Source organism: Poecile atricapillus, chromosome 23 (genome assembly GCF_030490865.1).
Source record: "Poecile atricapillus isolate bPoeAtr1 chromosome 23, bPoeAtr1.hap1, whole genome shotgun sequence".
In the NCBI taxonomy this organism is placed as follows: Eukaryota; Metazoa; Chordata; class Aves; order Passeriformes; family Paridae; genus Poecile; species Poecile atricapillus.
Genome location: NC_081271.1, coordinates 3,158,787 through 3,294,035, shown reverse-complemented (window position 1 = coordinate 3,294,035; position 135,249 = coordinate 3,158,787). Strand labels below are relative to the sequence as shown.

At 56.1% G+C, this 135,249-nt stretch overlaps 7 protein-coding genes across 9 annotated transcripts; 5 read left to right on the top strand and 2 right to left on the bottom strand.

Annotated features, from left to right (window-relative positions):
- Window positions 1-115: 115 nt before the first annotated feature.
- On the bottom strand, window positions 116-3,417 carry LOC131587615 (green-sensitive opsin). The gene is made up of 5 exons (XM_058855672.1): window positions 3,057-3,417; window positions 1,269-1,437; window positions 819-984; window positions 473-712; window positions 116-312 (listed from the first exon to the last, which is right to left on the bottom strand). Exons 1-5 carry the CDS (start codon window positions 3,415-3,417, stop codon window positions 181-183), a joined length of 1,068 nt encoding a protein of 355 aa, XP_058711655.1. The 3' UTR covers window positions 116-180.
- A 10,644-nt stretch (window positions 3,418-14,061) lies between these two features.
- On the top strand, window positions 14,062-19,520 carry LOC131587614 (promotilin-like). Of its 2 annotated transcripts, XM_058855670.1 has the most exons (5): window positions 14,062-14,099; window positions 15,896-16,021; window positions 17,276-17,398; window positions 18,533-18,635; window positions 19,383-19,520. In XM_058855670.1, exons 2-5 carry the CDS (start codon window positions 15,905-15,907, stop codon window positions 19,388-19,390), a joined length of 351 nt encoding a protein of 116 aa, XP_058711653.1. In that variant the 5' UTR covers window positions 14,062-14,099; window positions 15,896-15,904; the 3' UTR covers window positions 19,391-19,520. The 2 variants fall into 2 exon arrangements, with proteins under 2 accessions (XP_058711653.1, XP_058711654.1); XM_058855671.1 differs by lacking the exon at window positions 14,062-14,099 and having other exon boundaries at window positions 15,869-16,021; window positions 18,536-18,635.
- Window positions 19,521-24,272: 4,752 nt separating this feature from the next.
- On the top strand, window positions 24,273-37,076 carry LEMD2 (LEM domain nuclear envelope protein 2). Its single transcript, XM_058855647.1, has 9 exons — window positions 24,273-25,735; window positions 26,948-26,988; window positions 28,077-28,152; window positions 29,342-29,418; window positions 30,064-30,143; window positions 32,583-32,728; window positions 33,681-33,782; window positions 33,865-33,967; window positions 35,074-37,076. The coding sequence occupies exons 1-9, from the start codon at window positions 24,274-24,276 to the stop codon at window positions 35,222-35,224; spliced, it is 2,238 nt and encodes a 745-aa protein (XP_058711630.1). The 5' UTR covers window position 24,273; the 3' UTR covers window positions 35,225-37,076.
- Window positions 37,077-40,279: 3,203 nt separating this feature from the next.
- IP6K3 (inositol hexakisphosphate kinase 3) lies at window positions 40,280-53,720 on the top strand. Its single transcript, XM_058855649.1, has 6 exons — window positions 40,280-40,790; window positions 44,251-44,607; window positions 48,640-48,820; window positions 49,835-50,007; window positions 50,627-50,802; window positions 52,310-53,720. The coding sequence occupies exons 2-6, from the start codon at window positions 44,409-44,411 to the stop codon at window positions 52,760-52,762; spliced, it is 1,182 nt and encodes a 393-aa protein (XP_058711632.1). The 5' UTR covers window positions 40,280-40,790; window positions 44,251-44,408; the 3' UTR covers window positions 52,763-53,720.
- A 1,254-nt stretch (window positions 53,721-54,974) lies between these two features.
- LOC131587613 (ubiquinol-cytochrome-c reductase complex assembly factor 2) lies at window positions 54,975-58,491 on the top strand. The gene is made up of 4 exons (XM_058855669.1): window positions 54,975-55,143; window positions 57,179-57,253; window positions 57,545-57,614; window positions 58,313-58,491. The coding sequence occupies exons 1-4, from the start codon at window positions 55,006-55,008 to the stop codon at window positions 58,405-58,407; spliced, it is 378 nt and encodes a 125-aa protein (XP_058711652.1). The 5' UTR covers window positions 54,975-55,005; the 3' UTR covers window positions 58,408-58,491.
- Window positions 58,492-58,627: 136 nt separating this feature from the next.
- On the bottom strand, window positions 58,628-95,961 carry ITPR3 (inositol 1,4,5-trisphosphate receptor type 3). Its single transcript, XM_058855646.1, has 58 exons — window positions 95,515-95,961; window positions 89,954-90,024; window positions 87,046-87,167; window positions 84,372-84,458; window positions 84,054-84,212; window positions 83,837-83,935; window positions 83,669-83,752; window positions 82,500-82,646; window positions 82,319-82,414; window positions 81,239-81,289; window positions 80,636-80,778; window positions 80,417-80,516; window positions 79,956-80,116; window positions 79,154-79,295; window positions 78,783-78,944; window positions 78,527-78,699; window positions 78,321-78,440; window positions 77,755-77,937; window positions 77,418-77,669; window positions 77,028-77,172; window positions 76,734-76,881; window positions 76,242-76,438; window positions 75,984-76,113; window positions 75,682-75,739; window positions 75,340-75,505; window positions 75,032-75,196; window positions 74,799-74,867; window positions 74,295-74,420; window positions 74,046-74,168; window positions 73,683-73,883; window positions 73,065-73,316; window positions 72,853-72,978; window positions 72,452-72,577; window positions 72,231-72,351; window positions 71,380-71,564; window positions 71,125-71,273; window positions 70,847-70,955; window positions 70,619-70,709; window positions 70,240-70,409; window positions 69,625-69,799; window positions 69,361-69,545; window positions 68,884-69,084; window positions 68,433-68,543; window positions 68,015-68,110; window positions 67,718-67,819; window positions 67,427-67,513; window positions 66,744-66,854; window positions 66,127-66,319; window positions 65,115-65,240; window positions 64,514-64,686; window positions 64,257-64,421; window positions 63,577-63,769; window positions 63,130-63,225; window positions 62,670-62,794; window positions 62,294-62,459; window positions 61,267-61,427; window positions 60,651-60,812; window positions 58,628-60,364 (listed from the first exon to the last, which is right to left on the bottom strand). The coding sequence occupies exons 1-58, from the start codon at window positions 95,601-95,603 to the stop codon at window positions 60,296-60,298; spliced, it is 7,995 nt and encodes a 2,664-aa protein (XP_058711629.1). The 5' UTR covers window positions 95,604-95,961; the 3' UTR covers window positions 58,628-60,295.
- An 18,209-nt stretch (window positions 95,962-114,170) lies between these two features.
- On the top strand, window positions 114,171-130,954 carry BAK1 (BCL2 antagonist/killer 1). 2 transcript variants are annotated; one of them, XM_058855663.1, is made up of 7 exons: window positions 114,171-114,320; window positions 116,963-117,028; window positions 117,953-118,058; window positions 123,114-123,249; window positions 123,329-123,472; window positions 126,245-126,425; window positions 127,704-130,954. In XM_058855663.1, exons 3-7 carry the CDS (start codon window positions 117,983-117,985, stop codon window positions 127,806-127,808), a joined length of 642 nt encoding a protein of 213 aa, XP_058711646.1. In that variant the 5' UTR covers window positions 114,171-114,320; window positions 116,963-117,028; window positions 117,953-117,982; the 3' UTR covers window positions 127,809-130,954. The 2 variants fall into 2 exon arrangements, with proteins under 2 accessions (XP_058711646.1, XP_058711645.1); XM_058855662.1 differs by lacking the exon at window positions 116,963-117,028 and having other exon boundaries at window positions 114,194-114,320; window positions 127,704-130,953.
- Window positions 130,955-135,249: the final 4,295 nt, after the last annotated feature.

Genomic DNA, 135,249 nt, shown 5'->3' with positions numbered 1-135,249 from the left:
CTCAGAGTGCCAAGTGTGGATCTCCGTGTGGGGTGGGGTCTGTGCAGGGCACGCTACGGCAGGACGGGCACAGCTAAATTCTCCTGCAGGGATGGGGGCAGGGGCGTGAGGGAGAGGCTGTGGGGTGTCTGTCTGGGTCCCCGAGCTCGGCAGGTCACCCCAGTTCAAACTGTCCATGCTCTATGCGGGTGATACTTGGCTGGAGGAGACAGAGGAGACCTCGGTCTTGCTCTGGGATACGGCAGAGGAGGTGTCTTCATCCCCAAAGGGGTTCTTGCCGCAGCAGATCGTGGTGATCATGCAGTTACGGAACTGGGGAGAGGAGAGAAATGAGAATGGTGGCACTGGGGGCCAGCAGGGATGTGCTACAGGACCAGGAGTCTCTGCACGGACTGAGATCCAACCCCTTCTGGGAAGGAGCAACGTGCCCATAGAGCCCCCAGATGTGCTGCCCAGCCCTGGGGTGTCTCACCTGTTTGTTCATGAGCACGTAGATGATGGGGTTGTAGAGGGAGGAGCTCTTGGAGAAGAAGGCAGGCACTGCCATCAGCGTGGCTGTGAAGTCGGCGCCCTTGTTGGTGAAGATCCAGAACGCCACCACGGCGTAGGGCGTCCAGGCCAGCATGAAGCCCAGCACCATGAGGATCACCATCCGCGTTACCTCCTTCTCCGCCTTCTGGGTCGTGGCCGATTCCTGCTGCTGGGCAGCTGCCTGTGCACAGAGAGGGTGCTCAGGAGCAGTTTCCCACCCTCAACCCACGTCCCCCATCCTGCCCGAGCCGCCTGCCCTGTCCCTGCCAGTCCCCTGTGGCCGTTACCTCCCGGACTTTGCAAACGAGGCGCCCGTAGGAGAAGAAGATGATGACGACGGGGATGATGAAGTGGATGACGAACATGTAGAGCACGTAGGACTCGTTGTGAAAGTCAGGGTTGTGGGTGTAGTAGTCAGGCCCGCAGGAGCACTGCATCCCCTCCGGGATGTACCTGCAGGGAGAAAGGTCGGGATCTGCTCCAGGACCCTCCTTGGGGGCAACAGGGATGGAATTCCCTGAGGATGGGGGATACTGGCACGGTGGCACACGTGGTTTGGGCGCACTTCCAGCATGCAGTGTCAGCTTGCTGTGACACTCCCTCCCTCCCTCCCTCCCTCCCTCCCGTGGGAATGGGACATTCATTTCCCTCCTCCGAGGCCAAGCCCTTCCCTGCCACCTGCTCTCCCTGCGTGGATGGAGGGATGGGGAGCTGCTGCTGGGAATCCTCGGGCTCACCTGGACCAGCCAAAGAGTGGCGGGGCAGCGCAGGAGATGGCCATGACCCAGGTGAACGCGATGCCCATCATGGCATGGCTGGCAGAGAAGCGGAAGTTGCCCATGGGCTTGCAGATGACGATGTAGCGCTCGATGGCCAGGACAACCAACGACCACAGCGCAACCTGGCCTGCAGGGAGGACAGGGAGAGCCCACAGAGTGGTCAGAGCTCCTCTGGGCTCTTCCTTGGTGCTTCCAGAGAGCAGAGGGAGCTGGGGATCAGCATGGGATAAAAAGCATCCTGTTAAAAAACTGGGAATCCTCCACCCGTAATGTGCAGAAGGTTTGGGAGCCGAGGGGATGCTGGGGGCGGAGGAGGAATCACCGTGGGGGTTGTCAATAAATTAAGAATCAAGGGGGTGAATCCCACCTGTGCGTGGGGAAGCACAATTCCCGGCAGTGCTGCCAGATGCCTCCAAACCTGTTGATTCCTTTAAATGTGCATTTCACGAGCCTTCCGCTGGATCGGGGGAGGTGCGGGGAGGGGGGGCTGTGTGGGTGGGCAAACGTGCACATGTATTTATGAGGGATAATTAAACTTCGGGGGATTTGGGAGCGTTTAGTCGGTGCTGTAAGCCTGCTAATGCCCCCAGCTGTGATAAGCTGCTGATAACGACACCCTGAGCTGGGATTCACTGGGGACCTGCAGCTCCACAGCCGCTGCCTTCCAGCCAGCTTCCTTCCCTGGGAACAGGAAGGTTCAAACATTGGAAAGGCAAAATAACGCTGCCCAAGGCTCCCTGAGCAGGGATGGGGCAGACTTTGGGATCTTCTTACCCCAAAACCAAGCCTTTCCTTGCTCCTCGGCTTGGATCAGGACATTCAGCCGTGCCTTTGGCAGAATAACTGTATTTTTAAAATGTGTATTTTCAGAGCAGCATCACTGTGGGAAGTGGCCTCATTTAGCGGAAGGAAAGCAAAGTCCCTGTGGGGGCTCTGGGTCTCTCCAACAAGGACTGTTGGCTGTCAGATCCATCATGAGGTGTGGTGTGGGCAGGGCTGGCTGCGTGGGCTCTGGCTGCTGAGTGAATTCTCCCTGTTTTTCCGCAGGGCAAAGTGTTGGCGGCACTTGTGACCCTGAGAAATGCCTCAAGGAAAATCCCAAGGGCACCCAAATCTGGTGCAGCTGGGAGAGAGCTGAGCCATCCATGTGGAGCCTGGGAACCACCCTAGATCCTCTTGCCATTCCTTTTGCCCCTGGATAAGCTTTGAGCCCTCTCATCTCTCCACCCTGTAGCTCTTCCATGGGGTTCCCTTCCTGGGGGATTTCTCTTCTCCTTCTAAACCTTCCATTTCCCCAAAAAGGGAAGCCTTTGGGCAAAGGAATAATCATGGAATCGTGAAAGACGGGAAAAGACCTCTAAGGTGATCAAGCCCAAGCCTGTGCTTGGTCCAAACTGCTTGGCGTTGATTCGGGAGCATCCTGTGCTCATCCCTGGCAGGTCTCTGGTAACCACCTTGGCGTGGCACCCCCAGTGACCAGCAGGGCCAGGTGACCAGAGGCTGGGTCCTGCAAACGAGGATCCCTTCCCAGGTTTCCTTTCCCTGCCACGATGCCATGGAGGCTCCTTGCTATTGAGGTCAAACACACAGAAATCCGTTTTCCTCCCCAGTTTTAAGTGTAGGATGAGCCTCACGTCCTCATGAGGGGGAACGATGTTACACACCCCAAGAGTGCCATGAAAGGATGGAACCAGGCTCTCAAAGCCCTGAAGAAGGAAGCCCCAAGCCCCCATTCCTAGCCCTTACCTCCCAGCGTGGCAAAGAATCCCTCCACAGCACAGCCGATGGGGCCGAACACGAAGTAGCCATTCCAGGCGGTGTAGAAGGTGACGGTGAAGCCAAAGCAGGCCATGCACAGGTCAGCCACTGCCAGGTTGACCAGGATGTAATTGAGGGGCTGCCGGAGCTTCTTGTGCTTGAAGGTGACCAGGAGGGTGAGGAAGTTGATGGGGAAGCCGGTGGAGATGAGGAAGAAGATGTAGCAGCACACGAGGCGGTATTTCCAGGGCTCGGCCAGGTAGTACTGCGGGTACTCGAAGGGGCTCCGCACCACCCCCGTCTTGTTGGACATAGGCACATAAAAATTGATCCCCTCCGTCCCGTTCATCCTGCCTTGGCTATGGGAGCTGCTGTGCTGGAGGGGTTTTCTGCAATGAATCGCGTTCCGACCCCGATTAATAAAAAAAGGGAAGCCCCACCCCCTCCCAAGGTGGAAAATGCGCAGGGAGAGGATTCCCCCCCAGCCTAAAAAATGAATGAATTACGAGCAGAAGTTGAGGGGATGGAGGTGGTGCCCTGGCCTGTGCCGTCCCGGGGGCTGGCGGTGCCGCGCCCTGGGGTGGTTTTATACCCTCCAGCCTCCTCCAGGGAGGGGGGAGGCTGACGAGGGGCTCGGCTAACTTTGTATGACAAGGGCAACAGGATTGAGAGGGGCTGATGGTTTAAGCACCCTCTAAGCAGCCAGTTGGCCCCAAAACCTGCATTAAAGCGTATTAATTGCCATTAAGTGTTTAATGTTGTTTAAGGTGTTGGGGGCAGGAAGGGATGGGGTGGGGGGGCACTTAGGAAGAGGGGCAAAGGTGGGAGGAGCAGTAGAGAATTTGGGAGTGGCCGACGTAGAAATGGGGTCCCACAGTGTGTCACAGGTTTAGGGTGTCCCTGGGCGGCTGAAGGACCCCATGAGACCACTTGGGGGCTGGGGAGTGGCCAACTTTGCCCCACTGACCTTGGGGAGGTCACTGGGGGAAGACTGGACCAAGCTTTGTAGGTCTGAGCTGTTGGCTAGGCTCTGTTTTGGGTGCCTGGTTCAGTGTGGGGGCTTCTGGGGTCCCCATCCCCCAGAGCAAATCCAGGCTCTGCTGACACAGCCAAGGGCTTGGAGCTGGGCAAAGGTAGGAGGGGAAGCCACTTCCCATCCCCAAAGTAATGCAGTTGATAATTTTTTGGTAAATGTAGCATTTTGGGCAGGGCTCTTGGTTGGGTGACCGTATTCACACCCCTGGTTGTGCCACGAGACAAAGGACAGCAAAGATGTCCTGAACTCCCTGCAGAGAGACCAGCCCAGCCTGGGAGAGCCAGAGGGATGGAAGGGAGCTTTTCCCAGGCTCTCAGCACAGTGTGGGATCCCCATCCCAGCACACACAAGCCTGGGAAACCCTTCCCAGCAGGGCCAGTGCCAGTGCTCCAATATCATCCAAGTTCTTTCCCATTCCTTCCTTCCTTCTGGGTCATGGGTGCTCCTTCTCCAGGGGACCTGCCTAAGGCGCCTTAGGGAAGCTCTTCCATTAATCCTGGGGATGTGGGGCGTTAAGGAAGCTGATCGGATAACGAGGTAAGCTGGGCCTCCTCCTCGCTGCCCTCCCCAAGGCATGGCCCATGGAAAAAGTCGCCGTTGTCTCGTGGGATGGATGAGGTCTCCTGCAAGCCTGGAGCGTCTCCGAGTTGGAGGCTGTGAGCGGAAGGCTAAGGGGGTGTTGGGATGGACTGTGCCCTAATTTCTGATCCGCCTGTGCAGATCCAGCGGGAGCAGAAGTAGGACGTGGTGCAGGAAAGTGGGTCAGGCCAGTCTCAGGTGCCCTGGGATGAGGGCTCCATCCCCATGGGATGGATGTGCCTCTTGGAATCATCGCACTGTGACGGAGACACTGAACTCCTGGTTCTGGTCCTCCTTGAGGGGATGAGTGGAAAGTGGAGGAGTCCCATGGCCTTGCCTCTCACAGAGCTTTCCCTGGAGGAATTTCCTTCCTCTCCTGGCCATGGTCAGGCTCCAGATGTACAAAAACTGGGCACAATGTAGAATGAGCTGAATATCAAAGGATACCCCAGAAATTCTAACCCACAAAACCAGCTGTGCATCCATCTCAATTCCAGTGTCCAGCTCCCATGGGAGAAAGCAACTCTCCAGCTCCAATATTTCACTGTGGTGGCCCACCTTCAAAAGAGAAAGCAACTCTTCAATATTTCACTTCAAAAACACTTGGGCCTCACTGCTAGTGCCAGCAGCATCCCAAAGTTCTGGTGCTTCTCCAAGGTTTTGCAGTTGGACATGGGTATCGCATGGGAAGGTTAATTGTCACCTCCCATCCCTTCCTGGCACCCTTTTGGGGTGGGCTGCCCTCCCCTAAAGTCAAGAATGGTGCAAAAGTGGCTGTGGGGGGCAGAGGGACACCGAGCCTGGGTGTTGGGGGAACACTCAGCTGCACTTTTCAGGAGAGGCACCTTTCCTGGCTCAGCAGGTCCTCACAATTCACCCTGGCAGCTGAGTGTGGAGGAGATTTGGCTTCATGGGTGGTCCCCAGACACCTTTCCCAGGACAACTGCGCTGACAGGGTCTCAACTGACCATCAACAAGGCCTGGACCAGGCCCTTCCCCTTTTTTGGGAGCTGCCTGTGGAGCCAGCTGTGCTCTGTCAGAGGGCTGTCCCCTCCCAGCTGTCCTCATGGATGTGTCCCCTTGGGTCACTGCCCCCAGGCTGGTGGATTTAGAGCTCTGGGCAGGTCAGCGCAGCCGGAGCAATGGCCAAGGCCTCGAGTAAACCCAGAGCAGGGAAATGACACCGGTGAGGGTGGCTGGTCCCTCCAGGACATGTCCTGAATGCAACCTCAGTTCCTGCTGCAGCCCTGTCTCAGAGATGGCTTTAATTTGGTGCCTCTTAGCGGGGAAAGTTTATGAGCTGCTCTCTCTCCTGGAGAGCTCCCGGCTGTTTTCTGTGCTGACTCTATGACAACAGCAAATTCCAGGCCCTGCCTAATGCGGGAGGAGAGCTTTGCTGCTCTGTTTGTCCTCAAGAAAAGACTTTTCTTGCCCCTTGCAGGTTCTCCTGCTTTGCCAAACGCTTTGAGCTGGGATTGTCTCTCACTCGTTGTTTGTTCACGCGCGGCGTGACAGGGCCCTGAGCTGCTCTGGGCTTTCATGTCCTGTGTAAAGCAAGGAATGATAATTATAATCAAATAACCGGCTTGCACAGAGCTGACACGCCTGGTTCACAGGGATCAGTGACAGGCAGAGCTCACATGGGGGAGGTGAGGTCCCGGAGCCCTTTGTGGTGCCCATCCCCAGCTCTGCTGGGCACAGGAGCCACAGGAGCCACTTGCCGAGGGGTACCCGGGGAACACCTGGCAGAGCAAGGTGGAGGGAAATGCAAAAGCAAAACAAATCAGACATGAAGGGAACATCTGTGCTGAGCTCCTGGTGCTGAGCTGACGCACAGCCCGTGAACCCTGGCTGTGAACACGATGCTGCCTGCACGGCTGAGCTCACTCCTGTGCTCCTGGCTGGTTTTGTAACCAGTGCTGCCCTGAATCTCCCTCCCGTGGGGGCTCATTCCTCCCCAGTGGGCAGGAAAAGAGGCAGGAATGTGCCTCTGGGTGCCCTGGGAAGACCCCGTTTCCCCTATCACATAGCAGCCACCCAGGGCCGCGGCGCTGAGCCGCTTAGGCCGGGCTTGTGAGCTCCCTCACCAGGAAAGGGGTTAAGGCAAGATAAAGCCAGAGCGTTATAGAGACCATATGGAGGGGAAGAAAACCCTTTATCCTGTAATTGGATTCGCTCTGCACTGGAGGTGAGGCTGAGTGAAGCTGACAGGCCGTGATGGGCGAGGCGCTGCCAGCCGCCCGTCCAAAGCAGGATGTGTGTGCACAAACTTGTAGATCAATCCATTAGAGTGGATCAAATAGATTTAAACATGTGGCAGGGAGAAGGAGGACATTGATGTATTTACAATTGGGTTCGCTGGGCTGGCCCTCCCCCAGCACAGATTACCTGGCCATGGCTGGTGGCTCTTTGGCTTTGTGGCCCTGCCCTGGGCACCTACCCAGGGCAGGGGCTGAGGGTGCACACGGAGGTGCCCTTGCTTCTGTCTCAAAAAATAAGGGTGCACAGCAGGCTGTCTTCTGTCTTTCATGCACAACATTTGAGCAGGAGGGACTCCAGCTCCTGTTTTCCGTGCAGGTTCTCCATGCCCATCCTGCTCCAGGTTCTCCCCTGGTGCCATAAAGCAGCTGAGATGTGGGGAGAGCTTCCCCATGCCAACCTCTTCTCCCAGTATTTGCACGCTCTGTCAGCTCCTAGCCTTTTCCTCCTGCTGCTGATCCAGGTAATATCTCTCCAAGAGCTGTAGGATTTCCTTGGAGAGACAGGCACTCTTTGGGCCCTGTCATTTCTCTGCCAAGGAGCTGAGCAATCCCGGCTCAGCTGCGAGCCTGCTCCGCTCCGTGTGGTGCTGTCAACACTTCTCCCTCGGTGACAACCCGGGGCTGTGGCAGAGTGGGCAGGTGTGCAAGACAGTCCCCCCGGCCCCGCAGCGAGGAGCAGCCAGCACAGCCGGCAAATCCCGGCAGCTCGGGCAGCGCTGCCGTGGCTGTGCCTGGAGCGAGTCGTGCTCTGCCAGGGGTGACGGCAAAAACGCCGCTCTGATCTTCCTGCCCCGCAAACCGGAGCCAGTCTGGATTTTGGTCTGGTTTCTGGGCTTTCTGAGGCGTTGAGCAGGAGTTGCCAGGGGGAGATGGGGGCCAGGGATTTGTGTGCAGCTCTTCTCCTTTGCCTGAACAGAGTCTGCAGAGAGTCAGAGAGGCAAAGGAAAGGCTTTTCCCAAATTCCCAAGGGATGCACGTGCACGGCACCCTCCCTCACCATGCAGTGTCCACTTCAGCCCTCCTGAAAAGCCAGGAAAGGGGGTTCAGGCACACAGAAATAATCCAGCTCTTTTATTTTTAATTTGTAAATCTCATTTGAAGTGGAATCCTGTGACTCCCGAGGGCCTTGTTGTGGCTGCTCATGGGCTTCCACAGCGACGCTGTGAACGTGCTGCTTCGTTTTGTCATAACTGGGTCAATTTAATTTTTTTCTCTTTCTAATACAAGCCCTTAGTTTTCTCAGTGGAAGGCTGGAGCCTGCTGTGACATGGGCAGCTGGGTTATAATCTTATGGGAATCAGCACGGAGGAAATTTAGGGGTTGCCTGCTTGTTTTCTTTTTCCAGCAGGGCTGTTTCCTGCTGCCTGGCTGGGCTGGCTCTTTGCTCCAACATCCTCAGGAACAGCCAAACTGGTATCCCAGCTCCCAGAAGAACAACATCCTGGCAGTGTTTCTCCCTCAGCCAGGTGCAGAGCCCCATTCCTGCCTCCTGTCCAATTCCAAGGCCCCAACTCCTCTTGGTGGTGGCCGTGTGTCCTGCACTGCGATTCATTTGTGTCCTCTTCTTGCTGCCCCAGCTTTAAAGCCTTTTAGGGATTTGCTGCGGACCAAATGTGTCCATCCTCTCCCTGTGCCCTTCATCCTGTAATTGGATTCATTTCCTCCATCCAGCCCAGGCCAGGCTGCTCCCCATCCCTTTATGTAACAGCACTGGCTCCGGCTGCGCCGCTCCGGGCTTGACCTGCAGCCAGCCACTGCACCTTGAATCCCATATTGGCCCAAACACCTTTTTCTTGAGCAGCCCCTGCTCCCTTTTCCCTCTCTCATGGGATGTGGGCTCTCTCCAGCCTCTGTGTGGCTCCTGCTGCAATTCCATCCCAGCACGATCCCTCCGAGCACGTGCAGCTCCTGCTCCAGAGAGCTGTAAACAGAACAGAGGAGCACGGGCAGGATTGTCTGGAAAAATGATGCATTTTCCCACCCACTTCATTAATATTTATTCTCCTTAATTCCCAATCTTTACTGTTTAGCCCTCTAAAGCCTTTGTGGTTGAGAGGCTTTCGCTGAGGTTGCTATTCCGCGCCTAAGCAAAATATCCATGGATTAAACGGGCATTTTATCAAAAGTGAGCCCTGTGCTGGGATCAGGCCTGGCTGCACAGGCCCCAAGGCTCTGCAGATCTTTCTGCTGCTGTCACAATTTTCCAGTCCGTTTTCCCCATATCCCAGCTGGGATGGATGTGCTGCTGTTCCTTCTCCCCAGGCTCTCCCGGGATCCCTCACCCAGGAGCTCACTGACCTGCCACATGCGAGTCTCTTTTTCACTCCAAAGCCATCCAGCTCTGCCTCTTTGTTCCTCCCAGGATGAATTGATGCCTTGAGAGCCTGAGCCCTTCTCTGTAGCAGATATATGGCCACTGATTGCTGAGGGGTTCTGGGATGAACTGGATTGAGACTCCAGTGAGAGCACCAAGAAATCCTGGGAATCTGGCATCATCCAGTCTTGGGAAATCTACTGGCAGCTGGCACTGCTGAGCACAATGATGCCTGGACCCCTTTTGTCCCCCCTCTTCTTTGTTTCCCTCCTTTTCTTCTCCCCCTGCTTGATTTCCCTGCTTTTATTTCCCTCTCTTCTTTATTTTCCTCCTTTTCTTCCCCCGCAATTGTTTTCTCTGCCTTTCTTTCCCTCCTCTTTTATTTCTTTTTCTCATTTTCTTCCTTCTGCTTGTTTTCCCTGCCCTTCTCTCCGTCTCTTTTTTCCCCTCTTCTTCTTCCACCCTGATAGTTTTCCCTGATCTTCTTTGCCTCCTCTTCTTTCTTCATTTTCCTCCTTTTCTTTCCCCCAATTGTTTTCCCTGCCCCTCTTTCCCCTTCAAAGGGCCCAGCAGTGGCCGCTGTCCATGGTGAGCACCGGTGCAGATCCTGGTGGTTGGAGCCTGCTCCCACCTCCCCTTTCCCACCTGCAGCAAGCCCAGCCTTACCCGAGCCCTTCACTTTGCACCCCATAGGGGAGCAGGAATATCATTCATCCTCCTTCTGCTGATGGGATGGTCTGAGCAGCCCCAAAAAAAACCATTTGGGGCTTTTTCTGGTGCCTTGGTGTTGTTGTCTTGCAGTGCTCAGCCTGATCCACTGGTGTTTGATATGGGAACAGGGCAGGGGAGGGAGGGAATGAGGCAATGAAAGGTCAGAGGGTGCCTGGAGTGTGGACAAGCTGAATTCCTCCCCCTCAAAGTGAATAAATGTCCCTGAGAGCAGGGCTGGGATCTCTTTGGCTGAAATCTGAGTGATTTCCCTGCCTCTGAGCTCAGCCCAGGGCTTGGCTTGGCTTGGCTCTCCCATGGCCTGCCCGAGCTCACAGCACCCCAAAATGACAGTGGGGTGCCCAGGGACACCACCCAGCCCCATGGGGCAAACCAGTCACAGCCCCTCTCTGGGTGTGAGGCTGCATTTTTTACCATTCCTAAAAATATTCCCTATCCCTCAAGTGAAAACCGGGTGGCTCGGATTTGAAAACCAAAATGGGAACAGCTGAGCTGCATCCCATCGTGTTTTCTCACCTCCTCTCCTTTCTCTCTTCACTTCTTCCAGATCAGGGAGAGGGTGGCAAAGGAATGACCAAAAATGTAGAGACACGAGGCAAGGAAACATTTTTCTCCTGTTTATTTCTTTCCTTATTTGAGAGAAGAGAAATTTTATAAGCACAGACATTTATTTTATTAGAAAAAGGGTTGTTAAGAAATGTTTTGTTTTTTACTTTTGATCCCAGTGAAAGAGGATTGTTATGGGATAGGAATTTTGGTCAGTGCCTGTCCCCTCCAGCCCTTGTAGAGAAGCCAAATCCACCCAGGCTCTGTCCAGAAAACCATTTTTCCTCTCTTTTATTCTTTCATGGAGAAACTGAGGCAGCAGGCAGAATTTCCCCAGTCTTGGGGTGCCCTCAGGGCTGTTTCCAGAGAGGCTTTGGTGTGAATTTTGGGCTGTAAATCCCAATCCCAGAGCTGCTGCAATGGAGTGGTTTCTCAGGGAGCTTTGGGAGCTGCAGGTGCAGAGGGGCCACAAGAGGAGCTAAAAGTGAGATCATTGCCCCTGACAGGCTCCTGAGCCTCTGCTGCTCCCCCAAACCTTCCCTTCCTTCCCCACACCTGCCCTGTGCCCACAGCCCCTGGAGCCTCTGGAGTGGGAAAGGGAGAAACTCCATGAGAAAACTCCCCATTAATCTGAGACCACCCTTTGCTGCCAGAACCAGGAGCTGAACTGGGCTGAGGAGTCAGCAGGAGGTGAATCCTTCCTATTGCTCCTTGCCCAGCCAGGAATTGCCAGGAATTATCTGGAGTTACACCAGAGCTGGGAGGAATCCGAGTGGGATGGGAACAGGAAGGGGGAAATTCGGACCCTTAAAATATTCACGCTGCAAATGAACACGTGCTTTAAGCCTGGGATTCTGCAAATGTGTATCTGGCATTAATATTTGGAAAACTGCATTAAAATCTGCCACTGGTGCTTTATTCCTCAGGACCTTGTGAAATCTGTGCCACATCCGTGCAGGGGCAGCAGCTGGAGAATCTGCCTGGGCTGGGAGAAGATTTCAGCTCCTGTTTCCCGAGCTGGGAGCCCAAAATGAGCTCCTTCCTATGCTGGCCTCGCTGTGTGACTGCAGCCTTTCGATCCCATGCTGGGTTTTGGACCCATCTGACCCCAAGCAAAAATAATTCCACAGGAGTGGGGTGAGAATGGACTCCTGTGGGCTCCAGGAAGGGAACTGGGGGTAGGGGACAGGATTTTTCCAAACCTAATGGTGGGTTTGGTAGGGCTGTGGGAGCAACAGGTCCTGCACAAATTCCTGTTCCCCCTTCCCAGCTCCATCCAGGCAATTGTTGGATATAGGGGAAGAGGATGTGGCCCTTGGTGGCTCTTGGAGCTCTGATGCTCAGCTCCAAATGGGAAGCTCTGCTGGGAGCCCCCAGTGCCTGCCCAGGTGGGATTTTAGTCCTCCAAACTGCCCCACGTGCTTACCCCAGGCTCAAATTCCACATCAGGCTCTGATCTCCTGCCCTCCTGCATCCCTTTGCCAGACAGCCCGAGGCTGGAGCAGCTTGGAGTGGGGAGCACAGACATGGAGAGAAATGCTCTGGCATGGGCAGCTTGTTCTGCCCCTTGTTCCTTGACACCGCAACTGCTCCCAGGCCCAATGGACTGCGCTTCCACTGCCAGTTTCCTGGGAAAACGACTCCCAGTTATGCCAAACGTTTAACTTTCGGAACAAGCAGAACTGTACCCAAGCCCATCCTGCACATCATGTTCTGGTTGAGCCTCTAACCTCTGCTGCCATTTGGCACGGAAGCCCAAAGGGGAGTTTTGGGGGCTGCAGGTTGCAAACTGTGCCAGGGATGCAGCAGGATGGAATTTTGGAATTACAGTGCTGGCAGGGAGACCTCCAGCTGGGTTTTTTTATTTTCATTTATCCTTGTTTTGCAGCCAGGATGTGCCAAAAGCTGCGTTTATGGACTGGGCCAAGCCAGAGCCAGGAGGTGCCTGTTGCTCCCACCTGCCCTGGTGCTTCCAGCCCTGGAGTCAGATCCTTTTTCAGCTCCATGATTCCTTCCTGTCAGAGCACTCCTGCATAATTAAGAGGCAAAGCTGGCAGGCTGCATGCAGCTAATACAGATATGATTAATTTTCATCCCTCTGTTTGATTTGGAAGGTTGTCCTTCCCGAGGCAGAAGGCTCCATCCCAGATGGATGGAAAGCTGCCAGCCGGACGCATCTTGGAGGGACAGTGGGACAAGACACGGGAAAGTTTAGTGCTTTGGAAAATGACCTTTCTTGGTAACTAATTTGTCACTTCCCAGCACCATCTGCTGACTCGTCAGCTGCATCCATCATAACCATGCGAGGGAAAGGACTGGAAAAGTCAATTAAAATGGGAATCGAATGGGGTTTGAGCAAACTGTTTAGGGAAGGGAGGGGAAAGCCCCACAGTGTGTGGATGACATCCTTTCCATCACCCCCAGCCACATTCCCAGGGAAGTTTCCAGGGAGCAAAGCCGTGCTGGAGTCTCTGGAAGCTTTCCACTGCCCAGGGGGTGATAAGCTGGAGCGAATGCCCAGGGGTCCAGGAAGCACCTGAGTGCTGGACACAAGGTTTTCCAGGAGGGCTCTGTCCCAAATCGAGCGTTATTGACGGCCGTGACAGCAGCAGGTCCCTGGTGACACCTGGTATGCTGTGTCCTATTGACTGGCTGTGATGGGGCCAGGTGACAAATATGCATTCCCAGGAGACAAATGGCATTCCCAGGAGACAAATGGCATTCCCGGGCTGGGCAATCACTGTTCCCGATATCCCTCCCCAGCCAGGCAGGAATGCTGCTGCTCTCCGCTCTCCCAAACCATGGATCCCGTTGGATGCTGGAAGTTTTCATGGCTTCCCAACTCGTTTTTTCCCTCCTGCCCCTTGCCTGGCTGCTCCCAGACTCGCTCAGGAGCAGCATCAGGATGTGCCTGGCCTGGTCCCAAACCCTCTGGCATCAGCTCCTGGCTGATGGTCCCGGGAGAGTATGGATTGCACATTTCCCTCCCTCTCTCAGCACCTCGTTTGTCTGGAGAAGGATGACAGTGCAGGGGTTGTGTTCCCGAGGGGGATCAGTGTGCCAGGCTCAGTGAGGATGGGAGAAGGGGCCACTTGAAGACTCAAAGTGGCAATTTTGATATTATTGTGATTTGCAATTACAGTAGAAATATAATTGACACAGGTGTCATTGTAGTGCTGGGGCATTCACATCCTAAAAACCTTGTCCTGCAGGCTCAGGATGTAAAAACACAAGCCAGGAGAGAGGAATTTCTCTTAGAGATGGGAAAACTGAGGCAGCAGCAGATATGCCTCAGCTGCAGGACCACCAGGAACAGCTGAACAACCTGGGGTGGAGCAGAGGGGATCTGCCTGGAAACAAGAAACTCAGAAAACTCCACTGCAGATAACAACATTCCCTGCCTGGAAAAGCCGTTTCCATGCAAGCCAGGCAGCTGGACAAGGTCACAGGTGAGTGACTGCAGTGCTTGGATGGGTTTATAAAGGGAGGGGAACCTGCAGGAGCATCCAGGTGTGACAGGAGGGAGAAGAGCTCCAACCTCCAGTGTCTTGTGGCTGCTCTCCCAGGTAGGTCTTGGCACCCCTTGGCCACAGCAGAGCCAGCTCAGAGGAGGAGGAGGGAACAAAATCGATGCAGAAGAAAGGGGGAAGGTGATTTTCCCTCATCCCAACTTGGGAGGACTGATCCCAGCAGCTCCTGCCTCCAGTGGTCACCTGGCAGATACCGGGCACTGCCGCAGAGCTGTGGGGAGCCCCGGTCCCTCTGTGCCCGGGAGCTGCTCTGAGCAGGCACAAAACCACTCTCAGACAGGTCCTAGTGCCAGGAATGCTTGGATTTTTTGGGAGACAGCTCAGTAGGTGAATGTCCTGCCCTGTCACAGTGACAGCTGCCCACCCCTCCTGCCCCCACACTGGCACTTGACTGGGTTTTGGGGGCGAGCAGAGCTGGCACCGCTGTCCCAGTCCCGTGTGCCCACAGTGCTGATGCTGAACTTGGGATCCTCCTGCTTTTTTCTTCTCCCTTTGGAGCTGGGAAGCAAATCCACCAAGTGCTCTGTGCCTGGAGAGGTGCTGAGCTGGAGATCTCAGGGCTGGAATACAGGTCCTGCCTGCCAAGCTGGGGAGGGCCATTCCACAAGCATATTTCTGAGTGGAGAAGTCTGTGTGGGTGTTTCTGGGAGAAGAGGGAGTGAATCAATTCCCAATGGGATTAGCTAAGAAGAGCTGAAGGAGGTGACTGGGTTTATTTTCTTTGTATTCAGCAGTATTTTATTTATTTATATATTTACTGCAGTGATAGAACAAATGAAAAAGCACCAAAGATTGATGCTGCTGAGGTTGCATTGCAAGGGGAGAGCCTGAGAATTCCTGCCTGGATCCCTGCAGGAAACAGGGCTGGGACACCCTGGGAAGTCCCAGGGCAGGAGGTGGCTCTGGTGGCCGAGTCTGAGTGGACAGGGGGAGGTGGCACTGGTGCAGTGCCCAGGGAAGGGAGAGGAGAGGATGTGACTGACAGGTGCAGTGGAAAGGGAATATTTATTAACTTCCACTGGCCCCTGGTTCAATACCAGCTGATATTTATGGGAAATCTAATTCAGGAGTCAAATCTGACCTAACAATGTCTTCTCAATAATGTCCAAACCAAGAGGTTGCTGAAACTAATTAAGGATCAGGCTCCAATCAGGTGGAGAAGTTAAGCTGTAGGACCAGACTTCATTAAGTCTGTCCAGAGAGAATATTTTAATATTTAAAGAGAACATTCAATGTTTACATAAGTCCTTTCCTGATGTGAAGTCATAGTTAGATCACTTCAGAGGTGGTTTTTAAAGCCCTTTTCCAGGCTCAGACAGAGCCGGGCTGGAAAACGCCTTTCTCATCTCTCTTGGACTCAATAAGGCTTCTTAAAAGATCCAGTCCATCCAGGAAGGTTTCCAGTGGTGAGGAAAATCAAAACAAAAAATTAACAAAACAGCTGTGTGAAGGTTTTTCTCTTTGCAGCATCTCTGTCTCCTGTGCTGGTGCTGGGATTGATGGATTTGCTCTGGATGTGTGCAGGTCCTAAACCAACTCAGCTGCAGGGCTGAGGCTCGAGAACTCAGGGAGGCTGGAGCAATCCTGAAGGGCTGGGCTTGAAATCTCTGGAGATGTTGCTCAAGAACAAATCTGTTTACACAAACAGCTTTGAGAAGAGAATTGTCAGTCAAGGCACTTCTATTCTCAGCTCAGGAGCAACTGGAAGAGTAAATATCCCTCTAGTGGGCTGGGGCTGAGCTGGATCGCAGCTGGTGCAGAGCCAAAGGCATTTCTTGTCAAACACCTCTCTCCACTCTTGCCCCTGCTGTCTCCTTTCCCGTGTTGTCCAGGCTCTCAGGATGGTTTCGAGGAAGGTGGTGGCCAGTTTGCTGCTGGTGTCCCTGCTGTCTGTGCTGGCTGAGCAAACCCAAGGCTTCATGCCCTTTTTCACCCAGAGCGACTTCCAGAAAATGCAGGTAACCCCTCTGGAATGAGTAAACCAGGAAAAGTTTCTCCCATCCTCATCCCCCAAACTGCCAGTGCACACCATCAACAGGAGACACTGATTTCCTTCTCCCACAATCCACAGCTCTGGGGGGAAGCCAAGGGGATTTTGAAGAGAGGGTATTTTAGAGAGCCTGGACCCCTCTACCAAAGGTCTGCCACACCTGTGGGGCTGTCACCTGCTGTCCCTGCGGGTCCTTTCCCTTTCCTCGGTGCTGGAATTCTTCCAGAGCAGCTGCAGCCTCCCATCAGCTCCGTGATGGCTCTTTTGTTGTAACAAATAATTAACCATCCCCCGGCTGCTTGTCACCTCTGGGACGCCGAGAGAACGTTTTTTTCCTTTTGAAGTGAAACAAATAGCGTTGAAAGGTGTCAGGCAGGCTCAGAGAAGGCAGCTTCTGAAACACAGCCCCAGTGAGCTTCCCCCGCACTGCCGAGCCCCTGCATACCGGGAGAAATCCCGTTCCCAACACCTAGCCCTGGAAAACAATTGCTTTTTGTGGGGACCGCAGGCATCCTTCAATGTCCTTGAGGAGGATGGGGGACCCACACGGGCTGTGGTTGTACCCCACAGCCCTTGTAGCTCTGTGTCTGCGAGGGACCGGGGGTTTTCTGTGTGAACAAAGGAAAAAAAAAAAAGGTTTTCTGTCCCCCAAAGGCTGTCCCTGCTCCTCCTGTGCTCACCCGCTGGACACTGAACACGGCCTGTGCCACGTTTGATGAGTCCTGCTGCATCTGTCACACTCCAAAGCACCTCTGACTTTTTCCAGAGGGTCCTGAAGGCAACTTTAGCCCCATAAATGGGAATGGGCTGACATTACAGACCTGCAGAAAGGCTGGGAAAACGTGACCTCTGCACATGCAGGGCTCGGTCCAATTTCCTTGCAGTGCAGTGCTCCAGAACAGACCCAGGCCAGGTTCTGTGGGACAGCTGGGTAAGGTCCCAGTGCTGTCAGCCCCCATGGGAAGGTCCCAGTGCTGCTGACACACGTGTGAGTCCTGTTTACTGCAGACCTTCACACACCACCCCGAAACCCGACCTTGTCCCCAGCACTGCTGAATGCCAGTCCCCAAAGGCCACTCAGGCCACAGCTGATGGGCCCTTCCCAGGAGAATTCCCCCATCCTGGTTCTGTGCCCAGCACTGTGGATTGTTGGGACAGCACAGAGTGGGTTTGCTGCTGACCCCAGCATCACCAGCTGACCCCTCTGCTCTCTGCCCTGAAGCTGCAGGAAAAGGAGAGGAACAAGGCAGGGCAGAAGAAGTCCCTGAGCTCACTGCAGCAGCTGGAGGAGGAAGGTTTCTCTGAGCAATCTGGCGTGGATGTCAATGCAGCCAAGACCCTCCAGGTATGTGGAGCCATTTGACTCTGAGAAGCCCATGGGACATGCAAGGGACAAGGAGTCCAAGAGATGTCCTCTGCCAGCCTGTCTGCTTACATCAGAGAGAAATTTTAGCTCCATCCCACAAATTATCCTGGTTGTTCAGCAGCCATATCACCCCTGAGACCCGACTGCTTCTCCCTGAGGAAGATGGGAACAGCTCGAGGTCTTTTTGCCAAGCAGTGAAGCCCAGCCAGGTGCAAGGCAGGAGCTCCCAGTTCTGCTTCAGCTCCTGCTCTGACCTCACAGCTCTCTGCACTAGCGAGGCCTTATTTAAAAACTTGGCCCCAAAGTCTGTATACAGAGCAGAAAATGGGCAATTTTAGGGATTGAAGTGCCAGGCTAAGCCCTTAAAGGCACTTACCTAGCTAGCCAAGTCTGAAAACTGTACTTCTCCTCTTGAGCGCAGGGAACTTTTTCCTTGTGTGGGCAGTCACTCCAGCAGGGAGCTCGGCTGTTCTCTGCCAGCAAAATGGGGGTGCAGGTCCCCCCAAATAGGGACAGACCCAGTGGGTCAGGCAGCAGGACCAACCAGGCTGGAATGTGGCCACAGCACAGCTTAATGTGCAACTCCTCCCACACTTGTGATGCACCAACACTCGGTAACAGGATTTAAACAGCAAAAAGGCCCAGTTCAAAGCATGAAATACCCAGCACATCCCCACAGCTGACCAGCACCAGAACAGAGCTCTTTGCTTCAGGCACAGCTGGCTCCAAGTCCAGCAGGCTGGAACAGGACCACAGCTCATCCTCAGCTGTTGCTGGGCCAGGAGCTCTGCAGGCTCAGGCTGGAAGGGTCGATGTGCCACACAGTGGAGGATTAGAAGGTTCAGAAATTATTTTCTTTGCAGTCCCTGCTGCCAGGAGGTGCCTTTATCTGGATTTCTGAGCCAGCCCACGGGTTATGCAACAGCACTCTGAACAACTCAAGAGCGTGCTGTCTTCAAAATATTGCTTTTCCCCGTATGAGGATCATCCTCTTCCTTCCAAATCCTCCCTAAACCCTCCATCAACTTGACCAAAGTGGGGTCAAAACACCCCAACCTCCCTCCCTCTGCTCCCCTCAGCTTTTTTTTCTGACTTCTCTGGCTTCCTCCACAGCAGGCCTCTCCTGTCAGAGCTTGGCTCACCCCAAGGCAACTGGAAAAATACCAAGATGTCCTGGAGAAACTGCTGGCAGAGCTGTTACAGGACACCCCAGACGGTACTGTCAGAGGGTTGATTTCTGCCTTGGGAATTCTGCCTTTCCTTCTTCTCACCAGCTCATCAGCACAGAGATATTTATATTCCCCAGAAGGGCTTTTGTGTCATGTTTGCTCACTTTGTGGAGCCCTCAGTTGCCAACCGCTCCCGTGTGCACCCTTCTGGGAAGGTTATTCCCTCGTAAGGTGCTGCCTGTGCCCCAGAGCTGATATTGACTGACAGCAGCAGCACAACCCTTCTCAGCAGCTCTGTTTGCCACTTCCCTGCTCCTCCTCTTCCCAAAAAGTCCTCAGTCTCCAGGGAACAATTTCCAGCAGAGCTCATAACAGCAGCTGTACCTGCGAGGCAGCTCAGCACGTGCAGCCAGCTTGGAACACCTCGCTGCCTGCACGGGGGCTTAACACTGACACTTAATTACACTCCAATTTGCTGCAAATCCTCCTTACCTTTGGGAAATGGTGTGTGGGAATTGCAGCAGCAAATATCCAGGGGCAGGCTGTTGTGCAGCTCTTCCCGCCTGAAGGTTGAGGGATGGTGGGATGGGGCTGTGCCTTTGCGTTTTCTGGGATGTTTAAGCCCAGGAAAGGGGGACCCAGTCTCCCTGTGGGATTGTTCTGCCTGTGCTGATCCCAGTTTGCCTCTGAGCTTTCAGTTAGGGAGCTGAGGAGGAGGAAACAGCACATAAAGCTCTGGAAAGACTGAATGCCAGATTTAAGGACACTTGTGCTTTTTTTTCTTTTCTATTTAGCTGACTGATATCTGCAGGATCAGAAGAGAAAGCATTGGAGCTGCTCAAGCTGAAAGACTCCACTTATGTAAACTAAATCTGTGAGAGAGATTAACAAAATCTGAGGTGAGATAATAAATGTGCAGCGTAATTAAAAGGAGGACTTGTGTCTTCTGTCCTGCCAGCCTCTCAAACAGATGGGGAGTGCCCAGTGTGGGAAAGAAGAGAGAGGGAAGGCTCCAGGTTCTGGAGAACATCCCTGTTTTCCTGAGCACTGCTCTGGGGAGCCCTGTGAGGAGCTGAGGGAGCTGAGAAGGGGGCTCAGCCTGGACAAAAGGAGGCTCAGGGGGGTTTTCTAGCTCTGCACAACTCCCTGACAGGAGGGGACAGTCAGGGGGGATTTGGGACCTTATCCCAGGGAACAGAGCCAGGAGGAGAGGGAACTGTGCCAGGAGAGGCTCAGGGTGGGCATCAGCAGGAATTTCTCCGTGGAAAGGGTGTGCTGGCCTTGGAAGTGCCCAGGGAGGTTTGGAGTGTCCATCCCTGGAGGTGTCCAAGGAAAGCCTGGATGTGGCTCAGTGCTCTGGGCTGGGGACAAGGTGGGCATCCTGGAGTTGATGATCCTCAAGGGATTTTCCAACCTCAAGGATTCTGGGATTCTGTGGAAGTGTGTGGCAAAGCCTGAGGAATCAGTCTTTGAGGAGTATGAAGTCATAGCCCTTCCTTATGGCAATGAGGGAAACAGAGGCAAACCTTTAAACCTTTACCAGATCTCCTGGCTGAACTGGTGACATGAGGGGGTCTCTGGGTATCCCTGACCCAGCTACCTGCTCCAGGAGGGTGCTCTGGCACATTCCCACACCGCTGGAGAGTGCAGGTGCCCTGATGGGCAGCCTCTCCCTGTGCCCAAACCCCTCCTATCAGCCTGGTGCTATAAATCCACCAGCACAGTGAGGAGCAGCTGTGCCAGGCACAGTGTGAGGGAACGGCACTCTGCCCTTTCTCCTTCCTCTCTAACACACCCCGAGGTGAAATCCTAATTCCACTTGAACATCCTGCTCTCCATTTCCATACCTTTGGCTTATCTGAGAGCTACTCCTCTCTGCTGGCAGCAGGAAATCCAACATATGTAAAGTACGGACGGATGAGATCAATGGTATGTACGTGAATATATCCAATTCCAATCCAATTTTATCCTCCCAACCTAACAGGAGTTCTGTTCTCACTGAGCTCATTCCAAGAGCTCTGTTTGTGCTGGAACAACACCCCTTGGAGCACTCTGCCGTAAGCAGCCCTTGGGAGAGGAGAAAGCTCCCAGTGGATAATGGAACAGGCAGCGTGCAGTGGATTACAGCTCTAATGTTTGATCCAAAGGCACACTCCTTGTCCAGGGACTGATCAGCTCCAGGAAGCTCCCAGGATTGCTGAGGCAGTGTGAGCTGTGGAAGCTCTGTAATGACTCTGAGTGGGAGGGAGATGGGAAATAACACATTCCATTAGGCTGGGAGTGAGAGCAGTCTGGGCTGCAGGAGCTCCATCTGCAGAGGGGTGATATCCATGGAAGAGCTGGCATGGGAATCACAGGAGGAGCTGTGCCACATTTACACCAGTGTGCAGCAAGGTCAGAGTCTCGTTCGCTTCAGAGGGCACCTCTTGCCTTGTTACTTCAGAGACACCCAAACCTTTACTCCAGCTTTGATCTTGCCACATGAAAACAAGAATTCCCCCTCAAGGGGCAAACTGCTCCCAAACCCCCTCCATCAGCTCCACTGCAGATCAGAGCTGTCCCTCCAGTGCACCCTTTTCCCAGTTCCTTCAATCCCATTGTTTTCCAGACTAACACCTTCCCTGTGTGATCTAGGAAGGAAAGTTTTCCAGTGATGGAAAGAAAGAAAGTGAACATGAGCCTCTTGGATTTGCTTCCTGGACCATTTCCCACCAGGGTGATGCTGTGGAAAATTCCAGAGGGAGATCCACTAGTAGCTGCTCTTATTCTTGGACCCAGGCAAGCTGCATCAGCAAGGGCCAGCTTTGACCCCCACCATAGATTCTGCCAGCAGGTCTTCCCAGTTGTCTCAGTTATAAATGAGCTCGGGATGTAATGGCTGGTTGTGACAGAGACCGCAGGAACCCCTGCCCCATCCTGCAGCACCAAATGTGTCCAAACAGGCACCAAAGTACACCTTCAACTTCTGGGAGTAAATTCCTTCCACCCTGAGAAGCCTGGGCAGGAGAAGCAGAAATATTTCCACTGTAAAGAGATGGAGGGACCTCAACCAGCCCCTTCCAGGCTGTCAAGGCTCTGGGTAAGGAAGCGGTCTCCAGGTTTCAGGACAGATCTGTTTCCCCCTGCCCTAGAGGGTGCTCTGGTAGACAGCAGCACCTAGGTCACACCAGCAGGCAGGCAGGAAGAATCTGCTGCTCCAGAAACTGAACAAGAATTCCATGGTGAGATGAGCAGCCCAATAGGTGGGGAAAGAGGCAGGGAAAGAGGAGAGAAAGGAATGGAGTCACCTCTGACTTCCTAAGGTCAGGACAGGCAGGAGGGCTCTTGGGTCACACCTGTGCCGTGGCTGTGAGTGACAGGGTGACAAATGGGCACAGTCAGCTCCCAAGAAAGCCCTGACACTTCCCCGGTGCCATGTGCACGGCTGTCACCCAAAAGCCATGGATAAGGAGGTGGGTGGGGATGTGGGATTTCAGCAGCCCATCAGTCAGAGGTGCAAGGGTTCAGCTGCGGCGTTTGGGGTGCAGCCATTCCCTGCTCTGGCATGGATCCATTCCCAGGGCTCTGCTCACACCAGCCCTGTCCCCAGACTGCCAGAACCAGAGCAGCCGGCGTGGCGCGTCTGCTCCTCTGGCATCGGAGCCACTGCCAGCAGCTCTGAGGCAGCTTCTGGGCTCGCAGGGAAAGTGGAGGCTGTCCCTCCATGCTGTCCCAGCTTCCCACAGCCAGCTCCGGCTGTTACCAGCCAAGAAACACTTTTTGCCGAGCCCATCTGTAGCCTCGGCACCGCTTGGTGCTCCCAGAGCCATGAGGATGATGAAGGGGTTGCAAAAATAGAAAATCCACTGTCAAATTCAGCATTGGCACTGTGGGCAAGGGATGGGAACAAAGATTGCCCATGGGGATACAGGGTCTGACACGTCTATGCCTGATGCTTTCCCTGTGGGGTTCAAATGCCTTCCAGGGAAGGCAGGGATTCTCCTATGGGCGGGAAGGGAAAGGGGTTGAGGATTTCTCTCCAGAAAGAATAGGCCCCTGATGCTGCTGAGCTTTGGTGCTGCCAGCCTCCTTCTGAGGAGGAATCACAGCTTTTCCCCCATCCTCCACTTGTCCAACACCAATCCCATGTCCTCCCCTCCAAAGATTGTGCAATGAGGCTGCTGGGCCTGGGGTAATTTCCCTGATGAACATAATCACAAGTTGGAAGGATGGGTTTGGGCTTTTGTTGCTGTTTTCTCCAGAACAAGGTGAGTTCATGCAATTCCTGAGTTTGCACCAACTCAGCCAGCATGCATCTGCATGTCCAGGCAGAGCTTCTGCAAAGTGGGAGCTGTGAGCTCACAGGATCTGTGTGATAGAAGCAAATTGGAATTTTTTATTTACATTAGACCCCTCCCCACATCATGAGCTGGAAGTGGAGCACAGAGGAGGCTCAGCTTAGCACGTTCACACTTCCCAGCACAGCTGAGTTTACTCTTTTAATGGGTTCCTTGGCCTCTGCTGAGGATGTATTTGCTGTTGCCAACCTGACGAACAAATCTCAGCATCTTGTTGCTGCTTTCTTGGATAAATTGGGAAAAGTGAGGTGAGCTTTGGGGACCTGCTAAGGAAGAGGGCTCCCAAAGGAAGGATTAGTGACAGGACAAGAGGATATAACCTCAAGCTGTGTCAGGGGAGGGTCAGGTTGGACATCAGGAGGAGTTTCTCCATGCAAAGGGTTGTTAACATTGCAAGGGGCTACTCAGGGAGGTTTGGAGTCGCCATCCCTGAGGTGGCCAAAGAAGACTGGATGTGGCACTCAGGTGGGGATCAGTCACAGGTTGGACTCCATGGTGTTGGAGGGATTTTCCAGCCTCATTGACTCTGGGATTCTGTGATTTATGTTGGGAAGGCACAGCTCAGCTCTTTCAGCCTTGTGCTCCTCCAGACTCTCCCTCTCCCCACAGGTGCCATTCCCAAGGGAATGTCCCCCTCCCCAGTGTCACACATCCATCACCAAACCCATGGCATGCAGCCAGCCTTCAGCACCTTCAGCATCGCTGTTCCATTACCTTTAATTAAATTCCAACATTACACCACCGTATTTCAGCCGCTTTCATCGCTTTCTTTAGCGGCGGTGGCAGGAAAAAGCAATTACTGTTCATCACAGCTGTGCCAAAATAAATTTACAAGTCAACGCTTGGGTTTGCTGTTTTAGGTGCGGGGTGTGGAGGGACCCCCCTTCCTCGGAAATATTTCATGGATCTGTATCCTGGTCCTGCTTGAGGTTCTGTCAGAGCTCAGCAGCTGGGCAGCAATTATAGAAACGAGTGTGGCGATGGAAGGGGGCTGGGAAAGGGGCGTTTTTTGGGAGAATGACCCTAAAAGAATCAGAACATCGGGGTGAGGCGGGAGCCACTCCAGGAGCACCCCCACACAGCGATGGGGGACAACCCATCATCGACACCGCTCGTCCCGCAGATGAGGCAGCTTTCGCCTTTTGCCTTCCTCATTTTTCCCCCTTTTCCCCGGTCCTGAGGGAGCAGCGAGGAGTGTGAGTTGCTGCTCCCTCAGGACACGGCGGGACTGGGAGCCCGCGCGTCCCTTGACCTTCTCAACATGGCGCCCGCCCCCTCGCCCTTTCCCCACACGCCCCGTGCCCTTCCCAACATGGCGGCGCCAGGGGAGCCAGGGGCCCCTCCCAAGATGGCGGCATCGCTTCCCGCCCGCGGGGCGCTTCCGGCGGGGCCTGGCGCGGTCATGGCGGAGCTGACGGACGCGGAGCTCCGCAAGGAGCTGCTGGCGCTCGGCTACCGCCCGGGGCCCATCACCGCCACCACCCGCAAGGTCTACATCAAGAAGCTGGGCTGCCTGCGGGCCGAGGTGGCGGCGGCCCGGCGCAGCGGCCGCACTGCGCCGCCCAGCCCGGGCCGCTCCTCCACAGGGCCGCCGCAGGCCTCGCCCTCGCGGCAGCGCTCCGGCTTCACCAGCGGGGCCGCCCGTGAGAGTGAGGAGGAGGACGAGGAGGAGGAAGAGGAGGAGGAGGAAGTGGGGCGGCTGCCCGCGTCCCGCTGGGGGACGTTGGGGGAGAGCGGCGGGCAGGCCTGGGGGGACCCCCGGGGGTCCCCGCCGGGCCGGGGCGGAGGCGTCAGGGCTGAGGGCAGCCGGTCCCGGGACAGCCTCGGGAGGCTGAGCCCTTCAGAGCAGTGGGGGACGACTGTGGAGAGAGGTGGCGGTGGGCTGGGGGCATCCCTGGCTGGGCACGGGGGGTTGAGTTCCCCCTCGCAGTGGGACACGTCCATAGAGAGGAGCGGGGGCCTTGGGCTGGACAGGGCCGGGGAGCTGAGCTCTGCGTCCCATTGGGAGACATCCAGAGATGGCGCAGAGCACGGCCGGGGGCTCAGCCAGGGGCTGGGGGCGACCCTTGATGGGTTTCGGGGCTCCTCACTGCAGTGGGGCGCCTCAGAGAGGAGTGGGGGGCTCAGCAGTGGCCTAAGACCGACCCTGGACAGGTTTCGGGGGTCAAACTCCGCATCCCAGTGGAACCCCTCAGCAGAGAGGAGCGGGGGGCTCGGCAGCCGGGCTGGCTCGGGGTTGGATGGTGTTGGGGGGCTGAGCTCCACGCCCTACTGGGCCTCCTCAGCAGGCTCCAAACCCCTTCCCAGCGAGGAGGAGTCCAGGAGCCATTGGGGGACATCAGGAGGGGGAATTGGGGCTCAGAGCTCCCGGGATGCCTGGGACACGGCGGGGGAGAGGAGGGGGCTCTCCTCCAACATGTGGTGGAGACGGGAGAGCGAAGTGACCCCCAGCAGCCAGTGGGGCTCCTCAGCGGCCCCCGGGAGGTTCAGCAGCCTGTTCAGGAGAGGGAAGGAGGACCTGGCTTCCAGCGTTGGGAAGGAGGCAGAGCGGGATGCAGGCAGCCGGGCTGGGGGGCTGATCCGGCGCTTCCCGTGGCGGGCAGTTGGCGATGGGGGGCACGGAGTGACCCCACGCACGGCCCTGCTGCGCTCAGCGCCGAGGCAGCAGCCGGAGGGAAAGGGGAAGGGCCTGGAGTATTACCTGTCCCAGTTCCTCTGCCTCGCCACCTTGGTGCTGCTCCTGATTTTTCTGGGCATTCTCGTGGTGAAGATGGTTGGATCAGGCTGGCTGGACGGGAGCGAGGAGAGCTGTATGTGCACTGGTTTAATTCTCATTTAAACTTTATTCCTCACCTGTCTTCTGCTTTCCCTTTATTGCTTCAATTCCCATCACATTTATCATCCTCACTGCCATAACCTGACATGTCTGTTTCTGTCCCTCTTCCCATCTTCCCTTTCCAATGGGAAACCTTGTTAGTCATGGGAAGCAAATCAAAAGTTTGCTTTTTCCAAACGAGTTTGGCCTTCAGTCCTTCAGAATCATGGGGTTTATGTGGAGTGCCATTCCTGCTGGGCCAAGGATGGATTTTATGGATGTCTGCTGGGCCAAGGATGGATTTTATGGTGTGACATGATGTCTTTGTAGTACCTGGAGTGTGTTTTTGATGTTCCTCTGCCAGCACAGCCCTTCCCAGCCTTTATTCTGTCCAAGGGCAAAGTGCAGCAGATCAATTCAGCACTTCAGGCGTGGCAGTGTGTCTCTCTCTTCCATGAGGAATGAAAAGGGGTTTCCCCAGCAGCTGTTTTTTAAAGCTGAGTTCCCCAGCTGGAACAGTTGGAAATGGGGGATATTTCAGGCTTTGAGCTGAACAATGAAGGGTTTGGAGGCTGTTTTGGGAAGGTGCTGGTTCTGAGCCTGGGCACACCGTGCCATTGGTGTGGGCTGGGAAAGCTGCTGCATTCCCAAAGCCAGGATAAAACTGCTCACTGTCGCTGGATTGTCCTGTTTCAGCTGTCACAGGAGTTCTGGAGGCAGGAACATTGCCCAGGTTCGAATTGTGCCAGCCCTGGGGCAGTGCAGGGTGCTGGGACATGCCGCAGGTGCCAGGAGCTGCTCAGGCCCTGCAGAGCCCAGAGCTGCAGTCAGCCCTCCAGGAGGGTTCATTTCCCTCCCTGGCTGTGCTGGGATATTTCAGGTGACCCTGGTGGGCAGTAAGAGGCAGCACTGGAGTGTGAAGATCAGCATGAAGCTTCTCCTCAAACAGGAGCTGTTGAAACATCCAGCCCCAGTTTTCACTCCCCAGCTGAACACATTCATCAGCTCCATCCTTGCAGTGTTTTTCCTCAGGGCTGCTCCCAAAGCAGCTCCTGAAGGGGCTGTATGCACCTCCAGGTGCTGCCAGGAGGAGATGAACAATAGCAGAACCTGGCTTTAAGTTGAGCCTTCTTTTAAAAAGATAATTATTTTCTTGATCAAAGCTCTTAATTTGCAGCCACCTAACTCACCCTCTTCTCTCTCCTAGTTAATCTCTTGCCTGTGGATTGTGACAAAAGCACGGATGAGGTAAGCATTTATTTATTTATCCTCACTCTTGTGAGCTCTCACAGAACAGTGATTATTCCAGGTATTCTATCCCACCCATAACAGTATCCCTGCAGAATGATTAGTTCTATCGTTTTACAGAAAAATTGAGACTTGATGAGTTGGAATTAATGGGCCAGATTAAGTTAGGAGTGTGTATGAGACTCTGAAAGATAAAAATTTAAATTCCCAATTATGTGAATCAATTTCTTTTTAACAGTTGTACCAGCAGTGGTATTGGTTTGCAATAAAGCTGTTTTCAGCTTTAGCAGTACAAGATTTAATCCAGCTAATTCCCTGTGGAGTGCCTGCACAGCCCTGCTCCCTCTGTCAGGATGGATTTTTAGAAAAGCTGGGGCTGCCCCATCCCTGGAAGTGCCTGAGGCTGGGTTGGATAGTGGATAAAATGGCAGCCTGGGATAGTGGAAAGTGCCCGTGGGATGGGTTGATCCCTTCCAACCCAAATCATTCCAGGATTCCATGTGCTGGTTTGGGTGGGATATTGGGAATAAATCCTTCTGGGTGAGGAGGGGCTGGGATGGAATTCCCAGAGAAGCTGTGGCTGCCCCATCCCTGGAAATGCCCAAGGCCGGGTTGGACAGAGTTTGGAGAAATCTGGGATAGTGGAAGGTGTCAGGGGTGGAACTGGGTGAGCTTTAAAGGTCCCTTCCAATCCAAACATTCCATGATTAGGAGGAAGAAGGTTTTGTGTTGGATTCTGAGTTCTGGTGTGCTGGAAAGTTCTGGAGGTGATGCTTCCATCTGTGGTGGGTCCGAGGCTGGTGCTGCAGGCTGGGCTGAGGGTTGGTGGCACTTCATAGAATCCCAGAATCCCAGACTGGTTTGGGCTGGAAGGGACCTTAAAACTCACCTGATTCCTCTGGGCAGGGGCTTCCAGGAGATGCTCGGGGTCACTTGTGCCTGGAATGTTCCTCATTCAGGAGATCTGTTTGGAGCTGGTGGTGCAGGACTGAGCCAGACTCAGTGCTATAGTTCTGTCTGGTGTTTGGAGCTGCACTCCTGCTGTCCCCATGCCACTGTTGATGTGTGTCCCTGTCTGTGCCCTGCAGTTCTGTCAGGCCAAGCACAAGGATGTGACCATGGCCGTGCTGCACGAGCTCTACAGTTACCTGTCCGTGCAGGCAGGTGAGTGTCAGCGCTTCCCCACCCCTGCTGAGCCTGCAGGAGCTGCCTCTCCCAGCTCCAGCTCGCTTCTGTCCCACTCTGGAGGGGTTCATGGAACCAGCCAGTTCCCTTTGAGGAGTTCTGAGGCAGTCAGGGAAAGGTGGATTTATTTTTATTCTGAGTGTTGCTTGGCTAATGCACTCCTGTCACCCTGCCTGGGTGAGTGGGCCTTGTTTGTACTTGAAGTGTTGGGATTTTCAGGTAGGATTGGCTGGCTTTGTTATTCTTTTCTACCAACAGCTTGAAATTGTCTTTAAGATAGAACCAGGAGTGAAAACTGTTATGTTCTTACACATGAAGTGACCTAAGAAATTGTCATTTCTGCTGAAATGTGGTGGCAGATGTGTGAGTGCCTCTCCTTTTCCTCACCAGAGTGGGACAGGCTCTCTGACATGAGGAGCTGACCCAGCACAGTCCCTACTGCAGGGGTAAATCCAGCCCATCACCGGTATTTTGGGATGGAGTAGGCTGCTAGAAATCCACTGCATGAGCAGGGACCTGTTCAGCAAGATTCACAGCAGTGGTAATCAGTAAAAGGGTTTCAGTTCCATTTTCTGCATTTCAGACCTCAAGGCTGAAGCCTTTGGATACTGAAGCCGCACAGAATTTCTAAATCTTTTAAAATCTGACTTCGGATTTCTACCAGATTTACTTAGCACATTTGTTTAGTCAACTTGGTGAGGCAAGATTTAGAGGATTTAGTGCCTTGCCAGCATTTCTCTGCCAGGGTTAGAGGCAGAGCTGTGATTTCAGCTCCTTGGAGGCATTTTAAACACTGATCATTAGCTCCACACCTGATACCTGATGGCAGTTGTGGTTCTGTGCTCTGCAAGGGGCAGGAGCAACACTTTCCCCCTCATTGTGTGTTCAGCAGCTCTGAAGTGTCAGCTTTGATTGCCCTTATCCAGCGGCAGCTCTGAAGTGAGAGGTTTGATTGCCCTTATCCAACCTCCGTGCAGTGGCTGAGATTTTATTAATAGTCATAATCTGATCTGCCTGCAATATAAATCTCACCCTGGAATCATTTTGCTCAGGGCTGGGGTGGATTGGAAAGGCGAGCATTTCTTGGTGTACATTCAGAGCCTGGTTCTAAGCTGTTCAAGGGCTTTTTTAAAAACATGATTTTTCTATTTGACTTTTCTTTTACCAGGTAATTTTGAATGTGGAAACCCTGAGAACTTAAAAAGCAAATGCATTTGGGTTAGTGAGGTGAAGGATCACGTGCTGGTGAGTGGGCTCTGAGCAGCTTTGTTATAACCCAGTGCTTAGTCTCTTATAAAGCAATAAATAATAGACACTAAAACAATTCACCATCTATTTTGCTTCCTCATCCTGCTTTGATTCTCTCCCATATCTCTCACTTCCCCTTTGGCCAGTCCTGTTCTCAGCAGTTCTTTTGAAAATCATTTTCTCCTCCATCTGTGATTCACCCCCCTGTAAATCTTAATGGTTTGTTGTTTCACTGGAGCCATCAGTCTTGTGAAACCAGAAATTTCCCTGGATTGAGGGCTGGGCAGAAGAAGGATTTTTCTCTACTGCAGAGTGTCAGGAGACAGACTGCTCTGATCCAGCATTCCATTTCTTTCCTGGTAACCTGTCAGTAAGATTATGTTGTATTTAGTGGTTAGCCCTAACAGTCTGGGATGGTGTTATTTCACAGAGTGCTTCATGCATCATCTCCCCAGTCAGAAGACTTTAGGCCAGGCAGACCTTCAGGCTTAGTTCTCCTCCCTCCAGTTTGCAGAATCCCGATAAGAATTCACCAGGGGACAGCCCCTGTGGAATGAATTCTCCCACTGCTGTAATGAAATCATGTTGGTCAGTATTTTAAATGAATGGAGGACTAATCTTCTTACGGCTTCCTTTGCACAGAATGTAACTGGCAGTTCCTCACAGAAGTTTGAAGCTGCCCTGCACTGGATACTGAACAGCAACAAGGATTTGGGAATTTGGTGAGCAGAAACCCTCTGTGTCAAAATTAGGGATCTGCTGATACCGAGCAGCAAGAGGGATTTGGGAACTTGGTGAGCAGAAACCCTCTGTGTCAAAGTTAGGGATCTGCTGATACTGAGCAGCAGCAGGGATTTGGGAATTGGGTGGGTAGAAGCCCACTGTGTCAAAGTTGGGGATCTGGGTGTTGGCTGGGGTGGAATTTGACAGGGTCAGTGGTGCCCTTCAGCTCCCAGAGCTCGTTAGGCTTTAGCAGATAGGCTGGGATTGGCTGTGGCAGAGCTTGCTGGGCAAACTTCCAAAGGAAAAGTACAGCCCTGCAGCAGGATGGGAACTGAGCTCCCTCCAGGAGACAGTTCCCAACCCAGGCTGTGGGACACTGTCTCCAGGGATGTGTTGCAGGTGAGATGGATGTTGGGGGCCAGGGCTGCTTGTGGCTATCAGTGGTAGTGTTGTGCCTCCTGTGGAGTGATACTGGTGTCCTGCCCACTGTCCTGTGCCTACAGCTCTTCCTTAACTTGCCCACATGGTCACTTTTCCCAGAATAAGCTCTCTCCAGAACATCTGTGCATTTGTGGAGCTGCATCCTTGGACCAGAGGGTTCTTTGGCCAGCAAAGCTCTCTGTGCAGTGAGTGGTGTCACCCACACTTTGGGATCCTCTGGAGCAAGTCCTGAGGAGCAGGAGAGGGAAAGGGATGTTGAATGATACCTTCAGTGTCAGTTGTGTCTCTGGCAGAGCACCTGCCAGAATCTCAGAATTACTGAGGCTGGAAAATCCTTCTGGGATCACCAACCTGTGACTGATCCCCACCTGGACAACCCCACCAGAGCACTGAGTGTCACATCCAAGTGAACATTCCAGAGATGGGAATTCCACCCCATGTCTGGGCAGCCCCTGCCAGTGCCTAACCACCCTTTCCATGGTGAAATTCCTCCTGAAAGGATGGCCTGACTGACTGTGGGTGCTGGGGGGTTACTGAGGGGGCATTTCTCAGCCAACAGGTTCCATCCATCAGAAATAGCAGCAATACTCAGTTTTCAGGGAAAAAAACACAATATCCTATCCATAACCTACAGAAAGAATGTTATCCAGAGTCAGCAGCCATCATCACCTTCCTCTGGGAAGCGTGGGCTGCCTCCAGTCTGCTCTAACTCTAAAGCCTTAACAGTTGTTTGCATTTTCACGTTGCTAAATGTGTCTCTGATTAAGTGAATTGCAACAGTCATGGTGCTGGGGTTGGTGGGCAAGGCTTGTTGGAATTCCCACTGCTCCATTTGCTCTTAAATATTCCTGCAGCTGGTGCTGTGATCCACGGATCAGACAGCATCTGCTGCTTTGATTCCTGGGGTGTGCAAATTCCCAGGATGGGGCATGGCTTCCTTAGGGGCAGGGCTGGATTTGTAGGTGGGCTGGGATGCACAGTTTTCAAAATTTGTATTTTTATACTCCAGCACATTTCCAGTCAGAAGCCATGGGATACAATATCCTCCCACTTTTTATTTTGTTAATTAGCAGCTCTGCTGGCTGGTCCCCAAACAGCTCCGCTTCCCCGGAGCCAGTGTGGCAGCATCCCCAAAACCCTGCCCCTGGCATTTCTAGCTACATGAGATTATTTTTCAGTTGTTAGTCTGAGAGGCAGGACTGGAAATGAGCTTTGCACTGGGTGATTCTACTGCATGTTTTAAATATTTCCATGGAATTTGGGTTGTAAATAAGATGGGGGGTGGGACACAACCATGTGTGTGCAGCTCCTGCAGAACCCAGAACCAGGCCGAGCTCTCTGCAGTTTGTGAGCTGAGCACCTGTAAATTGAGCAAACCTCTTTGTCTAATGGTCTATTCATAATTAGGAGCATAAAAAACACAATCTCCTTTGGTCCAGCTCCCCTGGATCTGCAGGCTGTCCCTTGGACCCCTCGGTGCCTGTGAGCTCTCTCTGGGAATGGCTCAGTGTGGAGTGAGCCTGGGCTTGGGAGCAGCAGTGCTGCAGGGGAGGCTGAGGCTCTGCAGGGCTCTGTGCTGGTGCTCTGTCACTCTTGGAGCTGCTCCTGCTCCCAGCCTGGGTCCCCCAGCTCCCACTGCCAGAGCTGAGCAGCGACTCTGACTCAGGGAACGTTTCCATCTCCATGCTGGGAGGTTGGAATCCAATTCCAACTTTAATCTTGTGCACGCTGAGAGGGGCTGCTCCGAGCTGTCAGAGAGGCAGTGCAGGGACACTCGGTGTGCCAGTGGGAGCTGCAGCCACGCTGCCTTCCTGAAGCCACATCCATTCCTGGCGGATCAGCCAGTCCCCAAATGTTCTGGCAGGAGGCTCTGCCTGGGTGTGGGGGCATTTCCTGCGAGCTGCTGCATCCGCAGTCTGGTTGTTCTCCCGCCCTTGATTAAAGACTGCAGTTACAGCCTGCTCTGTTCAGTGAGATATTCTGCCTCTTCCCATCAGGTTGAAAGGCAGGGACCTGTCAGAGCCGGTTTCCAGCGTGGAGGAAGTGTTCTGCCTGGAATCTGCCCACCCCCAGATGGGGCTGGGCTGCCGCTTCCGCCGGGCTGTGGTCACGGCCATCAGGAACCTCTTCCTCTTCTTCTGGAGTAAGTGGCACTTGGGGCTCAGCTGCAAGGATGAAGCCTTGTGATCACACATTCCTCAGCCATAGGAAATGCCTAGCAGAGGTGAAATAAATCTGCTGATGAGTTAATGTCTAATTAACCTTTGTTCTGGCAGCACAGGAGACCCACAGCCTTCCTCTTGTGCTGCAAGTGCTTAAAAGTTGCTTTAAATCAGGCAGCTGATGAGCTCTCTGGGTATTCCTCAAGTGCCCATTATTACGGGCTGCACAGAAGTGTGTTAACTTACCTTAAGGAGTCAGTTTTTCTTTTTTTCTTGCTCTAAGCTCTGAGGTCCTCCAGCCTCTTTAATAATGACTTGTAGCATTTCAGGGTTGGAGGTTTTATTGGAATAGTCTGTCACGCCTCAGCTGAGACAGGGGTTTTACCCAGCGAGGTGATAACGAGAGCCGTGTGACTACAGGAGTTTCTAATCCAGCCTGACAGGGAGGGGGTGACAAGGGACAGTTCTGTTTATTGCAGACACTGGGGGCATTGTCAGTCCTAAACCTTTCATACACATTTCCTGCATTTTGGGCTGCCACTGGAGCCCCAGGCTTTACTTCCCTATCCAGCAGCTCTCCACGGAGCAGTGAAACCTGACAGTTTTCCAGAGTGATTCTTGTTGGGGAGGCCTCTCTGGCAAAGCCTCCTCTGGGATTTGCAGAACTGGGATCCTGTGGTTGTGCTGAGGTTTCTTTTGTGAGGGCAGCTCTGTGCTGAGGCTTTCCCACCACCTTATCCCACATCCACAGGTGCTCCTGTGATGCAGGAGGGGCTGCTCTGAGGGCTTTTGGGGTGCAGCTGCTCTGGGGAACAAAAGCAATCACTGGGAGTCAGCTCCAAGCAGGCCTTGGTCACAGTGTCTGAACTAAAACTGCATCCAGCAAGGACACAGCTGTCAGTTCCTGCATTCCCTTTGTTTTTATTCTCCTAGGTCTGATAACCCTTTGGGGGATCCTGCTCTACCTCCGGTATCGCTGGCGGAAGATGGAGGAGGAGGAACAAGCCATGTATGAAATGGTGAAGAAGATCATAGGTAGGAGCTGTGGGAGCACAGGGAGCCCTGCTCTGCTCCCTGCAGGGTTGAGCCCTCACTGCTGTGTCCTCCTGTCCTCCAGCTGTTGTCCAGGACCACTACAAGGAATGGGAGCGGAATTTGGAGCGTTACCCCTACGTTGGCATCTTCCACGTCCGGGACAGCCTGATCCCTCCTCAGAGCAGGTGAGCTGGCTCTGGGTACTGAGGAGGGCTAGAAGCAGGAGGATGGGATTCAGGACAGCTCCAAAATGCATCCCTGGAGCTGCTCTGCAGGACGAGGCTGGAGCCTTTGGGCTGAGAAAGGCTTGGACGCAGCTCAGGCTGTGCCTGCACCTGGTGCAGATCAGTGTGCCAGCCGTGGGGCTGGTACTTGGTGCAGTGTCACGGGTAGGTTGTGCTTGTTCTGTCCAGCAGTACCTGGGTCTGGTTTGCTTGGACCTGCAGCATCAGGTGTCCTCTGCTTCATCTGCTCGGTGTCTGGTGCTGTCCCCTTTCCCAGCCATCCTACTTGGCTCTCCAGACCAGAGCAATTCCCAAGAGGGGCTCTTCTGCAGTGATTGTGGGCCTGGAAAGTGGCCAGTTTGAGTTGTGTGGCTGGGATAGGAGCTGGAGTGAGATGATTTGGTTTGGGGTTTGCTTGTTTGAGGTTGTGTTTGGAGCTTTCTTGGGTTGGGTTTGGGGCTTTCTCAGGTTGGGTTTGTGCTTTCTCAGGTTTGGGGCATTCTCAGACAGGAATTATGGTCGAGGTCATTGCTCTGTGGGTGTTGGGGCTGAAGGGCTGCAAGGATGGATCCTGCTGCTTTGCAGGGTTATTTCTTGTGTTTTGGTTAGATGGAGCTGCTTTGTCTTCCTGTGAAACCTCCTCCCTCTGTGTCAGACACAGGATTCCTTTTCCTACAAGGGATGATTGCAGCTGTTTGAGCCATCCCTGGGTGTGAGATGCTCAGAACTGCTGGATCCAAAGCTGGGGTGAACATGAGGGTGAACATCTCACCCCCCTGGCTGAGATCTCTGTGTGCAGGATGGGGGAGGGCGATTTGCTCATTGAGTCCCTTTGCAGCACAAATTGAGGCAGAAATTCAGGGCACTGACAGAACCTCTCATCTTCCCCCCAGGCAGGATTTGTGTGGCCGTGCCCTGGTGTGAAATCTCTAACCCAGGGTTTGTTTGATACCCCTTTCTGCCTGCACAGGGAACAGGAGGCAGCCAGATCCACAGGCACAGTTGCTGTAGGCAGGGAAGCACAACCAGCTTGGGATTCTCATTTATTTTCTTGCTGTTCCTCATAGAAAAAAGATGAAGCGGGTGTGGGAGAGAGCCGTGGATTTCCTGGCCTCCAACGAGTCCCGGATCCAGACAGAATCCCACAGGGTGGCAGGGGAGGACATGCTGGTGTGGAGATGGACTAAGCCCTCGTACCTGTCGGACTCGGAGCACTGAGGCAGCAGGAGGAGCAGCCGTGGATCTGGGTGGGGACATGGACCCTGTGCAGGGCTCAGGCCCCTCGCTGCTGGGGGAGGAGCAGGGCCTGGCCCCAGGGTTGGGGGTTGCACGGCTCTATTTGCTCTCACTGCTGAAACTCTCCAAACACACACGTTCAGGGCAATACTGGCTTGGAAAGAAGATGGGCTTGAGCTGGTGGGAAGCTGGAATTGCACCAAAGTGAGCCTTCCACAGAGACCTGGCTCCCGTGGCAAGCAAAGAATACACAAAGAATACAAAGAATAACTGCACACCCCTCTCGAGGGCTGGGGGGCTCTGCCAGAGCCTGGGGGTGCAAAATCTGACCTCAGTTCTGCAAAGGCCAACTGGTGGCAGAGTCCATCAAGGAATGTGCTGAAAGATACCATTTCCCATGGAAACATTTGGGTGGCAGTGCAGGAGTGTCTTTGTTTGCATTTGTTTTTATCAGTGCAAAGACAGTGAGGAAGCACTTGCTGCTTCCCAGCAAGGAGAATGTTTTGTGTAGGCTTCATCCATCCAAAATTGGGGGAGAAGGAGGAATTGGGTGAAGGTGGGCCTTGAGAGAGGGGGAGCCTGACGTGCCTTGGTGGTTTGGGCTGGGCTGGGGGTGGTGGAGGAGAGTTTGTGACCCTGTTACACTTTTAAGTCTGCAGTCTGTGTGCTTTTATTATTTTTTTGGGGCGTGGGGGGCGGGATTTGGGTGGGAAATAAAGGATATAGGAAGCTTTTAAAGGCGCTTTCCTGTGGCTGCAGCCCAGGACTGCCCAGTGGCTGTTGCAGAGCAGCATTGGGAGGGCTCTGAGGGCTCAGTGTTCATGTTTGAGCTGGGCAGCTGCAGTGTCTGTGTTCGTGTCGGAGCAGGGATGTGCCAGCTCGGGGACTGTCGCTGTTCCTGCAGCCCCCTGCGGGTCCCAGGAGCAGCCTGGCTCTGTCCCAGCCCTGCTGCATCGTATCTCGTGTCTGTAATCACTTCAGCTTCTGTTTCTGTCCAGTGAAGGAACGTTTGTTTCCCAGGAAATGACACCAGTGTGTGGCAGTTCAGGCTCGGCAGAGGAGCTGCTGCTCTGCTCTTCCCAGGGCTCTGCAGCAGCTCCTGAGGCTGCAGGACTCAAATCCTTTGCTGGCCTCGGGCTGAAGTTGCAGAGCGAAGCCAGCAGTGATTTGAGCCCTGTAGCCCCTGGATGTTGCTCTCCTTGAGGACATCCTGGGGCTGGATGCTCGGATTGCTCCTGCCCCAGGCTCTGGGCTGGCTGAGGGCACAGCCCTGGGCAGGTGATGCCACTCCAGGTGTGTTCCTTGTGCCTGGCAGAGTCTGCAGCTCTCCCCACGTGGGGCGTTCCGCTGGCACCCCTCGTGCTGCTGGGGCCCACGGAGACTCCGTATGGCTGGAGCAGAGCTCTCCAGGAGCAAAACCAGGAGATCTTTCCCATTAAATGGGGAATATCCTGCATGAAAGTGGCTCTGGCCCCAAACTTTTGGGTGTGGGTGTTCGGGCAGGAGACTCAACAGCTCTTTGAGGCAAGGACCAGCCCCTTGCACTGTAATAAATAGGGAATAAAGGCAACCTTGATTCTTCCAAAATATATCAAGATCATCACTGCTGCCAGAGAAATTCTCTCAAAACACTGGTGCCTCTGTTCTTAAAACTTTTTAAACTCTTGGTGGGGTTTGGGTGAGCTTTTTTAACCGTCCAGAAGTGCAGAGTCAGGCATTGCTGTCATCCTTTTGTATTAAACCTGGTTTTGTAGAACAGACTTCAATGGCTTGGTGCTGTTTCTATGTTCCATTTAGCTCTGTAAGAAATCAATATCAAAAATAAATTTATTACAAATAATTTAGTACTTTTATTTGTGCTGAGATATCACAGACTGTCCCAAGTGCTCTTGCTTGGATCAGGTCGAGTTCCAGCTTCTCCCAAGTTGTGGGGTGTGGCAGGAGCAGTTCCCCACTTGTGTGACTTCTGTGGAAAGGGTTGACTCACGATGAATTCATCTCATCCCGTGGCTCTGGGTGACAAAGGGGATTCCCAGTGGCACAGGAAGGGAGTGGCTCCGTGGCCAGCAGGAGCTGCCTCCTCTCTGGCTGCAGCTGTTGCTGAGATTTGGGAACAAAGGGGAGGGAATCAGTGCAAGGCTGATTCTCCTCAGGCCCCACATTCCTTGTGGGATGCTTTTACCCAGGTGAGGTTGCTAAGTTACAGTTGGAATCCATTCCAGGTTAGGAAATGGTGCTGTTTGGAGCCGTTCCATGTGCCAGGGGGTGTTGCTGTCTGATGGTGGCTGTGACTGTCACCCCCACCGTGTCCCCTGTTCCTTCTCTCTGGGGCAGAGCAGCCCCACTCCATTCCATGCCAGACTGGACTGGGAATTCTGGCAGTGCCAGCAGTTTTCCTAGGAAAAGCAGGTTCTGCCCCCCCGCCGTGCTCCCTTCCCAGCCCCCACTGCCAACCAGAGCTGCTGAGGGCCCTTTCCCACTTTCTTGCAAAGTAAATTTCTATAATTAACCACATTTCTATAAATAACTTCTCCAATGGAGCCGTTGCATCCCCTCCCTGTCAGGGAGGCAAACGTGGCCCAACGAGGGCTCTGAAACGAAACCAACTCTTTATATTTTCCTTTCCTGCTTCCATTTAAAGCCCTTCCCACGGGATGTTTTTCCTGCTGCTGACACGACAGCTGATGCTGCACCTTATTGACAGGCATGGAGTCAGGGCACAGGGCCAGTTCTCCTGGAAAGATCCAGCCAGGGAATGAGTCCTGCCCGGAGCTGCCTCCCTCCAGCACAGCCCCATCCATCCATCCCCATCAATCCAGAATTTATTTGGGTTCCACCCAGCTTTAAGGAACGGGAGGTGTTGCAGGAGGGGTTTGTGGAGCCCTGTCCCCACCTCCCAGGCTCCCACACGAGGCCAGGCCTGTCCAGCAGCACCTGCTTTTGTAGGAACACTTCTGTGGGATGTGATGCAAAGCCCACGGGGGTCTGAACAGCCTCTCCAAAGCAAGGAGAGCCCAGTGGGTCATGGAAAGCGTGGGCTCTGAGCTCATCTCGCCCTGGGGGGGTGTGGATTCTGTGACCCCCACACTCCCCATCCCAGCTCCTGGCACAGCAGCAGCTCCTTGGAATGTGCTCCTGAGGGGCAGGAGGACACCAGAGCCCGCAGTGATGTTCCCTGAGAGGGAGGAGAATTCCTGCATGGGGAATATCGGGATGAGTCCCGGTGTGCTGAGGTCACTCGAGGCAGCCCTGGCTCCCCCAAGGCTCCCAGCACCGCCAGTGTCCCCGGCCCGAGCCGGACTGGGACAGCTTTGGAGCGGGGGTGGCCAAGGTGGGAACGTCGCTAGGCCCCTAATTAGTTCCTAACTAGCACAGCTTCAATCCGAGGCAATGTTCTCTCCCCTCGGAGTGCTCTGCTCGTTAGCAGAGGCTCCGTGGTTACCTGTGCTGCTGCCCACCCTGCGGTGCTCCCGGGAATCCTCCCTGTGCCCGACCGCCGGCCGCGGCTCCAAGCGGCATTCCCGGCCATGAACACGGGAGACAGCCCGTGGGACAGGCCCTGCCAGGGGAAACGGGGGCACTGCCAGCCGGGCCCTGCCAGGGGAAACGGGGGCACTGCCAGCTGGGCACTGCCAGGAGAAACGGGGGCACTGCCAGCCGGGCACTGCCGGGGGAAACGGGGGCACTGCCAGCCGGGCACTGCCAGGGGAAACGGGGGCACTGCCAGCTGGGCACAGCCAGGGGAAACGGGGGCACTGCCAGCCGGGCACTGCCAGGGGAAACGGGGGCACTGCCAGCCGGGCACTGCCAGGGGAAACGGGGGCACTGCCAGCCGGGCACTGCCGGGGGAAACGGGGGCACTGCCAGCCGGGCACTGCCAGGGGCAACGGGGGCACTGCCAGCCGGGCACTGCCGGGGGAAACGGGGGCACTGCCAGGGGAAACGGGGGCACTGCCAGCTGGGCACTGCCAGGATGGAAGGTGGGCACTGCCAGCCGGGCACTGCCAGGTGGGCTCCCCAGTGCCCACCTGGATGCTCAGTCCTGCCTCTCACTGAGCCCCAGTGACCCCCAGCATGGGCCTGGCCCCTTGCTACCAGCTCTGGGATGGTTGGATTTAAAGCCTGGCACGTTTGGGGTTGGCAGCCTGGCCTGGCTGCTCTCTGGGGGCTTTTGGAGCCGGGGGCTGCAGCGGGTGAGGGACAGAACAAGCGCAGGGATACCGGGACCTGCTGGGCACAGGGAGAGGAGCTGCTCTGGAGCCCTGCCCTGCCCCGCCTGCCCTGCAGAAGAAGGAGGAGGAGGAAACTCAGCTGGACTCGGGGGACAGGAGAGGAGGGAAGCAAAAATCCCACGTCTGGCTGTGCAGAGTGCTCAGGTAAGCTTTTTCTCCTTCAGAAACCAACCTTATAAAAAAAACCAAACTGACAAACCAAAAAAAAACCCAAATAAAAAAAATGCTTTCCTGAGCTCAGATTCCAGCATGAAGCCAGGCCTTGGGAATCTGGGTCTTCCTTTCATCCTTGTCTTTAATCTCAGCCTCTGCCCCCACCATCAGTTTGATCCCTCGGCTCACCCTGAGCCTGGTTTCTCCCCTCCAGTTAGTGGGAATTTCCACATCCATCAATCCTTATCCCAACTGTGAGGTTTTCTTCCCTGGCATTTCCCCCATGGCATCTCTGGTGGGCCCCAGGCCTGGGCACGCTCTGCTGAAGTCCTCAAATTCCTGCGGGGGACTGGGGGTGAGAATGGGCATCGTCCCCTCCTTGTTCTTGTTCCTTGTGATTCCCTAAAAAACATACGGATCCCATTTTTTGGGGGTTCAGGGGGCTGGCAGGAACCCTTGGCACATGCTGGACAGGATAGTAAGGCCTGGGGGGCACACACTGTCCTTGAGTGGCTGCAGGGGACAGTGTGGCCCTGGCAGAAGCTCCCTGGGACTTTTCCATTCCCCACAAAGCTCCTGAGCTCTGACGTGGCTCTTTTCCCGCTGGCAAGGCCGGAGCTCTGGATCCACTCATCCCCTGCCCAGCTTTGGGCAAACCTTGGCCTTCCCCCGCTTTGCTCACAGCTTCTCTTCACCACAAAGGGGGATTTGGTGTCCCCCAGCTGCTGTCACCACCCTGTGCCTCTCCTCCTGCATCTCCCCGAGCTGGTTTGGGAGCTCTGGGAATCTCCATCCCTCTCCCCGTGGCAGCCCACTCTGCAGGGAGGTGACAAACCCGGTGGGGGCCGAGCTGAGGGGGAGTTCAAAGCTGGACAAATCCGCAGTTGTTTTCCGGGAGAGCCGATTTCCCAAGACAGCCGGAACACACCCGGCACCTCTCGCTCTGTTCCCGGCCCTCACATGCGGCCGTGTCCCTGTCCCATCCAGCGTGGTTCTCCTTGGCACAGCCCCACTGGAATGTCAGCTGGACATTCCGGGCTCCTGCCAGCGCCGACGCGCTCTGGCCGTGCCCAAATGTTCCCTCATTCCTCGCCGTGGAGCCTCAGCGAGAGGCAGCGCCCTGAGGCTCGGCTGCAGCCCCCGGCGGACACCGGCGCACACAGGTGAGGGCTGGGCTGGGTGCCAGGTGGGGTGGATGGTGTGACATGGATGCAGCTTTGGAGGTGGGTGGGATGCTGGCAGGAAGGCTCTGGCTGGTGGGAAGGGATGGGAGTGGTGCTGGGGGCTGGTGGGAATCTCTGGAGCAACCCTGGAGCTGGTGGAATGGCTGGGAAGTGGAGGGGCGGGAGGTGCTGTGAAAGGCAGAAAGTGGGCAGGGGGTGAGGGAACCTGTGCCCTTTTCTGCAGAGTGGTGTGGCACCGTGTCCATGGTGGCACCGTGTCCATGGTGGCAGCGGGTCCATGGTGGCAGCGGGTCCATGGTGGCACCATGTCCGTGGTGGCAGCGGGTCCATGGTGGCACCGTGTCCGTGGTGGCAGCGGGTCCATGGTGGCAGCGGGTCCATGGTGGCACCGTGTCCGTGGTGGCAGCGGGTCCATGGTGGCACTGAGTCCATGGTGGCAGGGGGTCCGTGGTGGCACCATGTCCATGGTGGCAGCAGGTCTGTGGTGACAGCAGGTCCATGGTGACACTGTGTCCATGGTGGCACCAGGCCCCAGCTCTGGGGTTCCATGCAGGGCTGGTTGGGGCTCCAGGCGAGCTCCAGCACCAGGAGCACACACAGATCTCAGCCACGTTCTTTATTGCTTTTTAATGAAGCAAAGGATCTGCAGTGCTTGGAACCCTACTTTGGAGCTCTGGGATGCTCCAGGAGCAGGGAGGTGGCCAGGAGGGGCCACACTGAGAGCATGGGCCTGTGCACAGAGCTCTTGTTTTTAGAGGGATTTTGAATTTAATATTCCCAGGTGTTTCTGCCACAAGGACCTAGCCCAGCCTGACTGTGCGTTTCCCTCAGGGCCACACAAGTCCTCTTTGGGATGGGATGGGGTCGGTGCCATTCAAAGATTGGAGAATTGAATCTGCCTGGCTCCTTTTGGCTCAGTTTGGAGTTGGGGATAAACAACCGGTTTAGCTGAGACTCCTTTGACATTTGGCCCAGGGTGGGAGGTGACAGTGCCAGGGGAGCGGCGCTGTCCCCAGCGCTGCAGCAGAACTCTCCCAGCTCCAGCCCTGCCAGGAGCAGGGACACCTTCCACGGTTTCTCCAAAGCCCCATCACCTTCCTGGAGAATGGAATGTTTCTCTTCTATGCAGAGGAATATTCTCCTTATCCTCCTTCCCCAATATTTCCTGGCTCCACCTGCAGCACCTGAGCTGCTTTTCCTTTAGCTGGGGGAAAAACACTGATGGATTCTGGTTTTGCTTGGAGGGTCCGGATTTATCTGTAATTCTGTGTATTTTTAGTGACGTAAATATCTCCTGGCATTTGCGATACCTTGAGCCAGTGGAAGTGATTTATTTCCAGTGTCTTGTTTCAGGGGAGCTCAGTGTTTGCAGGAACATTTATCTGCTCCGAATGGATGAGCTGCTTCCCAGCAGAAACTCCCAGAAAAGAACCTCCTTCTCCTACTGCAAATCCTGCTCTGAGTTTTGCTTGGGAGAAAACATTCGGGAGCTTTATCGAATTGTGGATGTTTTTTCCCCATCTCCCTTCGCAATGCTAAGGTTGCCAGAGCTGTCAGGGGGTTGTGTCAGCTGAGTCTCAGCCTTGGACTGGCTCAGAAGCAAGAAAGGATTTAAGTCGTGTTGTTCCCTGCTCCAAAGAGGTGTTATGACAAATCCGCTTGCTTTTGGCTTTTCTCCTTCTTTTTAAGGATGGGAGGAAGGGAGGGAAGAGCCACACAAAAAACCTCACAACAAACCTGCAGCTCCCGAGGCAGAAAATCCTCTTTAAAAATTGCCACAACTTAACAAAATGCTGAATGCTTTTATTAACACCCGGGAAGGCTCCGAGGAGCCGCTTTCTTCCCGGCTGGAAAGCGCTGGGCTCGGGAGCCTGGCTTTGTTCCTCCGGGAAAGGTAATTGTAGAGCAGGAATTCCTCTCCAATATAATAATGTGAGGGGAAAAACCCCACCCTGGGGGAGATAAAGGAGCCACTGGTGCGTTTGGAGGTGGCTCTTCCCTGCCTTCAGCCCACTCCATCCCACTGCTCCAGGTGGGAAACAAAACCGGCACCTGCAGCAGGTGCTTTTCCCTTGGGGGTTAATCCCAGCAGGAGGAGCAGGGGAGATTTGAGCATCACAGAATATCCCTTGTTGGAAGGGACCCAGAGGGATCATCGAGTCCAACCCCTGAGCTCTGGATCCTTCCTGCAGGATGGGGAATATGCTCCGTGCCCACAGATCCAGCTCGGGGTCAGCGCTGGCTTCAGGGAAAGCCCTTCCCGCAGAGCCCCTGCCCACTGTGGGAAGTTCCAGGTGCCTCCAGGAGGTGCCACCACCCCTCTGCTGTTCCCCGGCTCCTAAAAAGGAGGGGTGACAGCGCTGCCCTGGTCACACCTGTCCCGTGGGGCTGCCAAGGGTGGAGCTGCTCACCTGGCAGAGCATCCTGGAGGCTTTCCCGGCAGAACTGGATCTTGCAGAGGCATCATTGTCCCCTGCACTGGGGTTCTGCTGGCAAAAACAGGGTGCAAAGCTCCCCAGGTTGTGCTGAAGCTGGAACAATCTGGAGAAAGGGCCTGTGCTGCCATGGCCCCATCCTCAAATGATGATTTCAATGATTTTTTCCCATCCCTGTGAGTCTGGGATGTGGAGTGTGAAGCCAGGCTGCTCCAGCACCAACATCAGCTCCTTTTTGTCATCCTTGGTGCATGTGGGATTCCATTCCTGATGTCCAAGAGCCATCCATGGGTTTCCTGTGAGGAATGGGGGAAGGAGCAGGTGGTGGTGGGTGCTGCTGCTGGGGGTGCACCACGGATGTGCTCTGTGATTTTCCTACATTGCTGCTTTGGAGCCGAGACTTGTTGCTATCAGAATCAAGGAGGAATTTCTGGAATCAGGCATGGATCCATTGCTGGGGGCAGGGTGGAAAGCTGGGTGTGAGCCCTGTGGGTGCTGGTGTGACACATCCACATCCCCCTGTGTCTGTCTGTCAGCCTGGGAAGGAAATGCTCCTGCTGCTGCTCCGGTGTTAAATGACAGGAAATGCCCCAAACCGAGGTTTCTTTGGAAGGTGCAGAAATTGTTACTCACCCCACCTGCAGTGTTGTAGAGCAAGGGAGTGCCTGGGGGCTTGCAGGGGCTTTATAATAATGTTGGGAATGTCTGAGGGAAGGCCTGGGACCGTCCTAACATAGCCTGTGGGACAAACTGGAGGTGTTTCACAGCATCGGTGTTAATAACCTGTCCAAGGAATCCCTGATCCTGCTGCCTCGATGTCACTGCTTTAATTCACAGCTCTTTTTGATCTCTGTCTCTTGTCCCCAACACAGTGAAATTGGGGCTTTCCTGGATTCCATGTGTCAGGCTGGGGCTCCCTGCCAGCCCCTGGGCACTGACAGATCTCATCCCACCCTGCTGGGTGACCCTTCTCCTCTAATTCCTTAATTCCCTCTGTTTTGCAGATTTCATTGCTGAAAGACCAGCGTGGAGGAAAACCCAGAGTGGGGGACACAGCAGAGTGGGTGAGAACTGGCCCAGCACTGCCTGTGCCAGCCTGTGCTTCCCATCCCCGAGCGCTGCTGCCGGTGGGGCCGGAGCCCCCTGGGCTGTGCCTGGCACCATGGTGGGTCAGAGCCCGCTGGGCCCTGGCGAGGGCAGGGCTGCCGTGCTCCTGCAGCCCTTCGTGCACCAGGTGGGCGGCCACACGAGCATGCTGACCTACGATGAGCACACCATCTGCAAGCCCCTGGTGTCGCAGGAGCTGAGCTTCTACGAGTCCCTGCCCCTGGCCATGAGGCAGTTCACGCCTCAGTACAAAGGTAAGGGGAGCTACAGAGCTCTCACCTTCCTAAAAAGCATCCCCAGCTGCGCCAGGTGAGGCTTTTCCAGGCGCAGAGGATTCTCCTGCCTGTCCCTCTGCTTGCTGCCCCATCCCTGACCCCCATTCCCAGTGGAATCTCACAGCCCAGCCCCTAGAAAGCAGCACTGGGAGAGCAGCACCAGTGTTTTTAAAAGACATCCTCCCTCCCTTCTCTTTCTTATTCCCTCAGTATTTTCTACTTTTACTGCCAGACTTGTGCTGCTCATAAAGCTCCTGACCCTGGCTTTTGGGGGAGGCGAGAAGCTCGGTTGTCACGTAAAAACTTAAAATATCTCTTGGTCCTTCGGCATTACAGCAAAGAGCTCAGCCAGCCACGGCTCCAATGCGCTTCCAGCCCAATCTCTCCCTTTCTCAGAAAGTCAGGGGCCTCTGCAGATTTATGGGACAATATTAAAAAGATGCTTAAGGGAGAAAAGTTCCCTCTGAACCATTTCCTCTGGCAGGAGCTGGGTTTGGTGCTGCAGCACTGGGCCTTCACTGATAAAGCTGCTAAACAGTCCCAGTTTACCCAGTCCAGGGGTGCCCTGGTTATTCAAACCTTTTTGTCTTTTCTTCTCCTGTTTCAAGTCCCAGAGAGTTTTATGATGAGGGGTAATTAAAAAGCAATTCTCCAATCTGGCTCACAGGTTTATTCCTCTCTCGGCTGTCCCAGCCCTGTTGCCAGGCAATTAAAAAGGTGAAATGCTTTTCTGTGAGGATGATGAAGGGAATGAGTGTCCAGAGGGATGATCCTGGAGGTTCCATCCCCCATTCACACGTATGCATGTACCTCATCTCTATTTCTGGGCTGTGGGGACAGCCCTGGGACCATTATGTAATGGTGACATTCTGTGCAATGGTGACATTCCCTACAATAGGGATCAAATATCGTTCAAGCCTCACCCCGAGCCCGTGGCTTTTCCTGCTCAATTCCCCCATATCAGGCAGTTTGGTGACCTTGGGACCAACTTTTTTCCTCTTTGAAGGCCCTGCCTTGTCCCAGTTGAGCTCACAGGGGGATGCTGGGCTTGTTTTCCAGCCCAGTTCTGCTCAGGTTCCCAGTGCCCTCGACAGTAGATGAATGCACTTGTAAACACAAAAATAAACCCACAAGGGCAGAGTTACAGAGTGAAACCTCCTGAGAGCCTCTGAGATGCCACCAGCGTGGTGACAGCACCCAGAAATACTCTCTGTCTCCTTGCTGGTGCCGGCAGGAGCAGGATTGGGGTGTCAGTGACACCAAAGGCCAGCACAGCCGGGCACCCAAAGGCTTTGGAGAGACGTTTGCCCATGCAGCAAAGGATTGTCTGAGGGTTGTCTGCCACACACAGGTCACAGCAGGACACCTGCAAACCCCCGTGGGATCCCCCAGGAAACAAAAAGTACTTTTTAGGCTGAGCTGTAGGTTTTTTGAAGGCTGAATTTCCAGCTGGGAGGAGGGAGAGGATCACATTCCCTTCCAATTTAACGCTCGGTTCTCTCCTTTGAAAAATCTTCCCATTAATTTTCATATTAATGGCTGATATTTAACAACTCTTACTTTCACGCTATATATAAGTTTTTTGGGGCCAGCCCGTCAGCACTATGCAAATGAGCCCAGCCCTGCTGACTGCAGGCAGGAACTGGGACAGTTTTTAAGGTTATGGTGTTTGCAATTGAGAGCTCCAGTCGCCTCCCCATGACTTTTTAAAATGAAAAAGGCTTTGATTTAGGCAAAAGACATGCTGGCTTTTATTTTTTTTATTTTTTTTCCCCCCATGCCTACATCCCCTGAAAATGTGAAGCAGTCATCCAGGCTGAGAGGAGATTTGTTTGCTCTCAGAAATATGGATTTTTTAAGAATGGGACTTAGGGAAAAGGTAATGCTGGAGCCTGAGGAAGATGGAACTCCCTGAGCCCAGCACAGAGGGCTGGGAGGGGTAAAAATATTCCTTTTCCCCCTAATGAAGGTTTGTAGCCCCTCAGCTCCCTTGGCAGAGCAGCCTGGGTAGATTTCCCCCCCTTTCTGTGCAAAGTCAGCCGCTTTAACCCAGCCTGTTCACTGTTATGCTGATTGAACAGCAGAAAGGACCAGGAATGGTTGTGGTGAGGGAAAAACATCCAAACCTGAGGTTTTGGGGTGCAGGACCTGGGGAGGCATGGGGATCCCAGTCCAACAGGGGTGACTGCAGGGACAATTCAGGTGGGGAAACCCCCCTGGGGCAGCAGAACCTGGCAGGCACAGGAGGCAAAACCTCTGCTTGGTGTTTGCTCACTGGAATCACTTGAAATGGAGAGAAGGGGCTTTGCATGTTTATTTGCTTTGGCACCTTTGCTTGGGAGAGCAGAATTGTTTGTTAAGCTGCTGAGATCATCTCCCCACATGCCCTGCAGACCTGGTGGGGATGCCCTGTGCACAGCTGGATCCAGCCCAGCTTCCCACATGCCCCACATAACCCCTGTGCACAGCTGGATCCAGCCCAGCTCCCCAAATGCCCCACAGATCCCTCTGGGCACAGCTGGATCCATCCCAGCTCCCCAAATGCCCCACAGATCCCCCTGGGCACAGCTGGATCCAGCCCAGCTCCCCACATGCCCCATAGAACCCCTGGGCACAGCTGGATCCATCCCAGCTCCCCAAATGCCCCATAGAACCCCTGTGCACAGCTGGATCCATCCCAGCTCCCCAAATGCCCCACAGATCCCCCTGGGCACAGCTGGATCCAGCCCAGCTCCCTGTGTCCCCAACAGGGCTCTTTCCAGTGCTGCCTTTGCTGGTGCCCCTGCCCTGTCCCTGGCCTCTGCCCTCTCTGGGATCTGGCAGCCCCCTGAGCCCCAGGTCACAGAATCACAGAATGAACCAGGTTGGAAAAGACCTTTGAGATGACCAAGTCCAACCTCTGACCTAACCTAACAGCTCCTCATCAACCAAACCATGGCACTGAGTGCCACATCCAGGCTTTTTAAAAACACATCCAGAAACGGTGACTCCAGCACCTCCCTGGGCAGACGATTCCAGTGCCCAATCACTCTTTCAGTGAAGAATTTTAATTTTTTTCTGGTGTTTAACCTAAACTTCCCCTGGTGCAGCTTAAGGCTGTGCTGTAAGAACACCCCTGGAGCGTGGGGAGGCTCAGGAGGCCGTGCAGGAGCGGGATGGCGTTATCAGCCTTTTCCAGAAAGGTCAGAGCCAGCGGCGCAGGGATCCATGGCCATTCCTGCGCTGTCACTTGAGACACGCAGACAGCCGGCCCCGTGCCAGGGATGGGCTCACGTTGGGCTAAATCCGTGCTGGACTGGCTGGCATTTGAGCCCTGTGATTCCTGTCAGAGTCAGGGAAAATTGCAACGTTCAAATGCAGGATGGTGTTTTAAGCACTGAGGGTGGAAAAAAATAACCTCTGGTCACGGTGTTGGTCCCTGGAGGGCACAAACACCGGGCGTGTGACACTCCAGACCCCCGTGGGATATCTGGGTGCTGGTCCTTGGCGCTGGGGGAAGGACACGACCATGACAATGTGTGGGCAGTGCTGCCAGCCCATGGCCACATCCCTGCCCTGCTCCTGGGGCTCTGCAATTAAAAGAAGCAGTTGGCACGCTGGGTGTCCTTGGAAAATGCCTTGTCCCCAGCCCTCCCTTTTTTTCCTGCCAATGAAATGTGTTTCCAGCCTTGTGCTGTCTTTAAAAAGCACTTAAATTCCTTGTGATAAATAAGCTGGGAGCTCCTGATCTGGAGTGGGGGGCTTTTCTGGGTCACCCGGGGCACAGCAGAGTTCAGACAGGTGGAACAAAGGAACGTGGGGTTCAGAGGAGGCAGGTTTCAAACTGAGCCTTGAGATGGGGAACACTTGAAAATCCTGAGAGTATTTTCCAGTGTCTCAGCCTAATGATATTGTATTTGGCTTGAAATCAGAGTGGGATCAATAAAAGGCCACGAAACACAAGGTGGTGGCCAGGCCCCTGTGATACCCCACGGGCTCATCTGTGTCTCGTCTGTTTTCCTCTCTGTCCAGGCATCGTGTCCGTGCACCTCAAGAAGGACAGCATGGGCAACCTGACCCTGATGGCCAGCCCCAGCCTGGGCCAGCCGGACAGCTGTGGCCGCCTGGACAGTGCCGGCGGTGACCCCGCGGTCACCTTGTGGCACAAATGCAAGTGGAGCCACACCCAGGTCACCAAGACCTTCAAAGACAGGTGAGGGTCTGGCACTGCCTGCAATCCTTCTGGCTGGCATCTGCCACTTGGGTGGGGTTGGGATGGGTTTGGGGTGGGTTTGGTGGCCCAACTGTGGGTTTAGGGCAGAAGCAGCGCCCAGCTAAGGTGAAGAACAGCAGAGCCAAGCAACACACAAGAGCTGTGTGTGTGGTTCTGCTCTTCCCTGGCATGGGGATGGAGTGGGGTGGATCTGGGATGTTGTTGCTCAAATTCTGCTCTAAACCCCATTCCTTGGAGCACAGCATGCTCCAGGAGAGGAGAGGCCATGGGAGAACAGTCACCAAGCAAGGAATGTCCCTTTGCTGGCAACAGAGGAGCTTCAGTCCCATCCCACCCCATCCCATCCCAGGGGAGAGCTCTCCCAGGAAGGCACCCGGTGCTCCCAGCACCCCAGCTCACAGAGATTTTCTGCAGGACATCCTTCATCCCAAACTGGCTCAGAGCAGGCCTGGGCCACCCGGGACTGAAGGTGGAATATCCCTGCTGTGGAACCGCTGCCTTTGGAGTGATGGGAGTGGTGGAGTTGGGATGAGCGAGACCAAGGAATGGCCCCCCAAGGAGAAGAGATCTCCTTATCACTCTTTCCCTCTCTCCCCTCCTTGGAGCCATCCCCTCCAAATTGGGAATCATTCCCATTGTTGGACCATTTTACTGTGCTGTGCCCATTAGGTGGATAAATAGAGATCCCTGGCAGCTGGGGCTGTGAATGGTTTTTCAAGGGAGCCAGCACACTTTAAATTATAATGAAAAAAGTATTGGCAGGCAGCAATAGCTAGCTTTCTGAAAATTACTGTTATGGAGTAACAAAGGATCTCTGCAGGTTGGACATGATCAATACGGTTCCTTTGAGAGTCCCTGAAAATCCACTTTATCAAGTTTGAGGCCCTACACAAAAAAAAAAAAAAAAAAAAAAAAAAAAAAAAAAAAAAAGGAAGGGAATATTCTCCTCTGGAGCTTATAAACCCAATGTGTCCCTTTGTGTGCTTTGTCTAGCTGCCCTGGGAAGATGCTTTTGAGGACAGACCTTCAGTACCACACAGATTCCCTTTTGGAAGATGCAAATGGGAAGCAGCCAGAAAGGAAGAGCTACAACCCCTGGGGACTGCACTGTCACCGGCAGCACCTGAACCGCATGTCCTCCAAGCACAACGAGAACAAACTTCATCGTATCCTTTCTCCTCTCTTCCCTCCGGCACAGTCCTGGATAACAGATCAGTGTAGGGTTTATTGCAGAGGGATGCATCCCCTCCTCTGCACAGACTCTGGGAAAATAAGGAATATTCTCTGTTATCTTCTGTCACTGTTAAAAAAAAAAGAAAAAAACTAAAAAAATAAATCCCATTTCCCATCAAGAGTTCTCAGCAGAAGTCAAAGATCCCCTTGGCATACATTTAAAAACACAACTATACAGGAATTAGCAGCTGCCTCGCCTTTTATTTTCCTATTACACTTCATTACCCACCAGTCATGTGAGTAATAGAGTTTAACAACTTCCCCCACCCACCGGAGTGAGCTCGGCACCAGGGAAGGTGTCGGAGTGACAGCCCAGGGCTACGGTGTCACTGGAGAATGGAGCTGTTGGGGCTTTAATTGGTAGGGCTGTAGTACAGTAAATTAACTGCAATTGGCAGCGAGAGGCCCATAGCAATGACACGTCGGAGAAATTGGCTCAGAAAGTCTCATTACAGTTGTGAGCTGTTATGGAGAGTGTCAGCACTTGCTTTGATTTAAGGCCTCTTTCAATTAGAATTTAAAAGTATTGGGCTTTCCTGAACTCCCACGCAGAGTTTCTCCTGCTGGAAAATGTGGTGTCCAAGTACAGCTATCCCTGCATCCTGGACCTGAAGATGGGCACTCGGCAGCACGGGGATGATGCCTCGGAGGAGAAGAAAGCCCGGCACATCAAGAAGTGTGAGCAGAGCACCTCGGCATCGCTGGGTGTGCGCGTCTGTGGGATGCAGGTAAAGCCTCCATCCCCTCGGTGTGTTGGTTCCCCCCTTGGTTCCTCACTTGGAACCAAGCTGGAATCTCCAGCTTGGCTGGTGTGAATTAAAGGGGTTTTATTCTATTTTCCCCCCAAACACAGGCTGTAAAAAGTGGCCTTTCAGAGAGGGTGTCAAATATAGCACATTTAAGGTGATCCTTCCTCTGTGCCACTGCCAACAGTGTGAGCAGCTGGAACCCTTCACTCCATCTGAGAAGCTGCTTTTCCACACAGATTCCTGCTCAGCTCTTGGCTGCTGCATGAAAAAACCCCAAAAGCACCACATTGCCCCACTTGTGCTTTGGCTGAGCTGCCCCATCTTGGGGCTCTGAGAGCCAGGGGTTCATTTTGGACTGAATTTTTTCTGCTGGAAATCTCCATCCTTCCTCCTGGAAACCCAAATGCATTGCATTTCCCTCAGTCACTATTCTCCAGCAGATTTCAAAACCCTGCCTGAAAGATAAATTGAGAGTAAGTAGAATAGAATGTAAAGCAAAATACATAAAGTCAAAACCTATGTCATTTTAAGTCCCTTCAAAACCTCTGTCCTTTTAAGTTAAGAGAATAAAGTAGATATTTATTAAAGTTCTTCAACAGATACACCTTTGGCAGTCAAAAGCCTCCCAGAGGCTACACCCAAGATGGACAATGGTCACAGGTTTTTCAGACAGATATGTTTGGTCTATTTGCATATCAGGGGTTAATTCTCCAATTACAGGTAATTAAGTTATATTCCCCCAGTTTCCTACCCCTCAATTACTTTTGTTTATACTTTTCAGGGCCTGAGGCTGTAGGATGTCCTTGGGTTCCAGGCCCAGAGGAATTATCTGACCAAAGTGTGTCAGTGTCAAGCGTTAACTACCAAAGTAGTTAACACTTTATATGAAATTTAGAGTTATGCACTAATGCAGCACAGGATTTGAAAAATATAAAGGCTAAAACCTTAAGGCATCATTTGTGAATCCCTCACAACTCAGGATGATGCTGTAAGTTTTAGCTTTTATATTTTTTATATTCTGTGGTGCCTAGGTGTATAATTTTAAGGTTCATATTAAGTGTTAGTGATCTCTCTTCACAAAGCAGATAGACAAAACAATTCCTTTTCTAGCTTGCTACCAAGGACAATCAATACAAGTTTCAGGCCCAAAAGCATCAACAACAGTGGACTGAAGAGAGAAAACAAGCAGGATGGGACTTCATAACCTGAAGCTGTAATTGGACAATTAACCCAAATATGCAGATGGACCAAAACTTATAAAAATGTGAGACCTCATGACCAGATGTCCATTTTTGTCACCATTTTTAGGTCCATCTTAGGTGCAGCCCTGGCCAGGATCTTGTACTGCCCAAGGTGTGTCCTTTAAGGCCCTCCAATAAATCCCAGCTTTATTCTGAACTCTGTCCAGCCTCTGCTCCAGCTCAGTCTTCTCCAGGCATCAAGGATATTCTATGATTTTATGGATTATTCCTCTCTTCCCTCCCAGGTTTACCAGGCAGACACTGGCCATTTCCTGTGCAAAGACAAATACTACGGGAGGAAGCTCTCGCCGGAGGGATTCCGGCAGACCCTGCGGCAGTTCCTGTGCAATGGGAACCAGCTGCGGACGGACCTGCTGGAGCCCATCGTCCTGCGCCTCAAGGCCCTGCTCGCGGTGATCCGGAAGCAAAGCTCCTACAGGTTCTACTCCAGCTCGCTCCTCATCATTTACGATGGGCAGGAGTACAAGGAGAGTGCGGATCATCACCTCCCCTTCCCAAAAACTCACGGCACGAACCCCTCCAGGGTGGATGTGAGGATGATAGACTTTGCCCACACCACCTTCAAAGGCTCCAAGAGCAACCCCAACCCCACCCCGCACGATGGGCCAGACCACGGCTACATTTTTGGCCTGGAGAACCTCATCAAAATCCTTCAGAGCCTGTCGGAAGGGAAGTGAGAATTTCTGTGAAATGGCCTGGATTTCCTAGTGACTGATAGCCCTGAAAATCCCGCCTGGGGTCGGCTGTGTGGGACCCTCCAGCCGCTGGATGTGGCATGGAACGAGCACAGATAAACTGGGAAGTGCTGAAAACTCTCTGTGTCACTGAACTGAAGTGTGGAAAGCAGAGAGCTGGAAGAATCTACTCTCTCTGCCATCCATCAGAAGATTTATTTTCCTTTCTGGTTTTACTGCTGTCCTTGATTTATTTGTGAGCCAAAGAAAGCATTACTTTGGAAGAGTCTTAATGATAAACCAGGAGCTTCTCACCCCACAGCTGAGAGGGAGGAGGGTTTGAGGCAGGAGCGAACAGATGGAGCTTCCCTTTGGAGCTTCCCTTCCTGCTCCTGCTCAGGTGGGAGGGAAAAACACCCTCCAACATTCCCAGTGTCCCTGGTCGGGATTCTCTGTGCACGTGTTCAGACCAAGAGCTGCACCTCACCAAGCTTTAACATCCCTGTGGGGTTATAACAGGGAATTTTCCACGGATTTTCTAGGAAAGAGGCTCCACTGGGGCTGGAAGCATGGGAATGCGATGACTCTGTCAGGTATCAGCCACAAAAAACTTTCACATCAAGGGATTTTGCTTAAAAAAAACAAGGAAAACAAGAAAAAAAAAGTGTGAGATTGAGTCAGGGACTGCACGTCAAAGGTCACTCAGAAATTCTTTGATACAAATACTGTGTGCGCGTGTGCGTGTGCGTGTGTGTGAGTTTGAAGGAGACAGTAACAAAAGACTCTAAAAATAATGTTTACAGCTTTTGTGGAGAGATTTTATTATTATGACGGAACAAATATAATTCCTTCCTGCATGGTGTGGGAAATCTGAAGGAGAAGTCCTTGCACAAAGAATAGAGCTACAGAACTCCACTACTGGGGAGTGGGGATATCAATAAAATTGTGAAAGTAACTCCCACCGTTGTCCATCTCTTTTTCCCTCCCACAGCATCCTTGAGGTACATTATCCTTTGTTTAAGTCCATAATTTTTTAAGAGAGCCGTTATTGCCACAAGTTTAAACACCAGATCCCAAGGGTTCACTTGGATTTATGGCAGAAAGCTGGGGAGCTGCTGCAATTTATAGCAGGAAAATTTAAGACATCTGGCCCAGATGTGTATTTTGCTTGGCCCAGAGTCCACCTGGGAAGATTCTTGTTCGCAGTGTTGGGTTATTGCTTGACCACAAACTGTAAAAAAGAAGCCGCAAACACGCAATTTAGGTGGGGAGCAAGCCACGGATTGTCCTGGCTCCCATCAGAAGTCTGGGATAAGACTTTGTGGGTAAGTTTGCACAGAGTCACCTGAGCATCCTCAGGGTGCACAGCAGGACACGGGTGGGACAAGGGATGGATGAGAAGGGTCTGAGTGTGACACCGTAGCCAGAGAGCCTCGTTGGGCAGCCCCTCGCTCTTCATTGCTGCACAGAAACAACTTGTTGGCTGAATAAGCTCAACGTGCCCTTCCTTTTTACCCCTCATACACCTGCAAAGTGTGGCTGCCTCTTCCCTGCCAGCGTCCAAGGCCAGGATGAACGGGGTTTGGAGCAACCTGGGATAGAGGGAGGTGCTCCTGCCAGGGCAGGGGGTGGGATGAGGTGGGATTTAAAGTCCCTTCAACTCAAACCACTGTAAATCCTGTGAGGAGCGGGTGAGGGAGCTGGGGAAGGCTCTGGAGCACCAGGAATTGCTGAGGGAGCTGGGGAAGGCTCTGGAGCACCAGGAATTGCTGAGGGAGCTGGGGAAGGCTCTGGAGCACCAGGAATTGCTGAGGGAGCTGGGGAAGGCTCTGGAGCACCAGGAATTGCTGAGGGAGCTGGGGAAGGGGCTCAGCCTGGAGAAAACGAGGCTCGGGGGGACCTTCTGGTTCTGCACAACTCCCTGACAGGAGGGGGCAGCCGGAGGGTTCGGGCTCCCCTCCCAAGGGACATGACAAGGGAAAACGACCTCAAGCTGAGGTTCAGGTTGGAATTTCCTCATTTTAAGTGCGGCCAGGTTTTGGAAGGGGCTGCCCAGGGAGCTGTTGGAGTCCCCATCCCTGGAGGTGTGGCACTCAGCGCTCCGGGCCGGTGACAAGGCGGGGACCAGGGGCAGTTCGGGACCCGCGGCTCCGGGAAGGAATTTCCCCTCAGGCCTTCCCGCCCCGCCTCTCCCGCCACGTGACCCGGCGGCGGCGCCACGTGAGCGGCGCACGTGACCCGGCGCCATGGCCGCCAGCCGGTACCGGCGCTTCCTGCGGCTCTGCGAGGAGTGGCCGGTGGAGGACAGCAAGCAGCAGCGGGACCTGGGCTCGGTCCTGCGGCAGCGGGTGGCACAGGCCTTCCGCGAGGGCGAGAACACGCCGGTGAGGGCCGGGAGGGGCGGTAACCCCGCGGCGCCGGCCTGGGAGGGCGCGGGGAGCGGCCCGGCGGTGGCTCTGAGGGGTCGGGGCGGAGCGCGGGGTTTGGGGCTCACACTCGGCTCTGCCTCGGGGCTCGCTGGGCCGGATGCCGGCAGAAGGTTGTGCTCGGGGCTCCCTGAGGCTTCATGGATTATTTAGGACATCCTGAGCTGGAAGGGAACAGGATGCCCAGGGGTGATGGAGGCCTGCTGCTCCTCGGCAGCCTTTGGAGCACACATCCCGGGAAGCCTTTGGAATATCGGCCACGGGCTCGTGCCTCCACGGGGCAAACAAACGGGTCAGTAGTTTGTGCCCGGGACACCTGGGTTGTACCTGGGACAAATGATTGGTACCCAGGACACCGGGTTTGTACCCAGGACACCTGCTTTGTACACTTAACACTGGGCTTGTGACCAGGACACTGACTTTGTACCCAGGACAGCTGTCTTATCCTCAGGACAAGTGGTTTATACCTAGTTCTTGCACTCTTTGCCCCATGTACTTTGGAGAACCCCATTCCTGTGGTTAGGGGAGTGGGGTACAGAGCTTTGGGAATTTTTCAGCTGTGCTGGAATCCAGTTAATTCCTGTGATCTCCTTACCTCGAGGGTGGGATGATGGGATGCTGCAGCACTGCCTGACACTGATGGAATGCAGCAGTTGTACAATTGAATTCCGCCTCCAGCTGTAATTCTGTTGGAGTTTAGGCTTTGCTGCTGAAATAAATTAGGGAATCTGATGCCTGACTTGGCTGCAGACCTTCCCAGTCACGGAGGTGTTGCTGCAGAATGCAAATGTGCCCTTTCTTAGCATAAAAACATTGTTCCAGAGATGTGTTTTCGACCTCAAGGGGCCATTATAGGCTCCTAATCCTGTACTGGTGACCGGAATTGTCTGCAGCAGGCATTTTGGGAAGGGTTTTATTGCTTTTCCATATGCTCAGGGCAGCTTAATGTGTTGCACCACTTGGCTCCAAGATCCCAAAGCTGCCACTGATCCTGGAAATCTGAATTGATGCCTGCAGCAGTGGTGGAAATTTGTGTAGAGAGGCTGAATGTGCTGGCAGGAGGAGCTTCTGATAGGGGAACTAGAGCCATGAGGCCTCTTTAGCCATCTAATGGAGTGAGATTTTCTGGATTTCCAGGGGAGGGATGCTGTTTGTGCCACCCTTTTAATGGCTGGATGTGCTGGAGCCTTGGCAGGGGGTGTTTGGGATGGGGCTGCAGGGCACAGGTGGGGATCACCTGCAGGGCGGTGTGGCTGTCCTTGTTTCCTCTCTCCTGCAGCCCTGCTGAAAAAGGATACTCTTCCTACTTCATCCTGACACCGTTCTGTTGATGTTATTTTTACTCTTGACCTGTTTTAACCATTCATGGAGCAGCAGCATTGAGTTCTGGGGTGACCTGGGCTCATTGTACCACAAAAACACCCAGGAAAAGCATTGTGGACTGGAAAAGCATCTGAGCAGGGGCTGTGCCAGGCAGAGACACCTGGCGCAGGTTGGGGATGAGCCGGATCTTCCAACTGAAATAGCAATCCAGTTACCCTTCAAGCTGTTCCCTGTCATTTGTGCTGATTTCCCTAATCAATTACAGGCTATTTTTAGCCCCCTACAAGGAGTTTCTACCATCCAGCCTGGCACCTTGTCCTGTGGGATTCCCTACAGTGAGGCAGGTGACAGAAGTGGCCTTGCAGCAGGAAGGGCCACAGATTTCACAGGACCAGCCAAGAACGTTCTCTGTGGCCATGTATTTTCTGTCAGGTCTTGTTGATGCAGAGTTTCAGATCTGTTCTGGAAATCCCAAGTGTTGTTATTCCTTCAGGCCAAGCTGGTGGGAGATGGAGGGGAAAAATCTGGAGCAGGACAGCAGATGGACAGTATCCAGCGATGCACTGGGAATTCTGAGCTGTTCTTTCATGGCCATTGTTCCTTGGAACAAGGAGGGTTTTTGCTGTGGAGGTGTAAAACCAGACTTGTGTGCCACTTGTGTTCCTTGCAGATCTCTGACCCTGAAGCCTGTGACCAAATGTATGAGAGCTTAGTGAGGATCCACACCAACTTCTACAAAAACAAGGTGAGAGCTGTGGCACTGGCCACTGCCCCTCTCTTTGGGGGGGAGCCACCACCTGCTGCAGCATTCCTGGGAATGGCAGTGTTCCTGGGAATGCCTGAGGGACAGCTGAGGGGTGGATGCAGCAGTGGCAGCTGCTGGGTGAACAGGGCAGGCCTGGTTCCTGCTGTGGATGAACAGAATCCCAGCTGAAAACTCGCTCAGACTGTGCCAGCTGGTGACACTTGTACCTTTTTCATGCACTACAAGTGACTTCTCTGTCTCTCTCCCTCCTTTTCCTTCTCTCCTGAGAAGTACCCACGCCTGAAAGACACCACCTTCACCGGGGTGACAGTGGAGGATTGCAGGATGATCCTGGCCACAGGTACTGCTGCTGGGCTTGGTCTGAGAGGGCAGGGCAGGGGGAAAGGGACATTCTGGTCTTTGGGGTGCTCCTTTGCATCCCTTCTCAGCCCCTGAGACTGGAGGGTGCCAAGGGGCTGCCTTCAAATTCTGTGAAGGTGTATGAGGAGTAAGCTGAGGAATAATTCATTTGAGGAGTAATTCAGTATATTGGGGTGAATAATCAATTGGATTTTGCACTGTCAGGAACAATAGAGGGTTTGCAAAGGCTCTGTGGGGTCAGACAGCAAGATCTGTGTGGAAGGAACATGTTTGCTACGTCATCCCAGCACTGAGCTCAGCTTCTCTTTCACCATCTTCCAATTCCCTGCATATTCCTTCTGTGTCAGACCTTGGATGGAGCCGGGTGCCCCACGCAGAAATGCTCTCGGCACATCCTTTATAAAGAGCTGGGAGCCAGAGCAGTTTTGTTCTGCTCCAGTTCCTAACTTTGATTGCAGTGTGTGGAAACTGAGTATCAGTTGTTAGTGATAAGAGACTCCCTGCATTGATTGCAAGGGAAACCAGCCTCGCCTCAGGCCCGGAATGAAAATTCATTAAGATGAAAAGTCAGGAAAGGAAATCAGATGGAAGGCAGAGCTCTTTTAAGAGGGTTTAATTCCTCTGCTTTCCTGCTTATCTTCCTTGGGCCCCATCTCTGTCTCCCTTCTCCTTTTGCAGACATTCTGAAACAGATGGAAGACATAAAAAAAGGGACGTGGAAAAGACTGCGGGAAAAGTTCTCTGCCAAGAAACCCGAGGAGGACTTGAAGTGAGGGCCCAGCTCTCAGCTCCTCCACTGTACATATCCCTGAAGCTCTGTGTGTTGCCATGATGAATAAAACTGCTTATTCCTCTTAGCAACAGCGTTTTTGTTCAGCCCTACCCTGTACATTCTTCATATTTAGTGCCTCCTTTTTTTTCTGCTGAGAATCTGGGGCAGAGCTTAGCACATCCGTGCTGGAGCAGTGTAGAGAAGGGAACTTTGTGGTGTCAAACCTGGCCCTTTGTATCTCAAAAAATGGAGCAAGCAGGAGCTGCCCAGAGGGAGGAGGTGCAGCTTTAAATGTTCTTGTGAAGAGAACAGAGGATGTGAAAACCTCTCTGTGCTTGTGTTTGTGTGTTAGCCCAGGGACCAGGGCAGTGCAGGGAGGGAGAACTTTAATCATCACATTTATTTTCCTTCAGAGAAGACAGAGAGGATGGAGGGTGACTTTGCCATGGTGACAGTAGAGCACTGCACAAGTTTAATTCAGATTTTAATCAGCTGCTGCAGAGCTGCTGCTGGAGGAGCCATCTCTGTGCAGATTCCCCCCAGCCTGAGGAGAGAGGGATGTGTGGGTTAGTGCAGAGCTGAGGGTGAAGGCAGGATTAAATGACATGCTGCTAGATGGGGCCATAAACACATTTCAAGTGCTCTGCAACTTCACTGTTATGGGCTTTTTTATTCCTTTTTAGAGCTTTACTGCTTTCATCAGTGTCTGTTCTTGGGCTTGTAGCTGGGGCTGGCTTGGGAAGGATGAGTGTCTGGAGCAGAGCTGTGCCAGGGCTCCACAGCACCAACAGCTGCTCCATTTTATGGGTTTCAGCAGCGATTGCCTGGCAGGCAGTGAAAGAATTTCAAACTGCAGCAGGCTCTGGTCCAGAGCTCCAGGAACCAAGGCTGGTGCTCCTGGTGGCTCTTCATGGCAGTGTTTGGCAGGGGATGTGCAACACCTGGAGCTGGGAGCAGCAGGCTGGGGAGCACCTTGGGTGCCAGCTTTGGGTTCTGCTCCTGGCCTTGTTCTGTGCCTCTGTTTGACAGGCCCATCCCCACACCAGAGGGCACAGGAAGGGGACTTTCTTTACCACGTTGAAGTTTTTATTATAACATGATTCTGTATTTAATTTAGTTAAGGCAATTTACACTTCAGTTCTTAAGTAACAATAACGACTAAAAAAAAAAAAAAAAAAGGGGGGGAAAAAAAAAGGTAAAACATGATACCAGAGATGAAACTAAAACACAGGACACCCCTTCACAGTGAACTCCTGTAAACCTGCAGGTTCCTACTACTACTGCTGCCCAAAGATCCTTGGTCCACAGAAGGCAAAAGACTTTTAGTTCCCACTAGGACAAGCTCAGCTTCTCATCTGGTGAGTTAATTAAATTAAATTAAATCCACCTCCTTGAGTTCAGCTGCTCTTTTCTGCACCACGGGATGAAGAGAATTCTGTAAATGGAGAGGGGTCAGCGTGGAGCAGGCACAGCACATAACGAGGGCTGCTTGGCAAATATCCACAGGGACAAGTGGCACTCAGAGTAAGTTAAATAGTGCGGCCCTAGAGCTACTTACCCCACAGCTGAGGGGCTGGAGCACATGGAGATAAAGATACAACCCTCCACAGTTGCAAAATAAAGAGTTATTGCAATGAGGAATGAGAGTCCTGTATGGTTTATCTTCCTACAAGGGTGTTAGAAAAACACCTGGGCCCAGGTGTGGGGAGGACTCCGGCCAGCCCCTGCTCCTGGAATTGCTTACAAGCGCTCTAAGGGAGATGCTGCCTGGGAAGCCCTTTCCATGTGGTCCATTGTCCCCAGACAGTGACAATCCATGCCTGGAGCCCAGGGAGGAGCAGCCTCCTCAGCTGACACAGGTGCAGTCCCTCGGTGGCTGGAGCTGTGTCTCAGTGGTTCATGGTGTTCTGGACATCCACAAACCCCATCCTCTGCCTGCGCTTCCGCTGCTCCGTCATCTGCAATCCCAACAAGGACATGCTCAGGCAATTCCAGGCCCTCCTGCTCTTGGATGTGCTTCCCAAGTGTCTGCCTGCACTGCTTTGAGCCTCTGCCAGCAAACTGAGCTGGTGAGGCACTACCCAAACCCACGTGTCCCCAATTCCCCCAGAAAAGAGCTGCAGGAGTCCTGTATTTGTATTGTTGTCATGCTGCCTTGGGCAGGTCCTGCCTCCCACTCCCTGCCCTCAGTGGCTATTCTGGGAAGGACAGAGGGTTCCTACGGGGATTTCCCATTTCCCATACCTGTTCCTTCAGCTCGTTCAGCTGGGAGGTGAGGTGGGACACGAGCTTCATGGTGGTGTTGAGTTTGTCCTGCAGATTGCGGATCTCGTTCTGCTCCCCTTCCCCTTCATTGCTGACCAGAGACATGGCTCGCATCCGGGGGAACCAGTCCAGGTTCTTGTTCTGGGAACATGATCACAGGCAGGGGGAGGTGGAGTGAGGGGTCAGAGAGAAGGAGGGAAGGTAGTGTTAAACAGGCAGCCTCCCTGTGCTTAGGGATTAAAGAAATTCTCTTTGCAAAAATATGCAATTTTTCCATGCATGTTCCATTTCTAGGTTGGTTCTTGGGCTCAAGTGCAGAAGTTTTTCTTTCCTTGCTTTCCTTTCCCTCCCTTGCCTTGAAACACCCTTGAAGCTCCACTCCCTGCTTGGTTCAAGCCTTCAACTCACGGGATGAGCCCTCAAACAGACCACATGGAAAAAAACAGCAAAGAACGAACTCAGGCGCTGCACCATTAGCCAATATTTTCCAAATGGATTTCCCAGAGCTGTTTTCCCTTGGCCAGCCCCTTGTTCCCGATATCCTCAGGGCAGGCAGGTTGGGATAGGCAAGGAGCTGCCCCAAGGGCACCTGTACCTTGATCATCTGTGCCACGTAGCTCTCGGGGCCGGTGTAGTCGGTCTTGTTCTTCACCCGCACCAGCACGATGAAGTACAGGTAGTTCCACATGTTGTGCTCGTATTTGATGTGCTCCTCAAAGGACACGGTCTTGTTGTCAAACTTGTCCCTTTCCAGCCCTGGGAAAGGCAGGGAAGGGTGGAGAAGGACAGGGAGGAGGTGAGTGAGCAGCAAACACATGGAAGGAAGCACAGTCCAGTGCATCCCCTCCCAAAGGCGACATTCAAGTGCTTTTAATGATTAGTTGGAATCTAGTACATAAACATCCAAACCAGGTGGCAAGAACCCAGCTGGGGGTTCAGGAGACTTCTGTTTAAAATCACAGAATCAGAAAATCATGGAATGGTTTGGGCTGGAAGGGATCTTTCACCCCCTGCCATGGGCAGGGACACCTTCCACTATGGCAGGTCGCTCCAAGTCCCATCCAGCCTGGCCTTGGACACTTCCAGGGATGGGGCGGCCATGGCTTCTCTGGGCACCCTGTGCCAGGACCTCCCACCCTGACAGGGAACAATTTCTTCCCATGTTCTGCTGGCTCTGCCCAGTAAAATAAACCCAGAGGATATTTAAAGGAAAAAGCGCAGAGAGATTTACTGGGGTTTTCCTTTTTTTTTTTTTTTTTTTTTTTTTTTATGCCCACTGCTGACTGAAAGGATTTCAGAGTATTTTGTCTATTACATTTCTCCAGTGATGCTGCTTTTTATCCCCACTGGCCAAGGGAAGGACTCAGCAGTGAAATGCAACAAGAACACCAAAATGTGGTTTTACATTCACACCTCATTTTAGCAGGGTGAGGAACAGCACCGAGAATTTCCCTCCAGTTATGTCTTTTTTAAACCCCTCCCAGTGCAGTGACCCCTTGCTGAACAGAATCAGCTTTTGCAGTGGTAAATAAAAAACAGCATCCAGCTGAAATTCTTTTCCTGCCCCCAATCTGGGAGGGGAGGAAGAGCTCTGGGACAATCCCTGTATTCCCAGTGCTCACCACAAATGAAACAGGTGGTCTTCAGGATCTCTTCCTTCTTCTGTTTCTCGCTCCTCAGATCAGCAAAGGTGTCAATAATGACCCCGAAGATGAGGTTGAGGACGATGATAATGACAATGAAGAAGAAGAGGAGGTCATAGACAACTCGAGCAGGGAACAGGGACTCCTGTAATGGATGAGAGGGAGAATTGTGTGTCTGGCACAGCTCTGCTTCCATCACCCCAGCCCTGACACGGCCATGGCTGAGGCACCGAGGGCAGGAGGAGAACGTGAGGGATGGAGCTGGATGTGTCACAGCTGACAGGAAGAGGGACCAGCAGTGATTGCAGCAGGGTTTAGCAGAAGAAAAGAGGTCCCAGGTGCTGTCCCCACTCACATCCTTGGAGGGTTTCCTCAGGATGTCCCCCACGCCGCCGCCGTTGCGCAGGCCGTGGTTGAGCACGGTGACGATGCACATGAGCAGTGTGTCACAGGCACGTTCCCACTGCTCTGGGTCAGCTTCTGGGGATGAGAGCAGAGCAAGGACTCAGAGCCCAGCAGAGCACCAGACCCTGGCAGTGGGATGGTTCCAGCTGCAGTGGCAGTGACAAAGGAGCAGCTGCCTGTTGTGATGTCCCAGCCATCAACATCCTAGCGGCTCCTCCAGCAGCCAAACACTCCTGCAGCTCCCACCTCCTTTCTGATTAAATTAATCCACCCCAACATTTTTGATGCCAGGGTCAGTGCAAAATTCACAGGCCTCTTGCCCAACATGTCCCAGGAAGAGGATTTAGTTTCTACCTTGGAAAAGCTGGGATTTTCCTCAGCTGGCTGGCATTTCCATAGGGCTCTCTTACCTTCCAAGGCAGTGGGTGCAGCAGAGCAGCTGATTTTGTCACTGCTGCATGATTCCATGAAGGTCTCCACGTTCCTTTGCATCCCCAAGGGATCATCTGCAAGGAAGAGACCCCAGCCCTGTGAGAGCAGCACCTCTCCCCAGCAAACCACTGCTGTGGGCTCCCAGGAAGATGACAACCTTCTTGGGAAAAAGTTGCTTCATATTCTCCTACATTTTCTAGGCCCTGAAGCTTTTTCTCAGTGTTGAGACCCCTGCAGTGCTGACCCTTCATTTGTAGCTCTGTGTCCCCTTCTCTGCCACCACTAACCCCAAACCCTGCTCTGTGCAGCAAAAGCACAAAGCTGTCCTCTCTGGGACCCCAAAACCAGTGCTCCCAGTGTCAAAGCCGACACAGCACACCCTGAGATGTGTGTGGAGGCTCCTGTGACCCTGAGCACTGCCCAACCTTTGGCTTTGCTGTCCGGCAGCCGGTCCACCTCGAGGATGAAGTCATCCTTCAGGAACAGGAAGCCCACAATGGAGAAGAGGTAGACGAGGATGAGGGCCAGCAGGGCTGTCAGCAGGATGGAGCGCCCGTTCCGCGTCACGCTTTTGATGACATTAAACAAGGTCTCCTCACGGTAGATCAAGTCAAACAGCTGAAAGGACCCAGGACCAAAGAAATGCTGCGGGGTGCTTCTCTTGATAATGCCTGGCCTATCTATATCCCCTTTTATCCTGAGATCTTGGATCGCTCAGCAGACCTTGACTAACTTTTCTCACAAAGCCTTTAAGTTTCCCAGCTTACTGAAGGGAAGCAGAGAAGAATGGAGTGACTTATGCACAGCAGGAGAGCCAAGAATAGGCCACATGTACCCTGGCTCTGCCCTCGCCAGCTCACGTTGCCTCCCAGCTGACCCAGATAAAGCACACAGCAGATTAGAAGGAGAGATACAGCCCAGGACCAGGAGAGAGACAGCAATAGATACTGTCAGGAGGCAGAAAGCTCAGCCCATGCAAAGATTAGAGCACAGGGAATTGTTCTCTCTGCTATCAATCAGCCCCTGAAAAGTGTCACAGGAACCTTCCAGCTCCTAAAGCAGCAGCCAGGCTGCCTGTGCCCCCAGCCACCTGAATTTATCATACCAGGATGCTGTAGAAGAGCTCATGCACGAAGAGCCCCAGGACGCTGGTCACGATGTAGCCGACATGGTACAGGAATTCCACATCCATGATCATGGCCTTGTAGCCACGGATGAAGGTGCCTCGGTTGCCCACGAAGCTCACCACAAACACGATCTTGTTGGTCAGCTGGGGATGGCCAGAAACGGGAGGGAGTGGGGTTTGCTGCACTCTGGGAAGGTGGGGCAGCTTCCTGATCCCCCAGCACGTGGAAAACTCACATTGAGAGCCCCCAGGATGTTGAGGGTGAGCCCGATGCCCAGGTAGTAGATGGAGCGCAGGATCAGGGCCACCAGCAGCGGCCTCACCCCATAGCGCTTGGTGAACAGGGCCATGATGGAGAAGCAGATCAGGATCCAGAAGAGCAGGGAGATCAGCGGGGAGTCCAGCACTCCTGGGAAGAGGAACACATGGATGTTAGAGGCAGGGGCATTAACGAGCTCTTTATCAGAAATGATGACGCCACACTGCGAAGATTTGTGTTGGTTCAGGTGGTTTTTACTGATACATTTTCTAACATCTTTTATCCAAGAGCTCAGAGCCATTGTAGGTGATGGAGGCTTTGCCTAACAACAGGAATGAGTCCCATCACTGCTTCCCACATTGTACAAACAGGGGAAGGGCAGCCCAGGAGAAGAGAGGTTTCCCTGAGAAGGAAGAGGTGGGAGAGCTGGAAACTGAAATCCTGACTAATCCTTTATCCAGCAGAAGGGAGCTGGGGCTGTGGGAGCCTAAAGAAGCCCAAGGATGAGGCAGTGCCAGTTTTCCTGCATGTGAAGATCCCTTTCCCTTCCACCCCGAGGAGCAGCAGGTGGCACTTACCCATGGAAGTGGCTTCCACATAGGGGTAGAAGAAAGCAATGATGATGTTGATGAAGACCGCCAGGTTGAAGGAAATGCTTCCCCAGAGCGTCATTCTGCGGGAGAACCAGTACATCAGCGGCATGCCTGGGGGGAGAGGAGGCAACACACAAACCTCAGCCAGCCTCGTGCCAACCGGGTCCTCCTGGAGCCCCTGTGCCCTCCTGGAGCTCCTGTGTCATCCCAGACCCTCTGTGCCATCCCTGTGTCCTTCCTGACCTCCTGGATCATCCCAGACCCTCTGTAATCTCCTGAATCTCCTATATCATCCCTGTGAACTCTCTGACCCTCTGTGTCCCCCTGTGTCACCTCCCAGACCTCTGTGGGCTCTGCAGCTGCTGGTCCCAGACTGACCCAGCCTCCCACCTCCTTCAAACCACTCATGGAGTGTTTTGAAAACACTCCTGCTCATCTGCTGGAAAAGGAATGCACTTTCTAAGTGACTCTGCTCACATTCCTTGGTTTCCCAGCCCTCTGGAAAGCTGCTCTGACACCCCGGAATCAGGTTGGCTCTGTCTTCCCTCACAGCTACTACACTCCTCAGCTGCACCCCAATATCCATAGTGGGACCCTCTACTCTGTCCCCAGGATTTCCAGCCAGGATTTCCAGCCTGGAAGCCCCTGAGCAGGTCTGCAGGGGGCAGAGAAGCAGGTTTTATTTCCCATGTGCAGCTACAAGACCTTGGTTAGGGAAGGCAACTGAAAGGGCTTTCCAGGGAAAACACCTCACCTGGAATGCCCGGGAATGTGAGCAAGGAGCACCTCAGACTGTGGAGAAACTGCCCTGACAGCACAGAGGAATGCCATTGCTGGGACTTTAACCCTCACTCCCTGCACTGTGCCAGGTGTGTGGTGCTCTGCAGAGCACGGGCAGCTCAGCAGTGCCATTCCCAGGTGTACAGCCCTTTCCCAGCAGGAATATCCCCCAGATTCCCACCAGGGCAGCCCAGGGGAGGCTCTGTCTCGCTCTTACTGCGCAGCTTCTTCTGCCACTCCATCTCGTTGTGCAGGAAGGAGGACTGGTCGAAGAAGTCGCTGACTTTGCTGCCCTGCTCGTCCTGCTCTGTGGTGGTGAAGAGCCGGTACTTGGTCTCCTTGGTGAGGAACTCGCAGATCCCAGGCACAGGGAAGATGATCTGCTCCATGCTCCGGTCCAGCCGCACGATCTGTGCGAAGCAGAGCCTCAGGTCCTGCCCTGCCATGGTGTTTTCCTCCTTCCCTGATCCAGCTGTGCCTTCCCCTCCTCCCTCCCACTCCACAGGATCCAAATATTTTCAGCCACTCATTTAAAAGCTTCCAAACTGCCTGGAGCAGAGGCAGCCCTGGCTATGGGAAGTGGGAGTGTGGGAATGGGGGATCCATGCCAAGGATGAGGCTGCTGGATCAGCTGCATCCCACTGCTGCTGGGAGAGGAGGGAAGGGTCCAGGGTGCTGCTCATCCCTCAGTTCCTGGAGCTAATGCTCCTGCCAGCATGGGGATGGGAAGGAGGGACAGCTCTTGGTGCAAAATAATTGGACATGAGGCATCTGGAGCCAGGTAGGATTCATGGGCCGTGGGCAGGCTGGAAAGCCAACAGCCAGAGGTCTTGCCTCAATTTGGGATGTGTGTTTCTCATAATAAGCCAGCGGATCCTCCTCTTCCTCCTGCACCGGGGCTGTGGACTTCAGCATCTGCGACAGCTGCTTGTTGTTAAGGCTGAGCTGGATGGGGAGAGGGAAAGGGAGAGGATGAGGATCCAGCCAGAAGCTGGATCTGACTGTTCCCACAACGTGCCTGGACATCTCCCACAGCTGACGAGGTTTTCAGGGAAAAGCAAATGAATTAAAGCTTCCATAAGGGGTGCGAGTGCTCCCCGCGGTGACAGACAATCGATTCCCTGCAATAATTACATCCAAGTGCTGCTAATCCACAAATTACAAACCAGTGCTCACAAAACCCCCAGGGAAATCACATTCCTGCTGAATCTTGTCTAGATCTGAGGAACCCAGGCAAGGAACTGCAGCAAAGGACTTGGCCTTTCCTTTCTGAAGGGAATGGGGGGAAGTGAGTAAAGGCCCAAAGGCCACCAGCCTATGTCACCCCACAATGGGGCACACACACACACCTTTGGGCTTCTACCTCTGGATAAAAGGGGCATTTAGGTGTCTCTCCCTCTTAAATCCCCTGGGGACCAAACTCTGTCAAATCCTGATCAACAAAGCCCAGGTGGGCTCTGCAAGGGCTCTTTACAGCCTTGGATCAGGGTGGCTTAGGGGACTGTGCCTCTCCATACCATGGACGAGATTCCCTCCTCCTCCTCCTCCTGGATTCGCTTCACTGGCTTCAGGAGCTGCTGCAGAGACTTGTTGTGTCGGGAGAGCTGGAGGGGGACAGGGATGGTGACAGTGAGCACGGTGGCGGCACAGGGGGCACAGGGGATGGCCAGCAGGCCACGGCTGCTCCCCAGGGAGGCCAATCTGGCTGCAGGAAATGTGCATAATTATGGAGAAAAACGTGCACAAATACAGAGAAAAAAGTGTAACCTCTGAGCACAGCCTGGCAGGATGCTTTTACAGCTCCCTACCTGCAATGCCAGGATATAAATGTTGTGTCCAACTTCCCGGGGGGAAACCTCGGAGTTTTCACACTCCTCCTCCTGCAGATAGGCCTTCTTAATCACATCCACCTGCAAGGCAGCACAGGGGCACTGAGCTCCTCCCCACTCCCTGTTTCCTCCTCCAGCCAGGATTTGGGCAGGAGGAGCAGCAGTGGGGCAGGGGAGGTGGTTCTTGGGTGCAAAGCAGAAACTGCAGCACGACCCAGGGCAGAGGACGTTCAGATATGGGCTGGGGGTTCTGTGGGACATTCCCAGTTCCCTCACCAGTTCCTGGGGACGGAGGCTGATGAGGATTCGCTCGGCATTTTCGCTGTCATGCCTGCTCTCCATGAGGGCCAGGAGGAGCTTGGAGGCATTGTCCTGGTGAGGAGAAGCCCTTGGTGAGGGGAGCTGTGCCCTGCCACTGCCCAGGGCTTTGGGGTGGGCAGAATTATCCTATGCCCCTGCCAACTCCCCTGTGCCAGAGTCATCCGAGCGTGGTGATGCCCCAGCCCTGTCCAGCTGAGCCCATCTGCTCCCACACCCGAGGGTCTGACGTAGGCAGGGTCCCCTCTACAGTGACCCCCTCACCTCACAGCACACCCCATGACCCTGCCAGGGGGTTCTTGCAGTGACACACGCAATGACACATGCAGTGACACACAGGCACATCCCCACCAGCCCAGCCCAGGCCTCTGTGCACCTTCAGCTGCAGGACCAGGTCCATCCGGTACTTGCAGAGGGGGCTGATGTCGTTTAGGATCAGGGCTGTGATGATGTCGATCCCATTGGACTCGTGGGTCACGATGCAGCTCTGGGGGAGTGGGGCAATGCGTTATCCCACAGATCCTGCCGGTCCTCCCAGCTCCACCCTCCAGCACATCCTGGTCCCAAACACTGCTCTGCCTCCAGCCCTGGGCCCCCAGGCCTCCCCTCTCCCTGCAAAGGGCCCCGTTCACACCACTGGATGATTTACTCCCCCTCTGCATCACCACATTTTGCAGCCAAGCAGCAGCTGGTGACCTGTGCAGGAGCCCTGCTGCCCACGTTCTGCTCCTGTTCACACGCTGAACCCAAAACCTGTCCCTGCTTCCCTCACATCACCCCCAAAACCTCCCCTGTCTGTGATGAGGTTTGGGGAATGGCCCCCAGACCTGGTTCTCGTGGCAGGGCCCCTGGCAGTACTCGGTCAGGGTCTCCAGGGTCTGGGTGATGAGAGCCACGTTGTACTCGTTGATGTAGAGGCCGAGCAGCCCCAGCCCGCCCGTGGTGCTGCCACACATGATATCCAGGAACTGCAGCGTCTCACACACCAGGTTGTAGTTGGTTTTGTTGTTCTGGCACCGCAGAAAGTTCTGTGGAGCAGAGCCCAGGAATGGGGTCCTGATCCCTCTCTCCCCACACCCCTCCAGCTGCAGTCTGAGGGACATTTGGGCTATGACAACCCCTGCAACCTACAGATCTCAGTCCCACAGCCAGTCCTGCCACGAACTCCCCCCACAGCCCCAAGTTATCCACAAGGGATGGTGCACTGCACACGGGGAAACCAAGGCACAGAGCTGCTGGTGCCACAGCATTTTGGGGCCAAACTGGGGCAGATCCCAGGTGGCCCCCAGAGCCCCAGCACCAACCTGCAGGTCGCGGTTGTGGTTCTCGCAGAGCAGCTGCAGGAAGCGCAGGATGGGCTCCATGATCAGCACCGTCACCCCCATCTCGTTGTTCTGGCCCTGCTCCCCGGGGTCGTGGCCCTTCCGGAACCCCACGGCCATCGGGTACCGCGTGGGGGTGCCGGGCATCAGGAAGGTGTCTCCTCGTCCTGGAGGGAATTGTCCCCTTGTCAGCTCAGGCTGTCCCCAAGCCGGTGCTGGCCCTGCCAAGGGGACACAGCCCTGTACCTTTGGTGCCAGGGTCTGGCTCGTCTTTGTCCTCGCGGGGCTTGTTCCCGATGTCACTCATGTTCACCGACACTGTGGACTTGGTCTCCTGCTGCGCCTTCTTCATCCGGTCGTGCAGAACCTTGAAGAACTTCTCGGACTTCTTGTCGCTTGTCATGAGGTTGTAAAAGGATTTCTGGTAAAAGGGCACTGGTTCAGGTCCCCACCACGGGGTCCAAAGTATCCCTGCCTGTCCCTGCGAGCAGCAGCCTCAGCACATTGCCCAGGGGAACCTGGCTTTTGCCCGGAGCCCCACTGGGTTTTGCATACACCATTTTTCAGTTTCCCTGTGACAAAGGGGTTGGGATAACCCCACAAGTCCCCCACAGGAGCTGCAGCGCTGAGCCATTTTAGGAATTCCCGGCAGAGGGTATCAGCAGAACTCCAGACACAACCTGGAACCACCTGCCCCTCCTGCAGCCTCCAGCCCTTCACCCAGCCATGGAGCTGGGAAACTCAAATCACCAGATTTCAGCACAAAAAAGAGCTGTTTGAGCCAAACCCACTGCCCCGAGCTGAGCACTGGGCCCTCACACTACCCACATAAGCCCCTGGCTGCCCAATCCCCCTCAGCACCTGGATCTCGGTGTTGCCACCGTCCAGCAGGCGGATGGCCAGCAGGATGCTCTCCTGGAAGATCTTCTCATTCTTGGTGTTCATGATGAGGTCAGCCACCAACTTGGTGGCCCCTTCGCGGTCCAGCCGGCACTGGACAGCAGCGATGGCTGACCAGTCCTGGTCCTGGCCTGCGTGAGAGGGCACGAGGGCTGTGATGCTGTGGTAGCACAGAGCCAGCATGGCTCCACCACTGCCAGGGCATCTCACTGCCCTCCCTTCACCTCCCCAAATCCTCTGCTCCCCTGCAGGTGGGGCATGGCAAGCAGCCACAGACCTGGTCCCACCACTGCTTGGGAGATGGGAATTTGAAGGGACGGGGCAAGAGAGGAGCACTCACCTCCCCCAGCAGCATCCCCCATTTCCCCCTTGGAGCTGGACCTCTTGTTCTGCAGGTAATTGTTCATGAGCATTTTCCGCAGCAGGTTGCCCTGGCAAGGCAAGCAAATGTCACCAGTGTCCCCATGCCAAGGCTGGGGCCAGGGCAGAACCAGCTGAGCACCCCTGGGTGCCCAGGGTGGGCTCTGCCAGCTGGGGAGCGGGGCCTGACATGGATCACAGTGCTCACCCTCTCTCCATACTTGTTCCTCTTCACCAGCATCTGCTGCAGCGTCCTCAGCACCTTGATGCAGAGCTTTTCTTCTGTCTCCATCAGGTCCTTGGTGTGCTGCACCAGCCTGGCACAGCAAAGCCATTGTCACACAGCCGGGAGGGACCTGGGCATCCCTGAGGGAACGGCCCCTGCCACCCCTCCAGGCTGCAGGCACACAGGGACACACAGCCCACCCAGGATGAGGGTCCCAAACCCTTTCCAGCACCCCCGGGACAGTCCCAAACCAGCCTCACTTGGACAGGAACCCCCCACTCTCGCATCTCTGGAACGCTTCCGTCCCCTCCATGAAGAGCAGCTCTGGCCGGTGCAGGACATCCACCAGCACGGACAGCTCAGCCTCCACCAGCGGCTTCAGGCGATCCTCCAGGGCGTTGATGATGTCCTGCAAGCCCCAGCACCGCCTTCAGAGCCAGGGGACACACGGGAGAGGGACCCCACAACGCCAGCGCCCTCCTGCCACCTGAGCCCCGCCACGCCCTGCCCTGTACCTGCAGCTTCTCGATGATATTCTTGTAGTCCCACTGGTTGGGGGTGGTGGAGACGCGGGGGAAGGTGCGTGTGGCCGCCTTGTAGCTCGAGGTGTTCCTCTGCACCGTGCTGGTGGAGCTGCTGTTGAGCAGGGAGCTGACGTGGGCATCCAGGTCCATGGGCAGCGCGATGGAGCGACTCTTGGCTGCGGGACACAGGATGGGGTTGGGACAGCCACAGCCAGCTGGGTCCCACCACTGTCTGAGTGCCCCTTCACCAGGGTTCACCTCATTTGCAGCAGAGATTTGGGGTAAATACAAGAGTAAACTCCTCCAGGCTGGTACAGGCTGGAGTGTTCCCACTCATCCCAACACCCACAGCCCCACACAGGGTGGAAACAGGCCCCAGCTCCAGTTTTTGGTTGGGAAAGCCCAGCGTGGGGAGGCTGCAAGCACCCTGCCTGGAATTCCGAAGGGAAATCCCCACCCAGAGCCCAGCCACCAGCAATCCTTTCCATGGTGACTCAGTGCTAACAGCCCTCAGCCTGAGTCAGGCAGCTGCACACCGAGGGCAAAGTCCTGGCCAGGGAAAACCACCGTCAGCGTTGGCTTTGTGTCCGGGCAGGGACACACCAGGGAGCTCCCAGCCAAGCCCAGGCTCTGGTTATCCCCACATTATCTCGGGCGTGCTGAGGTGAAGCTCACAAAAAAGCACATCCCAGAGCTGAACATCCCCATGCCCAGCTGGCAGCCCCTCCCTGTGGTGTCCTGCCACCCCCACAGGAGGGACAGGGTGTCCTGCTCGCTGCTGGGCACAGACAGCCCAGGATGGCTCTGTCCCCTGTCCCCTGGGCACAGCAGTGGCTCCTTACCGACCATGGCCAGCGTGCGGATGCAGGACTCCACCGAGCTCTTGTGCTGCTGCTGCAGCCACGGGCACTCCAGCAGCCTCATGGTGGACTGGAGAAGCTGCACCACAATGGTCTGGTGGGTCTGGAGGAGACAGGAGTGTCAGCACACGCCTCCAAACTGTGTTTTGAGAGCCTGGTTGAGCTGCTGTCCCCCCCCCACCACCCTGCCCACCCCTTGTCACCTGCAGTGAGGTGCTGTTCTCTGAGAAGGGCGAGCTGAAGAAGGCATTGATGGTGTCCAGCACCACTGTCAGCACGTACTTCTCCAGCGTGGCGTCCGGCAGGCGCTTCTCCCGCTTCTTGCACATCTGTGAGGACAGGAAGGACGCTGATGGTACCGGGGCCAGCTTGTGTCTGCCCAGACACTGCTGGGACCACACTGAGGGACGTGGCTGGTGACACAGCTCCTGTGGTCACGCCAGAGAGCCCTGACCACTCCGCAACCCCAGGTGTGGCAGCTAGGTGAGGTCCCACATGTGTATCCATGCCCTGCAGGAGGCTCCAAGGGAGCCTTGGTGACACCACCCTGTCCCCATCCAAGCCACCACTGCTGTGTCCCTCCCACCCAACCCTCCCCACGCACCTGGGCCATGTCCAGGGTGAAGTTCTCAAAGAGGGTCCAGATGTGGTTGCTGGTGTAGATCTCCTTCATCTCCACCTCCGTGTCCACATAGCAGTGGTTGACAAAGTTCACGTAGGCCATCTTCACCTGCCAGGGAGAGGGAAAGGGGCAGGGACACCGTCAGGGGACGATCGGTGCAGAGCCCCAGTGTCCTCCTGGCTGCCACGCTGTACCTCCGTGATGCAGTCCTCGTGTGTCACCACCCGCACCACGTCCTCCAGGGGCAGCAGGGACGTGCACTTGATCTCGGTGTAGACGTTCTTGCCCTCGGCGCAGGCAGCCAGCAGGTCCACCAGGGAGATGTGGTACATCAGGGGGCTGTTCTCCTCCACCCCGTCCCTGGCTGCCGTCATCATCTCCAGCAGGGTGGCCAGCGAAGCCTTGTCGTTGTAGAAAACCACCACGTCATCCCCGGCGTTGGTGAGCTGCAGGGAAGGGTCAGTGGTCAGTGGTCACCACTCTGAAAAAGGAAGGTCAGAAACCTCCAAGGCCAGTGGTGTCCACTCTGCAGTGGCCAGGAAGGGGGACAGGGAGCTGTGTTTACAGGAAGAACCAGTGCAATCAAAAATTGTGTGAAATTGTGTGACACCCAAACTGGCTCTTGGACCTTGCACTGAGCCCCTGGAGATGGTTGATGGCCACTCAAGATGGTCACCAGCACTGGGGCTGGCTGGTTCCAGGGAAGATCCAGCATGGCTGGAAGGCTCTTCTCAAGGAAGAAGCCATTGATTCAGGTTCCAAGAGCCTTGTCCTACTTCCCCCCACTGCTGCCCCGCAGGAGAGTTCCTCACCTCAGTCATGATCATGTCCTGGCACTTCTTGACGTACTTGCCCTCGGCCTTGATGATGGTGTGCAGGAAGTCGAGGTACTGGACGTGGCGGCCGTGGGTGGCCACGCAATGGATGAAGTGCTGAGGCACTGTCTCATTGATCTCCGAGCACAGCTGGTAGTTGTTGAGGAAGATGTGCTGCATTGTCTCTGCCTCCAGCAGCTGGGGACAAGGGACAGAGTGGGGTCAGGGGGCTGCAGGAACTGTCCCCAACTTCTGCCCTGCCTGGGGTCTCCCCCTGGCTTTTCCATCCTGTGCTCTCAGCCCCCGGAGTGGTGCTGAATTCCTTCCCTGTGCTGCTGCCCCTCCGTGTCCTCTCCTTACCCCAGGGGTCAGGAACAGGTTGAGGTGTTTGTGCAGCAGGGCCTGGTTCTCCTGATTGCCAGCACAAAACTTCTGCAGGAACTGGTGGGTGAACTTGAGGATCTCCATCATCTTGGCATCCCCCTAAGGAGGGGACAGAGGAGAAACATGCGGAGCTGAGAGCGATGGGAGTGGCAGGAGGCCACTCAGAGGGGTCCCCGTGTGTCCCCTTTGCCCTGGGCACTCAGGACCAGGTTTCTGTCCACCCACCTTCTCATAGGGGATCTGCAGCAGGTCCAGCATCACTTTGTGGGCATCCATGTTCTTCAGCAGGCGCTGCTGCTTCTTGCGCACCTGCTCCCCCACCCCGCACATCTTGTTGAGCCGCTCCAAGATCTGGGAACAGAGGGACCACGGTGGGCCTGGAGCCACTCAGGGTGGTCACCAGCACTGGGGCTGGTTTGCATTCTAGATGTTCCCTCCATAATCCCAGGTGTTCCCTCCATAATGCCAGGTGTTCCCTGCTTTGCTCACAAATCTCAGTCCCCGCTCAGGGATCCTCCCTGTGGTGCCACACAGAGCCCTCATGGCTGTCACCCACCCGGTCCCCTCCAGTCCCCAGTGCAAGGATGTGACAGCTCCTCCCTGTGCTGAGCTGCCAGGAAAGAGCCAGGCTTGGACTTGTTTCTACTGAAGCACAGGAGAACGTGGAAATCCCCCCAGGATTTCACCCCTTTCCTTCCTGCCGGTGCACCGGGGTTTGGTCTCACTCACCCCTTTCACTATCTGGTAGTTCTCACTGCTCTTCTCTCCTGGAGCAATGACCTCCTCGTCGGCACCGTGCTGCAGGGGACACAGCAGCACTGGGGTCACTCCGTGCCCCTCCAGCCACACCCCACAGGATGCTCCCCATCGAGCCCCAGAGGGTGTTGGATTAAGGTGAGCTGCCCCCCTGCCTCCCTCTCCTTTCCCAGCCTGGATCTCAGCGTTTTACTCAGGGCTCTCACCTCCTTCTTCTCCTTCTTGTTCCCCTCCCCTGTGCTGTCCCCTTTGGTGCTGCCCTTCTTGTCCACCCAGAGCTCCGATTTCTCCACCATCGTGCGGAGTTTGTCCAGCTCCGACTTGATCACCTTGTAGTTCTCCACATCCTGGGCTGAGATCAGGAGCTGGACCTGCAGCAACATTCCCAGAGGTTTCCAGGTCAGGGCACAAATCCCACTCCCAGATCTCCCTCCCAAGGAAAGGACCAGGATCCAAGCCACGTCCCCCCCCTCCACAGCCAGGCGTGGGGTGCCCCAGGTGCCCTCAGCGTCACCTGTTTGAAGGTGTGCAGGACCTCCTGCCTCTGGCTGAAGTGCTTGAAGAGAAGCTGCAGGGAGCCGGAGATGAGTGGGGGGTAGTCATGCATGGTCAGGTGGATCAGCACCCGCAGGAACATCCTCCCTCCCTCGTCATCCACTTCCAACATGCTGCTCGACTTCCTGGAGCAGGATAGAAGCGCTGGGCCTTAACATGGAGCTCAGGGGCTGGTGAGGACAGCTTTAGAGCCTTTAGAGCCACCTCCTCCTCCTCATCACCTGCAGCTCCTGGCCTGGGTGGGATGGATGGAAGGGGAAGGGCCCTATGGCCAGGGGAGCTATGGGGAGCAGGGACTCACCCCACACCGAACATGGCCTCGGCGTGTTCCCCGATCCGGTCCAGGTTCATGGCTGCGGCTGCAGGGAGAGGAAGGGAGTGACAAAGGTGGACAATGTGTCTTGGCAGGAACCCACAGGAACCAACCCAGCTCCCTGATCCTATTCCCAGCAAAACACAAACTCCACCCCTCCCTGCCCCCTGCCAGCAGCAGCTACTGGAGATGTCACTTCTGCTGGAGATGTCCCCTCTGCCACCTGTGTCCTCCCAGCTCCAGGGGTTTGCTGAGCTGGGGGTGTACCAGGAGCAAAGTGGGAGAGTTACTTGTGGAGTCAAAGGCTGGAGCTGTCCCATCGGCTGCGCTGTCCTGCATGGGGTAAACCTCCACAAACTCCTTCTTGAAGACTGAGAGCAGGTAGGAGATCCTGTAGTCCAGCCGCACGTTCAGGATGAACTGGAAGCAGCAGGGAAGGAAAAATCAGAAGTGAACGAGTGCCCCCTTCACACCAACTGTGCCCCTACTTGAGAATATCACATTACACATCCCCATCCCACAGGTCCCACCACTCCATTGGCTCCAACCTGCAAGATCTCCAGAATCTTCAGCTTGGTCTCCATCACCACAATGTTCTCGTTCTCAATGCTCCTCCCTCTGTCCACTTGTTCTGGGGCAGAGCCAGTGCTGAGGCTGGGAGTGCTGAAGATGGACTGTTTCCTGCTCAGCACCATGGTGGACATCATCTGCCCCACGCCCTGGATCGACCTCCGCACGTTCTTTCCTGCAGAGGCAGCCACAGTTAGTGTGGGTGGAGAGGAAGGAGACAGAGGCCCAAGGAAGGACCCACTTGGACTGGAAAATGCTCTAGACTTAATCAGAGGATGAGCAGAAGGCTCTGAATATTTCTTTTGGCATGGGCAAGGGCTCACCACCCCATGTCCTACTGCCCCCCCAGCCACATCAGCAAGCCAGTGTCTGGTTTTCTTGCTACCAAAAACAGGAAAGCACTGAGCAGACCATGGAAAACACTGGGCAGACTATGGAAAACACCTTCCTGGCCATGAACAGGGGCTCACCTGTCACCTCGTCGTTGTAGACCGCCTGCATCATCAGCTGAGGGTTCTGGACACAGTCGATGATGCCCAGCAGGGTCCGTGTCAGGCGCAGCAGCTCGCTGAAGCTGTAGAAGCCGAAGTAGATGAGGTTGTGGGCAAGGCTGACGACCTGGGAAGGACAAAGCAGCTCCAGACCTCACCCTGCTCGGGGGTGAGCAGGAGACTCCAGCGTGGGGACAGGGACATTGCAGGGGCAGCGGCAGCCAGACCATGCCACACCCTGCACAGTGCCGGTGACACCGGCAGCGCCCGCACCTCGAAGGTGAGCTTGTTCTTCTCCTCGTTGGCGAAGGGCACGGCCTCGCTCACCACGTTGTTGAGATAGTCCTCCACAAACTCCATGGTGCTGGCAAACTTGTTCTTCTTGTCATCACGTGAGGCGTTGAGGTTGGAGTCGTAGCTGCAGGGGGACACACTGGGGTGAGCTCACCCCACAGTGGGTGTCCTCACACCCAGCTGGCAGGAGCGCTGTCCAGGCCGCTCCTGAGCCACCGTGACCAGCAGTGATGCTGTGACAGATGGAGCCCACTTCCTCCTGAGGGCCCAGACCACAGGTCACTCCACAAATGCTCCCCTGCCACGGCATCTGCCACCCCCTGCCCTGCCCTGCCCCTCAAAGCCACCCCGAGCCCCAGTGTGTCTCACTCTTTGATGGTGATGGCTGTGGGGATCTCCGTCCAGAGCCGCGCAAACTTCACAGGCATCACCAGCTCCTGGGGGTCCCTGTCCACGTGCACGTGCAGCATGAGGTGGCAGAAGGAGGCACGCAGGTCGAAGGGCAGCATCTCATCTGCCATGCACAGGAAGATCAGGTCCACCCCCAGCTGCTGGGAGATCTCCTTGATGGCCAGGTACTGGCGGTCCAGGCACATGCGGGCAAAGAGCTTCAGCTGGTACCTGCCCAGGGGTGAGGGGGAGAGGGAAGTGAGGCCGTGCAACCCTCACAGCCTCACCTGGAGAGGAGGTGCCACAGGAGTGTCACCTGTAGTAGCTGAGGACGTTCTCGTCATGGGCATTGCCAGCCCGAGCCTCCTGTGCCAGCTGCCGGATGCTTTTCTCGTGGTGGTCATTGTTCTTGTCGGTCCAGGTGAGCCAGACTTCCTCCTCCGAGTACTCGATGCTCAGGTACTCGTGGGTCTGGGACATCTCCTTCACTGGCCTCAGCCTGGGACAGGAAAGGGGAAATCTGGAGATGCTCCCATGGATGGAGGGGCTGCACCTCAAGGGGTGACGGAGCTTCAGTGGGACCAGGCCCACCCTGTAGTGGGCTTCTTGTAGAAGAAGGTGTTTTTAAGGGTTTTGTTTAACTTCTCATTATCCTTCTCTGATTTAGTTAAGAATAAACTTAATTCATATCCCTATCTAGAGCCTGTTTTGCCTGTGATTGTATTTGATGAGCGATTTCTCCTGGTTTTTATCCCAACCCATGAACCCTTCAATAAATTTTCTCTCCTCTGTCCAGCTGCAGAGTGAGCACCTTTGTTGGGTGCCTGACATCCAACCCACGACAAACCCCTGATGTGGAACGCCTCTCCCTCAGCCACTCACTCGGTTTTGATGAGGATGTCGCTGTTCTTCGAGTCCAGCACGCACTTGCAGATCAGCTCCTGGGTGACGGGGATGGCGATGTGGTTGGACACACAGAGATCTGAGAGATAATCCAGAAACCTGCCGGGAAGAGGCAGCTCTGCCATGAGAGAGGGGCTCCCCACGGCTCTCCTTCCCCTTGTGGCCCGCAGAGCCCCCGCACGCACCGTGGCTCGCGGTTCTTGCGCACCAGGCTGACGAAGGTCTCCACCTCGGTCTTGGTGATGTGCTTCTCCAGCAGCTTGCGGTTGTTGTGCAGCAGGGCCGTGATGGTGTCCTCGGCCAGGATGTCGTAGCCGATCTGGGACTGCATCATTCCGAACTGCTTGGCAATGTGCTCCTGCAGTGGGCACAGAGGGGCTGTGAGCGATGTCCCCCTGCCCCATGAGGCTCCTCAGGGATGGGGAGTCACCACCCAGGCACCTGGTTCTTGCGGTAATCCTCCTGGGAATGCCGGAGCACGCGGTAGCACAGGCGGAACATGTATTGGTAGGGAGCGTTCTTCTGGTCTGACAGCTCTTCCAGCCTCACCAGGGGCCCTTCCCCGCCCTTGTCCTTGAAAGGGGCCTTCAGGATCCCAAAGATCTGCCCAAAAGCAGAGATCAGGGCTGTGTCCTGCTCCACACCGGCCCCCTGTGCATGGCTGGACACCATGGCATGAGCAGGGCACAGCCAGACCTTCCTCCATGGGGTTTTCCATCCTTCTGGCCCCTGGAGTGGCTGTGAGCAGGACAGGACATCTCCACAGGACATGCCCCAGCCTTGCTGGGGTGCAGGGCCCCAGGGCCACCCACCTGCTTCAGAATGTTCTGCTCCCGCATCAGCTTCTGCCGCTCCCGGTTGGGCTTGGTCACCACAATGTCCAGCACGTTCTGGCCATTGTTGGGGACATCACTGACAAAAAACACCAAGTCCTCCAGCAGCTGGATCACGAACCTGCAAAGGGACACGGGGTGAGTGGGCTGGGAACTGCTCACCTGCCCAGACTCAGGTCCCTGCAGTGATGCTGGTGGGTTTTGGGGACCAAAGAGCCTCAGAAACCCACCAGGGGAGCTGCTGGCCGATCCTGCACTCCCTGATGGAGGTCAGTGGCTGGCTCTGCAGCCCCTATGGTTCCTGTACGTGCCAGGGTGAATGTCTGGGGGGCTTTACTTGTGGCTTACACCAGGGATTCTGTATTTAACGCCTCTGCCACCGTGGACAGCCCCGTGGGACCCGCGTGGGCCAGGCTGGCAGGGCGGAAGCCGCTCGCTCTGTCCCGCAGGGATCTGTGTTTGCTCAGGAAGCACCAAGAACCCACCCACCTAAAAATAATACAGTGACTAAGGCGGCTGCCCCTATCGTGGGGCCATCTTCCAGCCCCTTGGATATTTTTCTAGGATATTTTTCTGGGATATTTTTCTGGGATATTTTTCTAGGAGGGGCTCTGTTGTTATCTGGTTTCCTCGCCAGGCTCCTGGGAGAAGCAGGCGTGGATTGGGGTTGTGGGCAGGGAAGCAAGGGCAGCACTGGCATTAGCAGCAGGCAGAGGCCTGGTCCTGCTGGGGAATCCCTTGGAGGAGCCCAGCATGGCCCCATCTCCCAGGGGGCTCTTACCTGCGGTCATTCTGGCTGAGGAAACCCTCATTCATCTTCTCCACCACGTTGGCCAGCATGGAGCTGGCGTCATTGGCAAAGTCCAGGTCCCGGATCTCAGACACGGGCACAGAGACGATGGCAAAAGCTTCTTTGTCCTCTTTGGTGGGGCACGTGCCCAGCTGGGAAGCAGCAGAGAAGCAGCATCACACAGACGGGGTCATGCCAGGCATGTCCCCACCATCTGCCACCACCTCTGCTGACACCAGTGACCCAGTTTGTCCCCATCAGAGGAGCTGGAGTGGGCTCTGGCTGACTGGAGTGACCTCTGGGTAACTGGGGTGGGCTCCAGGCTGGTGTCCACCCACCCCTTTGGATCATCCAGTGTTTCAGTCCCCGGGTGCTGGGAGGGAAGGAGCATCCTGAGAGCTCTCGGGGAGCAGGGAACAAGCCCAGGGAGACAGGAGCTAGTGGGGCCGTACCATGAGGCGGATGGGCCTCTCCTCATCGATGTCAATGGGCACGTTGGTGCTCTGGATCCAGGTGTTGGTGCAGAGGTGGCGCAGCCTCACGTAGGAGTTCCTGCCAAGAGCACAACGTCCTGCTGAGTGACCCTGAGAGTGATCCCCAGGGGGACACACCAGCACCGTCCTTCCCCCAGCACTCAGCCTCCCCTCCTCATCCCGACGCCCCTGCCGTACCGTGGCACGAAGGAATCTGTCTTCTGCAGCGTGGTGGGGTCCAGCTCAAAGAGGGAGGCAATGTCGTTGCCATGGGGCACGGCCACCAGCCGGTACTTGATCTTCTCCCCGGTGTTCCTGCGGCTGGCACGGCTGCTGCCCCCCTGCGTGGTGGGGAGGGGGTCTCTGAGCCAGGCTCGGGGGTCCCCTGTGCCCACGGCATCGGGGGGACACAGCAGAAGCTTTGCTGGGGCTGAGCCTCGCATGAGCGGAGCACAAGCAGCATGGATGGACCTGAACTACGAGGCCCCCTCAATCCAAACCTCACCAACAGCACAGAAAAACCCCCCTGAACATCCAGCTCTCTCATCTACCGAGTGTTTTCCCATGGCCTGGAGAGCCAACATGCACTGGAACCCCTCTGAGAGGTTTTGGCAGGGTCCTCTCGCAGGTGGGACACAGGGACACGGCTCTAAGTGCGGGGCAGGGGATACTGTGCTGGCACAGCGGCACAAACTCGGCTCTAGTCTCCTCAGAGGGCTCTGTTTTGGGGCATTTCCCTGCTTTCAGGCCCTGGCTGAGAGCTGGCATGGTTGGGGCAGCGGCAGCAGCGGTTCTGCTCACCGTGGGCGCTGCTTTGGGCTCAGCCACGTCTCCTTTATAACTTGGATTTTCCTGAAAAGTTAAAGAAGGAGATGAAAAGCAGCTGTCAGTCCTCCCGCTCGGCCCCTCCAAACCCCTGGGGATGGTGTGTGGTCCCTATTCCTGCCTTCCCTGAACACAGCACGGAGAGGAAACCTGCCCAGGCGGGGCTGCAGGATGTGACCTGTGCCCAGAGCACGGTGTCCCAGCCCTGGGAGTAGGATGGGAGAGCCCAGGGGAGCAGACCTGGGCTCTGTGTGTGGCACCAAGAACTCCCTGGAGGCTCCAGGCTGAGCTCCCAGTGAGCAGCACCAGCCCAGGATGGGCTCAGTCCAAGATCTTCTTTCCTCTTCAGGTGTCAACCAAGCGTCTTTGGGTTTAAAGCACCCATTTCAGATCCCCATCTGAAATCTGTTTGCTGTTCTCCATCCCACAGCAATGGAAGGGGGCTGCCCTTGGGTGTCTTCTCCAGCTGGGGAGCATCCCCAGGATGTCCCTGCTGCCCTGGCAGCAGAGCACAGCCCACGGTCCTGGCAGTGCCAAACACACCCCAGTATCCAAGTGCAGCAACTCCTTTGTGCCTCTCTCAGGAGGCCTTGAGCTGGCCTTAAATGGCAGCAGAAAAACCTGGCAGATGGTGCTTCCAGACCCAGATTTTGCCCGCACCCTCTGCCAGGCGAGGGCAGCAGGATGAGTCACATCCCACTTCCAACGCACTGGGCTGTGCCAGTCAGTCCCTTGGCACGGGCTGAGCACAGAAATGCCCCAGCCACCCCCTCCTGTCCCCCTGGGCTAGAAAAGGAGCCAAACCCAGCCGTCTGAGCAAGTGAACCCCTTCACTGGGGGGTTCAGGGGGAAAGTTTGGTCCTAAACCAGGTCAGTGATGACGGTGGTCAGGTGTCAACATCTGCAAGCAAGGAGGAGCTGCAGGGGCTCCCAGAGCAAACTGGAGGGGACCAGAGGCAATGCTGGGCATCACTCCCTGCCCAACATGAGCACTGCCTTTGGGAAGGGTGCCACAGCCCCAGGGCATGTTCCTGCACCCCTCTGCCACCCCCTTACCTCCGCTGCCAGGTAGTTGCCTGTGGCGAGGTGCTTGAAGCGGTACAAGCCATTCCAGTGGCCGGCTCCCCCTCGGCATGGGTCGTGGTGAACCACCTGGGAGAGGCAGGGGGGAGCTCAGCCACAGCACAGGAGGGACTGGAACCTCTCCAAACATCCCCTCCATACCCTCCCCACTCACCTCCACCTCCCACAGGGCGTTGGAGCTGGTGGCCGAGGTGGCCGACTGGCGCAGGGTGGTGCGGAGGAAGACATGCAGCTTGCCCTTGTACTCGTCACAGGTGAGGAACTTCTCCTGCTCTGCATGGAACAGCCTCACCACGTCCCCCTGCAGCGGGACACAGGGGTGAGGGTCAGGATCAAAGAATCCTGGAGTCTTTCAGGTTGGAAAAGACCTCTAAGGTCATTAAGTCCAATCTTTCACCACCATGCCAGCTAAACCATACCCTGAAATATCTGTCTACTAATTTTTGAGCACTTCCAGAGATGGTGACTGTCCTGGGGAGTCTGTTCCCATATTTAACCACTCAGTTAGTGGAGAAATTTCTCCTGCAATGTGTCTTCTCTTGTGACCCCTCATGCTGCAAAGGGGATGGGATTCCTCCTGGACACAGCTCCCAGCTGCACGGCAGGACTGTGGGACCCTGGGGACCACAGGGCACTGTCACCTCTTCGCACCCAACCTCCCTGAGCTCTGCTAAAACCTGGCCCAGGCAGCACAAACGCTCCACTGAGCCCAGGGGACAGGGCACAGGCACCCTGCACTGCCATCACTCCTGTTATCCATGCAGCGACCCCTCCGCTTCCACCCCCAGGGGATAAAAGGATGTGAATCCATCACACTCCACCCCTGGAGCAGGCAGAGGCTCTGCTCCCCGACTTGTTTAAGGCATTAACAGCTGGGGAAGGAGCATGTGGGAAGCTGGGATAAGTACAGTGCCTGGGGATGAAGGGCTGTAAGATCCTAACAATCCACATCCACCCAGCTGCTTCCTGGAGGACCTCGGCTGAACAATAGCTCAGCAGGGAAAGTTCCTTTCCCAGGCAACAGCCACCCTGCCGCAGGGCTGAGCAGCTGGAATTGTCCCCGCACAAGAAGCCACCGTTGGCACTGCGTGGGCCTGGCATTGTCCCCAAAAGTCAATTTAACACCCTGAGGTCAGTAATTTCTGCCCTCGGCTCCCTGCTGCCAGCAGATCCTAAAATATCCCACTCTGCCTCACTGCACAGTTCTCTAGGTGAGGAATTCTCCCAGGAATTACAGCCCTCAAGGCAGGACTTCTTTTCTGCCCTTGTCACCGAGCCAGGTGGCTGCTCACACCTCCTGTCCCCCCAAACCTCCTTCCTTACCCCCTTCAGCACTTCCTCCATGTGGTCGCAGAACTGCATGAACAGGTTGATTTTCCAGCTGGTGTTACAATTGACCGAGTTCACCTGCGGAGCAAGAGAGAGCAGTCATGACCCCAGGACAAAGGAAGAAAAGGAAGAAGAAGGAAAAAAAGCCAGGCCCTCCTGTACCTCCTTGCAGCCAGCGTTATCAGCCAGCTCATAGTTGCTGGCGTGCAGTGGCTGCCCGGCGTTCACGGGGTTCAGGATAACTTTGTCTCCCACGACTACCTGGGGAGCAGAATGGGAAAAGGGCAGCGAGGATGAGACGGGGTTCCCGGTGTGGAGCCAAGCCCAGGCGTGGAGCTCTCTGCACACCCCTTCAGGGACTGCTGGGCCCCGTGCTCACGTTATCCCCGTTGCTCCTGAGCTTCCAGAAGGGCTGGATGAAGAGCCAGGAGCCCTCGTTGCCGGTGGCATCCAGGGTCACCCGCATGGCGTTCTTCTCCAGCAGCGCCGGCAGCCGCTTGTTCACCGTCAGGTACTTGTTGCTCTTCATGTGCAGCAGCTGGAGGAGCCGAGGGTGGGAGAGCTGAGAAGTGCAGCCCCCAAGGCTCCCCAGACACCGCCAGCCCCTTCCCAGATGTGCTGGATCCATTCTGGATCCGTGCTGGATCCATTCTGGATCCCTGTTGGGTGTGTGCTGGGTCCCTGCTGCCCCCCGTACCTGGATGACGCTCCCGTACTTCACCACGTCCCCGTGCACCTTCTTGTTCTCGGTCTCGTTCTGCTTCTGCTCCATCTGGGCTGCGTGCTGCTCCGAAAGGAGAAGAGCTGAGCATGGAGCAGCACCCTCCTCCCTCCCCAGGAGCAAATCCCAGCAGGGTCACTCACAGCCTTGGCTTTGGGAAGGATTGGATGGGCTGGGGTGTGGGATCAGCATCCCTCTGTGCCCCGGGGCCATAGCATGGAACATCCAGGAGCTCAGCCCAGGGCCAAGGTGTGGCCTTGACCAGCCCTAGGAAGTCCATGAGGGCTTTAAATTGAGGATTTTAAAAACTAGGACAGAGATAAAACAACACCAACATTCCCCCAGGACATCAGGTTTTGGGGTAGCAGCCAATGAGGGTGCTGGGCTCAGGCTGGGGATGGGGGTAAAACACCCCACAAAGGGGCTGTGGGCACCGGGGGCTCTTGGCAGCACCAAAACCAAGGAGCCAAAGGCACCGTGCCAGCGGTGCCATGCCCAGAGATGGAGCAGGCCTGGACCTGCTTCAGCAGGATGTGTCCCCAGGAGTGAATGGCACAGCAGCCCCTCTCCAAAACCACAGAGATTTTCCATGTGCTGGCTCTGGCAGTTGGAGCAGTGATGGGATGCTGACACACGTGGAGTGAGGCAGGAACTTGCTCCCACAGCAAATGTGGGAATGGCAAGGGAGCGCTGACAGCCCCGGCGCCAGGCTGGGCACAGCCCAGGCTGCTCCAGCCCAGGGCTCCCCAAAATTGTGAGGGGAAACAGCAAGGGATGGAGCTGGGAGAGTCTCTGCCCTTTCCCATCCTGCTCTCACCCCTTTCACCTGAGGGCAGAGGAACTGGGAAACATCTGGAATCACAGCTTGGCACTGGGAGGGAGGATGGGACAGCAGGTCCTGAGTGCCCGAGCAGTTGAGGGCTCTGAATCTGCCTGGTACCTGTCTCCACAGAGCTCTGGGTGCATCCCTGCATCTCCCCAGAGCTCTGGGTGCACCCCTCCATCCCCCCAGAGCTCTGGGTGCACCCCTCCATCCCCCGAGAGCTCTGGGTGCACCCCTCCATCCCCCCAGAGCTCTGGGTGCACCCCTCCATCCCCCGAGAGCTCTGGGTGCACCCCTCCATCCCCCCAGAGCTCTGGGTGCACCCCTCCATCCCCCCAGAGCTCTGGGTGCACCCCTCCATCCCCCCAGAGCTCTGGGTGCCACTGCAGTCACCCCCACCACCCTGCTGGCTGCTGCCATCAGAACAAACCTGCTGCCAAGAAATCCCACATGGATGCAGCTCTGGGAGTTTAACAACAACCCCATAGAGCAACAGGGCTCTGCTGGGAGATCCAGCACCATGGGGTGTCCTAAATCTCCCTCCAGATCTGAGCACCTCCCTCGCCAGTGGGGCTGGCAGTGGGAGCTGGGGTTGGCTTGGATGGGGTGGGGTCTGTCCCCAAGCCCAGGGACAGGGTGTCAAGGATGCACACAGGGGATCGGGGAGGACTGGGGGACATCAGCAGAGGGGCTGGAAAGCCTCCACAGCCTGTGTGAGCTCCTTTGGGCCAAGAAAACACAGAGCTGAAACCCACAAAACACAGCAGCGAGGGGCATGGGCTCGGAAAGGCAACCACAGACATCACGGGCAGGGCTCCCCCACTCCAAACCTGACTGCTCCTCCCTCAGGAAACCATCTCCATGGGCTGGGAGATGTTCTCAGCCTGTTTCTCAGCCTCCCTGAGAAGGGGCAGGCTGGAGCCCGGCTCCTGCAGAGCCTGGCAGGGCCAGGCTGAGCTCCCCACAAGCCGCTCTGGCCACAAAGGGAAACACCAGGAGCAGCAGAAAGGAGTGAGGAAACAGCAGAATCACTTTAAGACAAGCCCTAAACAAGGTGCAATCAATCAGGCTCAGAAATGAGCCTCTGGGGCCACTCACGGCCAGGACAGCTGTGATGTTACAAGCCTGGCTAGCGGAGCAGGGGAATGGGGGTTCTGTGTGCGGGGCTGGATGTGGCAGCAGGCACTGACCCCCCAAACCTCCTTCCTTACCCCCTCCAGGGCAGGACACCCTGTCCTGGCACCACTCAGCACCCCCTGTCCAAGGCAGAGCTGGGGGTGCTGGGGCCAGGGCTGGGCTCCAGGCCCGATGAGATGATTTAGTGAAATCTCTCCCCAGCTTTGGTTTTATGAATCATCGGCGGGGCCTCGCCAGCTGCCTGAGGCCGTTGTGCAATGTTTGATGTGGGCCTTGGCCAAACCTCGGGGAAGCCAACGGGAGCCTTTCCCTTCCCTTTGGAGCACGTCCTGGAAGCAGGGCTCCCTCCTGCATGGGGTGTCCTGAGGTGCTGAGGGGTGCCCTGGGGTGTCCTGAATTGCTGAAAGGGTGCTGAGGGGTGTCCTGAAGTGCTGAGGGGTCTCCTGGGGTGCTCTGGGGTGTCCTGGGGTGCCCCAGGGTGCAGGGCCGTGCTCATGGAGCTCCTGTGCCTCCACACCTCTGCACAAGAAGCATCAGGAGGGTGACACAGCAATGGCTGGGCAGGGGACAAGGGGGAAAACCCAGCTGGAAATCCCTTCTCATCCCAAAGCAGCACCACCAGAGGTCTGGATGCCATCACCCACCCAGCTTGTGGGCACTGCCAGCTCTGCGCCCCTGGCTCCTGCTCACCTGGAGCTTCTGCAGCAGCACCACATCCGCGATCTTGTCCTTGTCCTGCTTGGTTTGCTTGGCCTTCCAGTACTGCTTCTGGGCAGAGTAGCGGTTCATGGGGCACACTTTGAAGAGGCAATCTGGGAACAGAGCAGAGCAGGGCCTGATGAGGCTGCAGCAGCCACCAGGGTGTCCCCAGCAGGGCCAATGTCACCGAGGGGCAGGGACACTCCTGGAACGGACGATGGTCCCCCCATCCGTGAGGGAGACACGGCGGGGACTGGTGGAGGTCACGTCACCGTGTGCTGGCCGCTGGATCGGCTTTAAATCAGGATAAATAATGAGTCCAGGAATTACTGCACTTCTTGGACTCATGATTAGAAGTGCTCCCATCGGAAATGGCTGCGCTGTTTGGGAAGGAAAGCTTCAGGGGGGAGAAGGAGCTCTGATGGAGCCCAGCTGCACCAAAGGAGGAGAGGATCCCGGCGGGAAGGAGCCAGGCGGGAGGCTGGGACACCATCAGCCACCTCCACATCCCTTGTCACCCACGGGACACCCTGAGGCTGCAGAAGCTGTGGAAGGAGCCTGTGCTGGCCATGCCATCGGGACACACACGTCCATCCCTCCGTGACCTGCATCACCAGCACTGGATGCTCCGAGCGCCCGCTCCGGAAATCTCTGTGTCAGCAGCTCTATTTCAAGATCCTAAAGGATGCACAAGATGCATCCCAGCTCCTCCAAACTCTCCCTGCACTGCAGATTGCCCCCATTCGCCTGTTTTCCCCCAGGATGGTGGGCGGGAAGTGCAGACATCCACGGCCAGGCTTCGGGAACTGAAGCAGGAGAGCAGATGTCTGGAGACAACGAGGCTCTCACATCTCCCAACCCCCTTCCTGGGCTGGAAGCTGCGCTGGGGCGAGGGCAGGAAGGGCTCTGCAGCCTGAATCGCCCTAATTATGCCTGAAATAGCAGCCCAGAAAGTTCAGACACAAAAAAGAAAATTAAAAAAAAAAAAAAATAAATAAATAAAGAGGTCCCTTCCCTGGCTGGCCGCGGGCCCGAGGCGCTGGCGAGTGTGTATTTATTTACCTGGGAGTGCCGCTGGGGCAGCACCGAGCGCGGTTCTCACCGGCCGGGGCTGCTGGGGCAGTGCCAGGTTTCACATTTGGTTTTACAGCCCTGTTTGCCGGTGGCACATCCCGTGCCAAGCAGCCGGAGCTGCCCACGGGGCCGGAGCGGCCGTGCGCCCCCGCCCCGAGCTCCATCAAACTGCTAATTAGTAGAAGGAGAAACCAGGGGGAGGTAAAAAACACCCAGCGCAGAGACTCCGAAATGGCTGCGACACCAAGGCTTGGCTCCGAGCGTGCCCTGCCCGTGGGCTCAGCGCCGAGCCCGGTTTGGCAAGGAGGGAAACTGAGGCACAGCGAGGGTTGCACGCAGAAAATCTCCAGCACGGCTTGTGCTGGGGGACGGAGATTTTGGCACCTGGGCCAAAGAACTGCCAGATTTCTGAAAGATGGATTGGGGTGAAAAAGAAGGGAGGTGAAGGAAGGTCCTGCTCTAGCACTGCCCAGAGTGAGCAGCACAGAGGGTGATGTGGGGCTGACCTGCCAGGACCCAGGGAGGCCTGGGGGGCAAAACTTCCCACCCAGAGAGGCTTTGGGGGCAAAATTTCCAATCTACAAAGGTCTAGGGGGCAAAATTTCCAGGTGACTCCTTTGGGGAGCTAGGGACAGCAGTGGCACAGCTGAGGGTCCCGCTCCCCCCTTGCCTGGGAGGGTGGAAGCTTTTCCTGACATGCCTGAACTGGGCTGGGAAGAGCCTCGGCGGGAGGAGAAACCGCAAAAAGTAAAAAGCAAATAACTGAGAGGTGTCGAGCGTCTCTCCGAGGAGCCTCGGGCGGCAGAGCCGGGCAGGAACAGCTCCCAGGTGGGCTCTGGCATTTCCAAAGAACCGTTCGGAGCTGACCTCGGGAGGAGGGTCCTGTTTTCCCAGCGGGAAGCCCCGGCACGACCCGTGTGCGGCTCAGGATAGGGCAGGGTCCGGCCACAGGATGTGGGGACGGCGACACTGCATGAAAATCCCCCGCAGCCTCTGGCCGGGGCCGCAGGGAACAGCCCCAGCCCGTTGTTTTCACCTCGCTGGAGGCGATGGCTATCGAGCAGGGAGAGCTCTACCTTTCCGGCCATTAAAACAACCGGCTGGATATCCTGATAGGGAGTGCAGCCGAAAAACCTGCGCCTGGAAAAGAGATTGAGGGCAGGCGCACGGCCGGGCAGGGGGACAGGGTGGCTGCTGCGTGGCCAGCCCCGGGTGGAAGTCTGGGAATGCAGCTGCACCGAGCTGGGGGATGCTGGAGATGCTGGATGGGTCGTTAATTCGACTCATGAATAAATTAATGGTGATAAGTCCCATGGAGAGCCAGGTCGCTGCTTGTTGGGATCCTGAGAGAGTGGAAAAATTGATGTCTTGAGACATTTTGGGGTGTGGGGTGAAAGGAGGGTGGCCAAGGGATGAAGGGTGTTAAAATCACCTGAGAAAAGGTGGAGGCACAAGGCAGAGTGGGGAAGCCATATTTAAAAAGTCTTATTTAAAAGAAGACATAAAACGACGACAAGGGGGGGATGAAAGGGGCAGCTGCCCTAAACCAACCCCAAACCCAGCACCACAGTCACGGCTTTGGGCAGATTTCCCAGCTCTCCACTCCCTGGTTGTGCCATGCAGGCACTCAAATCCTGCCGGGATAGGGCCCTTCCCTGAGCGTGGAGCACCCTGAGCACACGGGGCACTCAGGAACACGCCAGCTCTTCCCAGGTGGGCGCAGCACAGGGCAGGGCTGTGCCCCCCGGCCCATCCCCTGTGGATGCTCAGGGCCAGGGCTGGCCCCGGTGCCGCTCACAGAGGGGTGGAGCTGCCCCATTCTCACCTCGGAACTTCTTGGGGGGGTTGTCCAGGTCTCCGGCCGCCGGCTCCACCACGCACCGATCGTCCACCAGCCTGAGGGGGACAAAAAGCGGGAGCAGGGTCAGGAGCAGCAGGATGGCAGCAGGGCTGAGTGTGCAGAGTGGTTGTGTCACCGTCACCTGGCCCAGAGCGACAGATCCAAAGCTGCACCTCGCGTTTCCCATTTCCCACCTATAAATATTCTTCAGGAGCCAAACACCCCTTCCCTCGGTTCCCACTGCTTCCCTGGGTGTTTTCCATGCCGCTCCCTCAGCACACAGGGCTGGCACAGCAGTGAAGGACCAGGGGAGGTTTGTGGCAGTCACTCTGGGCCCTTTGCTCATGACCTGTGCCAGAGGGGACCCTGCCCTGCCCAGCTGAGCCCAACTCCCCCCTGGCACACAGAGCTCTGTTATTGCACCCTTAATCCAGCAAAAACGGGAGTTCAGCTTCCATTCCCCAGTTCTCCTTCTCTGGCTGGGAACTCTTCCCACCGGGACAAGGAGAGTGCAGTGCTGTGGATGGAGGTGGCAGGGCCCCCCAAACCCAGTTATTAATTATTATCTGATCAGAGCTGCAGGCTCTGCCCATCAGATCAAGGCTCCATGTCTCCTCCCTGCCCACCTCTGTTTTCCCAGCGTTAAGCAAAATCCCTCGGGCTTGGCCTTGGGTGCTGGGGGCTGCTCTGGGGATGGACGGGACGCTGCTTTTCAGAGTTACCGAGAAGAGCAAAGCAGAGCCCGGCAGGGGGATCTGCCCAGGGCACAGAGGGGCGAGCATCGCCCGAGGGGCTCCCTGTGCTGGGAGCTCCGTGCGAGGCTCCCGAGGGAACTGGGTGCTCCAGCAAGACAGGCTGTACCCGCTCGCCCGCTTTCCCCAGCCCTGGGAAGCCGGAGCAGCAGGAGAAACTCTGCTCCTGCCCGGGAGAGCGAGAGGGAAGCGTGTCCCCACCTGCGGAGCGTGCGGGAGGATGCGGGAATGTGCCCGCAGTGCTCCCCAGGAGGGAGAATCCATGGTGGGACAGCTCTGTCCCTGGGACAGGGGGGCAGCAACAGCCCTGGAGCAGCGAGGTGCGGCAAAAGCGGAGCCTGAGCTGTCCCCGAGGGACTCTGGGTGTCCCCAACAAACCAAACAACCCGAAAATCGCTGGAGATTGATGCGCTGCTCTGCAACGGGCTAAAAACCGGGCAGATCCATCCCACTCGCAGATCCATCCTCCTTCCCTCAGCCCAGCCGCTCTCTGGAGGAGGGGAGAATTCCTTTCTCTCGGCAGAGAGGAATTTGGCCTCGGTGCTGATGGATGGGGACCTCGGGGACCCCGGTGCTGCGGTGTCCTTGGTGAGGAGGCGTGGGCTGGCACCGGGCTCGGACACCCCTGCGCTCCTCACGGCTCCCCGGGGCCGGGGAGAACAGCCTCAGATTTCACATAAAGAGAGAAAAGCAATTTGCCTGGTGGCAGCAGAAGCTTCAAAGCCATTAACAAAGACGTGGAAGGTTGGAAAAACCCCAGAGCCACGGGCTGCGGCCGGACAGAGCCGCCCTGGCTTTGCAAACGCCCGTGGGCAGCAGCGCAGGGGGGTTGGGGCTGTCCAAACACCTTTTCCATGGGTCGTGACATCAGGGAAGTAGCCAGGGACATTCCAGATCCCTGCTGGGCACGGAGCCTTGGGAGCGCAAGGAAAGAGGGAAAGGGGAAAAGCCAGAGCGGCTGCAGCAGCACAGGGGACACGCAAAGCCACAGCCCAGCCCCGGTGTCACTTGGGGGCAGTTTTGGTTTCTGTTCTGCCGTTTGGATGGGGGACAGGGCAGAACAAACCCTGGAAATGCGCCTGGGAGCAAAAACCACCGAGGGCTGAGGACACCAATCCATGGGCGGGGCTCAGGGAGTGATGCGCTGACCCTCAGCATATCCCCAGCTCCCAGCAGCACCCAGAAAAGCTCGATTCATCTGGGCACTCTAAACCTGAAAATCCTCCTCTCTTATTGCTGGAGGTCTCTGAGGAAGTGCCTGACCTGCTGGGTTTATTTTCAGCACTACTGAAGAAAAGAGCACGGGAGCTTCTGCCTCCCCTCGGCCCTGCCCCGGCATCCCAGGGCAGGATTAGAGACAGTGACCTGCCAGCCTGGAAGTCTTAATTAGTTAACGATCTCAAGGCACTTTCAGCATCTTTAATCCCAGGATTACGCGCTCGGCAGGAACGCCAAGTGTTCTTTGTATTAAACTGATACTCTGGGCGAGCATTCCTCAGTTAAAAAATTGCTGAAAATGAAAAAAAAAAAGGGATTCTGACAGAGTGGACATGAGTCACCTGGGAGGCTGCTGGGGCCGGGACACGCTCCCGCTAATAACCGGCATTCCCGCCGTGGGATGGGCCAGGGAAGCTCCCTAAAGAGCAGCGGGGCACCTTTTAATGGGAAAACGGTGTCCAAGCACAGGGAGGAGGATCCTGAGCGAGGCAGGAGGCAGGATGCACCCATGGAATGTCATTTTGCCATTCCAAATTCCCCCTCGGGAGCAGGAGAGGAGGGATCCAGCACTGATGAGCCCCCTCAAGGCGCGGGCGAGCATCTGGCCGGTTCTTAGCCCTGGAGTCCTCGCCGCGCTTCCAGCGGGGCTTCCCGGTGCTTCCAAATCCCGAGCACAAAGTGATTCCCTGGCTCGGGTCCAGCGCGTTTGGCCTCGTACGAGGCAGAGCCTTCCCCGAGGTCAGGGGGGAAGGAGCTCGTCCAGCGCTGCAAAATCCGGGGCAGTCGGACCCTCCCGACCCCTCCCCCGGCTGGAGCCCGCTGGGCTGGGCAAAAACCTTCCCCAGATGTGGCGCAGACGATGCCAAGGGGAGCTCTGGGAGAAGGGAAACCCCAACAGAGCCAAGAGAACCCCCATACAAAGCCCAGCGACCCCTGAGGTGAGGAAGAGGAGGAGGAGGAGGGTGATGGGAGCTCGCTGATGACCGTGGAGCCAACTCAGCCCCTCTGGCAGCCGCAGGGTGGGCGCTGCCCCAGGGAGGAGAGGGGAAAGTGAGCGGGGCAGCCACAAAAATGCAGCTTTTTGGTGCTGTGCCGGTGCCAGGAGGGCTCGGACTCCTCCTCCTCCCCCCCCCCGCCGGCAGGGACGGGTTCATCCTGACCCTGCGGAGCTGCAGTTACCCTTTAACCAACTGCATCTCCCCGAGCTGCTCCACCCCGAAATCCACCTGCAACCACAGGTACAGGTGTTATTTCACCTGAAACAGCCGCCCGGCACCCAGCTGGGTTTGTCACCGACCCTCCCCCTCTGCGAGTGCCCGTTCTGAGCCTCTGAAGGGTTCTAGGAGCCTGGCAGGGATGGGGCAGCACAAAATCCTCCTGGGCAGCTTCCCATGTGCCCAAAACCATTTCTGGCCACTCCAGTCTGCCCATGCCGAGCCCCAGCCCCCCAGGGGTCACTCCCATGCTGCTGTGACCAGCCCTGAGCCGAGCTCTCCCTTCCCAGGGCGCTGCTTTGGGCTGGCTCAAACATTTCTGCTGGTTTGGGTATCTTGGCTCGGCATTCCCACCAAGCCTGAGCTCCACGCCCGTCCCGGGATGTTTTTCCTGCTCACGAGCAAACGCCCGCTGCACAGAGGGGGTGAAAGGGAGGGTTCGTGTCCGGGGGTCCCGACAGAGAGATTCGGGGAGTGGAGGAGCCTCAGGTGGGGGCTGCAGGGCTCCCCCCAGGGATGTCACCCGTGATGCGACACTGGTGAGCAGCACGGGGGCACGCTCCGTGTCACCCCATGAAGGGAGGATCCCACTGCAGACCCCAGGCGATCCCACAGCCAGCCCTTCCACAAGGAAGGATGTCAGGAACGCTTCCGCAGGGCGCCCGCGTGGGCTGGCAGAGCTGTTTGCCTTGCAAATGAGCTAAGTAAGGTCCCTGTGGCAGGAGGAGCACTCTCGGTGAGTCACCTGGTCCCTTATCACAGGAGTGATTTAAGGTGCGGTTGGGTCTCCCAGGTCTCAGGGCACCAGGGAAAACAATTTTAGGAGGGAGGGGGGAAAGAACCTGCAGGAAGCAGAAGCCTGGGAAAGTGGGGCTGCCCAACAGAGGATGTGCTGGGGCCAGGGAGAAGAGGTTCCCAAAGCCCTGCACTCAGGTGCTTCTGAGGAAGTCTGGAAAAACACCTGTCAAAAAAGGGAGTGTGAGGGCCAGAGCTGCAAAGGGATCGGAGCTCTGAAAACCCACACATTTCTAACTGAGCCACTGGGACGTGTTCTGGGGACAGCCACCAGTGCTGGGTCCCTGCAGAGCCTCCTGCAGACCCCATTTCCAGGAGGCTGGAGGAGTGCTCAGCATCCCCTGCCTGGGGACAGCTCCAAGGAGACCTCTCCAAAAGCACCCGTGGGGATGCAGGAAGGGCTGGCACAGGCAGCAGGACCTGCTGCCCGACAGTGGCTGCACTCACGGGGATTCTGGGCACTGCTGCACCCCATTTCTGGGCAGGCAGGTGGAGAGAGCCCCGGTGGGCAGCAGCCCAGAGGCCGAGTGTGCCCGGCGGTGGGCGAGGGAACGCGTGTGGGCGCAGGTATGTGCGGCTCCGCTTCGGCACAGGCATGTGGGAGCAAGTGCATTCAGCACAGATTATAGAGCCGGGCAGCTCCTGCCCCAGGAATCCCATCCAAGTCAGCATTCCTGCCTGAGCTCAGCCTCTCCTACACGCAGCAGCGTGGGGCAGGAGCGCTGGCTTGGCCCCACGTCCCCCCCAGCCCGGGGCTGCGGGAAAGCTTTGGGGTCCTGAGTCAGGGTAAGGGAAAACCCACCCGTGCCCCAGGGCGGTCCTGTCGGAGCCCTCCCTGTCACCCACCCTGTCCTCGCACCGCCGGGAGAACATTCCCGCTGGGAGCAGGCCGGTGGATGCACAGGGGCTGCTCCAGCCTCGCCGCTGCCTCGCACGGACACAGGAGTGACACGGGACAGGTCCCCAGGGTCTCCACTCCTGTCCCCAGGCAGGGCAGAGATCCCCGGCCCGTCCTGCCACATCCTCAGCCCGGAGCTGGCACTGCCCCGTCCCCCTGGCAGCGCTTGGTAGCCACGGGCAGCCCGGCTTGGTGACCCTGCAGCGGTGCCCGCTGACCACCGGCTGTGTGGGACACTGAGGGGGACAGTGGCCGCCACCACTGCCCGTGCCCCTGGCTGCCCCCAGTCGCACTGGACAGGGCTGGGAGCACAGAACGACCCCGTGCCCAGGAGAGGCCCCGGCTGCCCGAGCTGTCACCCTCACATGTCCCCGTCCTCATCCCACCGACCCCTCACGCTGCTTAAACCCCCCAGCCCCTAAGAGGGGGGAAGCAGCTTCTGGCCAGGGGAAGGAGGGCTGAGGGTCCCTCCAGGGCCGCATCCTGCTCGTGACAGCAGCTGGAGCCGGGGACGAGCCCGGGGACACCGTGTCCCCCTGCCCGGCGTCTCTCCCTGTCCCCGCTGCAGCACCCGGAGCTTCCCGGCTCCTTTTGCCACCGCGCTCCGGCTCAGCACCCCCGTCCCGTCCCGGAATCACCGTCGGGCTACCCCAGGAGCCCCTCGCTCACCCCAAGGTGCTGATGAAGCCATTGACGGATCCCTCGGCGTACAGGGAGACGATGTCCCCGATGTGCAGGAAACTCGACATCTCATTCATGGTTACCCTGACCCGGCGCGGCGCCGCTTCCTCCTGCAGTCACCTTCCCGGGCCGAAATCCAGCATGGGCGAGCGGAGCCGGGGGATCCCTGCTCCGGGGGGTGGGCGGAGGGGTCTCTGCTCCGCGGGAGGACGATCCCAGCCCGGCTCCTGCCGCCAGCAGCACCGGCAGCGGGACGGGAGCGGAGTCCCACGCACAAGTTTTACATGTGCCGGGCAGGAAGGGAGCCGGGCAGGGAGGGAGGAGGAAGACGAGGAGAAGGAGGAGGAAGAAGAGGGGGCGGGGGATGAAGCTCAGCTAAGGGTCCGCATGGGCTCTGTCCGTCTGTCCGTGCCCCGTCGCGCACGGCTGCGCTACCTGCGGCCAATGCAGCGGGATCAGGAAGTCCCGCCGGCAGCAGCGTGCGGGGAGGGGAGCCGGGGCCGCCCGGGACGGGGGGGGCGACGAGAGGCCCCACCCCCGCACCCGCCTCCCGTCGGGGGGGCCGGGGGTGCGGGGGCTGCGCTCCCCGGTGCCCGCGGGCAGCCCAGGCTCCGCTCCCCCGACTCGGCTCCGCGACCCCCGACCCCCGGCACGGAGCCCCCCCAGCCGCCCCTCGGGCCGCTCAGCACAGATTCCCCATCCCGGGGGTCCTGCCCCCTTGGAACGGCCCCGGGCGCTCGGGGGGCAGCGGGGAGCCCCCCGCCCACCGCCCGCAGCCATCGGCAAAAGCTCCTTCCCAGTCCCGCACGGTCCCTCCCGTGCCGCCCCTTTGGCTGCAGACCCCTCCTCAGGTGACACCCCGAGAGCCGCAGCTCCCCGTCCCTGTCCCCATCCCTGTCCCCATCCCTGTCCCCGTCCCTGTCCCCGTCCCTGTCCCTTCGGCCGGCGCGTTCCAGGATCCCGCAGCAGGGAGAGCCCCAGGTGAGGCCAGGGCAGCTCTCGGTGGATTTTTCTGCCCCAGGCGAGCGCCTGCGGCTCCCCGAAGCCCAGGTGGCTTCTGCCAGCTCGCCGCTCCCAGCAGGGCCAGCTCGCACCTGCTTTGCCTCTCACCTGCGCCGTCCCCTCCTGTCCCCGCAGAGGTGCCAAACCTCACATCCTCCGCCTCGGTGACACCCCGAGAGCGGCACAGGGCTCACCCAGCACCCAAAATGCCACAGCCAGGCAGGAAGGAGAGACCCTCACCCCCTTCTCCAGAGCCCACCCTGTCCCTGCACTCCTTTAAGGAGATTTCCCAACACCTCCAGGCTGGCCCAGCTGCTCTGGGCTCCCAAATTAACACTGGTGGGAAAGGACCACGTCCTCAGAGCATCTTCTGGACAGCACAAGCGACCCAGTTCTTCACTTTAATTAAAACTTGCCTGCTGTAAAAACAATATCGGAAGGGGAAAAAAAAAAAAGAAAAAGCAGCATGATGCTTTTCTCATTTATTTCCCTCCTGTCCTCTTTTCTCGCAAACAAACACAGGTTTTGGGAATATAAACCTTGCCCTAAATAGTGATTTTTAATTTTTTTTTCTTTCCACTAGGAAACGGACAGGTCCCCTGGCAGAACAAAGGGGAAAAAAAAATTAGCGCAATTCCTCTGGGGGGGAGATGCGAATCCAGGTCCATCAGGATTAGCTTCGTTTTCAGCACAGGACAAATTTAGAAGCCTTTATCTCAGGGCAACAGAGGGGGAAAAGAGAAGATCATGAGAATAAAAAAAATAACCTCGCTGCTTTTAGAAGCAAATGAAGGTTTCACAACAGGAGCTCAAGGAAAGCCCCAAGGACCCAAAAAACCAAAACTTCATGCCCAGATCAGCTGCTCTGAGCACAGACATGAGCGGTGCCTCAGCTCAGGGGCACCATGGCTGTGCCACGCCAGTGCCACTGGCCTCACTGGGCATGGCTGGGCAAGGAAAACCCTCTGGAAGTGCAAAAAAAAACCCCTGGCACTAAACAAACAGGCACCTGGCCTGCTTTCTGCCACTCAGGAGGACTGGGAACAGCAGGACAGAGCTTCTGGAAGTCTCCATCCTACCCATGGCACCACCGGGGTGGTGACAGTGCCCAGCCCATGCCCAGGGCTGAATATCCCAGCTCAGCTGAGGGTGGAGAACCCAAAATATCACAGGGGTGTCACTCTGAACCCTGGGAACGGTGGCACAATATCCCTAAATCCATCCTGGATGGGATTGGGATGTTTGAAACCCTCTCCGTCCTCCAGCCCAGGACAGGACAGCTCTGTCCTTGTGGGGACACAAACAGGGACCCCCAGAACTGTGGGATTGGTGACAGCTCTGTCCCTGTGTGGGACACAAACAGGGACCCCAGCACCCTGGGATTGGTGACAGCTCTGTTCTTGTGGGGATATAAACAGGGACCCCCAGCAGGTCACCGAGGTTTGTCCCCACATGAGCAGCAGCATGGGCAGGTGGCTTCAAAGAGAAAAATGAATTTTCCCTGGGGCTCAGTGGCTCTCAGCTGAGTGTGGCTGTGTCACCCTGCATGTCCCCACTCTGCACAGGGTCCCTCAGATGCTCCCACCTGCAGGGACACTCCGGGCTCAGAGCCCCTGGGGAGCTGCCAACAGCCTGCAGTGCTCAGGTGAGGGGGAGCCCTGGCCACGGGGATGCTCCTGGTGGCCACCTCGCCGTGCCAGTGCTGGCCCAGGCCCTGGGGAGACAGAGGAGTTAAAAATAAGAACATTTCCTTCCTTACCCCCTACTTTAAGCCGTGTGATAAATAAAAACTGGGAGTTTCTGCCTCCCGGAGAGGAAGCGGCTGCGAGGAGGCTGCCAGTGAGTCAGGCCAACAGAAATCATCTCTATTCCTGAGGCACAGCCTCCATCCCATCCCTGGCAGGGCCGGGAGCCACATTCCTTTCTCATGCTGAAATTGCTCCTTTGAAGGAGCTGCAGGGTCCCCTCCCTGCCCCAGGCCCCCGCCCTGCCCGCGGGATGCTCCCTTGGCAAAGCTCCCCTTACCTGCCCCCCTTCCCACGGGGAGCCTGGCAGGGAGCATTCCCTGCACTGGGATGGGGCTGGATTCCCAGAACAGATCACTCGGGGTTCTATCCTCGCCCCCAAAGCTCCACGGGAACCCACTTGGAGCTCAGGTTTGTCCAGATGCCTTGGGAGCAAACCCGTGCAGATGGAGGGGGTGGAGCAGGTGTGGTGGCTGGGGAGGGCAGGTGGGTGCTGCTGCCCAAACAGCTTCCAGCACCCTGCCAGGGACCCCTGTGGCCTCTGGTCCCTTCAGGAATCCCAAATCAAGGCCGGCAACTCAAGGGTGAAACCACTTGGAAGAGGAAGAAGGAGAAAAACAACTGTGGTTGCCTTTGTTTGAGGAGGAGGGAGGGAGACACTCGGTCCCTTGTGCTGGGCAGAGCAGGGAGCAAGAGGGCTCTGCTGAGGGTCAGGCAGAGAAGGGGGGTTCCTGGGCCAGGAGGAGAATTTGTCCCCTCATCCTGCTGGCTCTGGGTGCTCCCTGACCCCGCTGCTGCCCCCAGACCCCGCACAGAGCCTGTGCGGAGCCTTTCACACTGCTGCCTCATCCTCCCACCCCGGGGAGAAACAGCGTCGGGGCTGGGGTGGATGAAACCAGGACTGACCCCAGGCCAAAAACAAAAGGGTTGTTTCAATCCCATTTCTCCTTCTGAGTGAGGATTTCAGAGCCCAGAACAGCTACCACCGAACAAAATTGCTCCTTCTGCGCAGAAGATCCGCAGGAATGAGGGTGAGACCCCAAATCTGCTCTGAGTTGCAAACCCAAACCTCCCCCTGCAGCAGCTGCTTGAAAGGCACCCCAAGGTCTGTGGGGGAAGGGCTGAGCCCCCTCGGGTGACTTCATTAACGAGGAGGAGACGAGAGCAGCTCCCTCCTGCCTGTCCCATCTGTGCCCCGGCCGGCTCCGGCGGCGGCTGTGCCAGGGCTCCCGCGGGAGCACCGCGCTCCCCTGAAATAGCTCTCAGACTGGATGACTTTGGCCCACATCCTCAAAGGTGTTGAGGCTCCGGGTTACCTCGGAGCACCCACGCACCCCCAGCGGGGGCAGGAGGAGGCCTGGCAAGGAGGCGAAGCTCGGGGCAACCTCACGGTGCCCTGGTGGGTCTGGGAGAGGGAAAACCAAAGGAATAAAGGGTAAATTCCTCAAACCCCACACTTCTCCTTGCCAACCTTGCTGTCCATGCATCCAAACCCATCCTGCTCCAAGCAGGAGCTGAGAAAAGGGAAGAACCCCCCTCCCCACACACACACAAATTCCTTTCCTCCCACTCTCCCTCCTGGGAAGGGTTAAACGATGCTGGCGTGGAAGACACTTTGTACTTGGATTTAAAAATACAGCCAAAGCCCCGGTGGCCCAGCGCCATGCAAGGCACAGGTATATTTCCACACTCGGGCCAATAACCTTCCCCGAGGGAAATTTAGGCTTTTTATGATTAAAAGGGGAAAAAATAATAGTGGGGAATTAAATATAGTACAGAGCGCGAGAACAATTAGCAGTTGCTGTTAGCGACACCGGGCCAAGTTTGGGACAAGCACCGCGTCGTGTGGGAGCAGCGGGGTTGGGGACAGCCAGCGGGTGACACGGGACTTGGCTGTGGCAGAGAGGGATGCTCGGGCCGAGGCTGGTGGCTCTCGGGAGCCTCCACTCGCCCCAGACCCCTGGGAGGAGCCTGCAGGGCTCGGCCACACCTCACGGGCAGGGGTTTTTCTCCCTCGGCATTATCGAAAGCAAATGGAAGTGTTTGCACAGGCTTGTAACTCCCCTAATAAGCAAACACGGGTTAATTGGGGGGTGGAGCAGGGGCTGGGGCTGCCAGCTGTACCCTCAGCCCTGGCCAGGATGGGTGAGGGAAGAGCTCTGTTCTTCATTTCCCATCCCTTCCCAAGCAGTTTTGCACTGCCCGGCCCTCCTGGCTCCGGCCTGGACCTCAGGTGTCACCTGAGGCCACCTTCAAAATGCTCCACGGCTCTGTGCCAGATCGGCTGCTTTTTGCCTGTTTCAGTTGTGCCTGTGTGGGAGCAGCACTGACAGCCTCACTGCCTCAACCCCACACAATTTCTATGCCAGGAAAATCTCCTTTATTCACCCAAGGCCTTCTCTTGCACATCAGGGCAGGACCCAGAGCAGCCTGGAGGAGTGGAAGGTGTTCCACAGCAGGAGGAGGAATAGGATGACCTCCCAACCCAAAGCTGTCTGGGATTCTATGACAAACAGGCAGATTTTCCAAGCAGCTCCAGTGGCCCTGAGCAGCGCTGGAATCAGACCCCACAGCGTGCCCAGCCCCTAAAGAACCCCAAAGGGCTCCAGCACAGCCCCTGCTCCAGCAGCCAGGCACTGCCTCTCCTCCAGCAGCTCCTTGCAGATGGATTGCTGGCCCAAGCCGCGTTTCCTCTGCTCCCAAGCGGCCACGCCGGCCCTCTCATGTGGCCTGTGGTCAGCACACAGCCGTGAATGAAGGCACATCTTATCAGAGCCTGGCAGGAAATGTGCTCCGACTCCAGCCCGGGCATGCAGCCCACGGTGCCCTGCCAGCACCAGGCTCCATCCCAGCCTGAGCTGGGCTTTGGGGATGCTGTGCCAGGCACATTTGAAGCAGGGGGTACAACAGTAAAGCTCATCTTGGGGGTGGTCTGCTCTGAAAGGGCTCACGGGAACGTCACAGAGAGAAGGGACGGAGCCAGCCCTGCCCTGGCTCCATTTCTCCCAGTAAAATCCCACATAAAATGGCTGAGCTGTGGTTTCTCCCCTCCTCCCTGGCGTTTTGAGGCAAGTTAGTGCCAATCAGCCTAATTACAGCCCTCTCTGAGCAAACCACACGCCTTCCTTCCTGCTGAGTGACAGGCTGGGAACCAAGTGGCCCAGGGCCTGCTGCCTCCCTGGCTGGGCCAGGCCACCACCTCTGTCACACCGGGCATGTCCCCAAGGGCTGGGGGGACAGGCAGAGGCTGCTCCCCTTGGCACGGGGTGCACACACCCTGCCTGGGCTCCTCTGGGTCACAATGCCACGAAAGGGGGTGCCAGGCTGGAGCGTGGCTGCTCCTGCTTGGATGTCACCAGGGATACTCAGGGCAAAGCTGGAAGGGACCCTGTGCCCTGCTGGAGCTCCATCCCAGCACAGCCAGGAGTGCCCCAGGCACGCCGCACATCCTGCTGGTGTGGGATCATGGATGGGTTGGGTGGATCTTAAATCCCATCCCATTCCACCCCCTGCCATGACAGGGATACTTTCCGCTCTCCCAGGGTGCTCCAAGCCCTGTCCAAGCTGGCCGTGGGCACTTCCAGGGATCCAGGGGCAGCCACAGCTGATCTGGGCACTCTGTGCCAGGGCCTGCCCACCCTCAGAGGCAAGAATTCCTTCCATATTATTCCTTCTGTGTACATATTCCATCACCTCAAAGTGGGGACTGGGTGTGGGGTAACAAAGCCTCATCAAACGCGTTTCCACCCTCAGGGGGTGGCTGTCCCTCCCAGGTGAGGAAAATCCTCACTCCCAAACTCAGGTGAAGGAAATCCTTGCTCCCAAATCCAGGTGAGAGGAATCCTCACCCCCAAACCCAGCTGAGGGAAATCCTCACCCCCATGTCCAGGTGAGAGGAATCCTCACCCCCAAACCCAGCCGAGGGAAATCCTCACCCCCATGTCCAGGTGAGAGGGATCCTCACCCCCAAACCCAGCCGAGGGAAATCCCCACCCCCATGTCCAGATGAGAGGAATCCTCACCCCCAAATCCAGCTGAGGGAAATCCTCACCCCCAAACCCAGCTGAGGGAAATCCTCACCCCCATGTCCAGGTGAGAGGAATCCTGACTCCCAAGTACATCCCATGGTGCTGTAGGGTGAGGCCAGGCTGGGTGCAAACCCCAGCAGCGATGGATAAACCCTCCCAGCGTGTCCAAACCCCGCTAGGGAGGAACCAACCCTTGCAGCCCCGGGAGGATGGGCAATGGCCAGCCTGGTTTTGAGGCAGGGGCAGCACAGGGAGTGCTGGCCCGGCTGTGCCCCGCTCCAGCCCGGCTCCCGGGGAAGGCCGGGCCATCATCCCGGACATCACCGGCTCGGGATGAGTCACGCTGTGCCAGGGCGGTTCTCCAGCAGCTTCCAGCAGCGCGGAGCAAGGCGCTGAACAAAGCCCCGGCTCCCTGTTTGCTGGAGAGGGAAGAGTTAGTCATGTTCGCATTAGTCACTGCAGCCGGGACAAGGGACCGAGGGACAGCGCGGGGTGGGAGCGACTCTTTATAGACTTTGCATGTAAATCAATCGTGAGCTTGTGGTGATGCCATAAACCAGGACAGGCACGGCGGAGGGGGAAGAGCCAGAGCTGGGCAAAATTTACACCCAGGAAAGAAAAATGGGAATGGCACAAAGGCTTTATTTTGTGGGGCTTTTAGGATGATAGGTGACATTACAGCGTATTTCATATCCCATCAGTGGATCCCAAAGCTGTTTGCTGTGCTGAGCGGGGCTGGATGTGTGGATGCAGCAGCTGGGGATGGCCCATCCCTGGAAATATTCCAGGACAGGTTGGACAGACCTCAAAGATCCCTCAGTTCCATCCTCTGCCATGGGCCAGGACACCTTCCATCGCTCCAGTGTGCTCCAACCTCCCCTGGAACACTCCCAGGGATGAAATAGGTGCATCTGGAGTCTACAAAGGGATTAAAGTCATTCCCAAATGTAAAGTAGGAATGATATCTGTCTGGAAAAGCAGCCCCAGCTCCCACTGCAGCCGTGGCAGAAGCGCTCAGCCCATGACAGGAGAATTTCCTACCCACGGCTCCTCGGCCGTCTGTGCCAGAGCTTGAATCATTTCTGTCTTCGAGGCAGAAAGTCAGAGGATTTCCTTGAAAATAGAGCCTTTGTTTGGCAAATATTTCTCCCATCTGCTCCAGGGCTGTGATTGCCCTTTGTTGGTTTGATGAGGGTCCCTTCCTCAGCCAGGGCACAGAGGGGACCCCGTGGCCTGTCTGAGCTGCCAGGGCAGGGAGGAACTGCTGCCTGTGTCAGAGCCCAGGTTTGGTGTGTCAGAAATACCAGGCTACATCCTTAGCGGTTTGGAATTTGGGGCACAGATTGTGGAGCTGTTCCGTGCTTTTAGAGCACCTGAAAAAAAAACGGGATCTGAGGCTGGAGGCGACCGCCTGGAGCCTCCCGGCCCCATCATCCTACAAATGGGTCATAATAAAAAATAAATTAGTGTGAGTCCACAGAAAGCAGCAGAGCTCTAGCGCTTTCACAGGCTGAGGATCCCCATGAATATTTCATTTAAAATATTCTCCTCTGCTGGCTCGGATCACTGGAATATCCGAGCGGCTCACATTTGTAATGCAACTTTACAGCAGCTTCATGGGCCCTGTGAATCTCAGCCTGGACATTATTCCAGGCCTTTCTTTCCCTCCATGTTGGTGCAGCATCCTGCATGGAGAAGGCCACGAGTGGGGCTGTGTGGAGCTGCTGGAGGTGCAGCAGGAGCAGGACGAGCCTGTGTGATTCAGGGCAAGGCTGCAGTGAAGAGCAGGGTGATGGAAATGGGATCCAGCCGCCCCACCAGCCCACCTCCGCAGCTGGGAGAGCTCTCCAGCGCCGGATCCCGGTTTTCCATCGGCGCAGGGGAAGCCAGTGAGGCTGGCCGAGGCTTTTCATCAACCACGGTCCGTGAGCAGCTTCCCCTTTTCTCGCAGCACGGCGCTGTTTGTAAACAAGCACCTTAAAACACCGCCAGCAGGACATGGCACCGGCACGTGAAGCTGCCAGGGTGACAAGCGTGACCTCAGAGGGCACAGCCCGGCCAAGGCATCTCCATTTCCCACGGGGACACTGTGGAAAGGCCCGGCCGCCCCTGCCAGGCTCATCTCAGCAGATGACACCGGCTGCTTCCCCTCGAGGTGCCCAGAACACCCAAAGGAGCTGCCCTGCAGTGACTCAGCCGGGTCAAACCCTTCCTCCCGACACCTCTGTGGTGTTTGACACTTGCCCTGGCAGAGGCTGAGCGCTAATAATAATCCCCACATTTTCTGCAGCCCTCGGCTTCGGGAAATCTCGGGCGGTTTTGAACAGCGCTGGAGTCTATTTGGAGCTCAAGGCTCCTAAGGATGTGTCAAGGACGGAGAGTTTTGGTACCCAGGAAGGCATCACGGGAAGGGGCTGTTGCCAGGACAGCTCTGCTAAACCACACCGGCAGGAAAACAACGATAGCTCTGTGAATTTGCCATTGTTGGGCTGAGGTTGAACATCCTGGGGGTGACTGGGGTGTGCATCTCTGTCACAGCCCTGGTTTCAGGCTGCCCAGGGCAGTCTGGGTGCTGCACCCCTGATCTGTGATGCTCCCCAGGGATGGGCTGGAGCATAAGGCAGCTGGGAGAGCGCCCAGCAGCTCACGGCGTCACCAAACTCTGTCCCCACACCTGGAGCAGGTGCCCAACCCCCGGGCAGGCCCTGGGACGGCTCCAAAGCAGCTCTGGGGCGCTCCAGGGGGAAGCCCGGGGAGCGCTGGAGCGTTGAGCGCAGGCTTTGTCCCGGCAGGTCGGCTGGGTGTGCGCTTCCTGGCATACAATTCCCAGATTAGCAGGAGCCGCGCTGCCAGCAGCTCCTCTGGCCCGTGACCGCGGCGCTGGGAATGCTCTGAGGTCACCCAGAGCCCGGCACTGCCCAGCCAGGGCATGGCTGGGGTAAGCATTTGGGCACAGCATGCTCCGTCTGCGCCCCAGGGAAGGTGAAGGGGCGTCTCATAAAGGTTTGGATTGGGAGGGATCCTCAAAAACCTCTTGTTCTGCCCTCTGCCACGGGCAGGGACATCTTCCACTATCCCAGGTAGTTCCAAACCCTGTCCAGCCCGGCCTTGGACACTTCCAGGGATGAGGCAGCCACAGTTTCTCCAGCCCACAGGGACAGGAACCGACCCCTCTCACAAACCTCTGTAAGGATTTAACCCCATGGGGTGGAGATCACCCCCAGCCAGGCTGATCCCAGTGATCCTTCTGCAGTGTGGGAGGGACAGAGGCCTCTTCTTACCATGAAATTAATGAATAACGCCCTTAAAAGCCACAGAGAATAAATAATAAAAAAGCTGGAGGGAGGAAGGGTTGGGAAAGGAGGAAAAATAATTCAACACAGAGCTGTTTAATAAGGAAAAGGGAATAATCAAGAGGGAGAAGCAAGAACGTTTTAGTCACACTAAACGCTTCATGTGAAAAAAAATAAAATAATAAAAAATTCCAACCAAGACCAGGCCGTAGCTGTCGAGGCGGGGGGAGACTCGAAGGTCTAAAGTGGAAAGCAAAAAGGGAAACGTGGTATTTTCGTTAAGCCGAGGGAAAAGAAGAGGCAGGAGCTGGAGCCGAGGGCCGGCCGGTGCCGGGGTGGGGAGCGGGGCAGCAGCAGCAGCGATCCCGGCTCCGGGAGGGGCTGGAACATCGGGAGCCGCTCCCCGGCTCTCCCAGGGGCTGGATCTGGGGAGGGAGCGAGGGAAGGAGCGAGCGGCACCGAGCCCCCAGCCCCGCTGCCCACCGGGGCTGCCCCCAGCCCCGCTCGCACCTGCAGCGGCCGCGGGGCACCCCGGGCACCCCGGGGATGCCCAGCTGGGTCCCCGCCGGCCTCCGGCCCCTTTTCCTGCCTGGGACAAGCTGGACACCAGCGATTCCCAGAGCTGCGGCTCCGGGAGCCGCGCCAGGCGCGTCCCTGCTTTTATCTATGAATCGGGATCTGTTCCCCGCACACATCCCCGGGGCTGAAAGGAGCCTCTGTGAGGCTCAGGGAGGGAGGGTTCACGCCGTGAAGAACCCCCGGAGCTCCGGCTGCTTTCCAAAGCCTGCCCTGCCCAGGCGCCGCGGAGCGGGGCACGGAGGGAGAATCACTCGGCGAAACCCCCGGAGACCCCCGGGCTCCGCTTCCCGGTGTTATCGGGGAGCTTCCCCCGCCCTGGATGCAGCGATTGAGGACACGAGAACGCGTCTGGTCCTTGCAGGAGGGAGAAGCCGGGAGCTGAGGGCCCCCCGGCACAGAGCCCCCTCCCCACCTCCAGGCGGGCTCTTCCTGCGCACGGAGCGAAGGAAGTCGCTTTTTCCTCTCTCCCGGGCTGTCCCTGAATGCAGGAGGAGCGTGCTGGTGGCTGAGGGCAGCCAGGCTCGGCAATTCCCCACGGGAATGCAGGGTTTCCATAACCAGTGGGCTGTTCCTCCCCAGAGCCCCCGTCAGCCTGAAATTCAGAGGTGTTTACCAGTCCGGCACTGACCCATGAGGTGCTTTGGAGGGGAGGATCTGCTGTGCAACCCCTCGCAGGAGAGGGGAAACTGAGGCAGGGAGTGCTGCTCCAACCTTCTCACAGAGGAGACTCCAAACTGGGCTCATTTCATTAAAAAACCGCGCCTGAAATGTGCTGGGTTTGTCTGCAGGAGGCTCCAGCTTTTCTGAAAGGGATTTATGGACCTGACACTGCAAATTTGAAGCACATTGGCTCAGGTAGGGCCACAGTGAGTTGGTGGAAGAAGCAGAAAGGAGCTGGTGGAAGAGGCACAAATGCAGCTGTGACCAGGGCACACCATGGTGACAGCACAGCGCTCTGAGAGATGTCCCAGGTTACAGCTCCAGTGGTGCTTTTCCCTCCCAGACTCACCTCAGCCTTTTCCAGAGGTTCCACCTGCTCCCAGCTGTGCCCAGCTTCTCCCAAAGCAGCCAAAAGCTTCTGCTGCTCCATCTAGGGAGATGGAGGGGGGAGAGAGACCCATCAGAGACAGGCAGGGTGAGGAAAAGCACATTGGAGTGGAATTCCCAGCCTGTCCTCCCAGCTGGAACCCACCCAGACACTGAGGGACCACTCAGCCACATCACCACAGACCTGCAGGACCTTCCAGGCTTGTCCCAAGCCTCCTCCCTGCACTCACCCTGCTGGATCCCAAGGATCTGGGGGCTTTTCCAGGCTGCTGAGCCTCAGGACTCGCCCCCAGCACAGGATGCCTTGGATTTCCTACCTGAGTGGATTTTTCAGCCCTCCCACAGCCTCCTCTGCCTTCCCGTGTTTGTACAGCAGATTATCAAAGGTGGATTTGTCAGGAATTTTGTCTTAAGCAGCCTGGCAGCTCTTCCAACGCCTGGAAAACAGGAGCTGGCTGTGCTGGCTGCTCTGGACTCCCAAACACAGCGTGATTAACGCCCAGCTCGCTCCAGGAGCTGGTACAGCAACCAGGCCTGGACCTGGCGGGGTTTTTTAATCAAGTTGATAAATCTGCTGCATGTGAGAAACACTTTGCTTTGCCCAAAGCCTCTTCTGTGCTCCTGCAGAGCCCAGAGGCAGCACAGGGTGACTTGGCCGGGGTCCCTGGTGTGGGAACACAGGTGGGACCACAGGAAAGGTGCCCTGTCCCCCTCAGGACCCCCAGAGGGAGCCGGGAGGAAACTCTGGGACAAACCTGACCAACAACAGGGGTTTGCTGGGTGGGGTTTTTTACCATTCTGGGATTTGCTGAGGGTGCAGGAGGTGAATTCACCCACACAAAAAAGCCCTGGGAATCCTCTGTGACCCGTGCAGAGCCGGTGTCTCGCTGTCCCATGGTGCTGTCCCCCGGTGCCCGCAGCCCGGAGCCAGCGGCTCCCAGGCGGGTTAGCCCCGCTTAGCACGGCTCGGTGGGAAGTCAGAGAGTGCCACCTGGTGCTCCGAGGAGATCCAGAACCGCAGAATGCTCGGATGGGTTGGGTTGGAATGGACCTTAAAGCTCACCCAGGGCCACCCCTGTCTTGGAAGGGACACCTCCCACTGTCCCAGGGTGCTCCAACCTTGACATTGGACACTTCCAGGGATCCAGGGGCAGCCCCAGCTGCTCTGGGCACCCTGTGCCAGGGCCTCCCCACCCTCACAGGCAGGAATTTCTACTAAAATCCTGTCTAACCCTGCCCCCTGGCAGTTTATTTCTCTCCTGCCTCACCTCCTGGCCAGCAGCACATCCCAGGGGTTTGCAGGGCCAGCAGCAGCCCCACTCAGAAGTGACTCCTCCTCCCTTCCCATCACACTTGCCAGGGCAGGAGCCTGCAGCAGTGGAAAAAAAATCGGGAAGAGATGATGTCAGTGCTGACAAAGTGTCTCTGTACAACAGCTTGGTTCTGATGTAACTGATACCAGCAGCTAAGCTGGGAAAAAATCCCTTTCCCTGTGCCCCCACTGGGCCATTTTATCAGCCAGAGCTCCTGGAATGCTCTGTGGCACAGAGCACATGTCCCCTGGCACCGAAAGCAAACTGGGCCAAGCAGTCCCTAAAGCCAAGGGTTGTCCACTGCTGACCAGCAGCATCCCAAGGTTATTCCCTCCTCACCTGGGAAGTGCCATGGAGGGATGGAAGAACCTCCAGGACATCCCTGGCAGGCCACAGCCCCTGGCAGGGCAGAGCTAGGATCAGTTTTGCTCGTGGTTCCGCATCCTTACATTTTTCCCATGGTCTGGGGGTGCTGGGAGCCTCCTCAGCAGCATTCCCCACTTTCCACATCCTCTCACCAACCTCATCTGGAGCCCTTTGCTGTCTGCTGGCATTCCAGAACCTCTTCCCCAGGGACGTCTCTGCTTTTGGGGGCCTTGCACCTTCACCTGCTGATCAAAACAAGCCCCAAGAAAACCAACAGTGACTCTCCCAAGCTGTCACCTCCCCTCCCTTGTGTGGGAATTGAACTTCTCTCAGGAGCCTCTGAGAGAGGATCCCATGCCAGCTCCAGATATTCCAAAGCTGAGGGACTCATTCCAGGCATGCTGGACGCTGAATGTGGAGGGTGCCTCAGCCTCCCACACCCCCTGGGTGTTTTCCATGTCCAGTTACTCCTCAGGACTCCTCCCCACAACCACCACCCCTAAAGGGGGATGAGGGATTTCCCTTCCCTTCCCTCTGAGCCCTCCCCTCACCTTCCAGGAGCTGCAGCTTCTCCCATTCAGCATCAGAGTCCACGGAGAGCACTGGCTCAGGGCTGGCAACTCCTTCTCCATCAGCACCCGGAGCTGCTGGGAGCCCATTCCTGTGGGAATAGCACAGCCAGAGGGGTCTGGATGAGGCCACAACAGCAATGGCACAGCTGGGCATGGTCCCATCCCCTGCCTGGAGAGGCCACTGGCTGCTAAGGGCCAGAACTGGGGGTTCTGGAAGATTCCACAGCCCCCAGGAGCCCCCCAGGAGCCCCCCAGGCACCTTTGGGGAGGTGGGAATGGCACAGGCAGAGGTGGGAGTGGAGCTGCCAGCTGTGGGTACAGGATGTCCCAACTGGGGCCTCACTGGGGACACTGGGCTCAGGTCAAACTTTTAAGGAAGTCAGGGGAAAACTGGATTTTATAACATTCAACCAAGCAGCCTCCTGCCAACCCCCAACTTTTGGGATCAGCTGCAGCCCAGCAGGCTCCTGCCTGTCCCTCCAGAGCTGGGGGAGGACACGCTCGCTGCAGGGGGACACTGCAGCCAGCTGGGCTTGTGACCCTGTGTCATCTCCACCCCAGCTCTTACATCTGCAGAGCTTTGCCTCTGGAATATCCCGGTGGGGCCGTCCCCTCCTGGCTGCCCGCTGGGCTCTGTGGCTGTCCCCCAGCAGCTCCTGGTCACTGGTGCTGAGCACCAGGCAGCCTCTGATGCTGAGTTCCTCCAGCTTCCCCAGCAGTGACTCCGTGCTCTCCCCGCTGGCACCATCCCAGCACTGCCCTGGGTGGCTGCAGTCCTCAGCTGTCCCCAGCTCCTCCTCCCGGGGCTGCCGTGTCCCCCACAGGCTCCCCAGCAGCCCCCAGAGCCCCCTGAGGAGCTGGAGAGGGGAAGGACAGCAGGGAGCCCAAGTGGCCAGGTGGCTTTTCCCCTGGCCATCCTTTGGGGGCTTCCCTGGGCTGCTGCACCCCTCAGCTGGCCCCAGCTCCTCCACTCTGGGCTTCTGTATCCACCGTGGGACCCTCAAGAGCCCCCTGAAGAGCTGGAGCAGGGAGGGCTGCCTGGGAGCCAGGGTGGCCACCGGGGTGGCCATTGGGGTGGCCAGTGAGCAGCTCAAACAGACACAACGGACACAAACTGCCCTGAGCCTCAGCCCTGAGCAGTGCCAGGGGCTGGGACAGGGCTGAGGACAGCACAGAGGGGACAGGACTCTGAGAGGGGGACACAGGCACAGCTGGGAGTGGGGGGAGAACAGAGGTGAAGCCTCCCCAAAACCAACAGCTCAACCCTTGCCCCATTCCCACCTCTGCCGGGGCCAAGCCCTGAGATTCCCCCCAGCACGGGACGAGGGAGCAAGGGGAAGGCTCGGGGAAGCTCCTCCAGCCCCAAAGGCCAAAGGGAGGAGATAAAACCTCCTGCAAAGCGGCAGTGGCTTCCTGCCACTCTTGTCACCACTGTGTCACACTGCCAGGGCACACACCAGGATCTGCTCCTCCCCTGGGCCCTCAGGCACTATTCCAGGGGTGTTTTCCCCCAGCTGAAGCCCCGGGCAGGGCAGGATTTCCCCACAGCCTCCCTGTGGCTGCAGTGACTCGGGACAAAGCTGCTCCAGGCTCCCTGTGAGGTGCTGCTGGAGCTCAGCTCTGCTGTGCCCCAGGACTTTCCCCCTGCCCAGCCTTGCCTCGGGAGCTGCTTGGGTGCAGAATGGTTGTTTTTATGCTCAAAACCCCTCATCTAAAAGTGCTGCATCATCCTGGTTCCTCCAACCCGAGATTCTCCCACCTTCCAGCTGCAGCCTCGTGTTCCCGTCCCACGGCAGCGCCGGGAGCAGCCCCTGCCCATGGGGAGAGGTCTCACCTCGGGCTGGCACCTCAGCAGGGCTGGGGATGCACAGCTGAGCACAGCTCCCTTTCCCAGTGCCTCTTCTCAGCCCTTTTCCCATCCCCAGCACAGATTTAGACACCACCAAGCACGTTCTAAAATGCCACAAGGATCCCGAATCCAGCGGCTCCATCCCCACATTTCCACCAGCAAATTTCCTTTTTTTGATTTCCCCACCAGCCAAAGGAGCTGCTGGAAGGAGGAGCTGGTGAAAGCCGGGAACATTTCACACCAGCAGCCGGGGTGGCAGAGCCAGCTGGGAATTGCTGATTCCACATCCCCAGGGCTCTGCAGCAGCACGGGCTGGCTGCTCGGTGGAGCTGCAGGATTTACATCTCCTGGATGCTTCCTTCCCACCTTGATGTCCATACTGGCCAGTTCCATACAGAGCTGGTCCTTCCTAAGCAGTTTCCCGTTATCTCCAAGCCTCTCATTTGGCAGACACCAGGAGTCCCCACAAACTCTGCACTCACAGTTGTCCATCAATCCTACATGATTCGTTTTCCACACCTTTTGCCGCTCGATGGGAGCAGCAGGAGCCCTGTCAGAGTCGTTATTGGAGGAATTCTGGTTTCCAGCTGGAAACTTCTGCATCGATGAACCACAAAAAGAGCTGCCTGCGGCAGAGGTGGTTCACACCAAGGAATTGCTTGGGAATTGGCTGCTCAGTGCCACTTTCCCAGCTGGCATTCCACAGCCAGAACACGGAGGTGTCGTGCAACACACTCAGGGTGGAAGTGGTTTGCAGGGAGGAAGGGTTGAGATGGGATTTGTGTTTGCAGAAATTCTCTCAGGTAATCCTGGGGATGCTAAACCTGAACTGGTGGGGAGGAACAGGCAGGAGCAGCCCAGATTGATGTGAGAGGGTGGGCAGAGGCACAGGACTGGTCCTGCAGGAGCCAGGACAGCTTAAAGCTGGCCACAGCTCACCCTGGCTGTGGACAAAGGCAGCCACTGCCAGCACGGGTGCCCTGGGGTGACTTCATGGTGCTTTTATCCCCAATTATCTGCTCTGTTTGTGCTGGATATTAAGTTCTGCACCCTTCAGACTGGTTCTGAGAGCGAAGTGGGGAAAGAAGAAGCCGCAGTTTGTGTTTAGGAACAGCACTCACTGCCCCGCAGGCCTCTCCAGCCTGTGCTGTCTGCAGCATGGACAGACAGAGGGACACAGCTCTCCTTTGCTGCTAGTTTTTAGCTAGCTGAGGCAGAGAAGTTCCCCAGACTGGTTTTTTTCCCCTTTTTTCTTGGATCTGTTCAAAGCTGCTCTGGACTGAGAACCCAGCCAAACCCCGGGAGCTCACGGCTGTGGCCTATCGGGGCCTGGGCCTCGGTGCTTTCCAGCACCAGAGGGACTGAGAAGAACCTGAGTGAGCTGAGCAACCCCACATGGAAAGGACTTTTCTGGATTTGCCAGCTCTTTGAACAGAGAGAGATTTTATTGTTTAATATTATTCATTTTCTGTTAAATAAATACTTTTTTCCACTTTTCTCTGAGGAAATATTTTTCCCAAACCAGCTGGGGGAGGGGCCGCTTGAATTTGCTTTCTGTGGGGATCCCATTCAGAGGTTTTTTCCCAGACTTGTCCTAAACCAGGACAAAGGGTCAGTGGGGTCCCCCAGAGTCATGGACATCAGGCCAAAACAGCCACATTCACCCCCAAAACTCACCTCAAGAATTAAAATGGGTGGTGGGACCTCGAGCCCCACTCAGGACTTTCTCTGTGGGCTCAGCTGGGAGGAAGGCAGCCCCTTGGTGGGCACAGCCCCCACGAGCTGATTCCTCACTCCATGATGCTCATCCTTCCCCGGAGACCAGCTCTGACTGGGTCACCTCTCCCCAGTCCCTGTCCCCACGGGCACTGTGGGAATCCTTTTTTTCACCCTCCAGCAGCTGCTTTTCACCGCCAGCACAGCCCCACCCTCAGCAGGGTTTGCCAAGGCCATGCTCCCAGCAGCCCAAACCTCCGAGGGAGCCAGAGCAGGACCCTCTGCTGCCAGGGCCCGGTTTTCCCTGGAAAAGCTCAGCCAGCAAGCCAAGAATTCCAAAATCGCTGGCTCCGGGGCCGAGGAGATGCCGTGGAGCCCTCAGAGAGCTCCTGCCATCAGGCAGAGAGGTGATGAGATAATCAGCAGCCAGGCGTCTGCCCAGCCCCAAAGCTCTGCTTATCTGGCATTTTCCAGCCCCAGCAGCGTCCCTGGCAGCGTCCCAAGGAGCGAGGAGAGGAAAAGCAGCTGGGGCAGATTGCTGAACCCTCCGGGGCTGGATCCATCTCACACTCTCCTCGAGCTGCTGGGATTTCCCCAAATCTCAGCGGATTCCGAATTCCCTGAGGCACTGGGTGGGAGCCGCCTCTGCCACCGGTGACTTTTGTTTTGTGGGTTTTTTTTTCCTGCTGGATCAACTCAAGTTCTCTCCCAGGAGACGGCAACTCTCAAATCGTTACTTTAACAGGGCTCTCGGCCGGGGAGCCTGGCAGAGGGCGAATTTAAGATGCAGCCGTGAAGAAAAAGCTCCGATAACTGCGGGAGAAGCCGGGGAAGAGCCCAAGATCTCCGGGAGAGCCCGGCAAGGAGGGTGGCACGGGCTGTGCGGTGCCAACCCCGCACCCCCCGAGCCTCGCAGTGCCCCGGGGCCGGGCGATGCTTCAGCTTCCCCCGAGTCCCCCGAGGAGCCCCCAGAGCCCCCCAGAAAGCCCCCGGTGCTCGGCGCTGCCCCGCGCCGGGGTTGGTGCCTCTAGAGGGAGCTGAGTCCTGCGCGGCTCCGCGCCCGCCTCTATCTATGGTCAGTGGGGCTGGGTTTCTACTTGATTTCTTTTTTTTTTTTTTTCTCTTCTTCTTTTCCCTCCTCCTCCCCGGCCCCGCGCGCTTCCTTTCCCCGTGCCGCGCTCCGGGCAGGAGGCAGAAGGGAGCGGCCGGAGGGATGGAGCGGATCCCGGCAGGGATGCGGTAGCTCCCGGGATATCCCGACCCGCTGCTCCCCGCAGGGACGCGGTGAGTGGCGAGGGTACCCCGGTTTCCCCCTCCCCAGACTCTCCTAGGGTGGGATATCCGTGTTCTCCGGGCCCGGCCGGGGCAGGGATGGGCAGGGATGCACCGGCAGCCGCGGGGTGCGGGGCTCCGGGGGTGCGGGAAGGGTGACAGGGACAAAGTTCCTCAACGGCCGCGCTGGGTGCGGGAAACGCCCGGGGCAGGGCTGGAGGTCCCGCTGCGGGCGAGTCCCTGCCCCAAAGAGAGAATTTACCTGCCCCACACAGGGAATTTCCCCTCGTTTAACCCAGTTTTCTCCAGTTGGGATTTTCACGCCGCGGTGGGGACAGCTGCCCGCGGCATCAGCCGAAGGACACGGGGGGCCAGAGCTGTCCCCGCTGAGGAACAGGTGACACCCGTCCCACCACGCCCGGGTTGTGACCTGGGCACGGGCAGGGCACGTGTGGCTGTGTTGTCCCCGCGGGGACCCCCGGACCAGGCGCGGCTCTGGGGGGACCTCGGCTGGATGGATGCTGGGGGTCGTTTGCCCACCCGGGGGCCTTGCTGGGTGGGAAAACCCCGGACTGGGGAGCCCCCAAACTGGGCAAACTCCCCATGTCGCTGCCCTGGGGCAGGGAGAGGAGCGGCCCTGGCTCCGCGCTGGCCGGGCAGGGATGGGATCAGGAATCCTGTGGGATCTCTGTCCCAGGAGGGATCACTGCCCCGCACGGCCTCATGGAATCACCGCCACGCAGCTGAGCTGCCAAAGGATCGTCCCAGGGGATGCTCCATCTATTTCCTGGCATTCATAACACGTCAGGGGGTGATTCCAGAGCCCCATGGCTGGGCTTGGATATCGGGATTGCAGCTGCTTCTCCTCATGGATCTGCTTCCTTTTCCTGCTATCTTCCCCGAGCTCAGGGTTCAGGAATTTTGCTTTGGAGAAAAGCTGGGAGAAGTGATGAGGGTGACTTAAAGACACCCAGGAAATGTCTCTGAGACTTCTAAGGGGAGGAGACAAGGGGGAAATGAGGAGCAGTGGAGGCAAAGGTGTTTGTTTTATTGGGGAGGGCTGGGAAGGTTCATTCTTGGCATGGCAGGTGCTCCTTACTGAAGACAAGAGTCCTGTGCCACCCTTGGAGCTGCAGCTAAATCCCACCCAAAGTTCTGGCTGCTGCTTTTAACCCCTTGCAGCCTCCTGCAAGACCCTCGTAGGGTGGATCAGACCCTGCAGCTTCCCTGACACCCTCCCTTGAGCCCTGACTCAGATCTTGGAGGGTTTTCTTTTCCCACAGCCCTGGGCTGTCTCTGGGTTTTTGGGTGTTATCTCCTCCTTCACACCCTTCCCTGTTCTCCAGCTCGGTATTCCTGTAACAAAGGGGGAAGCTGGGAAGCAGGATAAGCACAGGCAGCAGCTCTGGAACTCGGAGAGGATGGGCTGAGGCACTCTGACCCCCGCAGAGACGAGCAGTGAACTCTTTTGGGAGTCCACACAGGCCTTTGGGGCCGGCAGAGGTTGGGGACAGCAGTGACAGGGCTGCAGTGTCCTGTGTCACGGGGAAAACAGCGCTGCCAGGGCCCAGGAGGAAACCGAAAACAAAAGTTCCTGCAGTGCTTCAAAACGAAATGCAAGTTGAAAATCATGAGTCATCTGCCTCTGGCTCGCTGTGCTGCACAGGCAGCCCATGCTCCAGGAAGTCCTTGTTCTGACTGCCCTCACTCATTCCAGGCAGGAAAAGCCCCTGTCACCCACGGGCAGCCCTTGGTCACTGTGGGACACAGCCCTGCTCTCCCCCACCCCGAGCTGGAAAAGCTCCAGGGGCTCCTGAGCTTTCTGCTGGGCGCATCCATGCCCTGCCCAGCATCCTGTGCCACCTGAGCAGTGGCGTTCAGAGGAAATTCCCACTTTTCCCAGTTCCCATAGCTCCAAGGAGCTGCTCCCAGCCTGGGAACAGTTCTGAGTCCTCCCAGTGCAGGTGGGCTCAGCCATGGCCTGGCATGGCAGAGGATGAAGCACAGGAGGCTCCTCAGTGGAGGAGAGGATGGGATGGACACTATCCCTGGGATCTGCACCATCCAAGGGATCTGCACCATCCCAGGGCATCTGCACCATCCCAGGGCATCTGCACCATCCCGGGTTATCTGCACCATCCCAGGGCATCTGCACCATCCCAGGGGATCTGCACCATCCCAGGGGATCTGCACCATCCCAGGGGATCTGCACCATCCCAGGGATCTGCACCATCCTAGGGGATGAACACCATCCCAGGGCATCTGCACCATCCCAGGGCATCTGCACCATCCCAGGGGATCTGCACCATCCCAGGGGATCTGCACCATCCCAGGGGATCTGCACCATCCCATGGATCTGCACCATCCCATGGATCTGCACCATCCCATGGATCTGCACCATCCCAGGGATCTGCACCATCCCAGGGCAGGGAATTCTGTGATTCTAAGAGCCAGGAGAGGCAGCTCTGGAGCCGATCTTGGCGACTGGCCGGCAGCTTTCCCCAGAGATTTACCCCTGCTCCCAGCTGATGAGCCTTGCTGCATTCTCAGCTCTTCCTTGGATGGGCATGTTTGAGTTTGGGGAGGAAGGAGGAAATCCTGTCCTCCCATCCTTGGAGTGTAGGAAAAACCAGCATTTCCATCTTGGTCTCCAGGCCCTGAGTGCAGCTGTGCCAGGACCTCGTGGCTTTAAGCCAGGCAGAGCCGCTTTGCACTTCCAGGTAAAATCCCACAATGTGCACTTCCTGTCTCACATTTATTTTTCCTTCTGAACAATCTCCAGTGTGATGCCGTGAGCTTGAACCACGCTGTGCACTTCTCCCATAGCCATGGGTGGTTATTTATCCCTACCCAGCACTTGCTTTGTTTTTGTCAGGGATGCAGTTTAAATTTCGTGGTGTCAGGTGTCTCATCCGTGAGTTCAGGCTTGGTCCAAAGCTGGGAAGGCCCCAACTCAGCCATGTGGAACTGTGGGATGGGAATATGCTCTGGAATGGCAGCAGCAAGGAGCTGCCCTGATCCTGTTAATCATTAATCCTGAGGGGAACATCATTAATTGGTTGATCCTGAGGGAAACTTCATTTCCCTCCCAAACTCCTGAGGGCAAAGGAGCTCTAATGAGTCCAGAAGTGCAGGTGTAGGATTCCTGTGAACTTCAGGGAAAAGATGAGCTTTGAGTTTAGTTCTCATTTAATTTTCTTATTTTCTGAGAGTGGAAATGTAAAGAGCAAGGGGAATTAGAGGAAATTGGAGTCCAGGAGGAAATCAAGGCTCATCTCATGAAGATGTTGTCATGGCAGCTCGGTGTGGTTGCAGCCAGGGAGTCGCAGAGGTGTTGGAAGTTTAGTCCCAGACTTTTCTGAAGCTCTGTGGTCTGGGCTGAGGAAGAGCTGGTGCAGGCCACAGCTCTCTCAGAACAGGATGGAGCAAAAATAAAAGGAAGGAATTCTAGTAGCATGAGGTAACGTCAGCCCATGAAGTGGGGGTGGACCCAGAACCCAGAGCTCTCCTATGGGACAGAGTGAGTGTGCCAGGAAGGGAGGAGCCACTGGCAGAGATAAATGCAGCTTGGAGCAGTTGGCTCTGCCAGAGGGGATTCCTTGGGCTGTGAGGAACCACAGTCACCATCTCCATCACCCTTCCAGGTGAAGCTGCCATTCCCAAACCTCTCTGCAATGGCCTCAGGGAATGAGGGGGACCCTCCGCAGGCGCAGGAACGCCGAGGGAGCCACGGGCACAGCCTCAGCTCAGGTAAAGGGTTCTGGGGTGCTCCTGGGAGGGAGCAGCTCCAAACCTTTATTTTTTTTATTCATTCCTCTGCTGTGTTCCTTTGGCAAGACAGGATTTCCTGTCTCTGGGGCTTTTTGAAAGGCTGGGATAACAGAGCAGCTCCATAAGGAACTGAGTTGAACTGGGAGGTGCTCAATGCTTTTGGGAGATGCCAGGGGCTTGGAGCATCCTGCTCTAGTGGGAGGTGTCCCTGGGTGGAACGGGATGAGCTTTAAAGTTCTTTTCTATCCAAAATAATCAAGGATTGTGTGCTTTTCATTGGATGGTCAGGGTGGGCAGCAAGGTGGGACTGGAAGGCACGGAGAGAACAAAGTGCTGGGAGCTGCCTGGTGTTGTGTATTTCCTTCCCTGAGCAGGAGAGAACAGGAGGTGTTTGGGGTTTAAATCACAGATCTCAGGCAGTCTGGGTGTCCTGAGGGTGACATCAGGTCCCGTGTGCCTGGAGCAGTGGTGGCGAGCTGGGGGCAGGGTCACTCTGTCCCCGTGTGAGCCCAGCCCTGCCCTGCCCTGCTTAATGGGTGAAACTGGGAAGGGGATGACAGCAACCTGGAAAAACCCTCAGCTCCCAGCTCATCCCACCAGGATGAAATGTGGGACACGGTGACTCCTGGTGCTGCTGGGCAGGTGAGGGAAGATCGGCTGTGTCAGCTCTGTCAGCACTCAGGGGTGGGGCGGTGGAGCTCAGCCCAGCCTGCGGCTCTGCCCTGACCATGGCATTTCTGCTCTGCTGCTGCCTGGGCTCTGCTCCCTCTCTCAGTGCCAGACCCTTTCCCTGAAGGGAAAATCCCCCGTCCTTGCCATGCTAGAGTCCAGGAGGTACAAAAATCCACAAACAGAAGCGGCTGTTTGCTGATTTCCTGTTGAGGCCAGTGAGATGCTGATGTGAAAACCAGCAAGAAATCAGGCCCTGAGCTCTGCGCACGTCATAGTCCCAGTTCCTGTTCTCTTAGACACTTACTGGCAGTCCCAGCATCCTTCTGCTTCCCAAAACTCAGGGGGAGTCGGGAGGAATTCCACCTCTGGAATTTGGAGGTGGCAGAAGCCTCATGTGCCCCAGTGGGAGCAGGGATATTCCACTGTGGGATTGAGGGGTGGAAAGAGGCTTTGTTGCAGGGATTGAGCCTGGATTTCATTTGGGGCTCTGCTTGTTTGCCTTTGGATGCAGCAGAGATTTTCTCTCCTGCTCAGGGATTTGCTTGGGCATTGTTTTGAGCCCTTGCCCTCCTCTGCTTGGGCATGGCCAAGGTGCCAGGGCTGGGGGGCACCTTCCTCTCCTGGTGTTTTTAGGTGTGTCTTTAGGTGGTTTTAGGGCACTGTGGATGAAGGCAGGAGCCTCCTCCTCCTCCTGGGAGTGTGTGATGGAACAGGAACAGCTCTGCTCATGAACACCACAATTACAGCAGCTTTCCTGAGCCCAGTTCAGGACCTGGAGCAGAAAATCTCCCTTTTTGAGGGATGAGTTCCTGTCTCACAGCCCAGGCTGCCCCTCAGCTCTGCAGGGAGATATCTGGGGATGCTGCCCCTCCTTAGGGTGGGAAGGTGCTGCTGCTAAAGAGCAGAGGGAGGGGAAGGTTCTGTGCTGTGCAGATCCCTCGGGGCTGGCAGGTATCCCCTGTCTGGAGGCTCTGCTCTCCAGCAGGATTCCACCAGCACAGTGCAGTGCTCACCCTGGCCACCCCTGGATCCCTCATGGAGTCACTGTTAATGGATAATAGGAACCACCAGGGGCTGCCCAGCTTGCTGGGATCAAACCCAAACCCAGCTGCTCATCCCACACTCAAACTGCAGCTGCAGTGAGGCAGAGCTGGGCTTTCCTGGGGGCAGAAATCTCCAGAGGCTGCTTTTGCTTTCCGGGGATGTCTTCTGTTTGCAGGCTGGAATCTCCCTCTGTGCAGGGAGCTGATCCCTGTCTCCTGGGCTCCAGGCGATGGGGCCAGGTTTCACCAGTCCTGGGATGATTATTTGGGGCTGATGGAAATTTTTGGCCAGAGCTGCCAGTTTTTCCCAGAGCACAGCTGCTCCCGGGAGATGGGAGTAGCGAGAAATAAAGGATCTCACGCAGAAATGCAGGGGTTGAATGTTTGGGGCTCTCTGGGTCCGGGCAGTGCTCTCTGCTCTGTGGATCCAGGGTATGGATCCCAGAGGGAGCAGGCACAGAGCAGTTCCTGCCTTCCAGAGATCCCTGAGCAGCACCAAACCTCCCCCTGGCACTGCTGGTACTGGGAATGCATCAGGCAAACCCTGATCCAGCTTCCTCCAGTGGGAGAGATCCCAAGACAATCCCAGTGGGTGCTGGGGGTAGCACCTGTGGGAAGGGGGAGTGTGTCCTCCTGCCCTGATGTTACTAAAAATAGCTCCTGGGGTAGCCAAACCCAAGGATTATTTTGGTGCAGAGATTTCCTCTTCTGCCTGGCCAAGTGTTTGCCCTCCTCTCCCTGAAACTCTGAGTCAGTTGGTTTCATTTTCTGGCTCTCCCTGGAGCGTCGGTTCCCAGAAAGTGAAGGATTTGTTTGCCATCAAACAAACCCGTGTCTGATAACAAAAACCAACCCCTGGAACCAGGGACGGGAGCTGTCCTTTCCCTTCAGCTCTGCCGGTGTAACCTGAGCATGGCAGGTCCATCCGGGACAGGGAGGTGGGACCAGCTGGAAAACCCTGTCAGGAGAATTTGGTGTGATTTGGGGGCTTGGGGTGGGGTTTGTGGGGCAGCACCACCAGAGCAGCTGTGCCCTTGCTTCCCAGCTCTGGGCAGGGAGATCTCAGGTTGGAAATGCAGATTCTGGAGAGCTGCGTGGCCAGTCTGGATTTATGGGATGGTGGGACAGGGTTTGGCTGCCGTGGAGCTGCAGGGTGATCCCCCAAAGCCCCAGTCCTGCAGGATCCCCCACTCCTGCCCCTGTCCTGGGACCTCCTGTACCTGGGCAGTGTCTGGGTGCTCTCTGAAAGGAGCTGAGCTCTGGTCCTGCTCCACCACTCCTGTCCCCATTTTTATCTTGGCAAAGAAAGAGGGAAGAATGGTGTTCCTGGTCCCTGTGGGGTCACTCAGTGGGGCTGTGGGAGCCACTGACCCTCTCCAGGTATTTCTGGAGCGGCTGAAACAGAGCTCTAAACCGGCACATCCCGTGGCAGAGCAGGGACTTTCCCTGGAGCTGTGGAATGTGTGTGGTGAGGGATCACTCATCGTGGGGCTGAAACGCCTCTCTGGGGGCTCCCTGGGCAGTGTAGGGACACCTGTGTGGGTCTGGAGAAGGTTCTGTGGGGGCAAGGACAAAACATGTGGTCCTGGAGATGTTTGTGTGGGCATAGGGACGTGTGTGGGTCTGGAGAGGGTTGTGAGGGTGCAGAGACGTGTGTGGGTCTGGAGAAGGTTATGTGGGAACAGGGATGTTTTTGTAGGTCTGGAGATAATTTTGTGGGGACAAGTGTGGGTCTGGAGACAATTTTGTGGGGACAAGGATGTTTGTGAGGGCACAGGGCCACGTGTGGGGTGTGGAGAAGGTTGTGTGGGGACAAGTGTGGGTCTGGAGATGGCTGTGTGGGGACAGGGCCACATTTTGGTTTGGAGAAGGTTGTGAGGATCTGGAGATGGTTCTGTGGGCACCGGGCCATGTGTGTGGGTGTGGAGAAGGTTGTGAGAGTGCAGGGACTCGCGTGGGTGTGGAGGTGGTTGTGAGGGGACAGGGCCACGTGTGTGTGTCTGGAGAAGGTTTTGTGGAGACAGGGCCACGTGTGTGTGTCTGGAGAAGATTTTGTGGGGACAGGGCTATGTGTGTGGGTCTGGAGAAGGTTTTGTGGGGACAGGGCTATGTGTGTGTGTCTGGAGAAGGTTTTGTGGGGACAGGGCTATGTGTGTGGGTCTGGAGAATGTTTTGTGGGGGCAGGGCCATGTGTGTGGGTCTGGAGAAGGTTTTGTGGGGACAGGGCTATGTGTGTGGGTCTGGAGAAGGTTTTGTGGGGACAGGGCTATGTGTGTGGGTCTGGAGAAGGTTTTGTGGGGACAGGGCTATGTGTGTGGATCTGGAGAAGGTTTTGTGGGGACAGGGCCACGTGTGTGGATCTGGAGATGGTTTTGTGGAGACAGGGCCACGTGTGTGGGTCTGGAGATAGTTTTGTGGAGACAGGGCTATGTGTGTGGGTCTGGAGAAGGTTTTGTGGGGGCAGGGCCATGTGTGTGGGTCTGGAGCTGTCACAGACAGGCTCATTCCCCCTCTGGGCCTGGAATTCCTGGACTGCCAAGCTCTGCTTGTTGATGAGAGCCAAGGAGGGAGCCCAGGCCCTCAAAGCCAGCCCCAGCACCCCAGCTTGCTGCTCCCACCCTTTCTGAGAGCACAGAGGGGATTTTGGGATTTCTCCCACCTGGATGTGCTGGAGCAGCCATTCAGACCCATCCCGGATGTTTCCCTGCTGTCACGGGTGGGGAATCCCCTCCCTGGGACTTACCCAGAGCCTCCCCTCCCTTCTGCTCCTGCAGAGGTGACAGTCCCTGCAGAGGTGACAGTCCCTGCTGGTGGTGGCACATGGCACCAGGGATGTGACTGAATCCAGAAGGAATGCCCCTAAAACGACCAATTTTTTCCTCAACTTGTCATGGCTGTGCCACGCAAGGACATGCTGCAAACCGGGATTGTTTGCTGGGAGCTGCTGGGCAGAACCAGGCTGAGCTTTGCTCCCAGTTCCAGTTTGGATCTGAAATTCCCCAGTTGTTTGTGCTGGGTAATGTCCTGATGGAGCGTGGGGAGAGCTGCTAAGTGCTCCAACACCTGGTGTGTGTTGTGCCAGTCCTCTTGCCTGGAGTGGATCCTGAAGGAGGCTGTGCCCTCAGGAAGATGACTGGATGAAAAAATTAATTCTCTGAGCATTCATTTGTGTTGGGTGTTTTTTGGGATTGCCACAAGAGGCTGGCGTTACCACAACCAGCACAAACTCGGGGTGAGGATGAGGGAATAGCCTCTTCCAAATTTGAGAATGGAAGGAGATGAGTCTGTGCCTTGAGTGTTGTCCCCCCTGTCCCTGCAGAAGGCCGTGTGGCAGAGGAGGCCGAGGAGGTGTTCCGGAGCTACGTCTTCTTCCGCTACCGGCAGGAGCGCGAGGAGCGAGGGGCAGAGCTGCCGCCAGACCCGGAGATTGAGCAAATCCAGCAGGAGCTGGAGAGGTAAATCCCAGCTCCCAGCCCTCACCCCGAGGCAGGCCATGCTCCAGAGCCTGGCCTGACTCCCTGCTGGCTCCAGCAGCACCGGGAGCCAGGTGGGGCAGCGCTTGGCCCTCATCGGGGACGACATCTACAAGAACTATGATGACGAGTTCCGCAACATGCTGGAGAGCCTGCAGCCCACCCGCGACAACGCCTACGAGCACTTCACCAAAATTGCCTCCAGGTAAGGCCTCGGGAGCTGCTGGATGGGCTGGGGGCTTTCCCTAGAGGAGAAGGGAAGGGGAGGTCAGGTGTGGTCTGTGCTGTCAGCTAAACCCACACTCTGTCTGTTCGAGCTTCACCTCCAGCCCTGGCTGAGCTCCCAGAGAGCTTCCCAGGATGATTCCTGTGTTTTCTGCCTGTCTGCTCCTCCTCCTGTGCTCTGCTTGTATCACTGTCCCCTCCCAGGCATCCCAGTCCTTGCCCAGCTGGCTGGAGTCTGTCAGGAGATGTCCCTGGGACACTCAGCCCGTGCCTGTCCCCTCAGGGGCACAGCCAGCCCTGCCGCTGCTCTGGCTGTCCCTTGCTCCAGGCTGGGACATCCCAGGGAACAACCCCAGCCATAGCTCCACATCTGGAGCTGGGATGGTCACAGGAATCACAGAATCATGGAATGGTTGGGTTGGGAGCGACCTCGAAGGTCATCTCACCCCCACCCCTGCCACGGGCAGGATGCTGGCTGTGAGACCAGCAGGTGGCTCAGGACTCCCATCCAACCTGGTCCACATGGACACCTCAGGATGGGGGCTGCTCCATGGGCTGGCAGAGCCTGCAGGTGACACACAGAGCCCCGTGCAGGTGACAGCCACCCAATATCTAAATATCCAAATATCCAAAGCACAACAACAGGTGACGATGAGGGCACAGACCCAGAAAACTTCCTGCCAGGACTTCCCAAGGAAGCTTGGATTGAGGAGGCATCAAGGGGTTCTCTCTGCAGGGTTCTCCCAGGTCACGCAGCCCTGTGGCACAGGCAGGATGGGTCTCTGGTTCCTGTCACTCTTCCAAACACCTCTGGCTGTGACAGCCCTGTCCCTGTGCCCTCTGCTGAGCATTTCTGTCTAATTCCTTCTTTTCTCCAGTGTTTGTGTCTAACTCCTTCCTTTCTGTCCTTTTCCTGCTCCCCTGTCCGGGAAGCCGTGCTGGCTGAGGCGGCAAGGCATGCAGGTAAATTAAATTAACCCCTGTCCTTGTCACAACCAGCTAAATTAACCCTTGTCACACTCAGGTAAATTAATCCTTTTCACACCACAGGTAAATTAAATTAACTCTATCCCTCCCCTTGCCACACTCAGGTAAATTAAATTAACCCTATCCTTCCCCTTGCCACACACAGGTAAATTAACTCCTGTCCTTGTCACACAGAGGTGAATTTACCCCTGTCCCTGTCCTCTTGCCACCTGTTCTGTGTCCCCTCCCAGGTTCTAAATCCCTCTCCAAGGCCCAGTGCAGGCAGGGACCACCAGCCCAGGGCAGCAGATAGAACCACCAGCCCTCAGATTCCTCTTTTTAGTATTTTTTTTATTCCCTTTTTCCCCTTCTTGCTGGAAGCCAGGAAAAGCACCTACCAAACCTGGTGTGAATAATCAATGCCAAACTCTTCAAGAGCATTTTGGAGCCTCTTCCAGACACAAAATCTCCATGTCTATGTGGCTGGGATGAGCCTCAAGGGCTGGTGTAGCATCCCCGGGGTGGTTGGGCTTGGGAAAGCCCTCCCTGAGTCCAGCCCTTCCCCAGCACTGCCAAGGCCACCACTAAGGCACCAGGGCCACAGCCATGTGGCTTTTGCATCTGTCCAGGGAGGGTGTTCTGGCAGCTGTGACATGGCTGGAGAACCCTTCCACTGGAAAGATTTTCTGGAATATCCAACCTGAGCATTTCCTGGTGCAACTTGGGGCCATTTCCTCAGCCCTGACCCCGCTGCTTGAGATCCCCTTGGCTGGAGAACCCTTCTAATGGAAAAAAGTTCCCATAGTATCCCACCAAAACATCTCCTGCTGCAATTTGGGGCTGTTTCCTCTTGTTCTGACTCCACTGCTTGAGATCCCCCTGCCTGGGCAGCTGTTCCAAGGCTGGGGGGCACTTCCAGTGGAAAGATTTTCCCACATATCCAAACTAAATGTTCTCTGGTGCAAGTTGGGGCCGTTTCCTCTTGTCCTGACCACGCTGCTCAAGATCCCCTGGGCTGGAAAAACTTTGCAGTGATTAGATTTCCCCAAATATCCAAACTAAATGTTTCCTGGTACGACTTGGGGCCATTTCCTCAATCCTGATCGTATTGCTTGAGATCCCCCAGCCTGGGCTGGACAACCCTTCCAGAAAAAAAAATTTCCATAAAGTCCAATCTAAACATTTCCTGATGCAACTTGGGGCTGTTTCTGCCTGACCATGCTGCTCAAGATCCCCAGGGCTGGGCAACCCTTCCAGTGAAAGAAACTTCCCCTAATATCCAGCCTAAACTTTTCCTGGTATCATTTGGGGCTGTTTCCACTGGCTTGATTGCACTGCTTGAGATCCTCCAGAGAAAAAGTTTTCCATAATATCCAACCTAAACTAAATGTTTTCAACAACAACTTGGGGTTGTTTCTGCCTGACCACGGTGCTTGAGATCCACTGGGCTGGACAACCTTTGCAGTGACTAGATTTTCCCAAATATCCAAGCTAAATGTTTCCTTGGTACGACTTGGGGCCGTTTCCTCAGTCCTGATGATATTGCTCGAGATCACCCAGCCTGTCCAAGCTGTGCCAGGGCTGGACAACCCTTCCAGAGGAGAAAAAATTCCATAATATCTGACCTAAGCTTTTCCTGGTACAATTTGGGGCCATTTCCTCAATCTTGACCCCACTGCTTGAGCTCCCCCGGCCCGGGCAGCTCCGGGAACACCGAGAGCTCCGAGCAGGGATTCAGGGATCCCTGAATTTCCAAAGAATTCCCAAAGGGAACCCTTTGTTGCAGCCTGTTCGAGAGCGGCATCAACTGGGGCCGGGTGATCGCCCTGCTGGCCTTCGGGTACCGCTTGGCCATGTACGTGTGGCAGCGCGGCGTCAGCGGCTTCCTGCGCCGCATCGCCCACTTCGTCGCTGACTTCATGCTGCAGAACCGCATCGCCCGCTGGATCGCCCAGCAGGGAGGATGGGTGAGCGGGGGGCAGCTCTGGGGGCAGGGATTGGGGGGTCAGGGTGAGGGTTTGGGGCCAGGGTGAGGGTTTGGGGGGTTGGGGAGTCAGGGTTTGGGGGTTGGGGAGTCAGGGATTGGGGCTCAGAGGGCAGGGTTTGGGGGGTTGGGGGTGAGGGTTTGGGGAGTCAGGAGTTGGGGGTCAGGGGTGAGGGTTTGGGGGTTGGGGTGAGGGTTTAGGGGGTTGGGGAGTCAGGGTTTGGGGGTCTGGGAGCAGGGTTTCGGGGTCAGGGTGAGGGTTTGGGGGTCTGGGAGCAGGGATTGGGGGTTGGGGAGTCAGGGATTGGGGCTCAGAGGGCAGGGGTTGGGGGTGAGGGTTTGGGGAGTCAGGAGTTGGGGGTCGGGGTGAGGGTTTGGGGGGTCGGGGTGAGGGTTTGGGGGGTTGGGGGTGAGGGTTTGGGGCCAGGGTGAGGGTTTGGGGGTCTGGGAGCAGGGATTGGGGGTTGGGGAGTCAGGGTTTGGGGCTCAGAGGGCAGGGGTTGGGGGTGAGGGTTTGGGGAGTCAGGAGTTGGGGGTCAGGGGTGAGGGTTTGGGGGTCTGGAAGCAGGGATTGGGGGTTGGGGAGTCAGGGATTGGGGGTCTGGGAGCAGGGATTGGGGGTGAGGGTTTGGGGCCAGGGTGAGGGTTTGGGGGTCTGGAAGCAGGGATTGGGGGTTGGGGAGTCAGGGATTGGGCCTCAGAGGGCAGGGTTTGGGGGGTTGGGGGTGGGGGTTTGGGGAGTCAGGAGTTGGGGGCCAGGGAAGAGGGTTTGGGGGTCGGGATGAGGGTTTAGGGGGTTGAGGAGTCAGGGTTTGGGGGCAGTGGGCAGGGTTGGGGGTCAGGGGTGAGGGTTTGGGGGTCAGGGAGTTAGGGCTGGGGATTCAAGGTGTCAGGCTTTGGGACTCAGGGGGTCTGAGTCATCAGATTTTGGGGGTCAGGGCACCAGGGTTATGGGGTCGGGGGATCAGCAGGGTCAGGTTTTGGGGGTTAGGAATGGAATTTGGGTTCAGGGTTTGGGGCTCAGAGGGGATGGAGTGAGGGGGTCAGGGGGGTCAGGTTTTGGGGATCAGGGTTCAGGGGTCAGGGGCACCCCCCAAGGGTGTCTGCAGGGTCAAGATCAGGATGTCACCTTAGCCAGGGTTTTTGGGTCAGGGAGACCAGGGGGTGCCAGAGGGTCAGGGTTTGGGGGTCAGGAGATTCAGAGTTTGGGGAGGTCGAGAACCCTGCCAGGCCTGACCCCACGGTGTCCCATCTCTGGCAGGGGACTGCGCTGCACCTGGACAATATTTACATGAAGTACATGCTGGTGGTGACAGCCCTGGTGCTGCTGGGGCACCTGGTGGTGCGGCGCTTCTTCACCTGCTGACGGGGCATGGGGGGCCCTCGAGCACCCCCCAGCACAGGGGTGACCCCAGGAACCTCCAGGAGAGAGCATGGCTTGGGGTTGGGACCCTCCTGCTGCAGGTCTGGGGTCTCTGCACCCCCAGGAGAGGACTGGGGAGATGGAGGGCTCTGCTTTGTTGTGTTTGGTGCCTCAAAAAGCTGATGAGGAGGGGGAATCTCTGGGATGGGGACATCTCTGGGATGGGGACATCTCTGGGATGGGGACATCTCTGGGATGAGGACATCTCTCAATGGGACATCTCTGGGAGCCCCGGCTCCTCTGGAGGAGCAGAGGGCTGTGACAGTGCCCCCATGGCAGTGTGTGATAATGGCTGTGAGTGCCAGTGTTGGGTCCCCTCCCAGAGCCCCCTCCCCACCTCCCAGCTCCATCCCCTGGCATGTTTGAGGGGTGATCCCAGCCCTGGCTTCTCCAGTGTTGGAAATCCCAGCAGGGACAAACCGAGCGGGGCAGCTCCACCTCCCCCTGCTCCTGAGCCCAGCACTTGAGCCTTTTCCAGCCTTTCCATGGACATCCTGACCCTTTTCCATGAAAACCCCTCTGGCCTGGCCCTTGGCTGGTGTTCCCTGCCCCAGCCTGGAGCTCCCAGGGGCTCTGAGCTGCCACGGCTGGGAAGCACCAGCAGCTTCCCCAATGTGAAAAACCTGCGGGTGCCAGGGGCCCTGTCCTCCCCCTGCCCACCAGTTGGGCTCCCTGGCTCTTACTGGGAGGCACTGGAGCTGCAGCCCATCCCTGGAGCAGCTCCATGCAGGGACCAGGCTCCTCTGGGCAGGGACTTGTCCTGGTTCCATTCCTGACCAATGCTTGAGTGATTTTGGGGCAAAGAGGGGAGCAAGCTCCTCTCTACCAGCCCAAACCTTCCTCATTTTTGCAAACCAGGGAATTCAAGCTGGTTATTCCCTGTCCTGCCCAAGCTGGAGATGAAGGATCCCTCCCTCTTCTCCCCCTGCAGCTGCCCAGGCTTAGCAGGACCAGCCTGAATTTTCTTACCACTCACATTTCTCCTGTCCCTGCCTCTTTTTTAACAGAATAACAAGCTTTCCAGCCCATTTCCATATCTGAGCCTGTCATTTTGCTCCTGGCTGTTCCTGCAGGATCCCTTTCCCCTGATGGGAATGCTCTGGGCTGTGCTTAAGAGAAAAGCATTTAAATATTTGCTGTATTCCCACTCCTGCTTGCATGCGTTTGCCCCATGCAGGGCAGCACAACTTGGCTGTGCTCAGGTTTTGTGGCCACAACTCAAGTTTTGAGGCCACAGCTCAGGTTTTGTGACCCTGCTGGCTCATCTGAGCCCCCCTGGTTGCTTTGTCCGCTTGCAGGTGCATTCCTCCACACAAAATTCCCATTCCTGTCGTGCCACCCCTTCTCCCAGCTTGGGATTACCTCGAGTTTCGAGCCCTCCCTCTGCTGTGAACCAGTTTAACCAGTACAATCCGTGCTTCCCCCCCTCCTCCCAGCTCCTTTTTGGGTGCAAACACCACCAGATGGAGCCTTTTGGCCATGATGGGTACGATCCAGCACTCGTTATTTCCCTTTTTCTCCTCACCAGCCCCTTGATTGACAAATCATTGTCGGTTCTCTGCTTGGGTTGTGTGTCCAGCAGGACTTTTTGGAGTCCTTGGGAAAATACAAATCAGTGCATCAGCTTTAATTCCCTACTTCAGACACACTCCTGGCACTCCAACGGATCAGGGAGAGCTTTTGCTGCTCATTTATTCTCATTTCCCAGCTAAAGCTTCCCCATGCAGCTGGGAGGCCATAAAAGATATTTTTCAGATTTATGGGAAGGGATTGAGCCTTAGTCAAGTCCAGGACAGAGGGGAGAACTTTTCAATAGGTGCTGTCCAAAGGAAAAATTCCATGTTATCCGTTTTTCTCAGGGGATTTGCAGAGGGAGGAGTCTCTCAGGATGTCAGTGCCTCTCCTCCCTCCGCTCTCCGCTCTCCCAGCCTGCCTGGCATCAGTTCCTGGGTGGAAAAAAGCTCCAGCTGGGGCTGTGGGAGTGGTGAGGTGGGACTGTGCCCCAGTTGTGTGTGGCCACAGCCCCACCAGGGAAGGAAAAGGGGCCTGGGGGGATTTCCTGGTGCCAGGGGCTGTCCAGGAGGGGAATTCAGGGCATGGAGAGCCAGGGAGTTCCTGGGATGGCAGGAGGAATTCATCCAGGAGGATTCTCCAGGAGGATTTCTCCAGAAGGAAAGCTCCAGGAGGATTCATCCAGGAGGATTCATCCAGGAGGATTCATCCAGGAGGATTCATCCAGGAGGATTCTCCAGAAGGAAAGCTCCAGGAGGATTCATCCAGGAGGATTCTCCAGGAGGATTTCTCCAGAAGGAAAGCTCCAGAAGGAAAGCTCCAGGAGGATTTCTCCAGGAGGATTTCTCCAGGAGGAATTCATCCAGGAGGATTCTCCAGGAGGTTAAGGTGGTGCATGGAAAAGGAGTGAGAGCCCAAAGGAGTCTTATTTCCTCCTCTTGAGCCTATTTTCACTCCTCTTGAGCGTATTTTTATACTTTTTGAGCCTCTTTTTACTCCAACTGAGCCGATTTGAGGGTGGTTTTTAATCCCAGCTCTCCCCTCCTGGATGGAGGAGTCTGTCCCTGCTCTCCGAGGGTCAGAGCCACCTCTCCAGCCCTTCCCCACCCCTGAGCCACCCCTGCCCCAGCCTGGGACACTGCTCAGGGCTGCTGGCAGCTCTGTGTGACACTGGCACTGCCACCTTGTCCCGCTGTCCCCGTGTCCCCTCCCAGCCCTGCAGGAGGACCCAGCTGTCCCCCAGCGCTGCAGGAGGGGGACAGGGCAGTAAGGGACACTTCGTGGTGGCTCTGGAAGGGCTGGACGAGGACACAAACCTTGTTTTTCCAGTGGGAGAAGGGAAATCCAGAGGTTGTCCCAGAAGGAGCAGGGAGATGGGGAAGGAGGGACCTGGGACATGCTGGGGTGGCTTTGAGCTGAAAAAAAAAAAAAAAACAAACACAAAAACCAAGCCAAAACCATTTGTTTTTACAAATAATCTGTTTTTAATGCTGTAATATATAAAAATTTATATCTATGTCAAAATAAAAATGGTACACGGAGTGCAAACTCACCTGGCTGTGTGCAGGGCTTGCTTCCAGAAGCTTCCAGGAGCTTTGCTCTTTGCTCCACGAGCTCTCCAGCCTCAGCTGCCTCCTGAATTTCAGGATTCTCCTTTAGCTTTTTTTCCAGCATGAAGAGCTCAGAGGGAGAGAAATCTGCTGCTGCTGCTGCAGCTTCTTGTGCCATCCCTGAGCTGCAGAGCCTTCCTGGGAGAGGGGAGATTTTGGGATGGAGAGGGAGAGAATTTGGGGATGGAGAGGGGAAATGGTGGGGATGGAAGATGAGAGATTTGAGGGATGGAGAGGGGAGATTTTGGGATGGAGAGGGAGAGAATTTGGGATGGAGAGGGGAGATTTTGGGATGGAGAGGGGAAATGGTGGGGATGGAAGATGAGAGATTTGAGGAATGGAGGAAGGAGCATGTGGGGATGGAGAGGGAGGTTTTTGGGATGGAGAGAGGAATTGGGATGGATTGGGGCAATGTGAGTATGGAAAGGGAAGGTTTTTGGGATGGAGAGGGGAGGTTGTGGTAATGGAGAGGGGAAGGTGGTGGGGGTGGAAGAGGGAAGTTTTTGGGGGGATGGAGATGGAAATTGTGAGGAGGGAGATGGGGGGATAGAATAGGGAGGAATGTGGGGATGAAGAGGGAGAGATGTTGGGGATGGAGAGGGGAGACTGGGAATGGAGGGGGAAGGTTGGGATGGGAGGGGGAGAATTTTGGGATGGAAGAGGGGAGTTTGTGAGAATGGAGAAGGGAGGATGTGAGGATGGAGAGGGGAGGATGAGGAGATGAAAGTGAGAAAACTTTGGAGATGAAGAAAGGAGGATGTGGGGATGGAGAGGGGGGGATTTGGGGATAAAGAGGGTAGGTTCTGGAGATGGAAATGGGAGATTTTGGGGATGGAGGGGGGAGGCTGCAGGGCTCTGCTCTCCAAGCAGCTGCTTCACCTGCCCAGAACTGAGGCTCTCTAATGTGTCCACACCCCCCTGAGCAGGAAACAACAAGGACAGGCAACACCAAAGGAAAAATCCACCCCAGGGCAGGAACAGCAGGGTTCTCTGCCATCAAATACTCCAGGAAGTGACAGGGAAAGGTGTCCTTGTCAGGAAAGCCCATGAGCCTGCCTGGGGTGGGACAGCTGGGACCTGTCCCCTGTTGCTGACCCCTGACTCTGTCCCCCTGCTGCTGCCCCGCTCTGGGGGAGCTCTGGGGCTGGGCTGAAGCTCCCCACGGGCCCAGGATCGTGGTGAGGATCCATCGGTGCTGCCAGCAGGGAACACCTCCTGTGCCAGGAGCTGGGGCAGCTCTTGGGGGACTGGGGACCAGGTGGCTGCCCCAGGGGGGGCTCTGCTGTCCCAGGGGTCCCTGGTTTGGGTTTCCACGCCAGGTGGGGCACGCAGAGGGCAGGATTCCTGCTGGATGGTTGGGAGCAGACGGAGCCGCAGGGGCTGAGCCCGTTCTGGGCAGAATTAATCCCTGGGAATGTGTTTGGAGCGCTGGGAGGACAGGGAGGTTCTGGATATCAATTGCTGCAGGAGGAGAAGGGGGCTCAGGCTTTCCACAGAATCCGCCAGGAGCAGATTAAGGGTCGGAATCCAAATAAATATTTCCCCCAGGCCCCGGGGGCTATAAATAACTGGCCCCTGCTCTGCCAGTTTGGGATCTCGGCACCGCGATGCCGGAGGATTCCCAGAGCCCGGAGCTGCCCCTGCGAGAGCCAAGGGTGAACTCAAAGGGAGGAGAAACAGCCCTAATTAAAGAGGCAGCTGCTCCCCTAATCCACTTTGTGCCCTGCCCCAAACCCAGATCCGGCTCCTAATTAAATCAAAAAAACAATTAAGGCCACGCTATCACTGCAGTGTTTGCCTTTGGCCATTCAGACGGGATTGACCCCAAACCAGAACCAGGATCTGGTGCCAAGGTAGATCTGGAGCTGGAATCTGAGTCAAGTGTCTCAAAAACTGGGTCACACCCCAAAACCCCCGAGTTTTGGGGGAATAAAGGGTTTTTAAACTCAAAAATACCCAAGTTTTGTGGGAATAAAGCTCTTTTGAACCCCAAAATACCCAAGTTTTGTAGGAACAAAGGTTTTCTGGACTCCAAAACCCCAAAGTTTTGCAGGAATAAAGCTTTTTCCAACCAAAGTGCCCACATTTTGTGGGAATAAAGGTTTTTCAAACTCCAAAACCCCCAAGGTTTGTGGGAATGAAGCTTTTCCTAGGTAATTTCCAGGACACAAAGTGAATGGGAATGGGCAGGGGCTGGGAGAACACTCTTGTTTTTACCATTTCCCTTTTTTAAACAGAATCCTTCCCTGCCAGACACGTTTCCCTTGTTGGCACATGCCTGGAATCCTCAACCCCTGGCTGGGATCCCAGGGCAGGATCCCCCTCCCTCCCCAGGGATTTTTCCTGTCCGTCCATCCCACGTTTTATTTCTGCCCCCAATGTCTGGGATTCTCCCTGGGATGTTCTGCAGGGGCCCAGGAGAGCTGCAGGGAGCTGACCTTGGCCTCCCATCCCAGGGGAACACGAGCCTGGGACTGGCCAGGACTGGGATCAGCCCCTCTGGAAGCAGCAGAACTTTCGGGGCATCCTCTGAGAACAGATTCCAGCAGCCTTTCCCTGAGCCCTTGGGTTTTTTCCATCCTCTGAGCTGGCAGCCAGAGATGCAGAGGCTTCTCCTCAATCCTTCATTCCCAAAATTTCCCTGAGCAGCTCCAGGAATGACAAGGGGCAAACCCAGGAGGAGAAAGGCCTGGAGACAGAGGGAGGGGAGCTCGTTCCAGGGCAGTTCCAGGGTGGCAGGGACAGGGCTGGGATGTGTCCAGGGGTCCTGAGCAGCTCCATGTCTGTGCTCCCAACACCCCCCAGACCCCGGGGAATGCTCAGATCTCCCTGCTCTGGGCTGGAGCAGCTCTAAAGGCAAAACCTCTGTGATTAAAATCAGCCCTGACTCAGCACGAGCAATAAATTCACTTTTCTGCTCCCTGAAGGATCCCAACCCATCCCCAATCCCAAATTCCTTCTCCAAAACCCCCTTTTCCATTTGTTGTGCTTTCATTTCCTTTAATAAATCCCAATTTTATGTGGGATTTTTACCCCTTATTTCCCTTTTCCAGGAATTCCCTGCTCTCCTTGTGTCCCTTCACCTTTTCACTTCCCATTTCTGCTCCAGCCAGGTCCCTGCCCATCCCTGTCCCCTGGGAAGGACCCTGGAATTTGTCTGTGCTGATCCCATCCCGGGGGGAATCCTCACCAGCCTGGGGGGCTGAAGCTGAGTCCTGTCCTGAGCAGCACAAGACGTTTCACAGCCCTTTTTGCTTTTTTTGTTGGCATCTTCAGGCAAAAAAACCATCTGAAGTGAAGGGTTCCCCCTGGCAGGGCAGCCGGCAGAGGCAGCAGGTGCTTTTTAAGGAGAAACGAGTGGATTTTAGCACATAAGGACAGGGAAGGGCAGATCCAGGAAAAATCCCTGCGGGTTCAGCCCCTGAGCTTTGTCCTCCACAAGAGTCGGAGCTGCTCATTTTGTGTCCTCTGCATCCCCACCTCTGCTATTCCCAAATCCGGGGGTGCTGCTGCTCTCCTTCCCTGCAGGAGGGGAATTGTGTTTCCCTGACGCCTTTCTGCAGCTGCCAGAAAAAAAGGGGGAAAGTTAAAATCCATCACAGCCCCAAACCCCAGGAATAACAAGGTGCTGACTCCAAAAAAGGATCACAGGATCGCTGAGGCTGGAAAATCCTTCGGGATCATCGAGTCCAAGCTGTGCCCAGTCCCCATCCTGGGCACTGAGTGCCACCTCCAGGAATTCCTTGGACACCTCCAGGGATGGGCACTCCAAACCTCCCTGGGCAACCCCTCCCATTTCTCCTTTCCATGGAGAAATTCCTGCTGTGTCCAAGCTGAGCCTCGCCTGGAGCAGTTTGAGGACAGACAAACAAATGACACAACAATTTGGAATATCTTCTGTTGTTGTGGTTTCATTTCCTTTAATAAATCCCGGTTTTCTGGAGGATTTTAAGCTTTATTTTCCTTTGCCAGGAATTCCCTGCAGTCCTTGCCTTCCTTCACCTTTTCACTTCCCTTCTCTTCCAAGATTCAGGGAACACACAAATCCCCCGAGGTGTTTCTCCAAAGAAAACCCTCTCCCAGCATTATTTTGATGCTTTTTGACAGTTCCACCATTCTCAGCATAAATATTTAGACCCCAAAGCAGCAGCCAGGAAGGAAGTTTGCTCTCCCAGCAAAAGGGGCATTTCCATTAAAAGAGCAACAAAAAAAATTTGAAGTTTCTCAGCCACTCCAGTCTTGGGCTGAATCGTGCAGTAAAT

Excerpts from the sequence above, each read along its gene's own strand:
- LOC131587615 (XM_058855672.1), bottom strand. The coding sequence starts at position 3,417 with ATGAACGGGACGGAGGGGATCAATTTTTATGTGCCTATGTCCAACAAG. Across the intron at positions 1,438-3,056 it reads ATTCTTTGCCACGCTGGGAG|GCCAGGTTGCGCTGTGGTCG; the intron begins GTAAGGGCTAGG and ends TCCTCCCTGCAG. Across the intron at positions 713-818 it reads TCGTTTGCAAAGTCCGGGAG|GCAGCTGCCCAGCAGCAGGA; the intron begins GTAACGGCCACA and ends CTCTGTGCACAG.
- LOC131587614 (XM_058855670.1), top strand. The coding sequence starts at position 15,905 with ATGGTTTCGAGGAAGGTGGTGGCCAGTTTGCTGCTGGTGTCCCTGCTG. Across the intron at positions 16,022-17,275 it reads GCGACTTCCAGAAAATGCAG|CTGCAGGAAAAGGAGAGGAA; the intron begins GTAACCCCTCTG and ends TCTGCCCTGAAG. Across the intron at positions 17,399-18,532 it reads ATGCAGCCAAGACCCTCCAG|CAGGCCTCTCCTGTCAGAGC; the intron begins GTATGTGGAGCC and ends CTTCCTCCACAG.
- LEMD2 (XM_058855647.1), top strand. The coding sequence starts at position 24,274 with ATGGCGGCATCGCTTCCCGCCCGCGGGGCGCTTCCGGCGGGGCCTGGC. Across the intron at positions 25,736-26,947 it reads GGACGGGAGCGAGGAGAGCT|TTAATCTCTTGCCTGTGGAT; the intron begins GTATGTGCACTG and ends TCTCTCTCCTAG. Across the intron at positions 33,968-35,073 it reads CTGATCCCTCCTCAGAGCAG|AAAAAAGATGAAGCGGGTGT; the intron begins GTGAGCTGGCTC and ends TGTTCCTCATAG.
- IP6K3 (XM_058855649.1), top strand. The coding sequence starts at position 44,409 with ATGGTGGGTCAGAGCCCGCTGGGCCCTGGCGAGGGCAGGGCTGCCGTG. Across the intron at positions 48,821-49,834 it reads ACCAAGACCTTCAAAGACAG|CTGCCCTGGGAAGATGCTTT; the intron begins GTGAGGGTCTGG and ends TGCTTTGTCTAG. Across the intron at positions 50,803-52,309 it reads TGCGCGTCTGTGGGATGCAG|GTTTACCAGGCAGACACTGG; the intron begins GTAAAGCCTCCA and ends CTTCCCTCCCAG.
- LOC131587613 (XM_058855669.1), top strand. The coding sequence starts at position 55,006 with ATGGCCGCCAGCCGGTACCGGCGCTTCCTGCGGCTCTGCGAGGAGTGG. Across the intron at positions 55,144-57,178 it reads GCGAGGGCGAGAACACGCCG|ATCTCTGACCCTGAAGCCTG; the intron begins GTGAGGGCCGGG and ends TGTTCCTTGCAG. Across the intron at positions 57,615-58,312 it reads CAGGATGATCCTGGCCACAG|ACATTCTGAAACAGATGGAA; the intron begins GTACTGCTGCTG and ends CTCCTTTTGCAG.
- ITPR3 (XM_058855646.1), bottom strand. The coding sequence starts at position 95,603 with ATGAATGAGATGTCGAGTTTCCTGCACATCGGGGACATCGTCTCCCTG. Across the intron at positions 82,415-82,499 it reads ACGCCCTGTGGGAGGTGGAG|GTGGTTCACCACGACCCATG; the intron begins GTGAGTGGGGAG and ends TGCCTCTCCCAG. Across the intron at positions 78,945-79,153 it reads AGCAGAACATTCTGAAGCAG|ATCTTTGGGATCCTGAAGGC; the intron begins GTGGGTGGCCCT and ends GCTTTTGGGCAG.
- BAK1 (XM_058855663.1), top strand. The coding sequence starts at position 117,983 with ATGGCCTCAGGGAATGAGGGGGACCCTCCGCAGGCGCAGGAACGCCGA. Across the intron at positions 118,059-123,113 it reads CGGGCACAGCCTCAGCTCAG|AAGGCCGTGTGGCAGAGGAG; the intron begins GTAAAGGGTTCT and ends CTGTCCCTGCAG. Across the intron at positions 126,426-127,703 it reads TCGCCCAGCAGGGAGGATGG|GGGACTGCGCTGCACCTGGA; the intron begins GTGAGCGGGGGG and ends CATCTCTGGCAG.